The sequence below is a fragment of the Lepisosteus platostomus genome, chromosome 20 (genome assembly GCF_059453375.1).
Source record: "Lepisosteus platostomus isolate fLepPlt1 chromosome 20, fLepPlt1.hap1, whole genome shotgun sequence".
Classification (NCBI taxonomy): domain Eukaryota; kingdom Metazoa; phylum Chordata; class Actinopteri; order Semionotiformes; family Lepisosteidae; genus Lepisosteus; species Lepisosteus platostomus.
In genome coordinates this window covers 16,593,069-16,711,581 of record NC_142630.1, presented here as the reverse complement: position 1 = coordinate 16,711,581, position 118,513 = coordinate 16,593,069, and the positions used below count along the sequence as shown (strand labels likewise).

At 48.1% G+C, this 118,513-nt stretch overlaps 8 protein-coding genes across 22 annotated transcripts; 7 read left to right on the top strand and 1 right to left on the bottom strand.

Moving 5' to 3' along the window:
* Nucleotides 1-7,958: 7,958 nt before the first annotated feature.
* LOC148644651 (stimulated by retinoic acid gene 6 protein-like) lies at nt 7,959-26,885 on the top strand. 5 transcript variants are annotated; one of them, XM_088614209.1, is made up of 18 exons: nt 7,959-8,582; nt 9,881-9,941; nt 11,424-11,486; nt 12,251-12,393; nt 13,019-13,139; nt 13,892-13,937; nt 14,182-14,313; nt 14,435-14,505; nt 15,121-15,229; nt 15,538-15,604; nt 17,181-17,262; nt 17,626-17,701; nt 17,916-17,964; nt 18,455-18,572; nt 21,004-21,123; nt 21,597-21,763; nt 22,601-22,759; nt 26,431-26,885. In XM_088614209.1, the coding sequence occupies exons 3-18, from the start codon at nt 11,479-11,481 to the stop codon at nt 26,562-26,564; spliced, it is 1,602 nt and encodes a 533-aa protein (XP_088470335.1). In that variant the 5' UTR covers nt 7,959-8,582; nt 9,881-9,941; nt 11,424-11,478; the 3' UTR covers nt 26,565-26,885. The 5 variants fall into 5 exon arrangements, with proteins under 5 accessions (XP_088470335.1, XP_088470332.1, XP_088470333.1 ...); XM_088614206.1 differs by having other exon boundaries at nt 11,389-11,486; XM_088614208.1 differs by lacking the exon at nt 7,959-8,582 and having other exon boundaries at nt 9,353-9,941.
* A 26-nt stretch (nt 26,886-26,911) lies between these two features.
* LOC148644650 (L-fucose kinase-like) lies at nt 26,912-30,328 on the top strand. 3 transcript variants are annotated; one of them, XM_088614246.1, is made up of 6 exons: nt 28,789-28,856; nt 28,925-28,959; nt 29,160-29,315; nt 29,555-29,706; nt 29,795-29,845; nt 29,999-30,328. In XM_088614246.1, exons 3-6 carry the CDS (start codon nt 29,234-29,236, stop codon nt 30,188-30,190), a joined length of 477 nt encoding a protein of 158 aa, XP_088470372.1. In that variant the 5' UTR covers nt 28,789-28,856; nt 28,925-28,959; nt 29,160-29,233; the 3' UTR covers nt 30,191-30,328. The 3 variants fall into 3 exon arrangements, with proteins under 3 accessions (XP_088470373.1, XP_088470372.1, XP_088470371.1); XM_088614247.1 differs by lacking the exons at nt 28,789-28,856; nt 28,925-28,959 and adding an exon at nt 26,912-27,852 and having other exon boundaries at nt 29,220-29,315; XM_088614245.1 differs by lacking the exons at nt 28,789-28,856; nt 28,925-28,959 and adding an exon at nt 29,014-29,093 and having other exon boundaries at nt 29,129-29,315.
* Nucleotides 28,816-49,458, top strand: LOC148644648 (L-fucose kinase-like). Its single transcript, XM_088614244.1, has 8 exons — nt 28,816-28,990; nt 47,207-47,664; nt 47,826-47,994; nt 48,030-48,221; nt 48,290-48,445; nt 48,685-48,836; nt 48,925-48,975; nt 49,129-49,458. The coding sequence occupies exons 5-8, from the start codon at nt 48,364-48,366 to the stop codon at nt 49,318-49,320; spliced, it is 477 nt and encodes a 158-aa protein (XP_088470370.1). The 5' UTR covers nt 28,816-28,990; nt 47,207-47,664; nt 47,826-47,994; nt 48,030-48,221; nt 48,290-48,363; the 3' UTR covers nt 49,321-49,458.
* Nucleotides 29,999-45,431, top strand: LOC148644649 (stimulated by retinoic acid gene 6 protein-like). 4 transcript variants are annotated; one of them, XM_088614212.1, is made up of 19 exons: nt 29,999-30,124; nt 30,953-31,092; nt 32,208-32,268; nt 34,461-34,558; nt 35,430-35,572; nt 35,916-36,036; nt 36,789-36,834; nt 37,079-37,210; nt 37,639-37,709; nt 38,271-38,379; nt 38,681-38,747; nt 39,852-39,933; nt 40,297-40,372; nt 40,587-40,635; nt 41,032-41,149; nt 41,629-41,748; nt 42,296-42,462; nt 43,301-43,459; nt 44,977-45,431. In XM_088614212.1, exons 2-19 carry the CDS (start codon nt 31,067-31,069, stop codon nt 45,108-45,110), a joined length of 1,779 nt encoding a protein of 592 aa, XP_088470338.1. In that variant the 5' UTR covers nt 29,999-30,124; nt 30,953-31,066; the 3' UTR covers nt 45,111-45,431. The 4 variants fall into 4 exon arrangements, with proteins under 4 accessions (XP_088470338.1, XP_088470337.1, XP_088470336.1 ...); XM_088614211.1 differs by having other exon boundaries at nt 30,950-31,092; XM_088614210.1 differs by lacking the exon at nt 29,999-30,124 and having other exon boundaries at nt 30,811-31,092.
* A 54-nt stretch (nt 49,459-49,512) lies between the features above and the next one.
* LOC148644647 (stimulated by retinoic acid gene 6 protein-like) lies at nt 49,513-64,218 on the top strand. 3 transcript variants are annotated; one of them, XM_088614217.1, is made up of 18 exons: nt 49,520-49,853; nt 51,001-51,061; nt 53,303-53,365; nt 54,224-54,366; nt 54,710-54,830; nt 55,575-55,620; nt 55,866-55,997; nt 56,423-56,493; nt 57,106-57,214; nt 57,515-57,581; nt 58,680-58,761; nt 59,125-59,200; nt 59,415-59,463; nt 59,863-59,980; nt 60,460-60,579; nt 61,115-61,281; nt 62,122-62,280; nt 63,775-64,218. In XM_088614217.1, the coding sequence occupies exons 4-18, from the start codon at nt 54,309-54,311 to the stop codon at nt 63,906-63,908; spliced, it is 1,509 nt and encodes a 502-aa protein (XP_088470343.1). In that variant the 5' UTR covers nt 49,520-49,853; nt 51,001-51,061; nt 53,303-53,365; nt 54,224-54,308; the 3' UTR covers nt 63,909-64,218. The 3 variants fall into 3 exon arrangements, with proteins under 3 accessions (XP_088470342.1, XP_088470343.1, XP_088470340.1); XM_088614214.1 differs by having other exon boundaries at nt 49,715-49,853; nt 53,268-53,365; XM_088614216.1 differs by lacking the exon at nt 62,122-62,280 and having other exon boundaries at nt 49,513-49,853; nt 53,268-53,365.
* A 103-nt stretch (nt 64,219-64,321) lies between these two features.
* On the top strand, nt 64,322-80,633 carry fcsk (fucose kinase). 4 transcript variants are annotated; one of them, XM_088614199.1, is made up of 25 exons: nt 64,322-64,450; nt 64,942-65,064; nt 67,439-67,534; nt 67,774-67,925; nt 68,014-68,064; nt 68,218-68,343; nt 68,448-68,520; nt 69,067-69,197; nt 69,396-69,476; nt 69,959-70,078; nt 70,277-70,448; nt 70,980-71,089; nt 71,558-71,659; nt 72,182-72,355; nt 75,565-75,638; nt 76,005-76,360; nt 76,539-76,749; nt 76,840-77,006; nt 77,101-77,328; nt 77,438-77,581; nt 77,815-77,934; nt 78,330-78,517; nt 78,592-78,691; nt 79,585-79,808; nt 80,021-80,633. In XM_088614199.1, exons 3-25 carry the CDS (start codon nt 67,453-67,455, stop codon nt 80,102-80,104), a joined length of 3,270 nt encoding a protein of 1,089 aa, XP_088470325.1. In that variant the 5' UTR covers nt 64,322-64,450; nt 64,942-65,064; nt 67,439-67,452; the 3' UTR covers nt 80,105-80,633. The 4 variants fall into 4 exon arrangements, with proteins under 4 accessions (XP_088470325.1, XP_088470324.1, XP_088470323.1 ...); XM_088614198.1 differs by lacking the exons at nt 64,322-64,450; nt 64,942-65,064 and adding an exon at nt 66,338-66,624; XM_088614197.1 differs by lacking the exons at nt 64,322-64,450; nt 64,942-65,064 and adding an exon at nt 67,021-67,246 and having other exon boundaries at nt 67,379-67,534.
* On the bottom strand, nt 80,589-94,031 carry cog4 (component of oligomeric golgi complex 4). The gene is made up of 19 exons (XM_088614202.1): nt 93,742-94,031; nt 93,332-93,414; nt 92,084-92,198; nt 89,321-89,495; nt 87,913-88,106; nt 87,671-87,776; nt 87,217-87,374; nt 86,989-87,047; nt 86,680-86,813; nt 86,006-86,124; nt 85,514-85,680; nt 85,066-85,231; nt 84,785-84,847; nt 83,542-83,661; nt 83,312-83,404; nt 82,952-83,035; nt 82,635-82,736; nt 82,039-82,167; nt 80,589-81,631 (listed from the first exon to the last, which is right to left on the bottom strand). Exons 1-19 carry the CDS (start codon nt 93,880-93,882, stop codon nt 81,497-81,499), a joined length of 2,343 nt encoding a protein of 780 aa, XP_088470328.1. The 5' UTR covers nt 93,883-94,031; the 3' UTR covers nt 80,589-81,496.
* Nucleotides 94,032-94,221: 190 nt separating this feature from the next.
* On the top strand, nt 94,222-114,770 carry sf3b3 (splicing factor 3b, subunit 3). Its single transcript, XM_088614196.1, has 27 exons — nt 94,222-94,373; nt 95,685-95,823; nt 95,921-96,076; nt 96,941-97,111; nt 97,985-98,157; nt 98,809-98,950; nt 99,107-99,219; nt 100,069-100,206; nt 100,938-101,041; nt 101,370-101,535; nt 101,830-101,925; nt 102,506-102,578; nt 104,077-104,228; nt 104,370-104,525; nt 104,991-105,146; nt 105,238-105,381; nt 105,602-105,724; nt 106,027-106,181; nt 106,471-106,645; nt 108,337-108,542; nt 108,971-109,127; nt 109,809-109,934; nt 110,393-110,605; nt 111,706-111,804; nt 112,492-112,635; nt 113,320-113,424; nt 113,938-114,770. The coding sequence occupies exons 2-27, from the start codon at nt 95,754-95,756 to the stop codon at nt 114,076-114,078; spliced, it is 3,654 nt and encodes a 1,217-aa protein (XP_088470322.1). The 5' UTR covers nt 94,222-94,373; nt 95,685-95,753; the 3' UTR covers nt 114,079-114,770.
* Nucleotides 114,771-118,513: the final 3,743 nt, after the last annotated feature.

Sequence of the window (118,513 nt, the reverse complement as noted above, 5' to 3'; positions counted from 1 at the left end):
TGAAGCCAGTTCATAGAGGGGGATAATTAGGAGGCCATGATTGGTATGGGCCAATGGGAAATTTGGCCAGGACACTGGGGTAACACCCCTACTCTTCTCAAGAAACAACCTGGGATTTTTAATGACCACAGAGAGTCAGGACCTTGGTTTTATGTCTCATCTAAAGTATGGCGCCTTTATTACAGTATAGTGTACCCGACAATATACTGGGGCATGAGGACCCACACAGACTGCAGAGTGAGCGCCCCCTGCTGGCCCCACTAACACCTCTTCCAGCAGCAACTTTAGTTTTTCCTAGGAGGTCTCCCATCCAGGTACTGACCAGGCTCACACCTGCTGAGCTTCAGTGGGCTAAAAGGCGTGAGTTGCAGGGAGATTCAGCTTTTGGTAGGTAGCGCTGACAGCGAAATGGACAAAGACGGGGACAGAGAGTACAGACAGAGACAGAGGCAAGGACAAGGAGAGCTGACAGGGACAGTCAGGCTTTTATACACCTGCAGTCTCCTATACAAACAGCCCCGAGGGAGCAGTAAAAAAGCCAAATGGTGACTTTAAAAACTGGATCCAGGCTCATAAAGACCGACCTCATGCGAGTTAACTCAAAATAAGGTCAAAAGGCTGAAGTGCTCAGTTCCAGTGTGGAGGGTTTTGTGGTGCATAAACAACGCTGAAAAGGTTTGATTTGAGCTGGAAAGGGAGTCCGCCCCAATGAGTCAACGCCTCCTGCCAAGATTTCATCACGCAAACCCTTGCTGAAATACTCCCGAAACGAAAATCTAATCTGCCAGTGCTAGCACAGGCCTCCGTATCGTGCCAGCAAACTGTCACAGTTTCCTCTCCGCTGGGCACTGCGTGCCTGCAGACTGACCGGCGCGGGCAGTTTACCAGTCTGGGGAAGCTGAGCGCATGGGAACACAGGCGGCTTGTTTTAGGCGCAGTGCTATTTAATCACAACGGCCTTTTCGCGTTGCCCAGAGCTTTTTTGGTGACACCGTCACGACAAGTCAGTCTTCACTGCGCGAGACTGAAAAACTGTGGGGTGAGGGTGGCTTGTGTGATCGTTTTCCACATTTCTGTTTTCTGCACCATCCTCCACAGTGTGGAGAAAAACCCTTCCGAGGACAAGATTAATCAATTTTTTACGAGTTCTTTAGCAAATCCACTGGCGCCAGGTACCTCTGCAGGGCCCACCCACTGCTGTGTAAAAATACCTTCTCTTACAGAGGTTTATGTAACACAGCTTCTCAGGAGGGAGGGGAGGGGGACTCTCGCCAGCTGTGCCTCACTGTCCATGACATAAGCAAGACCCCCCCTTCGACAGCAGCCTGACCCTCGTCTGCTTTCACACAGGCCCTGCTGCACACCGCGCCCCCTGAAGCCCTCTGTGTGTTAACACTTACACCCAGAGCCGCTTACAGCCCCGGCCACCGAAACACCAGAGCCTGCAGCAGGTAAGACCTGGGCCGGCTCAAAATGCTGTGGAGTGGGAGTTTCGGTTACCACACAGGCGGGGACACCTGACCCTCACAGCCGATCCCAGACCCCCCGAGAGCTCACTGGGGCAGGGCCTGTCCAGCACCTCGTGTCACAAAAACATCATTTTCAACACTCTTGCGCAAATGCCATGGAAAACCGAAGAGAGGAAGTATCTAACTGCAGTATTCGCTCCGAGTGAAATCAGGTTTCGGTTAGGTGCAACGCAAAGGTTGGTTATTTACATGACCACAGCATTAAAGATGTGGTACCAGTGCAAGCAGAACCGTTTTCACTGGCTGTAGGCCAGGGACAGAACCTGCAGAACTGACACGGGATACTTTGTGCTCAGAAAAAATGTAACAAAGTGATATAGATAGAAAATAGATAGGCAACTCCTTTAATCAATATGTCTGTTATAGAGACAGGAAGCAGCTGTAACAAAGCTCCATTCACTGGTCAGTCTTCATTCCTCTCGCCCTGGTCAGACAAGAGTCGAGTAATGATCCAGCCCCTGCAGGTTGTATGAACCTTCTCAGTCAAACACAGCTGCTGTAGACAAATTGGTTTAGAAAGTAACAAGGCTGAGCTCCCACAGCTGAGATCTTTGAATTGATCGACTTTGGGTTTATAAGTCTTGCAGGAGGGTACAAAAGGCAGTTCTTAGGGAACTGTAACTTTATTACCCTTTTGTATCCAGAAGGGCAGTTATTTTGCTCCTGTGCCAAGCCTCTGGGCTGCTTAACGGTCACAGCTGCCTAGTGACCTCATTTCCTGTCACCTGACAGGTGTCCCGTCGGCAGTTGAGACCTCAGCCCCGTCAGGGCACAGGTCACTGCACTGAGAAGACCTGAGGTCCTTCACGATGCGCTTGTGTACAGGCTTCAAAATAATGAAAACACGTCCGCCCACACAGAATACTGAAAGAGAGCCTCAAACCATTTAGTACTTTGTACTGTAAATACCGGTTTTGCGAGAATTCAGAACGGTGTGTTGTCAATTTCAAATGCACTGATTTCATCGGTTCTCTAAGTAACGGTGAGCGAAATACAGTACACACAACTGCAGTCCTATATATAACATATGTATTACCCTTTCTGCAATGTGCTGCTCCAGTTTTGCCTCTTCCTGAGCGAGCTCTGTAAGCGCACTTTATCATGCACTGCGTAGGGACTTGTGTGTGTCCAGTGATGGTTATACAAACAAAACGAAAGAAAAGGTTTGTAACGCTTGGCTCCTCAGCTGCAAAGCATCATTCAGCAAAGATCTAAGACCAGCAACCTCCAGGAAACGTCAGCACGAATCTTTAAGATACAAGAAAACTTCACGTCCCGTCTGGTAAGAGTTACAGCCACAGGTGCTCTTAAATCACTCCGCAGTCCTTGGTTTATCGGGCACATAGACGAGCCAAACGGTTTTACTGGAGAAAAGAGAGAGTGAAGGAGACATCAGCCCCCTGTATTACCGAAGAGAAGCCTCGTCTCCTGTTTTTCTCCCGGTGATGAAAACCCGCTCCTGTATTTCCAGCACCGTGCCGGCTCACCCAGCTGAGCGAACCCCCCGAATTCACATATCGAGGTGCTGTCATTTTCTGGGGCTAGCGGCTCTTTTTGGAGGAACAGAGGCACACACCAGCTTTGCAAAGCCATTTTCCCAGCTTATTACATCTCCATCGTTCCCATCTCTGGTGTCTATTGGCAACATCCCCACCTCGGTGGGTGGCATTATGGACAGGGATCGAACCCGGAATGAGTAAGACATGAATACACGGTATCACACACAACACGTACGCACACATCTTTTTGTTTTTACAAAAGCAGACCACCAGCACAAGAACATTACCGTGGTGCGCAAAACCTGTGGCAGAGCCCCCATTAGCACCAGTTCCCCCGACAAATCTGCGGGTCCCCAAATTCGTGCCTTCTACCCTCGCTTCCTGCCGCGATATCCCTACTCTGCCCACAGTGTTTTTTTTTTAAGTGGAAATCCTAGCAGATGCACCCCTACCTCACTGATCCCCCGATGAGTCCCGTTCTTCCCAACTCCCAGGAACGTCTTTTTTTCCCTGTTTAGTATCGGCGAGCTGCCCGCTCGGAAAAAAAAATGCCCCTATTGGAGCGTGAGGGGTGTGCATCGCATTGCTGCGGCTGCTACTCCATAATAAAATTATCCGTGCTCGGAGAGTGAGTCTATACACGCACACACTGACAAATCTTCTTTTTCAGTCCGATATTGCAACGAGAGGTAGAGGGGCTTCGCTGAGAATCGCAAATTCGGCCATGGAGGGGTTGTGCGGAGAGAATCCAGATGTGGTGGGAATTTCGGTCTCTCGCTTCCTGTCTCTTTCTGTCTCTGTCTTTCAAATCCGGATTTGTGCTTTATCCTCTGCCCCTGGTACAGTGGGATTAGCCCCCGTCTCCGAGCCTCTAACCCTGCCCAGTCTCCTACGTCTGTGACACCCCCTTAAACAAGAAGAGACCCTCGGGTACCTCAAGCTTTTAAGCGGCTCTTTGGGTGTTGTAGTCCTTTTCACTCTCCCGCCCCCGTAAACTTCACTTTAATGCGAAAAGAGAAAACTACATCGTAAGGGACACAATCCGGGTCAGTGTGGACTTGTGGTATGGGTTTGCGGGTATTGTAGTTCACAATTCACCGCAAGCCGAAACAGCTCCACTCAAGGACAGCGGGATACTACAACCCCCAGCAGGCACTGGGAGAGACCGAGGCGTGAGGGTCTGCAGCCGGGGCTGCCTCCCGACAGCAGGCATGCGCGCTTTCACTGGCAACGATCAGTATCGCTCGTCGGTATCGAAATAATTTATGGAGGACACTTTAAAACCAGGTGTATAAAAGAAGGCGATTTAAGCATGGTTATATATATATTCATATTCAAGTTCAAAGAGCTTTATCGGCACTACCGATTAATTACAGTGTTGCCAAAACAAATACAATTAACAACATTTACAACATTTACATCATATAATTTTACATTTAATAATAATAATAATAATAATAATAATAATTGCTTACACTTATATAGCGCTTTTCTGGACACTCCACTCAAAGCGCTTTACAGGTAATGGGGATCCCCTCCACCACCACCAATGTGCAGCATCCACCTGGATGATGCGACGGCAGCCATAGTGCGCCAGAACGCTCACCACACATCAGCTATCAGTGGGGAGGAGAGCAGAGTAATGCAGCCAATTCATAGAGGGGGATTATTAGGAGGCCATGATTAGTAAGGGCCAATTGGAAATTTGGCCAGGACACCGGGGTACACCCCTACTCTTTTCGAGAAGAGCCCTGGGATTTTTAATGACCACAGAGAGTCAGGACCTCGGTTTTACGTCTCATCCGAAGGACGGCGCCTGTTTACAGTATAGTGTCCCCATCACTATACTGGGGCATTAGGACCCACATGGACTACAGGGTGAGCGCCCCCTGCTGGCCCCACTAACACCTCTTCCAGAAGCAACCTTAGTTTTTCCCAGGAGGTCTCCCATCCAGGTACTGACCAGGCTCACACCTGCTTAGCTTCAGTGGGTTGCCAGTTGTGAGTTGCAGGGTGATATGCTGCTATTTACATACATATCTGTTCCTCAGGCTGGGACAGGAGATCACACACTGTATTATTATTATTGAGAGACAGGCTCACTGTCTGTTCCTCAGGCTGGGACAGGAGATCACACACTGTATTATTAGAGACGGGATCACTGTTCCTCAGGCTGGGACAGAAGATCACACACTGTATTATTAGAGACGGGATCACTGTTCCTCAGGCTGGGACAGAAGATCACACACTGTATTATTAGAGACGGGATCACTGTTCCTCAGGCTGGGACAGGAGATCACACACTGTATTATTAGAGACGGGATCACTGTTCCTCAGGCTGGGACAGGAGATCACACACTGTATTATTAGAGACGGGATCACTGTTCCTCAGGCTGGGACAGGAGATCACACACTGTATTATTAGAGACGGGATCACTGTTCCTCAGGCTGGGACAGGAGATCACACACTGTATTATTAGAGACGGGATCACTGTTCCTCAGGCTGGGACAGGAGATCACACACTGTATTATTAGAGACAGGATCACTGTTCCTCAGGCTGGGACAGGAGATCACACACTGTATTATTAGAGACGGGATCACTGTTCCTCAGGCTGGGACAGGAGATCACACACTGTATTATTAGAGACGGGATCACTGTTCCTCAGGCTGGGACAGGAGATCACACACTGTATTATTAGAGACGGGATCACTGTTCCTCAGGCTGGGACAGGAGATCACACACTGGGCTGCAGCTCTAATGCGCTTCCTCCTCCAGTAGGACTGGAAGCTGCTCCAATTCTGGCAGGTGGGGGAATTCTGGAATTAGAATTGTTATTTTAGGTAAGAATGTTTGTCTAATCCCTGAGTATTTCTCACAGTGCATCTCTGTTTCTGTTTCTTTCTGCTGGTAGTAGGATCACAGCCTGAACTGTATGTGTCCAGTTTCTATAGCCAGACTGTGGTCACTGATTCTGTATTTTGTATCTCTACCCTGATCATATACTCAGCTAGTGTGTATTATCTTTTTGGGGTCCTGTAGCAATCGAATTTGTGTTATATTTGAATGTCCCTGTGGGTAAGGTAGTGTTGTCTGGCTTGTGCATCGTTGCTTGTTTAATGTATTTGTGAAGATTCCTTCTCCTCTCAAACTGTTGTGGTTTGTATATTGGAGCCTCTGCAGCTGGGCAAATGGGTCTGGGTCTCACAGCACACAGCGCTGACCACAACACACCCTGGTACAGGACACAGCTCTGACCACAACACACCCCTGACAGCACACAGCGCTGACCACAACACACCCTGGTACAGCACACAACTCTGACCACAACACACCTCTGGACAGCACACAGCTCTGACCACAACACACCCCAGTACAGCACACAGCTCTGACCACAACACACCCTGGTACAGCACACAGCACTGATCACAACACACCCTGGTACAGCACACAGCACTGATCACAACACACCCTTGTACAGCACACAACTCTGACCACAACACACCTCTGGACAGCACACAGCACTGATCACAACACACCCTTGTACAGCACACAACTCTGACCACAACACACCTCTGGACAGCACACAGCACTGATCACAACACACCCTTGTACAGCACACAACTCTGACCACAACACACCTCTGGACAGCACACAGCTCTGACCACAACACACCCTGGTACAGCACACAGCACTGATCACAACACACCCTGGTACAGCACACAGCACTGATCACAACACACCCTTGTACAGCACACAACTCTGACCACAACACACCTCTGGACAGCACACAGCACTGATCACAACACACCCTTGTACAGCACACAACTCTGACCACAACACACCCCTGACAGCACACAGCTCTGACCACAACACACCCCGGTACAGCACACTGCTCTGACCTGACCACAACACACCCCTGACAGCACACAGCACTGAACACAACACACCCTGGTACAGCACACTGCTCTGACCACAACACACCTCTGGACAGCACACAGCTCTGACCACAACACACCCCAGTACAGCACACAGCTCTGACCACAACACACCCTGGTACAGCACACAGCACTGATCACAACACACCCTGGTACAGCACACAGCACTGATCACAACACACCCTGGTACAGCACACAGCACTGATCACAACACACCCTTGTACAGCACACAGCACTGATCACAACACACCCTGGTACAGCACACAGCACTGATCACAACACACCCTGGTACAGCACACAGCTCTGACCACAACACACCCCTGACAGCACACAGCTCTGACCACAACACACCCCTGACAGCACACAGCACTGACCACAACACACCCCGGTACAGCACACAGCACTGAACACAACACACCCCTGACAGCACACAGCTCTGACCACAACACACCCCTGACAGCACACAGCTCTGACCACAACACACCCCTGACAGCACACTGCTCTGAACACAACACACCCCGTTACAACACACAGCACTGACCACAACACACCCCGTTACAACACACAGCACTGACCACAACACACCCCAGTACAGCACACAGCACTGACCTAAAAAAAACCCAGCATAGTTGAAGGGAAGATTTTTCTGAAGATCCATCCATCCACACAAACACACACCCGTACACACAAACACACCGACACACAGGAGCTCAAACACACGAATAGACAAACACATACCCGCACACAAAAACACGTCTGAACACACACAGACAAAGACACAGGAGACAAACACACCTGCACACAAACACTTGTACAAACACACCCGCACACATATGTATGCACCACACACACAAAAACATGCTCACAAAGACACACCTGCACACAGGCCCACAAACGAAAGCACACACGCACAAAAACACATACATGCACCACACACACAGAGACAATGCAGAGACAACATTTAACTCAGGAGCTTGTGTTTGCACAATGGGGAGGTGAGACTGTGAATACGACAAAATGACAACAGAGCTCCTCCTTTCTTTCACTGTTGCTTTTACTGCCTGGTGAGAGAGGAGATTACTGTGTGTGCAGGAAGGACGAGGAGGACTAGAAAGAGCAGGCATTGTTTGTATTGATGTATGATTCTGTATTTTGAAGAGGTCTGTGAGAGGGTCAGGGTGTCTGAAGAGCAGATGAATAATAATAACAATTGAACAGGTCTTACAGCCATTAGCTGTGGTTCAGTAGTGGAGGCAGGTCTGCACATTACTCTTCAGAGCCCCTGTGCCTAGCAGGGAACCAGCAGGCTGCACTGGAAGATGTTGGGGTCCCAGTGAGTGTCGGGGGTCAGAGGAGAGGAGAAGGAAGATCTATGCTTCATTCTGCAGGGGTGCAGATGGCTGGGCTCTGTTCCAGGAGGTGGTGAACTGGTGGGCGGTTTCTCTCCCTTCCTTAATTTTCCCAACGTCACTAGAAGGGAGGTGCCTGGGCAGCCTGTGCCCATGTGTAGCCCGATCCTGCCATGTGCAGTCCAGGAGCTCCGACCCGCTGACGCACCGACAAGCCAGGCTTGTGTCTCTCTGCCGGAGCGATGGAGCCCTCTGACAGCCCTGCTATGTAAGTCATCTCACAGAAGGCAGGACGCCCTGCTCCTCCATGATCTGCTCTACTAATCCACTCTCTAAGCAAGTCTGAATATTCTTTATCCATTGCCTTTATAACTCGCTCCCTAATTCCTAGATGACAAATTACTAACATACAGTGTATATATAAAGACTAACTTGTGCTAACTACAAACAGTTTAAATGAAAGGGGCTTTTTTTTCCATCTATCACTGCTAAAGCTGTTTGAAAACAGGGATTAAAACCCAAAATTCTGATGAAAGCACTTCAGCTGCTCTGCCCTGGAGGAATCGTAGCTGTGTAGGTACACTGAGCTGTACGGATTCTCCCTGCCTTGTGCTGCAGTCCGGGTGGATCTCAGTCAGGATCAGCGCAGGCTGTGGACACGAGCAGAGGGACACCGAGGGTTTTGTACTGGCTATCCCAGGGAACAGTGTCACACCCTCACCAGGTCTCCTTAGGAAAGTGACCAGACAGGCAACGAAGTTTGTTTGGACTGTCAATTCATTGTGTTTTTACTAATCAACCAGGAAAAAATCAGCTTTGACTTTTTGAAGGTTTCAAACTTTGATTTTATTATGGCCTATTTTTTCTCCCTATCTTTAAATACTTCTTTTTTAATAACAAACCACGTTGACAGCAATCCTTGTTTGTGGCTCTTAGAGGACACAGGCAGGCAGGATGTGTTGTGAGCAGGTTCGTCGTACACAATTGCTATAGATTGTAAAAATGCAGCAGTGTGTTTCTCTTTTTTTATATTTTCAAGTGACTTTTCTATGCCTCAGTAAGCTCTGAGCTCTAACAGTTTCAAAAGAAAATGTGAATAACAAGAGCTGTGGTTGTGGTTATGACAGTGAAATCATAGTGTGGTTATGATATGATAATGTCGCTCAGCTATTAGACCTCGTCTATAGAGAATTCACAGTAATGAGGAACCAGACGAGCCCTTGAATTACTTGACACTTGGGGTGAACTCCCCTGATAACACTGACTTTCACTTCACTCAGGATATTAGGATACGCTAGGACCCCCAGAGTCAATTCTCTCAACAGAAGGCAGTGTGTGGTTGACTTCTTGAGCACAAGACAGACTTTCAGCAGCTCTCCTGGCCTGAGTAGCCTCTCTCTATTCGAGGAGGGTTCCTAATATTTTGGCCGGTGGGTGTAGGTCACTTAGCTGAAAGGAAAGTGTGAAGCTCTTCGTGAGGATGACCATGGTGTGTAGATGTGTAAATTTGTTACAAATCAAAAAAATGTTTAGGAAGAGATATACCTCGTCTTTTTCTCTCCACAGACTGGATTTGACAGAACTCTGTGCTGATTTCAGAAGCCTGCATTACTGGCTGATACCTGCGGTAGGTTTGTGCTCAGGCTGGGGCAGTTAAGGACTTGAGCCAACCCCTTTGTCGTCAATCATGGGCTTGAGTTGTTACTAAGCTGAGTAAATTGTTACAGTAGCGGGACTTGGCCCAAACTTGTACGCGTTGGCCAAGATGTCACCTCTGTAATCTAGTGACGGGCAGAACTAATACCTTCAATTAATCAAAGCTGAAAAACAATATTGCAGGCAGTCCTAAGATCTTACTGTAGTTCATATTTGAACATGCCTTGTGCTTGTTTAGCAACACAGTAAAGCCTCTGTATTTGTGAGGCTTAGGTACCTCGAAGTCTCATCGAAAGCCGATTTCACAAATGCGAGGCTTAATACCTTATAGGGTATGGTTCCGCAGCTTGCAAAACAAGCACTAACATAGTATTGTGTTTGTTCTGTAACTATTTCAGAAATAGTATTCAGTGGTAGTATTTTTAAAGAAAATGAATACTGTACATTATATGAATACAGTGTTTTCCTCTGTAATTCAACTTATTGCTTGTGCAAACAAATAAATTGGATCACTGTTATGATATTTTAGCTGAGCCTGTATTAGACCATGTGTTTTTCCATTCTTAGTAGAGCTCACTTCCTTTACTGGCCCCTGTACATCTTGTTCTTGTTATTGCTGTTGTAAAAGCAGCTCTGCTGTACTGTAGTAAAGATCATCAGAGCACGGTCGGACCAGACAGGCAGGACGAGAGTGCAGGGCTGCGCCTGCTGTGCAGCTGGAGACGTCCTGCATGCAGGGGCTGGCCCTGGCGGCTGTGGCGGCCGCTGCTGGCTGGAGGTGGGGGCATGAACGGAGAGGCCTCCCAGCAGGGTCACTCTCCTGCTGCTGGCTGGAGGTGGGGGCGTGAACGGAGAGGCCTCCCAGCAGGGTCACTCTCCTGCTGCTGGCTGGAGGTGGGGGCGTGAACGGAGAGGCCTCCCAGCAGGGTCACTCTCCTGCTGCTGGCTGGAGGTGGGGATCAGCACACCTGACTCTAAGGATTGTTCTCTCCCATCCTGGGTGACCATGAGTTTATGTCACGTATTAGACCTGCTAGATTAGCTAGATTAAACAATACATTTTTATATTTTAAAATTAAATTTAGATAAAGGTATACATTTTTAGCCAGCAGCCATATCACCCTGCACGTAAAACCGAGGTCCTGACTCTCTGTGGTCATTAAAGATCCCAGGGTGCTTCTCGAAAAGAGTAGGGGTGTCCTGGCCAAAGTTCCCAGTGGCCCTTACCAATCATGGCCTTCTAATAATCCCCATCTATGAACTGGCTTCATTACTCTGCTCTCCTCCCCACTGTCGCATCATCCAGGTGGGGCTACACACTGGTGGTGGTGGAGGGGATCCCCAATACCTGTAAAGTGCTTTGAGTTAAAGTGTAAGCAATTATTATAATCATGATTAAGATGCAACTTTCATTCTAGGTTCTCATAACACTGATTTTGTCGTTCCTGAAAAGACGTCAGAGGCTCCACAGAGTGGATGAGCTGGTTCCTCTGGACCGCAGGTTCGGGATGCTTGTGTAAGTCTGACTGGTTTTACACTGTTTCTCTCTTTAAAAAGATTAAAATCCTGTCCAGGTCTATTTCCACTTAGATACAATTAATATACCTATTGCGGTGCAGTGAGGTGAACCAAATGGTGTTGTCATTGCATCTCAATGAGATCTGGACACAGTTGAATGGAAGTGAATTGGACACAGGAATGAAGACAGTTAACTCGTCAGCTGCAAACTATTTCAGACCACAAACCCACACCTTTGCAGCTGCACCCCAGTTGCACCTGTGATGACAGTGGTCCCCCAGTGTGAGATGAGTGGGTCACTGGCAGCAGGTTGCTGTTCCGGCTGGAGTGGGGGATGGGGGTGGCACTGAGGCTGGAGGAGCTAAATCAGACACCGGGGAGGAGATGGGAATAAACCTACAGGACCGGAGCTGCTCTCCTCCATGAGCTTCACCCTCCTGGACTCTCCTGGATCATTTAAACACTAAGTGTTCAGTGGGTCTGATGGGACATGTGGCCTCTCATTCTTATCTTTCTATAGAAACGTATATCCTTCAACCGTTAATTAAATAATTAATAATTTTGTCATTATTCTCTATTTAATGAGTACATTAAGAGTGAGCACTCGTTTACAGTAGTGATCTGGTGTGAGTCCAGTGTATTCACCAGAGCCATGCTGACTCAGGTTAGTCAAGATTTCCCCGTGATGCAAGAGCAGCAGCCCAGGATCTCCTCATGCTGTGCTTGAATTGTCCCCCATGTGCGGCTCTGGCCGGCGGACAGACCCATCCGGCTGCTGAGCACCCACAGCAACCGCTGGACCTTCGCGGCCGCCTTCGGAGCCATAGCCAACGTGGTGCTGGAGAGGATGCTGCGGTCCGGCGAGTACTCCTGCCTGCCCTTCCTCGTGCCCGCCTGGGCCAAGGGTAAGGCCTGCGCAGTGGGCACAGCAGGGACCTCTGTGTTTTACTGCAGCTCTGTAACTAAAGACTCTGTTTAACCAGTTAGTGGCTCATGGGCAGAGCGGTGGCTCTGTGGCTCAGGATCTGCTCCTGTCGCTGGAAGGTTGCCGGTTCAAATCCTGCAGCCGGCAGAGGAATCCTACTCCGTTGGGCCCCTGACCGAGGCCCTAAACCCCAACTGCTCCAGGAGCGCTCTGACCCCAGGCTCTCTCCCTGTCTGTGTGTCTCATGGAGAGCGAAAAGACAAACTCCTAATGCAAGAAATTGTAAAGGGTTAATAAAGTGATGTTATGATGTTATTTAGTCCAGATTCACATGAACAGAAGCCACTGCAGGCAAGAGTGGTCAAACACCTCCTCTTGTCTGTTACCTCTTCCTGCTGAAACAAGACTGTGCAAATGTGGAGCTAATTTTTAAACCGTCCCTAAAGACTTATTCTTATAATCTGTTTTTTATCAAGTTAAAATGGAATTTGTGTTTGGTACTTCTTCATTAGTATGTATGCTTTTGAACCTCTTTAAATGCTTTGGAATTTTTGTGTTGAAAGATGCTACATCAAATCAAAGTATTAATTTCATTTCCTTCCCAGTGATTGTGCAGTTCCTGCTGGCCCTGGAGGTGGCGCTGGTGCACTACCCCATCTTCATCTGCCTCACCACGGACCACAAGATCGTGGGCTCCCTCCTGGGCTTCTTCTACACGCTGTCTTGGTGAGACCCTCTTCCTGCTGGGCGTGCTGCTGACACCTGCACAGAGGCCCAGTGGGATTGTAACGAGCACCAGCCACAGTTACACTAGAGCTGTCCAGTTGCACCACAGAGCTCAAGTATCAGCCTTCTGCCTTAGCATCTGCTTCCTGCTTCTGACAGTGGGCAAGGCCTAGCCCCCAGCTGGGCTGCTGCTGTGCTTGTGTCTGCTCCTCGTTGTGCTTGGAGTTGTGCCGCAGTCCTTCTGTGCTCAGGCTGGTTGCATTCAAAAGCAGTGCATGCTACTGGCATATCTCCTCATTAGGTACCATGATGTAGATAATCACTTTGCCTTTCCATTTCTGTGCCCCTTAACCAGCGGCACCCTGTGGCATGTTGGTTTCTTATTTGAAAATTAAATTAAGATTTTATACAACATATATGTGGGGTTCCCCTCAACGTTTTTATCTGTAATTGAACTAGATGGTGATAAATTCATAGGAATATAAATTTGGTTATAGAAAGCTAATGCTCCAGAAACATTTATGACCTCAATTACTAAATAATTAATTTATTGCTAAGCCAAAGGAATTCTGGGACAAACAGCAGCAGCATGGTTTTGATCTAGTTTACATACTGTGTTCCCCCACAGGCATTGTAATTTCATTCTGCTGCCATTTTGCTTGATTCCTTGTCTTCTGCACTATGTGTTTGTCACACACACAGTCATTGCAACACACAAGGGTTTGGTAACTGTAGCTGTTTCTTCACTGCAGGTTTGTCTATCAAGTGAAGAGGACCGTGGATACAAACATGGCGATTGTGAGTCAATTTGTTTAAATCTTGTGACAATGGAAAGGATTTGGGATCATCAATAGCTAGGCAACAGGAAAAGAATGAGGTCAGTCAGTTGCAGTATGATTTCACTGGCCATGTTTTAAACAGTCTGGAAAACATGCTGGACCCTCAGTAACCAAGACTAGGGACTCCTGCTGTTAACCCCATCAGACAAGCTCTTCTGGTTTGCTATGAAGACCAGCACTGAATGGACTCTGCTTTCTCTCAGATTGTCAGGGATGTGTATCCCCGTGCGACACCAATTCCAGCCATGTTATGCACCATGTTCCTCATCCTGCGCTTTCTTGTGAATTTCATCCAGCTAATGGACAGACGCTGGAGTCTGTTCCAATGCAAAGAGGTAATGAAAGTAATGTTTCATGTGTCTGAATTTGTATGGGCTCTCCTGTTTTTATTCATTTATTTTGTATGCATTTGATTTGGGCAAAGATGAACACCTTAAACGTGTCTTTGTGTTTCAGGATCAAGAGCTTTTTGTCTCTGTCCATCACATTAAGTACGTGAAGCGCCTCTTGAAGCCCAGCAGCCCACAGTGAGTGCGGTGTCCTTTCTGCTTAAACATCTGAGCACAGTATATAGGATCACATCTAGAACAAGGCTTTATAGCATTGTGGGGGGAACTGCTCTGTGTAGGACAGATTCTGATATTGTTCTGCAGCCCTGAGCAGAAGGATCCTTATTGAATTCAATATTCTTGTTCATGTCAGCATGAAGTGTAGCATGGAGATGCAGTGGTAAGAACTGTTGCCTTGAAGTGGTGCTCCAGTTTGCGCCAACAGTCCAAAACCATCCTGGTAGGTGAATTGGCTTCTGGGAAAAGTGGTCCCAGTGCTAGTGTGGTCATGTCTGTGTCTGTGTGTGGCCTGTGATGGACTGGCGTCCCGTCCAGGGTGTACCCTGCCATGTGCCCATTGCTTGCCGGGACAGACTCCAGCTTCTCCAACCGTGGATAAAGGATTTAGAAAATGGATGGATACCAGCAGGAACTCTGCAAAAGAACATAGTCACGTATTTGAAGTTTTCATTTGGTTCAATAAGGTTACAGTTTGTCGTAATTTCACGTTTGGGTGCTGCCTCTACATCATGAACACATTTCACACTGAGGCAGAGCTCTGAGTGCCGCCTCTCTGCTCCGAAACCCCTGCAGAGTTGCCAAGTCCTGGTTCCAGCGCAACATTTATGACTGGGATCCCTTCTTCCGCTTCCCAGCCCGGATGATAATAATGGTTGTTCTGGGTTTGAATGTCATCTACACTGTGAGTAAGAGAGTGTCAATCATATAACATAAGAACAGAAGTAAAAATGCCTTGGTTTTCTGTGCCTTGGCCTTGTTACCCTTAATGCAATTAGTATTTAAGTTTGGTTTATCTGACTAAATCTAAACTTTGGCCAGGTGCTATGCTCTTTTTGTATCCTGCTGGAGCCCCCAGTTGTGATGTTTCAGCACTCAACAAGCTACAAAATATTCACAAAAAACAACCAATGTCAAATCCTTGTCTGATTTATTTGTTATTTGAAGCATCTTAAACCAGAGTAACGTTGTTGTTCTTTGTCCTTTTTGCAGTTTGTTTTCATAAACCTGCAAATCATATTCAGGTTTCCTCTGATTAAAGACCTACTGTTATTAAAAGGTACGTTGGCAATCATCTTTCACCATTTCTGAGAGCAGTTTGCATTTCTTTCTTGCTGTGGCACCTTTGGCCATTATGAAAAGTGAAAGAAAAAAGTTTCAGCTGTTGAGCATTCTTCAGGTGATGCCTGATCCCAAGAAGAAAACTCATCAGCCAAAACAACATCTTTCTGCTTTCACATCTTTCTACTTCCTGCTTGTCACTGTGGAAGTAACCTCTGCATGTCAGTGGTATGTTACTCCCATCTCTCCTTCAATCCATTACCTGGCTGGTTCCCATCCAAAACATAGGAATCACAATACTGCAATTAAACCCAACTGCCAATCCTAAATTATACACAAATCTCTTTCCAATTGCTCAAGGCCTCTTGCTTCTGTCTAGAAAAATATCATGATCAGAACAGGCAATGCAGCCATTGAGAAACTCCTCATCTTCCTGTGTGATCAGCAACTCTGATTCACAGCTTCTGGTAAAAGGGGTGTCCCTGAGAGAGGAGATTAGTGTTTGTATTGGCAAAAACATATAGCTTTCATATTATTGTACATGGCCAGCAGCCATAACACCCTGCAGCTCTCAACTGGCAGCCCACTGAAGCTCAGCAGGGTTGAGCCTCGTCAGTACCTGGATGGGAGATCTCCTGGGAAGCTATGGTTGCTGCTGGAAGTGGTGTTAGTGGGGCCAGCAGGGGGCGCCAACCCTGCGGTCTATGTGGGCCCTAATGCCCCGGTATAGTGGCGGGGACACTATACTGTAGTGGGCGCCGCCGTCTTTCAGATGAGACGTTAAACTGAGGTCCTGACTCTCAGTGGTCATTAAAGATCTCCGGGTATTTCTCGATAATAGTAGGGAGTTATCCCAGTGTCCGGACCAAATTGCCCCCCTTGGCCTTTACTGTGGCCTCCAAATCCTCCCCATGTATGATTGGCTTGCACTGGCGTCCCATCCAGGGTGTACCCTGCCTTGCGCTCGTTGCTTGCCGAGTAGGCTCCGGCTTCCTGCGACACCGTGTGGTGTAAAAGTGGTTTGGCAAATGACATGACATTATTGTACATAGAACTTATGAGGTTAGAGCAAGCAATACCAGTGATGCACTGTATAATACTATTTTAAAGTTTTGGTAAATTAATGCCAGTAATATAATATTCTTAAGAACTGTTTGGCTGCTTAATGGTTAAAATTTGGTCAGAATCTAGACTAGGCGTGTAGAGGGTGATCTTGTGGTCTGTGCAAGGCTTTGAGCTAAACTCAGTTGCAGCTCAAAGGGGACAAACACCTGTTTTGTGGAATCTTTCTTTTGCTTACAAAAAGAATGTGCAATGTTTCTGAGCAGAAAAATGTTGGAATTTGTATTCTGTACTGTATAGTCTTTAGTTAAATACAGTATATATTATGTTTGCCCACATCCAAAACACAGCACAAAAGTTGTTCAAGGCTTCATATAGTGTATAAAAGTACTCAGAAGTACTTATGTTCCTGAGCAGAGTGGGAGAATATACACATATTTCTCTTTCTGCTCTCTAAGGGCAGAGTAAAATAAACTCATTCCATTGCATTGTGATTTCTGGCATCCCTACAGGACAAACACATTCAATTTTTGCAACTGTCATGGCTGGTCTTGTATCGATTGCTCATATCTTCCATATCCTGGCGCATTACAGGTGAGCGGCTGTTTTCCATTCATGCCCACATGTGGATAAGGATTGCTGTGACAGGGATGGTGGCAAAATATTACCTTGTAGTAAGAAATGTTGTTTTGAGCCTTTGCTCATTGACCGCTGTATGTATAATGTTCTTGTGTATGCATTTTATTAATACACAAGACCTCAGTGAAATACACCTTTGTGCAAGGCCTCCATATACACAGAAAGAGAGAATGGAGGAGGACAGAGGTTAATTGATAACACAAGCGCTATCGCGTCTCATGTGGGGGCCCAGCTGGGGATTGTGGGAATGTGCTCCACTGACTCACTGTTTCTCGCTGAAATGCCACCCATGCGCTGACACTCCTGTCCTTCGTTCAGGACACAGATGAAGAGGCTGTTTAAGGGGGATCGGACAGGTCTGCCACACTCAGTCCCTCCTTCAGACACTGCCATGGTAAGCTGCTGGTATCTTGGTGAAGACTGCTGTGTGACCATGATGGCACACAACCAGCCACTGACAATCCTGATTGTGACATTAATGTGGGTGGTGGTGCTTTGAAAGGTATTGCTCCCAGTTCTGGTTTCTTTTTTGTAACTGCAGTGATCTTGCTGTCTGTCCAGTGCAAAAACTCACTGTGTGCTGAAGGGGTGGAGCTTTTGTTTTTCAGGCAAAAAGCATCACCTACATGGGAGTTCAGATTGCATTCCTGTTTGTAGGTAAGTCAGTGAGTCCTGGGAGACCAAGAGCACAGCAGAATTATACTTCATGGACTTTTAAAAAACAGAGTTAAAGTTATAAAGGAATAAGTAAAGGTTTATTCCATGCTGAAAAGAGAATATACCCAACATTTTGGCTGTAGAGCCTTCTTGGGGTGTCTGACTCCACAGCTGAAACATTGTGTTTCTTTTCTTCTCTTTTCAGCATGGAATAAACCTTTACTTGTTCCTTTGCAACCTATGCATGCTACTGTACCTACTTGAGTTAAAGTTATGGATACAAATGGAGCAGCTAAGATATGTATGAAATTAATTGTTTTTGTGGGTAGAGAGACAGTGGGGCAGATAGAGAACAGGGACAGTTTTGTGCTCATCTCATATCCTGATTAGTTGAAGAAATTATTTGCTTTGTCCTCTCAGTTCCTCAAGTATTAGTTATTTAAGACACACTGAATCGATTAATAAGTACTGTTTTGCCGTTTCTGCCTAGGTCAGAATGTGCTCAGTTACATCCTCTTCATTGCTGCCATCATCTTTGATATACATATAGTCCAGCCTTTGAAGGATGGAGGAGTGGAGGAGATTGTGATTCTCTGTGGAAATATAGTGTAAGTGTTACTGTCCTTGGTGTTTCATTTAGGCTAAGATTCCCATGTCTTAATCTGACTCTTAACTACTCAAGGATAATTGCTTCTCCTAATTCTTCTTTGGTGTGTTGTTCAGGACAAAACCAGTATAATCCTTTGAGATGGTGGTTTGTCTCTGTGGGGATGTCTCCTGTTGGTGTTGTGACAGCCCTGAATCAGTCTATAAGTTTTTGGTGAAATACCAAATTTAGCCAATAGAGCATCCTCACTGTACACATTGGATATATCCCCATCCATTGCTGAGAACACCTCCAGGGCCTTTCCTGTAAGCAAAGGAACAAGGTGACAGGCCCGCTCCTCTTCTGAGCACTGCCAAGTTCTAGCCATGCTTTTGATTCTCAACAGATAGTTCTCAGTGTCCTCCCCAGCCTGGTACGGTGGCATTTTTAGCTCCTTTCTATATATACTGTAAGAGCCGCTGTTCTGGTTCCCCAATGATTCCTTTCCATGGGATCTGCCGGGAAATGTCCAGTTGCTCTGGCTCCACGTGACCGATGAGGAGCTGGAGTCTCTGGCTTGGTCCAGTATCACTGGCTGCGTCTGCTGCAGGTGCAAAAGCTACACTGATGACCTTAAGTCACGCAGGACTTGGAAACCCCTCATCTCGCTTTTGCTGTCCAGTCAAAAAGTCTTGGAACAACAATACCCGTTTCATTTCCTCCGTCTGCTCCTACAGTCTTGGTCACATCTGAAGGCGTGTGTCTGCCTCCTCATTTGGGTTCCTTTGATACACCTGATTCATCTGTTTCCCAGACCTCCATCTCCAGCTTTGTTGATCTGGCAGTCCAGGTCTCCCTCTTTGGGAACAAGGTCCTCTGCAGCTTGCAATCCCACCGCTAACACCATAAATGTCACAGTCTCGTCCTTCAATAGTTAAGAAGTGCAGATCGGACGGAGCAATATTGATCACACAAGCACAATTGCATAGAAGCGCAAAGGTGTTCATTGTGAGGAGCTGTTTCCACATACAGAAAAACACCGTGAGAAAGACAAATTAGCCCAAAGGGAAAAACACAAAACTAGAGTTGAAAGAATCTGTACATTGATTACTTTGAAAAATAGGTGTGTGTCCTATTCAGCACTACTCCACAAACTTCCTCCTATCTTGCTCTTAGCGCAGTTGAGCTCGGTGAAGTTGCCCCCCGCCTACAGACAGCGCAAACGATGAAACCCACCTCATTGGTTAGTGCTACGTTTGTGCGGGTTTGTGCCAATGAAAGTAGCGTTTGATCTGCATTTGTTTCCAAGATATAGCGCCTCATTTTTTCGGGGTCATGATGTCACTCAGCCCTCTTACAACATCGTAGAGAAACCAAACTGGTTTCATTCTTTAGTTCTGCATTTGTGCCGTTAAAAGTAACTTTTCAGCTCCTTTCGTTCCCGAGATATAGGCACAAACGTAGCACTATCGAGCAAGGTGGGTTTTATCCTTTGTGTTGTCTGTAAGGAGACCAACTTCCCAGAGCTTCCAGAGGAGCTGTTTTTGTAGTTGACACTCCTCCCGCTAGAAGGTTCCACTACAAAGCAAAAAAGAATTAGACAAATTAATTATCACAATTCTGATATAAAGCTTTCTGTGGTAAACACACAATTTAACAATGGATATAGTATTGACAAAATAAAATGCTTTTAATCCTTCTATGTATGCAATTGTTTTTATGAAAATACTACCCCCACATAATGGTATCTTCTCACACGTCGAACACATTGCCAAGGTTTGGGTCCTACAGGTTGTGGGAGAAAGCATTTAGTCCGTGAGAAACAAAACAAGGCGTTTATTAGAAACACCTGAGTTAACCAAAATTAGGCAGTTAAATTGGTGTTTCATTTCACCTAGATAACAAAGGAAACGTATTTGGTTTGAGTTAATATTTAGTTTAGGCAATACTTGAATGACCTTATTTTGCTCTGTGTGTGCACCCAGAAAGCAAGCAAGCAAAGCTATCCCCTTGATTCCAGACTAAATAAAATGTGTTTGTTGTTCATCGCCTTTGTTTAGACAGCGAACTGTTTGCTTGTGTGTGTGTGTGTGTGTGTGTGTGTGTGTGTGTGTGTGTGTGTGTGTGTGTGTGTGTGTGTGTGTGTGTGTGTGTGTGTGAGTGTGTGTGTGTGTGTGTGTGTGTGTGTGTGTGTGTACGTGTGTGTACGTGTGTACATACCTGTGGATCCCTCACAATTCCTTGGTGATCTGGAAACGGAGTCTCCAGTTGCAATGACAAAGAAAAGAAATAATCTTATTTTGATTTCTATGAACATTTAATATCTATATTTTGCACTTTAATTATTTTTCATGTCAATTTTACTTGGCTGAGAGCTGAGATTTGGTAATTAGGCTCATCTCACCATTGAAGTCATGATTAACATGCTTCACTCTTTGCTTTTCTCTGTACAGGACTAACGTTGTTCCTTTCCTGGTGGTCTACTTCGCTCAGAGAGTCATAGTGAGGGTTTTCTTCCTGCAAGACCGACTGACCCCAGCTGACAGGCACAAACCTCTTGCTTTAAAAAATCTGTGAGTAAAGCAAAGGTGGGACTTTATTTCAGCTCTGTGGGTCTCTTGAGTGCTGTGTTTATTTCACACGTGTGTTTTTGCCAATCCTTTGCAAATGTACACTTTCTGAAGAAATACACTGCAACATTTACTCCCTTGCAGAGTTCCTGCACAGAGGCCAGACTGAGGGCACTAGTGAGGCAGAGTCACAACAGAGAACATCACAGCCTGTCCCAGCAGAGCAGTGTCGCCACTCTCTCGATATTTAATCATTCAAGAATCTCTCAGTTAGCTCTGGAAAGCTTTTCAATTTGTGTAAAACATCTATAGGCTTCTTCCCTGTTTGCAGATGTTAATTGTACCCAGTACATTGGAATTGATTAAATATTGTATTTTATTATTTTAGCTAAAAGACCTGCCTGCAGTCCCAGCTGTGTTTGGGCTGCTCAGGCTAGTGTGTGATGTGTTCTGGTCGTGTCTCCCTCTCTCTGCAGACGGGCCTTTGAGAACGTGTGCTACTTCAGCCTGTTCTACAATGCCATCGTGGGTCTGCTGATGGCTATGAAACGGCTGCTGATCAGCTTGCTCCTGGGCAGCTTCACCGTCAGTCGGATTGACCAGACCCTCATGCCATCAGGGGTGCATGGCCTCTTGGACTCCGGTGAGCTCCCGACCGGACTGGCTCAGCTCTTTTCTGTTCTCTGTGCCTATGTCAAATTCATGGAATCCCCCCACACCAGTCAGTGTGGAGGAGAGCAGAGTGGTGAAGCCAGTTCAGAGGTGGGGATTATTAGGAGGCCATGATTGGTAAAGGACAGGGGAAATTTGGCCAGGACACCAGGGTACACTCCTACTCTTTTTGAGAAATACCCTGGGATTTTTAATGCCCACCGAGAGTCAGGACCTCTACAGACCCCACTAATAACTCTTCCAGCAGCAACCTTAGTTTTTCCAGGAGGTCTCCCATCCAGGTACTGACCAGGCTCACACCTGCTGAGCTTCAGTGGGCTGCCAGCTGTGAGTTGCAGGGTGATATGGCCAAATGTCTTAATGATAGGAGATCAGGGTATTCTGCAATGGTGCATGACTCTGGACCTTGACACACAACCAGAAGCTTTTCTAGGTCTTTTTCTATTTCTGGGCCAGAAGAGTCATGCAGTTACTTACCCACTTAAGAGCACCAGTTAGACTGAACCGTTAGACCACTGGTAATAATAAAACTTCATATCATGGCCTTTTAAAGGCCTGCATGATGTGGATACAGTATAGAAAGAAGGTAGTGTGTGTTGTGTTGTGTGTGATTACACTGTCCTGTGAACACACTGCCCCCTGAATATTGGGAGGCTGAATACTGCCCCCTGCTGGTTCTTGCACTGTCACCTTACCCGCACCTCATTCATGTAGTGAATTTCCCACCATGCAGCCAGGCCTGGGTCTCTCTCAGACGGCAGCGCCACCTGCTGACTGTAACGACACGCTGTTGGCGCTGTGTTTGCAGGATACTGGTCCTGGGTATCTGTGCTGCTGGTTGATTCCAGTCACACCAACCCCACAGCTCTGAGCTTCTGCCACTGCCTGCTGGAGGACAGACAGCTCTACCCTCTCCGCGAGGACTCAGCGCGCTGGTCCTCCACAGACAGACTGCGGAAAGCCGCAGGTGTGCAGCCCTCCCTCTCTGTCTGTCTCTTGTCCTTGTCCTGTCCTTTCCCCCTCCCGGCCTTCTCCTCTTCCCTCTCATGGTCTGTGGCTCCCTCCCTCCCTTCCAAATTCAGATGCTAATTCACTGAGCTTTATTGGCATGACTGCTGAATTAATTACAGTGTTGTGAAAACAGGTTCAATTAACACACCATTTACATGTACAATTCAAACACAATTTATTAGGAGGCCATGATTGGTAAGTGCCAAGGGGAAATTCTACTCTTTTCGAGAAACACCCTGGGATTTTTAATGACCACAGAGAGTCAGCACCTTGGTTTTAAGTCTCATCCGAAGGACGGTTCCTGTTTACAGTATAGTGTCCCTGTCACTATACTGGGGCATTAGGACCCACACAGACTACAGGGTGAGCGCCCCCTGCTGGCCCCACTTACACCTCTTCCAGCAGCAACCTTAGTTTTTCCCCGGAGGTCTCCCAACCAGGTACTGACCAGGCTCACACCTCCTTAGCTTCAGTGGGCTGTCAGCTGTGAGTTGCAGAGTGATATGGCTGCTGGCCTATAGGGCAAAGGAGTGGATTACACTGTCTAATTGTCTAATATTCACAGCTAGATTCTTATGGGGGGTTGATGTTGTAACGGTGGAGAAAGTGCTGTGTGCCTCCTCCTTCAGTGCCAGGTCAAAACTCCCAGGTGAAGTGATTGTCAGTCCAGGGTGTGTGTAGCTGGTTGTGTGTTCCACAGTAGTGTTGTGACTTCCCTGCCTCAAGGGGTCTCTCTCTCTCTCTCTCTCTCTCTCTCTCTCTCTCTCTCTCTCTCAATTCAATTCAATTCAAGGTGCTTTATTAGCATGACCGATAGGTACAATCAGTGTTGCCAAAGCTAATAAAAATAATAAAATTAACATAGAACAAAACAAAAATAGAAGTAAAATAAAATCTACAGACATGTTACAGACATTTACAACAAAGACATATTATATAATATTGACATATACTGTAGGCGGCTGGAGCATTATTGGGAGACGGACTCACTGTTCCTCAGGCTGTGACAGGAGATCACATACTGGGCTGCCAGATCAACTGAGTTCCCTCCTCCCTCTCCCAGTAGGATTGGGACCTGTTGTGGTTTTGGCAGGTGTGGGAACTCTGGGATTAGATTTCTGAATTTCGGGAAGAATGTTTCTCTAATCCCAGAGTATCTGTCACAGTGCAGTAGGAAGTGCACCTCTGTCTCTATTTCTCCCTGCTGGCAGTGGGAGCACAGCCTGTCCTCTCTGGGCAGCCAGGTCTGCCTGTGTCGCCCAGTTTCTATGGCCAGGTTGTGGTCACTGAGCCTGTACTTCGTCAGGGTCTGTTTCTGTTTGTTATTTTTTATTTTGGTCAAATATTCAGCTAGTGTGTATTGTCTGTTTAAGGTTCTGTAGCATTCCAGTTTATGTTGTGTTTGTGTGTGTGTGTCCCAGTGTGTGAGATATTGCTGTTTGATCTGTGCTGTGATGTGGTTGAGTCTGGGTTGTGGTGCTCTAGCAGTGCTGTCCTGAGGCTGGTTAGTGTTGGTGTGGCTCAGGTCGGTGAGCCTCAGGACCAGCTGGCTCAGGGGGCTCTGTTTTGGGCTCAGCTCTTGGCTCAGCAGGGCTTTGTGGTGGTAGGAATTTTGGTCACTGTTTTTTAGGTGTAGCCAATACTTTAATATTCTTTTCTGTATGTTTATCAATAGTGGGTACTGGCCTAATTCGGCCCTGCACCCGTTGTTAGGAGTTTTTCTCTGCACACGGAGGATGATTCTACAGATCTCCATGTGCAGAGTTTCTGTGGGGTGTTTGTCCCATTGGGTGTAATCCTGGTCTGTGAGGGGACCCCAAACTTCACTGCCGTATAGGGCAATGGGTTGGATTACACTTTCAAATATTTGGAGCCAGATTCTTGTTGGTGGGTTGATGTTGAAGAGCCTCCTTCTTATTGCGTAGAAAGCCCTGAGTGCCTTCTCCCTCAGTGCCTTCACTGCCAGGTCAAAACTCCCGGAAGAGCTGATGGTGAGACCGAGATATGTGTAGCTGGATGTGTGCTCCAATGTGTTGTTGTTCAGTGTGAATTTGTACCTGTTTCCCTGAGGTCTGGCTTTCTTCTGGAAAACCATAACTCTGGTCTTGTCCAGATTGACTGTCAGTGCCCAGGTCTGACAGTACTGCTCCAGTCATCTGCGTAGAGCAGGAACTTGATTTCTGTGTCGTGTAGTGTAAGACCAGGAGCTGCAGACTGCTCCAACATTCCTGCTAATTCATTGATATAGATATTGAACAGTGTTGGGCTCAGGCTGCAGCCCTGTCTCACCCCGCGGCCTTGGGTGAAGAATTTAGTCCTTTTGTTTCCAATTTTCACTGCACATTTGCTCTCTGAATACATTGATTTAATTATGTCGTACACTTTGCCCCCTATGCCACTTTGGAGTAGTTTATAAAACAATCTCTCATGCCAAATCGAGTCAAATGCTTTTTTGAAATCGACAAAGCAGGCAAAAATTTTTCCTTCGTGTTTTTGGTGGACGTGTTTGTCTATCAGTGTGTGTAGGGTGTAAATGTGATCAGATGTGCGGTGATCTGGCAAGAAGCCAATCTGACTTTTACTCAGGACATTGTGTTCGGTAAGGAAGGCCAGTATTCGTGTATTTAGGATACTGCAGAATACCTTCCCCAGGATACTGTTCACACAGATGCCCCGGTAGTTGTTGGGATCGAGTTTATCTCCACTCTTATAGATGGGCGTGATCAGTCCTTGGTTCCAGGCCTCGGGGAAACATCCGGCTGTCATGATGAGATTGAGGAGTTTGAGCAGGGCTTGTTGCAACTTTGGGCTGCTGTGTCTCAGCATCTCATTTATGACTCCATCATGGCCACAGGCTTTGCGTGGTCTGAGGGCCTGGAGTTTGTCCAGTAGCTCCTGCTCAGTGATTGGGGAGTCTAAGGGGTTTTGGTTGTCTTTGATAGCCAATTCCAAAATTTTGAGTTTTTCATAAATGGTGTTTTGGTCTGATTGATTTGTATTTGGGAGCTTTTCATAGAGATTTTCAAAGTATGTTTGCCAGATTGTTCCATTTTGGATGGCCAATTCTTCTGGTTTTGATTTGTTTAAGTTGTTCCACTTCTCCCAGAAACAATTCTGATTAAGTGACTCCTCAATTTCTGCAAGTTGTTTGTCTATGTATGTGTTTCTTTTCTTTTTCAGCGAGTGTTTGTAAAGTTTTACCATGTCACAGTACCTGAGTCGCAGATCTGTGTTGTGTGGTTGTCTGTGTTTTTCATTTGAGACTTTTCGTAGTGCATTTCTGATGTTTTTGCACTCCGTATCAAACCACTTTTCTTTTGCTTTTGTTTTTTGGTAGTTTTTTGATGTAGTTGTTTTTAGCTTAGATTTTGATGCTAGTTTGTGGAATAGGTGATTTAGTTTTTGTGTGGCCAAGTTTATGCCTAATTTGTTGGTTTGATACGGAGTGTTTAGGAATGTGTCCATCAGTGTCTGAATTTCGTCATGGCCCAGTGCAGTTTGGTATCTGTCTAGGCTGTCTGTGTCCCATCTGTCTCTCTCTCTCCTCTTCTCCTGCTCTGCTTGTCCTGCTCTCCGCCTCCCTCCAGCGGATGCAGCAGTTTGCGCACTGACCTGCCTGTCTTGCAGAGCTGTGTGAGAGTCGCCGGGAGAGCAGGGGCTGCCGTCGGTGGTGGCTCTGCTACACTCTGCTCAGGAATCCCAGCCTGGTGGTCCACCGGAGACACGGCCCGGCGCCCAACAGCTCTTCTGGCTACTGCTGAAACTCCGGCCCCATGCCGGGACTGACTGAGGACCTTGTGCCTCCTGGGAGGCTGCTGACACACAACATTAAGGAGTCTTCAATACCTCCCACTGTGGTGCAGCTGTGCTCAGAAGAACTCTGCACTTCCTCCACACTCCCCCCATTGCAGGTCTTCTGAACAGACACTTCTGAGGACAGCAGGTTAACCACTCAGGATAACAGTCAGCTTGCCTTACCTAGAAACCTGGCTTGTAAGAAACCTGCAGTAAACATCTTGCAAATGTGTTATACAGGTCATTGTGCAAAGCTTTTATAAATCAGTTATTATTTTCTTAAAGAACATTGCTTTGTGTTAATTCTGGTGTGCGTGTGTGAGTGTTAATTCAGATCACACTGTTCTCCGTCTCGGATGTGGGTGTGGCCGAGGGCGACAGCACAGTGTTTGACATTGAGACTGGGTTCCAGTAGTGCCTGGGCCTGGGTCTGCCCCCTGGTGCTGGAGAGGTGCAGCCCTGCAGCACATCTAAAGAATATTAACAGATACTGCTTGAGAAAAACACAGGTATTGTTGAGTCTTTCAGAGCCGGGGTGGAATTGGGGGACAGAAGCCCCTCTGGCTCCAAGCAGCAGGGCTGCAGAACACAGCCCTGAGGAGCTGGTCTGTAAATCAGTTTTATTACAGGAAGTGGTAAGTGATTTGTGCAGCTGGTACATTAGTCGAGAAGTTTTATTTCCTGTTAATGATGCAGTCAGCCACAGAGCAGATAAAAAACCTAGTAAAAGCAACTCAACAAAACATCTTAAAGCTTTTTCCATACAAGTATAAGGGCCTGTAGGAGCTCACTATTTTGTTATAAATTGAGATAATAACGATACAATCGATAAAACATGAACAGTCATATTTGAACATAAGTACAGTTATATCCATGCATTTCCTAATCCCTTTATCCAATGCTGGATAGTGGGTAGCCAGAAAAGTGGCAAATCCATCCATGATCAGACAAAAAACCTGGAGCTCATCCTCACTGTACCCCACCCTGGACACACACAGGCGCAATTTTGAAACTCCAGTGAACCCACTCGGCATCTCTGGAAGGAGGGGAGAAACCAGAACACAGAAAAAAAACACCATGCAGCCCACTTGTTGATCCATTCCTCCATTTCTATCCACATCTTCCAGGGCTGCAAGGGGGCTGGACTCGATTCTGGAAAGCAGCAGGCGCAAGGCAGGGTACGCCCTGGATAGGACACCAGTCCATCACAGACCCACACACACACACACACACTGGGGCCAGTTCTCCTAGAAGGCAAGTAACCTGCCAGCATGTTTTTGGACTGTGGGAAGAAACCCATGCAAACTCAGGGAGAACATACAAACTCCACATATACAGCACCCCAGGAATTTAACGTCATGCCCATTCACTGTGAGGCACCATGCTAACCACTGTGTCACCGTGCCACTGTGCCACCCAGGTTGATACAATAAATGATAAAACTTCCTAAATATTTTAAGAGCTGCAATAGGTCAGGCTGGTCCTGCTCTGAAAATCCCCTTCAAACTCTTAGAACTGCCACTGTGGGATTCCTTGGGTATTTGGAGTACTTATTTCAAGGAGAAGGACCAAATGTAGTTTATGAACTACATGCGTTGTCTGCACTTATGCAAGCCTATACTGCGTATCACACATTTTCTTTTTGTTTAAAACACACTTTCCTTTAACTTTATTGGGAACTACATATATTCATTATGAACTACAAGTCTCCGAATATCAAACTTCCTTCGGTGCGCCAAAGAGTGAAGTTCTCTGGAACAGAGTGCTTTAAGATGATGGGGGGCTTATAAATGTGAATGAATCCGTTTCAGTGTTGAAATCTGTGTGTGAGAGTGTGTAGCAGTGTAGGTGTTGTGTGTGTGTGAGAGTGTATAGTAGTGTATATGCTGTGTGTGTGAGAGTGTGTAGCAGTGTAGGTGCTGTGTGTGTGTAGGTGTGTGTTGCAGTGTAGTTGCTGTGTGTGTGTGTGAGAGTGTGTAGCAGTGTAGGTGCTGTGTGTGTGAGAGTGTGTAGCAGTGTAGGTGCTGTGTGTGTGTGTGAGAGTGTGTAGCAGTGTAGTTGCTGTGTGTGAGAGTGTGTAGCAGTGTAGGTGCTGTGTGTGTGTGTGAGAGTGTGTAGCAGTGTAGGTGTTGTGTGTGTGAGAGTGTGTAGCAGTGTAGGTGCTGTGTGTGTGTAGGTGTGTGTTGCAGTGTAGTTGCTGTGTGTAAGTGTGTGTTGCAGTGTAGGTGCTGTGTGTGTGAGAGTGTGTAGCAGTGTAGGTGCTGTGTGTGTGTGTGAGAGTGTGTAGCAGTGTAGGTGCTGTGTGTGAGAGTGTGTAGCAGTGTAGGTGCTGTGTGTGTGTGAGAGTGTGTAGCAGTGTAGGTGCTGTGTGTGAGAGTGTGTAGCAGTGTAGGTGCTGTGTGTGTGTAGGTATGTGTTGCAGTGTAGTTGCTGTGTGTGAGAGTGTGTAGCAGTGTAGGTGCTGTGTGTGTGTGTGAGGGTGTGTAGCAGTGTAGGTGCTGTGTGTGTGTAGGTATGTGTTGCAGTGTAGTTGCTGTGTGTGAGAGTGTGTAGCAGTGTAGGTGCTGTGTGTGTGTGTGAGAGTGTGTAGCAGTGTGTAGGTGTCAGTATTGCCCTGACAGGCTGTGCACTGGAGATGGAGGAACAGAAGGGGCTGCAGTGGACGGTGGTGGTCCTGACTTGTCAGCACAAGGACAGCGAGTATGTCTTCCAGAGAGGTGAGGCAGGGGGCTGTGTGGCACAGCGCTTTTTAACAATGATAAAGATACCGGGGACGCTCTGGGCCTGGATGAGCAGGTTGAGGGTTATACGGCACCAACATGTTTGTGGATCTGTGTCTGTGCCCTTTTCTTCCGCTTGAACGGAGATCCTGACAGCTTCCCTCCCCTCTTCTCTCTGTGTGATGTCCCTCCCCGGTGCTGTGCTCTCATGTGTACCCCCTCCTGCTGCCCTGCAGAGCTAGAGTGGCGACAGCAGCGGGGGTTGATCCCACAGGGGGCACTGCTGCTCACGGTGTCGGACCCTCAGGACCGGCTGGGCAGTGGGGGGGCCACTCTTAACGCGCTGCTAGTGGCTGCAGAGCACCTGAGCGCCCGAGCCGGACACGCGGTGAGTACCCGGCTGTGATGCTTTGCCTGGGGGTCATTGTAGACTGTCCTGCAGTGGCGGTGACTCTGTTGCCTCTGTGTGTTTGCAGGTGGTCACTGCTGATGTGCTTGATGACGCTCACATCCTTATCCTGCACACGGTGAGTGGGCTGGAGGCCAGAGGTGTGGGGGCAGGGACCGAGGGAGGAGCAGCAAAGGGCTGGACCAATGAGGGAGTGTAGTGGGAGTGGCAGGAAAATTGGGAGCTTTTGTTATTGGACGGATCAAGCAGATAACCATGTCTATCTCCTCAGGGGCGGGACTTCCCCTTCGATGGGTGTGGCCGAGCGTTCTGCTGGCTTCCCGCTCGGGGTCCCCCGGGGCTGGTGGAGGGGCCCCTCTGCAACCTGGACCTGCTGCTGCACTGCCTGACGCACCAGGTCAGACCTCAGCCTCATGAACTACCCACACCCGCCCACACCACCAGCGCCCCTGCAACCCCCTGAAATCCCTGCAAGTACTGCAAGCCATGTGCCCCTCACACCACACCCTCCGCGCACCTGCACCCTGAACTCTCCTGCACTCTCCTGCACCTTCTGCACCTCCTGTATCCTCCCGAGCCTGATGTAGATGCTAGAGGAGAACACTTATGCTTTAAAAACATGGCGCTGATGGGAAAATTGTACAGGGTGTCTGCGTTTGTGGATGATTCTATTTCTGCCTTCCTCAGTGTTGCTGTTGTGAGACTCCATTTAACTCAGCAGCTTGTGTTTGCACAATGGGGAGGTGAGACTGTGAATAAGACAAAATGACAACAGAGCTCCTCCTTTCTTTCACTGTTGCTTTTACTGCCTGGTGAGAGAGGAGATTACTGTGTGTGCAGGAAGGACGAGGAGGACTAGAAAGAGCAGGCATTGTTTGTATTGATGTATGATTCTGTATTTTGAAGAGGTCTGTGAGAGGGTCAGGGTGTCTGAAGAGCAGATGAATAATAATAACAATTGAACAGGTCTTACAGCCATTAGCTGTGGTTCAGTAGTGGAGGCAGGTCTGCACATTGCTCTTCAGAGCCCCTGTGCCTAGCAGGGAACCAGCAGGCTGCACTGGAAGATGTTGGGGTCCCAGTGAGTGTCGGGGGTCAGAGGAGAGGAGAAGGAAGTTCTGTGCTTCGGTCTGCAGGGGTGCAGATGGCTGGGCTTTGTGCCAGGAGGTGGTGAACTGGTGGGCGGTTTCTCTCCCTTCTTTCATTTTCCCAACGTCACTAGAAGGGAGGTGCCTGGGCAGCCTGTGCCCATGTGTAGCCTGATCCTGCCATGTGCAGTCCAGGAGCTCCGACCCGCTGACGCGCCGACAAGCCAGGCTTGTGTCTCTCTGCCGGAGCGATGGAGCCCTCTGACAGCCCTGCTATGTAAGTCATCTCACAGAATTCCTAGATGACAAATTACTAACATACAATGTATATATAAAGACTAACTTGTGCTAACTACAAACAGTTTAAATGGAAGGGGCTTTTTTCCTTTATTCGTCTTTCCATCTATCACTGCTAAAGCTGTTTGAAAACAGGGATTAAATTCCAGAATTCTGATGAAAGCACTTCAGCTGCTCTGCCCTGGAGGAATCGTAGCTGTGTAGGTACACTGAGCTGTACGGATTCTCCCTGCCTTGTGCTGCAGTCCGGGTGGATCTCAGTCAGGATCAGCGCAGGCTGTGGACACGAGCAGAGGGACACCGAGGGTTTTGTACTGGCTATCCCAGGGAACAGTGTCACACCCTCACCAGGTCTCCTTAGGAAAGTGACCAGACAGGCAATGAAGTTTGTTTGGACTGTCAATTCATTGTGTTTTTACTAATCAACCAGGAAAAAATCAGCTTTGACTTTTTGAAGGTTTTAAAATTTGATTAAATTATGGCTTGTTTTTTTCCCCCATCTTTCAATCTTTCTTTGTTTAATAAAAAATGTTGACAGCATCGGCTGGTGGACAGGAAACAGGCAGGCAGGATGTTCTTCGCACGCAATTGCTATAGACTTAAAAATACATCGGCCTTCTTCTTTTTTTATATTTTCAAGCGACTTTTCTATGCCTCAGTAAGCTCTGAGCTCTAACAGTTTCAAAAGAAAATGTGAATAACAAGAGCTGTGGTTGTGGTTATGACAGTGAAATCATAGTGTGGTTATGATATGATAATGTCGCTCAGCTATTAGACCTCGTCTATAGAGAATTCACAGTAATGAGGAACCAGACGAGCCCTTGAATTACTTGACACTTGGGGTGAACTCCCCTGATAACACTGACTTTCACTTCACTCAGGATATTAGGATACGCTAGGACCCCCAGAGTCAATTCTCTCAACAGAAGGCAGTGTGTGGTTGAGGGTTCCTAATATTTTGGCCGGTGGGTGTAGGTCACTTAGCTGAAAGAAGAATGTAGAGCTCTTCGTGAGGCGGACCATGGTGTGTAGATGTGTAAATTTGTCACAAATCAAAAAAATGTTTTGGAAGACCTCGTCTTTTTCTCTCCACAGACTGGATTTGACAGAACTCTGTGCTGATTTCAGAAGCCTGCATTACTGGCTGATACCTGCGGTAGGTTTGTGCTCAGGCTGGGGCAGTTAAGGACTTGAGCCAACCCCTTTTTCGTCAATCATGAACCTGAGCTGCTGCCAAGCTGAGTATATTACAGTGGGACTTGGCCCAAACTTGTACATTTGGCAAAGATGTCAACTCTGTAAACTAGTGATGTGCAGAAATAACATCTTTAATTAATCAAAACAGGAAAACAATATTGTAGGCTGGTATCAATATGAAAATCAGAAAGTTCTAAGAACTTGCTGTAGTTCATGTTTGAACATGCCTAGTGCTTGTTTAGCAATACAGTAACGCATCTGAATTTGTTAGGGCAAGGTACCTCAAAGTCTCCTCGAATACTAAATTCAGAAATACAAGGCTTCTTAGTTTATAGAATATGGTTCAGCTGCAACACAGGCATTAACGTAGTGACATTTTTCTTCAGTTTCAGAAATAGTTGTAGTATTCAGTTGTAGTAAGAATTCTTAATGAAAATGAATACTGTAATCTTTAAGCAAAGCATTGTTTTCCTCTGTAATTCAACTTATTGCTTGTGCAAACAAATAAATTAGATCACTGTTATGATATTTTAGCTGAGCCTGTATTAGACCCTGTGTTTTTCCATTCTTAGTAGAGCTCACTTTCTTTACTGGCCCCTGTACATCTTGTTCTTGTTATTGCTGTTGTAAAAGCAGCTCTGCTGTACTGTAGTAAAGATCATCAGAGCACGGTCGGACCAGACAGGCAGGAAGAGAGTGCAGGGCTGCGCCTGCTGTGCAGCTGGAGACATCCTGCATGCAGGGGCTGGATACTGCTCTCCTAACAGACCTACTCACAATGTCCATCTGATGCTTTCCTGAAGGGAACAGAAGAACTACAGCAGTGGTTCTCAAACTTTTTGGACCAAGTACCACCCCTGATCAAACCAAAGCATCCAAGTACCACCTGCAAGTCATCTTCTCATAGGAACCCCAGAAAATCTCAATGACCACACACACACTGTGCTCGCGCACACACACTCACACACGCATATAATAAACATAGCACTAGAGAGACACTGTTCCTTATGGTGGACTTGTGCTGTGTCAGCTCTTTAAGTTTCCTTTAAAAAGAATCACATAACGACACATAAACTGATTTTATTAAAATAGAAAATATGAAAACTCATCTCAAGCGTTCTGAAACCGAAAGTTACAGATGACAAATTTACATCATTTTTAATTCTTCAATTTTTCAGTGCACACAACAAATTTCCAGGGTTGTCTGGTGTACCACCTGGGGGTGCGCCGCGTACCACAGTTTGAGAACCACTGAACTACAGCATCACCCATGTAGCACTTCTGCATCCACACTAGCTCATGTTAACCCAGTTAAGAGACTATTGCAGGTTGGGTGAAGAAGGTCTGGGAGATGAAGATGTACATGTGGGCGCATTTACTCTTCTGCTGTGCAGTCTGTGAAGAGGCGATTTTGGTCTGCAAATGCTAAATCGCTGTCAGGGTAAAGGACATTTCTGTGAATGCTAAGAAGAGGCAGGGCTCAGGTGATTGACATTGATGCAGGGGTCGGATTTACAAAGAGACTTGAAACTTGAAAAAAATCACATCTTTGCTTTTTTTTGTTACTCATAGTTTAAAATGCGAAGTATGATTTCAGTGATTTTGGTATGAGTTAATAAACACCCAGTTCTAAAAGAACAGCAGTGTATCAGCCACAGGAATGTGAGAAGAGAGAGAAACAGTTTGGTTCAGTATCCTGTCTGACTGCCTAAGGAGCTGCTTGATTCTGAACAATCACTTCTCACAACATATCTGATTAGTTTTGTTCTGGAAACCACATGATTCTTTGGAGAAAACAAGTACAGTATTTGCTGTTTTTGGCCATAAAAGCATTCATTTATCTCCACTTCTGTCCTTGGGATCTCGTGTTGTAATTGAGAAATACAGTGTCGTGTGGCCGACTTTTAAGTGGCTTTCAGATTTCTGTGTAGATGTATCAAGGGTGAAAGAGACACAGGTCCAATATCCCTGCCTGGACTTACCTGTTGCATGAGGAAGGGAGGAGAGCCTGGGCACGCTGGCTAGATCAGCACACCTGACTCTAAGGATTGTTCTCTCCCATCCTGGGTGACCATGAGCTTATGTCACGTATTAGACCTGCTAGATTATCTAGATTAAACAATACATTTCAAGATGCAACTTTCATTCTAGGTTCTCATAACACTGATTTTGTCGTTCCTGAAAAGACGTCAGAGGCTCCACAGAGTGGATGAGCTGGTTCCTCTGGACCGCAGGTTCGGGATACTTGTGTAAGTCTGACTGGTTTTACACTGTTTCTCTCTTTAAAAAGATTAAAATCCTGTCCAGGTCTATTTCCACTTAGATACAATTAATATACCTATTGCGGTGCAGTGAGGTGAACCAAGATGGTGTTGTCATTGCATCTCAATGAGATCTGGACACAGTTGAATGGAAGTGAATTGGACACAGGAATGAAGACAGTTAACTCGTCAGCTGCAAACTATTTCAGACCACAAACCCACACCTTTGCAGCTGCACCCCAGTTGCACCTGTGATGACAGTGGTCCCCCAGAGTGAGATGAGTGGGTCACTGGCAGCAGGTTGCTGTTCCGGCTGGAGTGGGGGATGGGGGTGGCACTGAGGCTGGAGGAGCTAAATCAGACACCGGGGAGGAGATGGGAATAAACCTACAGGGCCGGAGCTGCTCTCCTCCATGAGCTTCACCCTCCTGGACTCTCCTGGATCATTTAAACACTAAGTGTTCAGTGGGTCTGATGGGACATGTGGCCTCTCATTCCTAGTCTTTCTTTTGTCTCTCTTTTGTTTCTCCTGACTTCCCTTAATTTTATCAAGGTGAAAATTAATTATTGTATATCAAAGCAGTTTTGCATGCTTGGGGCTCTTTTCAATTACATAGAAACTTATATCCTCCAACTGTTAATTAAATAATTAATAATTTTGTCATTATTCTCTATTTAATGAGTACATTAAGAGTGAGCACTCGTTTACAGTAGTGATCTGGTGCGAGTCCAGTGTATTCACCAGAGCCATGCTGACTCAGGTTAGTCAAGATTTCCCCGTGATGCAAGAGCAGCAGCCCAGGATCTCCTCATGCTGTGCTTGAATTGTCCCCCATGTGCGGCTCTGGCCGGCGGACAGACCCATCCGGCTGCTGAGCACCCACAGCAACCGCTGGACCTTCGCGGCCGCCTTCGGAGCCATAGCCAACGTGGTGCTGGAGAGGATGCTGCAGTCCGACGAGTTTCTCTGCCTGCCCTTCCTCGTGCCCACCTGGGCCAACGGTAAGGCCTGCGCAGTGGGCACAGCAGGGACCTCTGTGTTTTACTGCAGACTCTGTTTAACCAGTTAGTGGCTCATTTAGTCCAGATTCACATGAACTGAAGCCACTGGAGGCAAGAGTGGTCAAACACCTCCTCTTGTCTGTTACCTCTTCCTGCTGAAACAAGACTGTGCAAACATGGAGCCCATTTTTATACTGTTCTTATAGTCTATTTTTTACAAAGTTAAAATGGAATTTGTCTTTGGTACATCTTCATTAGTATGTATGCTTTTGAACTTCCTTTGGTATTTTTGTGTTGAAAGATGCTACATCAAATCAAAGTATTAATTTCATTTCCTTCCCAGTGATTGTGCAGTTCCTGCTGGCCCTGGAGGTGGCGCTGGTGCACTACCCCATCTTCATCTGCCTCACCACGGACCACAAGATCGTGGGCTCCCTCCTGGGCTTCTTCTACACGCTGTCTTGGTGAGACCCTCTTCCTGCTGGGCGTGCTGCTGACACCTGCACAGAGGCCCAGTGGGATTGTAACGAGCACCAAACACAGTTACACTAGAGCTGTCCAGTTGCACCACAGAGCTCAAGTATCAGCCTTCTGCCTCAGCATCTCCTTCCTGCTTCTCACAGTGGGCACGGCCTAGCCCCCAGCTGGGCTGCTGCTGTGCTTGTGTCTGCTCCTCGTTGTGCTTGGAGTTGTGCCGCAGTCCTTCTGTGCTCAGGCTGGTTGCATTCAAAAGCAGTGCATGCTACTGGCATATCTCCTCATTAGGTACCATGGTGTAGATAATCACTTTGCCTTTCCATTTCTGTGCCCCTTAACCAGCGGCACCCTGTGGCATGTTGGTTCCTTATTTGAAAATTAAATTAAGATGTTATACAACATATATGTGGGGTTCCCCTCAACGTTTTTATCTGTCATTGAACTAGATGGTGATAAATTCATAGGAATATAAATTTGTTTATAGAAAGCTAATGCTCCAGAAACATTTATGACCTCAATTACTAAATAATGAATTTATTGCTAAGCCAAAGGAATTCTGGGACGAACAGCAGCAGCATGGTTTTGATCTAGTTTACATACTGTGTTCCCCCACAGGCATTGTAATTTCATTCTGCTGCCATTTTGCTTGATTCCTTGTCATCTGCACTATGTGTTTGTCACACACACAGTCATTGCAACACACAAGGGTTTGGTAACTGTAGCCGTTTCTTCACTGCAGGTTTTTCTATCAAGTGAAGAGAACCGTGGATACAAATATGGCGATTGTGAGTCAATCTGTTTAAATCTTGTGACTATGGAAAGGAGTTTGGATCATCAATAGCTAAGCAACAGGAAAAGAATGAGGTCAGTCAGTTGCAGTAGGATTTCACTGGCCATGTTTTAAACAGTCTGGAAAACATGCTGGACCCTCAGTAACCAAGACTAGGGACTCCTGCTGTTAACCCCATCAGACAAGCTCTTCTGGTTTGCTATGAAGACCAGCACTGAATGGACTCTGCTTTCTCTCAGATTGTCAGCGATGTGTCTCCCCGCGCGATGCCAATTCCAGCCATGTTATGCACCATGTTCCTCATCGTGCGCTTTCTTGTGAATTTCATCAAGGTGATGCGCAGATTCTGGAGTCAATCCCAGTACAAGGAGGTAATGAAAGTAATGTTTCATGAGTCTGAATTGTAAGTGAGAAGATGAGGTAATTTTATTGTTTTTATTCATTTAGTTTGTCTGCATTTGATTAGGGCAAAGATTTACTCCTTAAACCTGAAGTCTGGATAAAATCCATGAGAACAAGGGGAAAGCATGCAGACTCCACACAGATGGTCAAAGGCAGGCTGTGAAGCAACAGTTCTAACTATCATGCCAATGTGCCAGTTAAAGGAGGGGACATTTTAGAAACTCCTTTTAGCCAGGCAGAGCCTAACTTTCCGTTAGCACAGTGAGGGGGCTCACTTGAGTGTGGCTGGACTATATTCAACAGAAGAGCCAGGCGGACTTTGATGAGAAGGAGGTGTGGAATGGGTGTGCTGTGGGCCGAGGCACATCGTTTGACCCTCAGTGTCTTTGTGTTTCAGGATCAAGAGCTTTTTGTCTCTGTCCATCACATTAAGTACGTGAAGCACCTCTTGAAGCCCAGCAGCCCACAGTGAGTGCGGTGTCCTTTCTGCTTAAACATCTGAGCACAGTGTATAGGATCACATCTAGAACAAGGCTTTATAGCATTGTGGGGGGAACTGCTCTGTGTAGGACAGATTCTGATATTGTTCTGCAGCCCTGAGCAGAAGGATCCTTATTGAATTCAATATTCTTGTTCATGTCAGCATGAAGTGTAGCATGGAGATGCAGTGGTAAGAACTGTTGCCTTGAAGTGGTGCTCCAGTTTGCGCCAACAGTCCAAAACCATCCTGGTAGGTGAATTGGCTTCTGGGAAAAGTGGTCCCAGTGCTAGAGTGGTCATGTCTGTGTCTGTGTGTGCCCTGTGATGGACTGGCGTCCCGTCCAGGGTGTACCCTGCCATGTGCCCATTGCTTGCCGGGACAGACTCCAGCTTCTCCAACTGTGGATAAAGGATTTAGAAAATGGATGGATACCAGCAGGAACTCTGCAAAAGAACATAGTCACGTATTTGAAGTTTTCATTTGGTTCAATAAGGTTACAGTTTGTCGTAATTTCTGAGTGCCGCCTCTCTGCTCCGAAACCCCTGCAGAGTTGCGAAGTCCTGGTTCCAGCGCAACATTTATGACTGGGATCCCTTCTTCCGCTTCCCAGCCCGGATGATAATAATGGTTGTTCTGGGTTTGAATGTCATCTACACTGTGAGTAAGAGAGTGTCAATCATATAACATAAGAACAGAAGTAAAAATGCCTTGGTTTTCTGTGCCTTGGCCTTGTTACCCTTAATGCAATTAGTATTTAAGTTTGGTTTATCTGACTAAATCTCAACTTTGGCCAGGTGCTATGCTCTTTTTGTATCCTGCTGGAGCCCCCAGTTGTGATGTTTCAGCACTCAACAAGCTACAAAATATTCACAAAAAACAACCAATGTCAAATCCTTGTCTGATTTATTTGTTATTTGAAGCAACAAAGTAACATTGTTGTTCTTTGTCCTTTTTGCAGTTTGTTTTCATAAACCTGCAATTCATATTCACGTTTCCTGTGATTAAAGACCTACTGTTAATAAAAGGTACGTCGTCAAGCATCTTTCACCATTTCTGAGAGCAGTTTGCATTTCTTTCTTGCTGTGCACCTTTGGCCATTATGAAAAGTGAAAGAAAAAAGTTTCAGCTGTTGAACATTCTTCAGGTGATGCCTGATCCCAAGAAGAAAACTCATCAGCCAAAACAACATTTTTCTGCTTTCATGTCTTTCTACTTCCTGCTTGTCACTTTGGAAGTAACCTCTGCATGTCAGTGTATGTTACTCCCATCTCTCCTTCAATCCATTACCTGGCTGATTCCCATCCAAAACATAGGAATCACAATACTGCAATTAAACCCACCTGCCAATCCTAAATTATACACAAATCTCTTTCCAATTGCTCAAGGCCTCTTGCTTCTGTCTAGAAAAATATCATGATCAGAACAGGCAATGCAGCCATTGAGAAACTCCTCATCTTCCTGTGTGATCAGCAACTCTGATTCACAGCTTCTGGTAAAAGGGGTGTCCCTGAGAGAGGAGATTAGTGTTTGTATTGGCAAAAACATATAGCTTTCATATTATTGTACATACAACTTAAGGTAACTTAGGTTAGGGACAGCAATACACATGGCTATAATGACATATATAACTATATAATTCTATAACTATAAAGTATATAATGCTATTTTAAAGGTTATTGGTAAATGAATGCCAGAAATATGATGTTGTTAAGAACTGTTTTGCTGCTTAATGGTTAAAATTTGGTCAGAATCTAGACTAGGCGTGTAGAGGGTGATCATGTGGTCTGTGCAAGGCTTTGACCTAAACTCAGTTTCAGCTCAAAGGGGACAAACACCTGTTTTGTGGAATCTTTATTTTGCTTACAAAAAGAATGTGCAATGTTTCTGAGCAGAAAAATGTTGAAATTTGTATTCTGTACTGTATAGTCTTTAGTTAAAAACAGTATATATTATGTTTGCCCACATCCAACACACAGCACAAAAGTTGTTCAAGGCTTCATATAGTGTATAAAAGTACTCAGAAGTACTTATGTTCCTGAGCAGAGTGGGGGAATATACACATATTTCTCTTTCTGCTCTCTAAGGGCAGAATAAAATAAACTCATTCCATTGCATTGTGATCCCTACAGGACAAACACATTCAATTTTTGCAATTGTCATGGCTGGTCTTGTATCGATTGCTCATATCTTCCATATCCTGGCGCATTACAGGTGAGCGGCTGTTTTCCATTCATGCCCACATGTGGATAAGGATTGCTGTGACAGGGATGGTGGCAAAATATTACCTTGTAGTAAGAAATGTTGTTTTGAGCCTTTGCTCATTGACCGCTGTATGTATAATGTTCTTGTGTATGCATTTTATTAATACACAAGACCTCAGTGAAATACACCTTTGTGCAAGGCGTCCATATACACAGAAAGAGAGAATGGAGGAGGACAGAGGTTAATTGATAACACAAGCGCTATCGCGTCTCATGTAGGGGCCCAGCTGGGGATTGTGGGAATGTGCTCCACTGACTCACTGTTTCTCGCTGAAATGCCACCCATGCGCTGACACTCCTGTCCTTCGTTCAGGACACAGATGAAGAGGCTGTTTAAGGGGGATCGGACAGGTCTGCCACACTCAGTCCCTCCTTCAGACACTGCCATGGTAAGCTGCTGGTATCTTGGTGAAGACTGCTGTGTGACCATGATGGCACACAACCAGCCACTGACAATCCTGATTGTGACATTAATGTGGGTGGTGGTGCTTTGAAAGGTATTGCTCCCAGTTCTTGCTGCTTTTTTGTAACTGCAGTGATCTTGCTGTCTGTCCAGTGCAAAAACTCACTGTGTGCTGAAGGGGTGGAGCTTTTGTTTTTCAGGCAAAAAGCATCACCTACATGGGAGTTCAGATTGCATTCCTGTTTTTAGGTAAGTCAGTGAGTCCTGGGACACCAAGAGTGTCTTTGGTCTTTGGCTTCATCCCTCACAGAGCAGCCAGGAGCTGACGTGAGCACTGGAGGTAGATAAATATATTTGCATATTAAGAAACCACCCGAAACTGCAAAAGCAGAATAATATTTTATGGAGTTTTGAAAAATGTGGGGTTAAAGTTATGGAGACAAATGGAGCATCTGTGTATGAAATGTATTGTTTTTTGTGGGCAGATACAGACTGGGGCAGATAAAGAACAGGGACAGTTTTGTGCTAATCTGATACACTGATTACTGAAGAAATTATTTGTTTTGTTCACTCAATTTCTCAAGAGTTAGTAATTTAAAATGCTCTGAATTGATCATTAACTGCTGTGTTGTCTTTTGTGCCTAGGTCAGAGTTTGCTCAGTCTCATCCTATTGATTGTTGCCTTCGTCTTTGATATATATATAGTCCAGCCTTTGAAGGAAGGACGAGTGGAGGAGATTCTGATTCTCTTTGGAAATATACTGTAAGTGTCACTGTAACTGATGGTTCATTCAGGCTAAGCTCCGCATGTCTTAATCGGACTCTTCACCCTTAACTCCCTCCCCTGGCCTCCACAGACACAGCAGCTTGAGGAAAGGTTAATCAATTCACATTTTGTTGATTGAGTTTCATCCCAAAGTGCTTGTGAACCGTATGTCCCTTTATTTTCCATCATGTTTGAAAGGGATATTGCAATCAATCAAAATCAAATGAGTGCAGGGAAAGGAGATGTCAAGTGGCGAGTGATTTCATTTAGGAGTTAGAAACCCTGAAACCGCTCAGTAAATGAAAAAGAGAAATGCAATGATCTTATTTTCATTACTGTGAACGTTTAATATCTGTAATTGGTGCTTCATTTAAGGTATTTTTCATGTCAATTTTTCTTTGCTGAGATTTGGCAATTAGGTTCATCCTGCCATGAAAGTAATTAAATATCTTCATTGTTTGCTTTTCTCTGTGCAGGGCTAATGTTGTTCCTTTCCTGGTGGTCTACTTCGCTCAGATAATCATAGCGAGGGTTTTCTTCCTGCAAGACCGACTGATCCCAGCTGACAGGCACAAACCTCTTGCTTTAAACAACATGTGAGTGAGGAGGAGGTGGCAGTTCATTCAGCTTTGGGCATCTTTGCCTCCTGACCCCAGCTCATCTATCACTGCAGAGCAGGATCTACAGATACTGAGTGTTACATCTATTTCAAACATGTGTGTTGTTACCATTGCTTTGCAATAGTACAGATTAATTTATATCTGAAGAAATACATGAATGAACATTCACTCCCTTGCAGAGTTCCTGCACAGAGGCCAGACTGAGGGCATTAGTGAGACAGACGTCAGGACAGAGTCACAACAGAGAACATCACAGCCTGTCCCAGCAGAGCAGTGTCGCCACTCTCTCGATATTTAATCATTCAAGAATCTCTCAGTTAGCTCTGGAAAGCTTTTCAATTTGTGTAAAACATCTGTAGGCTTCTTGCCTGTTTCCAGTTGTTAATTGTACCCAGTACATTGGAATTGATTAAATATTGTAGTTTATTATTTTAGCTAAAAGACTTGCCTGCAGTCCCAGCTGTGTTTGGGCTGCTCAGACTAGTGTGTGATGTGTTCTGGTCGTGTCTCCCTCTCTCTGCAGACGGGCCTTTGAGAACGTGTGCTACTTCAGCCTGTTCTACAATGCCATCGTGGGTCTGCTGATGGCTATGAAACGGCTGCTGATCAGCTTGCTCCTGGGCAGCTTCACCGTCAGTCGGATTGACCAGACCCTCATGCCATCAGGGGTGCATGGCATCTTGGACTCCGGTGAGCTCCTGACCGGACTGGCTCGGCTCTTTTCCGTTCTCTGTGCTTGTGTCAAATTCATGGAATCCCCCCACACCAGTCAGTGTGGAGGAGAGCAGAGTGGTGAAGCCAGTTCAGAGGTGGGGATTATTAGGAGGCCATGATTGGTAAAGGACAGGGGAAATTTGGCCAGGACACCAGGGTACACCCCTACTCTTTTTGAGAAATACCCTGGGATTTTTAATGCCCACCGAGAGTCAGGACCTCTACTGACCCCACTAATAACTCTTCCAGTAGCAACCTTAGTTTTTGCCAGGAGGTCTCCCATCCAGGTACTGACCAGACTCACACCTGCTGAGCTTCAGTGGGCTGCCAGCTGTGAGTTGCAGGGTGATATGGCCAAATGTCTTAATGATAGGAGATCAGGGGATTCTGCAATGGTGCATGACTCTGGACCTCGACACACAACCAGAAGCTTTTCTAGGTCTTTTTCTATTTCTGGGCCAGAAGAGTCATGCAGTTACTTACCCACTTAAGAGCACCAGTTAGACTGAACCGTTAGACCACTGGTAATAATAAAACTCCATATCATGGCCTTTTTAAGGCCTGCATGATGTGGATACAGTATAGAAAGAAGGTAGTGTGTGTTGTGTTGTGTGTGATTACACTGTCCTGTGAACACACTGCCCCCTGAATATTGGGAGGCTGAATACTGCCCCCTGCTGGTTCTTGCACTGTCACCTTACCCACAAATCATTCATGTAGTGAATTTCCCACCATGCAGCCAGGCCTGGGTCTCTCTCAGACGGCAGCGCCACCTGCTGACTGTAACGACACGCTGTTGGCGCTGTGTTTGCAGGATACTGGTCCTGGGTATCTGTGCTGCTGGTTGATTCCAGTCACACCAACCCCACAGCTCTGAGCTTCTGCCACTGCCTGCTGGAGGACAGACAGCTCTACCCTCTCCGCGAGGACTCAGCGCGCTGGTCCTCCACAGACAGACTGCAGAAAGCCGCAGGTGTGCAGCCCTCCCTCTCTGTCTGTCTCTTGTCCTTGTCCTGTCCTTTCCCCCTCCCGGCCTTCTCCTCTTCCCTCTCATGGTCTGTGGCTCCCTCCCTCCCTTCCAAATTCAGATGCTAATTCACTGGGCTTTATTGGTATGACTGCTGAATTAATTACAGTGTTGTCAAAACAGGTTCAATTAACACACCATTTACATTTACAATGCAAACATGTCATCTCATGTTTACATACATCACATAAAACAGTATTGAGAGAAAGGCTCACTGTCTGTTCCTCAGGCTGGGACAGGAGATCACACACTGTATTATAATGCAAAGGAACAAGTAATAGGTTTATTCCATTCTGAAAAGAGAAGAGAGAAAACACATTCAGGCTGTGAAGCCTTCTTCAGGTGTAAGAAAGACAGGGTAGACAGCAAAGATTAAATGGCACAGAAGAACAAAAGCTCGGAGAGGGGAGGAGGCAAGAGAGGCAGAGAGGCCACTCAGGAAGTGCAACGTGGAGAGGGGTGAGGAGAGGCGTGAAGTCAAACCCTGCATGAGAGGAGAGAAGATGACACGAAAATAAGTCTGTCATTGAGAGAAGGGGGACGGTGTGAACCCAGTTTCAGGATGAGTTTCATTACTGTTGTATTTCTGCTATGGGAGTTGAGAAACCCTTCTTTGAGAACAGAGACAGAAAGATCAGTGTGATCATGGCCTTCGGAGGTGAAATGAGAAACTATGGGCTTGGAGAAGTCTTCAACCTTCACAGCCCTAACATGTTCTCTGAAGCGGTCTCCTAGTCTCCTTCCAGTTTCCCCAACTTGGATAACTGGGCATTTTTTGAAGGAGATACAGTAAATGAGGTTGCTGGAGGTACAGGATGTTGTCTGGGTGATCCAGAATTGACCTGAGGGGCCCTGAATGAGCGTGTTGTTAGATATGTATTTGCAGGTGATGCAGCGAGTTCTGTTGCAGGGGAAGGTGCCTGGTGGGGATGATTGCCGAGTGCGGTCAAGGGAGCTGTGAACCAGAAGTTTACATAGATTGGTTGGTTGGTGGTATGAGATGATTGGGTGGTTAGAAAAAAGGATACTGTTGGAGGGATCGCCCTGTAGAATGGAGTAGTTGTTAATAATGGTCCTGGGGGTAGAGTGTGTTAGAGTGGTAGGGAAGCTCCAAAGGAATGTGGTGAGACTGGGAGTTGCTGGTCGAGTTGATGATCCCAGGGCTGTTTTTGGCCTGGGTGAGGGCCCTGTCGATTACATGTTGATGTTGTAATGGTGGAGAAAGTGCTGTGTGCCTCCTCCTTCAGTGCCAGGTCAAAACTCCCAGGTGAAGTGATTGTCAGTCCAGGGTGTGTGTAGCTGGTTGTGTGTTCCACAGTGGTGTTGTGCAGTGTGGAGTGGTACCTGTTTCCCTGAGATCTGGCTTTCTTCTGGCCAACCATGACTCTGGTCTTCCCCTGACCCCCTCTGTCTCTGTCTCTGCTGTCGCGGGACTTCCCTGCACTGACCTGCCTGTCTTGCAGAGCTGTGTGAGAGTCGCCGGGAGAGCAGGGGCTGCCGTCGGTGGTGGCTCTGCTACACTCTGCTCAGGAATCCCAGCCTGGTGGTCCACCGGAGACGCGGCCCGGCGCCCAACAGCTCTTCTGGCTACTGCTGAAACTCCGGCCCCGTGCCGGGACTGACTGAGGACCTTGTGCCTCCTGGGAGGCTGCTGACACACAACATTAAGGAGCCTTCAATACCTCCCACTGTGGTGCAGCTGTGCTCAGAAGAACTCTGCACTTCCTCCACACTCCCCCCATCGCAGGTCTTCTGAACAGACACTTCTGAGGACAGCAGGTTAACCACTCAGGATAACAGTCAGCTTGCCTTACCTAGAAACCTGGCTTGTAAGAAACCTACAGTAAACATCTTGCAAATGTGTTATACAGGTCATTGTGCAAAGCTTTTATAAATCAGTTATTATTTTCTTAAAGAACGTTGCTTTGTGTTAATTCTGGTGTGCGTGTGTGAGTGTTAATTCAGATCACACTGTTCTCCGTCTCGGATGTGGGTGTGGCCGAGGGCGACAGCACAGTGTTTGACATTGAGACTGGGTTCCAGTAGTGCCTGGGCCTGGGTCTGCCCCCTGGTGCTGGAGAGGTGCAGCCCTGCAGCACATCTAAAGAATATTAACAGATACTGCTTGAGAAAAACACAGGTATTGTTGAGTCTTTCAGAGCCGGGGTGGAATTGGGACACAGAAGCCCCTCTGGCTCCAAGCAGCAGGGCTGCAGAACACAGCCCTGAGGAGCTGGTCTGTAAATCAGTTTTATTACAGGAAGTGGTAAGTGATTTGTGCAGCTGGTACATTAGTCGAGAAGTTTTATTTCCTGTTAATGATGCAGTCAGCCACAGAGCAGATAAAAAACCTAGTAAAAGCAACTCAACAAAACATCTTTAAGCTTTTTCCATACAAGTATAAGGGCCTGTAGGAGCTCACTATTTTGTTATAAATTGAGATAATAACGATACAATCGATAAAACATGAACAGTCATATTTGAACATAAGTACAGTTATATCCATGCATTTCCTAATCCCTTTATCCAATGCTGGATAGTGGGTAGCCAGAAAAGTGGCAAATCCATCCATGATCAGACAAAAAACCTGGAGCTCATCCTCACTGTACCCCACCCTGGACACACACAGGCGCAATTTTGAAACTCCAGTGAACCCACTCGGCATCTCTGGAAGGAGGGGAGAAACCAGAACACAGAAAAAAAACACCATGCAGCCCACTTGTTGATCCATTCCTCCATTTCTATCCACATCTTCCAGGGCTGCAAGGGGGCTGGACTCGATTCTGGAAAGCAGCAGGCGCAAGGCAGGGTACGCCCTGGATAGGACACCAGTCCATCACAGACCCACACACACACACACACACACTGGGGCCAGTTCTCCTAGAAGGCAAGTAACCTGCCAGCATGTTTTTGGACTGTGGGAAGAAACCCATGCAAACTCAGGGAGAACATACAAACTCCACATATACAGCACCCCAGGAATTTAACGTCATGCCCATTCACTGTGAGGCACCATGCTAACCACTGTGTCACCGTGCCACTGTGCCACCCAGGTTGATACAATAAATGATAAAACTTCCTAAATATTTTAAGAGCTGCAATAGGTCAGGCTGGTCCTGCTCTGAAAATCCCCTTCAAACTCTTAGAACTGCCACTGTGGGATTCCTTGGGTATTTGGAGTACTTATTTCAAGGAGAAGGACCAAATGTAGTTTATGAACTACATGCATTGTCTGCACTTATGCAAGCCTATACTGCGTATCACACATTTTCTTTTTGTTTAAAACACACTTTCCTTTAACTTTATTGGGAACTACATATATTCATTATGAACTACAAGTCTCCGAATATCAAACTTCCTTCGGTGCGCCAAAGAGTGAAGTTCTCTGGAACAGAGTGCTTTAAGATGATGGGGGGCTTATAAATGTGAATGAATCCGTTTCAGTGTTGAAATCTGTGTGTGAGAGTGTGTAGCAGTGTAGGTGTTGTGTGTGTGTGAGAGTGTATAGTAGTGTATATGCTGTGTGTGTGTGTGAGAGAGTGTATAGTAGTGTAGGTGCCGTGTGTGTGAGAGTGTGTAGCAGTGTAGGTGCTGTGCATGTGTGTGAGAGTGTGTAGCAGTGTAGGTGCTGTGTGTGTGTGAGAGTGTATAGTAGTGTAGATGCTGTGTGTGTGAGAGTGTGTAGCAGTGTAGGTGCTGTGTGTGAGGGTGTGTTGCAGTGTAGGTGCTGTGTGTGTGAGGGTGTGTTGCAGTGTAGGTGCTGTGTGTGTGTGAGAGTGTGTAGCAGTGTAGGTGCTGTGTGTGTGAGGGTGTGTTGCAGTGTAGGTGCTGTGTGTGAGAGTGTGTTGCAGTGTAGGTGCTGTGTGTGTGAGTGTGTGTTGCAGTGTAGTTGCTGTGTGTGTGTAAGTGTGTGTAGCAGTGTAGGTGCTGTGTGTGAGAGTGTGTAGCAGTGTAGGTGCTGTGTGTGTGTAGGTGTGTGTTGCAGTGTAGTTGCTGTGTGTGAGAGTGTGTAGCAGTGTAGGTGCTGTGTGTGTAAGTGTGTGTTGCAGTGTAGTTGCTGTGTGTGAGAGTGTGTAGCAGTGTAGGTGCTGTGTGTGTGAGGGTGTGTTGCAGTGTAGGTGCTGTGTGTGTAAGTGTGTGTTGCAGTGTAGGTGCTGTGTGTGAGAGTGTGTAGCAGTGTAGGTGCTGTGTGTGTGTAGGTGTGTGTTGCAGTGTAGTTGCTGTGTGTGAGAGTGTGTAGCAGTGTAGGTGCTGTGTGTGTAAGTGTGTGTTGCAGTGTAGTTGCTGTGTGTGAGAGTGTGAAGCAGTGTAGGTGCTGTGTGTGTGAGAGTGTGTAGCAGTTTAGGTGCTGTGTGTGTGAGGGTGTGTTGCAGTGTAGGTGCTGTGTGTGTGTAAGTGTGTGTAGCAGTGTAGGTGCTGTGTGTGTGTAAGTGTGTGTTGCAGTGTAGGTGCTGTGTGTGTGAGGGTGTGTTGCAGTGTAGGTGCTGTGTGTGTGTAAGTGTGTGTAGCAGTGTAGGTGCTGTGTGTGTAAGTGTGTGTTGCAGTGTAGTTGCTGTGTGTGAGGGTGTGTTGCAGTGTAGGTGCTGTGTGTGAGAGTGTGTAGCAGTTTAGGTGCTGTGTGTGTGAGTGTGTGTAGCAGTGTAGGTGCTGTGTGTGAGAGTGTGTAGCAGTGTAGGTGCTGTGTGTGTGAGTGTGTGTAGCAGTGTAGGTGCTGTGTGTGTGTGTGAGAGTGTGTTGCAGTGTAGGTGCTGTGTGTGAGAGTGTGTAGCAGTGTAGGTGCTGTGTGTGTGTGTGAGAGTGTGTAGCAGTGTGTAGGTGTCAGTATTGCCCTGACAGGCTGTGCACTGGAGATGGAGGAACAGAAGGGGCTGCAGTGGACGGTGGTGGTCCTGACTTGTCAGCACAAGGACAGCGAGTATGTCTTCCAGAGAGGTGAGGCAGGGGGCTGTGTGGCACAGCGCTTTTTAACAATGATAAAGATACCGGGGACGCTCTGGGCCTGGATGAGCAGGTTGAGGGTTATACGGCACCAACATGTTTGTGGATCTGTGTCTGTGCCCTTTTCTTCCGCTTGAACGGAGATCCTGACAGCTTCCCTCCCCTCTTCTCTCTGTGTGATGTCCCTCCCCGGTGCTGTGCTCTCATGTGTACCCCCTCCTGCTGCCCTGCAGAGCTAGAGTGGCGACAGCAGCGGGGGTTGATCCCACAGGGGGCGCTGCTGCTCACGGTGTCGGACCCTCAGGACCGGCTGGGCAGTGGGGGGGCCACTCTTAACGCGCTGCTAGTGGCTGCAGAGCACCTGAGCGCCCGAGCCGGACACGCGGTGAGTACCCGGCTGTGATGCTTTGCCTGGGGGTCATTGTAGACTGTCCTGCAGTGGCGGTGACTCTGTTGCCTCTGTGTGTTTGCAGGTGGTCACTGCTGATGTGCTTGATGACGCTCACATCCTTATCCTGCACACGGTGAGTGGGCTGGAGGCCAGAGGTGTGGGGGCAGAGACCGAGGGAGGAGCAGCAAAGGGCTGGGCCAATGAGGGAGTGTAGTGGGAGTGGCAGGAAAATTGGGAGCTTTTGTTATTGGACGGATCAAGCAGATAACCATGTCTATCTCCTCAGGGGCGGGGCTTCCCCTTCAATGGGTATGGCCGAGCGTTCTGCTGGCTTCCCGCTCGGGGTCCCCCGGGGCTGGTGGAGGGGCCCCTCTGCAACCTGGACCTGCTGCTGCACTGCCTGACGCACCAGGTCAGACCTCAGCCTCATGAACTACCCACACCCGCCCACACCACCAGCGCCCCTGCAACCCCCTGAAAGTGCAGGAAGGACGAGGAGGACTAGAAAGAGCAGGCATTGTTTGTATTGATGTATGATTCTGTATTTTGAAGAGGTCTGTGAGAGGGTCAGGGTGTCTGAAGAGCAAATTAATAATAATAACAATTGAACAGGTCTTACAGCCATTAGCTGTGGTTCAGTAGTGGAGGCAGGTCTGCACATTGCTCTTCAGAGCCCCTGTGCCTAGCAGGGAACCAGCAGGCTGCACTGGAAGATGTTGGGGTCCCAGTGAGTGTCGGGGGTAAGAGGAGAGGAGAAGGAAGTTCTGTGCTTCGGTCTGCAGGGGTGCAGATGACTGGGCTCTGTGCCAGGAGGTGGTGAACTGGTGGGCGGTTTCTCTCCCTTCTTTCATTTTCCCAACGTCACTAGAAGGGAGGTGCCTGGGCAGCCTGTGCCCATGTGTAGCCCGATCCTGCCATGTGCAGTCCAGGAGCTCCGACCTGCTGATGCGCCGACAAGCCAGGCTTGTGTCTCTCTGCCGGAGTGATGGAGCCCTCTGACAGCCCTGCTATGTAAGTCATCTCACAGAAGGCAGGACGCCCTGCTCCTCCATGATCTGCTCTACTAATCCACTCTCTAAGCAAGTCTGAATATTCTTTATCCATTGCCTTTATAACTCGCTCCCTAATTCCTAGATGACAAATTTTTTTCCTTTATTCGTCTTTCCATCTATCACTGCTAAAGCTGTTTGAAAACAGGGATTAAATTCCAGAATTCTGATGAAAGCACTTCAGCTGCTCTGCCCTGGAGGAATCGTAGCTGTGTAGGTACACTGAGCTGTACGGATTCTCCCTGCCTTGTGCTGCAGTCCGGGTGGATCTCAGTCAGGATCAGCGCAGGCTGTGGACACGAGCAGAGGGACACCGAGGGTTTTGTACTGGCTATCCCAGGGAACAGTGTCACACCCTCACCAGGTCTCCTTAGGAAAGTGACCAGACAGGCAATGAAGTTTGTTTGGACTGTCAATTCATTGTGTTTTTACTAATCAACCAGGAAAAAATCAGCTTTGACTTTTTGAAGGTTTTAAAATTTGATTAAATTATGGCTTGTTTTTTTTCCCCCATCTTTCAATCTTTCTTTGTTTAATAAAAAATGTTGACAGCATCGGCTGGTGGACAGGAAACAGGCAGGCAGGATGTTCTTCGCACGCAATTGCTATAGATTTAAAAATACATCGGCCTTCTTCTTTTTTTATATTTTCAAGCGACTTTTCTATGCCTCAGTAAGCTCTGAGCTCTAACAGTTTCAAAAGAAAATGTGAATAACAAGAGCTGTGGTTGTGGTTATGACAGTGAAATCATAGTGTGGTTATGATATGATAATGTCGCTCAGCTATTAGACCTCGTCTATAGAGATTTCACAGTAATGAGGAACCAGATGAGCCCTTGAATTACTTGACACTTGGGGTGAACTCCCCTGATAACACTGACTTTCACTTCACTCAGGATATTAGGATACGCTAGGACCCCCAGAGTCAATTCTCTCAACAGAAGGCAGTGTGTGGTTGAGGGTTCCTAATATTTTGGCCGGTGGGTGTAGGTCACTTAGCTGAAAGAAGAATGTAGAGCTCTTCGTGAGGAGGACCATGGTGTGTAGATGTGTAAATTTGTCACAAATCAAAAAAATGTTTTGGAAGACCTCGTCTTTTTCTCTCCACAGACTGGATTTGACAGAACTCTGTGCTGATTTCAGAAGCCTGCATTACTGGCTGATACCTGCGGTAGGTTTGTGCTCAGGCTGGGGCAGTTAAGGACTTGAGCCAACCCCTTTGTCGTCAATCATGAACCTGAGCTGCTGCCAAGCTGAGTATATTACAGTGGGACTTGGCCCAAACTTGTACATTTGGCAAAGATGTCAACTCTGTAAACTAGTGATGTGCAGAAATAACATCTTTAATTAATCAAAACAGGAAAACAATATTGTAGGCTGGTATCAATATGAAAATCAGAAAGTTCTAAGAACTTGCTGTAGTTCATGTTTGAACATGCCTAGTGCTTGTTTAGCAATACAGTAACGCATCTGAATTTGTTAGGGCAAGGTACCTCAAAGTCTCCTCGAATACTAAATTCAGAAATACAAGGCTTCTTAGTTTATAGAATATGGTTCAGCTGCAACACAGGCATTAACGTAGTGACATTTTTCTTCAGTTTCAGAAATAGTTGTAGTATTCAGTTGTAGTAAGAATTCTTAATGAAAATGAATACTGTAATCTTTAAGCAAAGCATTGTTTTCCTCTGTAATTCAACTTATTGCTTGTGCAAACAAATAAATTAGATCACTTTTATGATATTTTAGCTGAGCCTGTATTAGACCCTGTGTTTTTCCATTCTTAGTAGAGCTCACTTCCTTTACTGGCCCCTGTACATCTTGTTCTTGTTATTGCTGTTGTAAAAGCAGCTCTGCTGTACTGTAGTAAAGATCACCAGAGCACGGTCGGACCAGACAGGCAGGAAGAGAGTGCAGGGCTGCGCCTGCTGTGCAGCTGGAGACTTCCTGCATGCAGGGTCTGGATACTGCTCTCCTAACAGACCTACTCACAATGTCCATCTGATGCTTTCCTGAAGGGAACAGAAGAACTACAGTAGTGGTTCTCAAACTTTTTGGACCAAGTACCACCCCTGATCAAACCAAAGCATCCAAGTACCACCTGCAAGTCATCTTCTCATAGGAACCCCAGAAAATCTCAATGACCACACACACACTGTGCTCGCGCACACACACTCACACACGCATATAATAAACATAGCACTGGAGAGACACTGTTCCTTATGGTGGACTTGCGCTGTGTCAGCTCTTTAAGTTTCCTCTAAAAAGAATCACATAACGACACATAAACTGATTTTATTAAAATAGAAAATATGAAAACTCATCTCAAGCGTTCTGAAACCGAAAGTTACAGTTGAAAAATTTACATCATTTTTGATTCTTCAATTTTTAATTCCCAATTTTTCAGTGCACACAACAAATTTCCAGGGTTGTCTGGTGTACCACCTGGGGGTGCGCCGCGTACCACAGTTTGAGAACCACTGAACTACAGCATCACCCATGTAGCACTTCTGCATCCACACTAGCTCATGTTAACCCAGTTAAGAGACTATTGCAGGTTGGGTGAAGAAGGTCTGGGAGATGAAGATGTACATGTGGGCGCATTTACTCTTCTGCTGTGGAGTCTGTGAAGAGGCGATTTTGGTCTGCAAATGCTAAATCGCTGTCAGGGTAAAGGACATTTCTGTGAATGCTAAGAAGAGGCAGGGCTCAGGTGATTGACATTGATGCAGGGGTCGGATTTACAAAGAGACTTGAAACTTGAAAAAAATCACATCTTTGCTTTTTTTTGTGACTCATAGTTTAAAATGCAAAGTATGATTTCAGTGATTTTGGTATGAGTTAATAAACACCCAGTTCTAAAAGAACAGCAGTGTATCAGCCACAGGAATGTGAGAAGAGAGAGAAACAGTTTGGTTCAGTATCCTGTCTGACTGCCTAAGGAGCTGCTTGATTCTGAACAATCACTTCTCACAACATATCTGATTAGTTTTGTTCTGGAAACCACATGATTCTTTGGAGAAAACAAGTACAGTATTTGCTGTTTTTGGCCATAAAAGCATTCATTTATCTCCACTTCTGTCCTTGGGATCTCGTGTTGTAATTGAGAAATACAGTGTCGTGTGGCCGACTTTTAAGTGGCTTTCAGATTTCTGTGTAGATGTATCAAGGGTGAAAGAGACACAGGTCCAATATCCCTGCCTGGACTTACCTGTTGCATGAGGAAGGGAGGAGAGCCTGGGCACGCTGGCTAGATCAGCACACCTGACTCTAAGGATTGTTCTCTCCCATCCTGGGTGACCATGAGTTTATGTCACGTATTAGACCTGCTAGATTAGCTAGATTAAACAATACATTTCAAGATGCAACTTTCATTCTAGGTTCTCATAACACTGATTTTGTCGTTCCTGAAAAGACGTCAGAGGCTCCACAGAGTGGATGAGCTGGTTCCTCTGGACCGCAGGTTCGGGATACTTGTGTAAGTCTGACTGGTTTTACACTGTTTCTCTCTTTAAAAAGATTAAAATCCTGTCCAGGTCTATTTCCACTTAGATACAATTAATATACCTATTGCGGTGCAGTGAGGTGAACCAAGATGGTGTTGTCATTGCATCTCAATGAGATCTGGACACAGTTGAATGGAAGTGAATTGGACACAGGAATGAAGACAGTTAACTCGTCAGCTGCAAACTATTTCAGACCACAAACCCACACCTTTGTAGCTGCACCCCAGTTGCACCTGTGATGACAGTGGTCCCCCAGAGTGAGATGAGTGGGTCACTGGCAGCAGGTTGCTGTTCCGGCTGGAGTGGGGGATGGGGGTGGCACTGAGGCTGGAGGAGCTAAATCAGACACCGGGGAGGAGATGGGAATAAACCTACAGGACCGGAGCTGCTCTCCTCCATGAGCTTCACCCTCCTGGACTCTCCTGGATCATTTAAACACTAAGTGTTCAGTGGGTCTGATGGGACATGTGGCCTCTCATTCCTAGTCTTTCTTTTGTCTCTCTTTTGTTTCTCCTGACTTCCCTTAATTTTATCAAGGTGAAAATTAATTACTGTCTAAGCAGTTTTGCATGCTTGGGGCTCTTTCAATTACATAGAAACTTATATCCTCCAACTGTTAATTAATAATTTTGTCATTATTCTCTATTTAATGAGTACATTAAGAGTGAGCACTCGTTTACAGTAGTGATCTGGTGTGAGTCCAGTGTATTCACCAGAGCCATGCTGACTCAGGTTAGTCAAGATTTCCCCGTGATGCAAGAGCAGCAGCCCAGGATCTCCTCATGCTGTGCTTGAATTGTCCCCCATGTGCGGCTCTGGCCGGCGGACAGACCCATCCGGCTGCTGAGCACCCACAGCAACCGCTGGACCTTCGCAGCCGCCTTCGGAGCCATAGCCAACGTGGTGCTGGAGAGGATGCTGCGGTCCGGCGAGTTTCTCTGCCTGCCCTTCCTCGTGCCCACCTGGGCCAACGGTAAGGCCTGCGCAGTGGGCACAGCAGGGACCTCTGTGTTTTACTGCAGACTCTGTTTAACCAGTTAGTGGCTCATTTAGTCTAGATTCACATGAACCGAAGCCACTGCAGGCAAGAGTGGTCAAACACCTCCTCTTGTCTGTTACCTCTTCCTGCTGAAACAAGACTGTGCAAACATGGAGCCCATTTTTATACTGTTCTTATAGTCTATTTTTTACAAAGTTAAAAAGGAATTTGTCTTTGGTACTTCCTTATTAGTATGTATGCTTTTGAACTTCCTTTGGAATTTTTGTGTTGAAAGATGCTACATCAAATCAAAGTATTAATTTCATTTCCTTCCCAGTGATTGTGCATTTCCTGCTGGCCCTGGAGGTGGCGCTGGTGCACTACCCCATCTTCATCTGCCTCACCACGGACCACAAGATCGTGGGCTCCCTCCTGGGCTTCTTCTACACGCTGTCTTGGTGAGACCCTCTTCCTGCTGGGCGTGCTGCTGACACCTGCACAGAGGCCCAGTGGGATTGTAACGAGCACCAGCCACAGTTACACTAGAGCTGTCCAGTTGCACCACAGAGCTCAAGTATCAGCCTTCTGCCTTAGCATCTGCTTCCTGCTTCTGACAGTGGGCAAGGCCTAGCCCCCAGCTGGGCTGCTGCTGTGCTTGTGTCTGCTCCTCGTTGTGCTTGGAGTTGTGCCGCAGTCCTTCTGTGCTCAGGCTGGTTGCATTCAAAAGCAGTGCATGCTACTGGCATATCTCCTCATTAGGTACCATGATGTAGATAATCACTTTGCCTTTCCATTTCTTACCCAGCGGCACCCTGTGGCATGTTGGTTCCTTATTTTAAGATTAAATTAAGATGTTATACAACATATATGTGGGGTTCCCCTCAACGTTTTTATCTGTCATTGAACTAGATGGTGATAAATTCATAGGAATATAAATTTATTTATAGAAAGCTAATGCTCCAGAAACATTTATGACCTCAATTACTAAATAATTAATTTATTGCTAAGCCAAAGGAATTCTGGGACAAACAGCAGCAGCATGGTTTTGATCTAGTTTACATACTGTGTTCCCCCACAGGCATTGTAATTTCATTCTGCTGCCATTTTGCTTGATTCCTTGTCTTCTGCACTATGTGTTTGTCACACACACAGTCATTGCAACACACAAGGGTTTGGTAACTGTAGCTGTTTCTTCACTGCAGGTTTGTCTATCAAGTGAAGAGAACCGTGGATACAAACATGGCGATTGTGAGTCAATCTGTTTAAATCTTGTGACAATAGAAAGGATTTGGGATCATCAATAGCTAAGCAACAGGAAAAGAATGAGGTCAGTCAGTTGCAGTATGATTTCACTGGCCATGTTTTAAACAGTCTGGAAAACATGCTGGACCCTCAGTAACCAAGACTAGGGACTCCTGCAGGTTAACCCCATCAGACAAGCTCTTCTGGTTTGCTATGAAGACCAGCACTGAATGGACTCTGCTTTCTCTCAGATTGTCAGCGATGTGTCTCCCCGCGCGATGCCAATTCCAGCCATGTTATGCACCATGTTCCTCATCGTGCGCTTTCTTGTGAATTTCATCATGGTGATGCGCAGATTCTGGAGTCAATCCCAGTACAAGGAGGTAATGAAAGTGTTTCATGAGTCTGAATTGTAAGTGAGAAGATGAGGTAATTTTATTGTTTTTATGCATTTAGTTTGTCTGCATTTGATTAGGGCAAAGATTTACTCCTTAAACCTGAAGTCTGGATAAAATCCATGAGAACAAGGGGAAAGCATGCAGACTCCACACAGATGGTCAAAGGCAGGCTGTGAAGCAACAGTTCTAACTATCATGCCAATGTGCCACTTAAAGGAGGGGACATTTTAGAAACTCCTTTTAGCCAGGCAGAGCCTAACTTTCCGTTAGCACAGTGAGGGGGCTCACTTGAGTGTGGCTGGACTATATTCAACAGAAGAGCCAGGTGGACTTTGATGAGAAGGAGGTGTGGAATGGGTGTGCAGTGTGCCGAGGCACATCGTTTGACCCTCAGTGTCTTTGTGTTTCAGGATCAAGAGCTTTTTGTCTCTGTCCATCACATTAAGTACGTGAAGCGCCTCTTGAAGCCCAGCAGCCCACAGTGAGTGCGGTGTCCTTTCTGCTTAAACATCTGAGCACAGTGTATAGGATCACATCCGGAACAAGGCTTTATAGCATTGTGGGGGGAACTGCTCTGTGTAGGACAGATTCTGATATTGTTCTGCAGCCCTGAGCAGAAGGATCCTTATTGAATTCAATATTCTTGTTCATGTCAGCATGAAGTGTAGCATGGAGATGCAGTGGTAAGAACTGTTGCCTTGAAGTGGTGCTCCAGTTTGCACCAACAGTCCAAAAACATCCTGGTAGGTGAATTGGCTTCTGGGAAAAGTGGTCCCAGTGCTAGTGTGGTCATGTCTGTGTCTGTGTGTGGCCTGTGATGGACTGGCGTCCCGTCCAGGGTGTACCCTGTCATATGCCCATTACTAGCCAGGACAGACTCCAGCTTCTCCAACTGTGGATAAAGGATTTAGAAAATGGATGGATACCAGCAGGAACTCAAAAGAACATAGTCACGTATTTGAAGTTTTCATTTGGTTCAATAAGGTTACAGTTTGTCGTAATTTCACGTTTGGGTGCTGCCTCTACATCATGAACACATTTCACACTGAGGCAGAGCTCTGAGTGCCGCCTCTCTGCTCCGAAACCCCTGCAGAGTTGCCAAGTCCTGGTTCCAGCGCAACATTTATGACTGGGATCCCTTCTTCCGCTTCCCAGCCCGGATGATAATAATGGTTGTTCTGGGTTTGAATGTCATCTACACTGTGAGTAAGAGAGTGTCAATCATATAACATAAGAACAGAAGTAAAAATGCCTTGGTTTTCTGTGCCTTGGCCTTGTTACCCTTAATGCAATTAGTATTTAAGTTTGGTTTATCTGACTAAATCTGAACTTTGGCCAGGTGCTATGCTCTTTTTGTATCCTGCTGGAGCCCTTAGTTGTGATGTGTCAACACTCAACAAGCTACAAAATATTCACAAAAAACAACTATGTCAAATTCTTGTCTGATTTATTTGTTATTTGAAGCAACGAAGTAACGTTGTTGTTCTTTGTCCTTTTTGCAGTTTGTTTTCATAAACCTGCAAATCATATTCACGTTTCCTCTGATTAAAGACCTACTGTTAATAAAAGGTACGTCGTCAAGCATCTTTCACCATTTCTGAGAGCAGTTTGCATTTCTTTCTTGCTGTGGCACCTTTGGCCATTACGAAAAGTGAAAGAAAAAAGTTTCAGCTGTTGAACATTCTTCAGGTGATGCCTGATCCCAAGAAGAAAACTCATCAGCCAAAACAACATTTTTCTGCTTTCATGTCTTTCTACTTCCTGCTTGTCACTGTGGAAGTAACCTCTGCATGTCAGTGTATGTTACTCCCATCTCTCCTTCAATCCATTACCTGGCTGATTCCCATCCAAAACATAGGAATCACAATACTGCAATTAAACCCACCTGCCAATCCTAAATTATACACAAATCTCTTTCCAATTGCTCAAGGCCTCTTGCTTCTGCCTAGAATAATATCATGATCAGAACAGGCAATGGAGCCATTGAGAAACTCCTCATCTTCCTGTGTGATCAGCAGCTCTGATCCACAGCTTCTGGTAAAAGGGGTGTCCCTGAGAGAGGAGATTGTATTGGCAAAAACATATAGCTTTCATATTATTGTACATACAACTTAAGGTAACTTAGGTTAGGGACAGCAATACACATGGCTGTAATGACATATACAACTATATAATTCTATAACTATAAAGTATATAATGCTATTTTAATGGTTATTGGTAAATTAATGCCAGTAATATGATATTCTTAAGAACTGTTTGGCTGCTTAATGGTTAAAATTTGGTCAGAATCTAGACTAGGCGTGTAGATGGTGATCTTGTGGTCTGTGCAAGGCTTTGAGCTAAACTCAGTTTCAGCTCAAAGGGGACAAACATCTGTTTTGTGGAATCTTTCTTTTGCTTACAAAAAGAATGTGCAATGTTTCTGAGCAGAAAAATGTTGGAATTTGTATTCTGTACTGTATAGTCTTTAGTTAAATGCAGTATATATTATGTTTGCCCACATCCAAAACACAGCACAAAAGTTGTTCAAGGCTTCATATAGTGTATAAAAGTACTCAGAAGTACTTATGTTCCTGAGCAGAGTGGGAGAATATACACATATTTCTCTTTCTGCTCTCTAAGGGCAGAGTAAAATAAACTCATTCCATTGCATTGTGATCCCTACAGGACAAACACATTCAATTTTTGCAACTGTCATGGCTGGTCTTGTATTGGTTGCTCATATCTTCCATATCCTGGCGCATTACAGGTGAGCGGCTGTTTTCCATTCATGCCCACATGTGGATAAGGATTGCTGTGACAGGGATGGTGGCAAAATATTACCTTGTAGTAAGAAATGTTGTTTTGAGCCTTTGCTCATTGACCGCTGTATGTATAATGTTCTTGTGTATGCATTTTATTAATACACAAGACCTCAGTGAAATATACCTTAGTGCAAGGCCTCCATATACACAGAAAGAGAGAATGGAGGAGGACAGAGGTTAATTGATAACACAAGCGCTATCGCGTCTCATGTGGGGGCCCAGCTGGGGATTGTGGGAATGTGCTCCACTGACTCACTGTTTCTCGCTGAAATGCCACCCATGCGCTGACACTCCTGTCCTTCGTTCAGGACACAGATGAAGAGGCTGTTTAAGGGGGATCGGACAGGTCTGCCACACTCAGTCCCTCCTTCAGACACTGCCATGGTAAGCTGCTGGTATCTTGGTGAAGACTGCTGTGTGACCATGATGGCACACAACCAGCCACTGACAATCCTGATTGTGACATTAATGTGGGTGGTGGTGCTTTGAAAGGTATTGCTCCCAGTTCTGGTTTCTTTTTTGTAACTGCAGTGATCTTGCTGTCTGTCCAGTGCAAAAACTCACTGTGTGCTGAAGGGGTGGAGCTTTTGTTTTTCAGGCAAAAAGCATCACCTACATGGGAGTTCAGATTGCATTCCTGTTTGTAGGTAAGTCAGTGAGTCCTTGGAGACCAAGAGTGTCTTTGGTCTTTGGCTTCATCCCTCACAGAGCAGCCAGGAGCTGACGTTGTGAGCACTGGTGGTAGATAAATATATTTGCATATTAAGAAACCACCCGAAACTGCAAAAGCAGAATAATATTTTATGGAGTTTTGAAAAAAGTGGGGTTAAAGTTATGGAGACAAATGGAGCATCTGTGTATGAAATGTATTGTTTTTTGTGGGCAGATACAGACTAGGGCAGATAAAGAACAGGGACAGTTTTGTGCTCATCTGATACACTGATTACTGAAGAAATTATTTGTTTTGTTCACTCAAATTCTCAAGAGTTAGTAATTTAAAATTCTCTGAATTGATCATTAACTGCTGTGTTGTCTTTTGTGCCTAGGTCAGAATGTGCTCAGTCTCATCCTATTGATTGTTGCCTTCGTCTTTGATATATATATAGTCCAGCCTTTGAAGGAAGGACGAGTGGAGGAGATTCTGATTCTCTTTGGAAATATACTGTAAGTGTCCCTGTAACTGATGGTTCATTCAGGCTAAGCTCCGCATGTCTTAATCTGACCCTTCACCCTTAACTCCCTCCCCTAGCCTCCACAGACACAGCAGCTTGAGGAAAGGTTAATCAATTCACATTTTGTTGATTGAGTTTCATCCCAAAGTGCTTGTGAACCGTATGTCCCTTTATTTTCCATCATGTTTGAAAGGGATATTGCAATCAATCAAAATCAAATGAGTGCAGGGAAAGGAGATGTCAAGTGGTGAGTGATTTCATTTAGGATATAGAAACCCTGAAACCGCTCAGTAAATGACAAAGAGAAATGCAATGATCTTATTTTCATTACTGTGAACGTTTAATATCTGTAATTGGTGCTTCATTTAAGGTATTTTTCATGTCAATTTTTCTTTGCTGAGATTTGGCAATTAGGTTCATCCTGCCATTAAAGTAATTAAATATCTTCATTGTTTGCTTTTCTCTGTGCAGGGCTAATGTTGTTCCTTTCCTGGTGGTCTACTTCGCTCAGCTAATCATAGCGAGGGTTTTCTTCCTGCAAGACCGACTGATCCCAGCTGACAGGCACAAACCTCTTGCTTTAAACAACATGTGAGTGAGGAGGAGGTGGCAGTTCATTCAGCTTTGGGCATCTTTGCCTCCTGACCCCAGCTCATCTATCACTGCAGAGCAGGATCTACAGATACTGAGTGTTACATCTATTTCAAACATGTGTGTTGTTACCATTGCTTTGCAATAGTACAGATGAATTTATATCTGAAGAAATACATGAATGAACATTCACTCCCTTGCAGAGTTCCTGCACAGAGGCCAGACTGAGGGCACTAGTGAGGCAGAGTCACAACAGAGAACATCACAGCCTGTCCCAGCAGAGCAGTGTCGCCACTCTCTCGATATTTAATCATTCAAGAATCTCTCAGTTAGCTCTGGAAAGCTTTTCAATTTGTGTAAAACATCTGTAGGCTTCTTGCCTGTTTGCAGTTGTTAATTGTACCCAGTACATTAGAATTGATTAAATATTGTATTTTATTATTTTAGCTAAAAGACCTGCCTGCAGTCCCAGCTGTGTTTGGGCTGCTCAGGCTAGTGTGTGATGTGTTCTGGTCGTTTCTCCCTCTCTCTGCAGACGGGCCTTTGAGAATGTGTGCTACTTCAGCCTGTTCTACAATGCCATCGTGGGTCTGCTGATGGCTATGAAACGGCTGCTGATCAGCTTGCTCCTGGGCAGCTTCACCGTCAGTCGGATTGACCAGACCCTCATGCCATCAGGGGTGCATGGCCTCTTGGACTCCGGTGAGCTCCTGACCGGACTGGCTAGGCTCTTTTCCGTTCTCTGTGCTTGTGTCAAATTCATGGAATCCCCCCACACCAGCTCTCAGTGTGGAGGAGAGCAGAGTGGTGAAGCCAGTTCAGAGATGGGGATTATTAGGAGGCCATGATTGGTAAAGGACAGGGGAAATTTGGCCAGGACACCAGGGTACACTCCTACTCTTTTTGAGAAATACCCTAGGAGTTTTAATGCCCACCGAGAGTCAGGACCTCTACTGACCCCACTAATAACTCTTCCAGTAGCAACCTTAGTTTTTGCCAGGAGGTCTCCATCCAGGTACTGACCAGACTCACACCTGCTGAGCTTCAGTGGGTTGCCAGTTGTGAGTTGCAGGGTGATATGGCCAAATGTCTTAATGATAGGAGATCAGGGTATTCTACAATGGTGCATGACTCTGGACCTTGACACACAACCAGAAGCTTTTCTAGGTCTTTTTCTATTTCTGGGCCAGAAGAGTCATGCAGTTACTTACCCACTTAAGAGCACCAGTTAGACTGAACCGTTAGACCACTGGTAATAATAAAACTCCATATCATGGCCTTTTAAAGGCCTGCATGATGAGGATACAGTATAGAAAGAAGGTAGTGTGTGTTGTGTTGTGTGTGATTACACTGTCCTGTGAACACACTGCCCCCTGAATATTGGGAGGCTGAATACTGCCCCCTGCTGGTTCTTGCACTGTCACCTTACCCACAAATCATTCATGTAGTGAATTTCCCACCATGCAGCCAGGCCTGGGTCTCTCTCAGACGGCAGCGCCACCTGCTGACTGTAACGACACACTGTTGGCGCTGTGTTTGCAGGATACTGGTCCTGGGTATCTGTGCTGCTGGTTGATTCCAGTCACACCAACCCCACAGCTCTGAGCTTCTGCCACTGCCTGCTGGAGGACAGACAGCTCTACCCTCTCCGCGAGGACTCAGCGCGCTGGTCCTCCACAGACAGACTGCGGAAAGCCGCAGGTGTGCAGCCCTCCCTCTCTGTCTGTCTCTTGTCCTTGTCCTGTCCTTTCCCCCTCCCGGCCTTCTCCTCTTCCCTCTCATGGTCTGTGGCTCCCTCCCTCCCTTCCAAATTCAGATGCTAATTCACTGGGCTTTATTGGTATGACTGCTGAATTAATTACAGTGTTGTCAAAACAGGTTCAATTAACACACCATTTACATTTACAATGCAAACATGTCATCTCATGTTTACATACATCACATAAAACAGTATTGAGAGAAAGGCTCACTGTCTGTTCCTCAGGCTGGGACAGGAGATCACACACTGTATTATAATGCAAAGGAACAAGTAATAGGTTTATTCCATTCTGAAAAGAGAAGAGAGAAAACACATTCAGGCTGTGAAGCCTTCTTCAGGTGTAAGAAAGACAGGGTAGACAGCAAAGATTAAATGGCACAGAAGAACAAAAGCTCGGAGAGGGGAGGAGGCAAGAGAGGCAGAGAGGCCACTCAGGAAGTGCAACGTGGAGAGGGGTGAAGAGAGGTGTGAAGTCAAAACCTGCATGAGAGGAGAGAAGATGACACGAAAATAAGTCTGTCATTGAGAGAAGGGGGACGGTTTCATTTCTGTTGTCTTTCTGCTATGGGAGTTGAGAAACCCTTCTTTGAGAACAGAGACAGAAAGATCAGTGTGATCTTGGCCTTCGGAGGTGAAATGAGAAACTATGGGCTTGGAGAAGTCTTCAACCTTCACAGCCCTAACATGTTCTCTGAAGCGGTCTCCTAGTCTCCTTCCAGTTTCCCCAACTTGGATAACTGGGCATTTTTTGCAGGAGATACAGTAAATGAGGTTGCTGGAGGTACAGGATGTCGTCTGGGTGATCCAGAATTGACCTGAGGGGCCCTGAATGAGCGTGTTGTTAGATATGTATTTGCAGGTGATGCAGCGAGTTCTGTTGCAGGGGAAGGTGCCTGGTGGGGATGATTGCCGAGTGCGGTCAAGGGAGCTGTGAACCAGAAGTTTACATAGATTGGTTGGTCGGTGGTATGAGATGATTGGGTGGTTAGAAAAAAGGATACTGTTGGAGGGATTGCCCTGTAGAATGGAGTAGTTGTTAATAATGGTCCTGGGGGTAGAGTGTGTTAGAGTGGTAGGGAAGCTCCAAAGGAATGTGGTGAGACCGGGAGTTGCTGGTCGAGTTGATGATCCCAGGGCTGTTTTTGGCCTGGGTAAGGGCCCTGTCGATTACATGTTGATGTTGTAATGGTGGAGAAAGTGCTGTGTGCCTCCTCCTTCAGTGCCAGGTCAAAACTCCCAGGTGAAGTGATTGTCAGTCTAGGGTGTGTGTAGCTGGTTGTGTGTTCCACAGTGGTGTTGTGCAGTGTGGAGTGGTACCTGTTTCCCTGAGATCTGGCTTTCTTCTGGCCAACCATGACTCTGGTCTTCCCCTGACCCCCTCTGTCTCTGTCTCTGCTGTCGCGGGACTTCCCTGCACTGACCTGCCTGTCTTGCAGAGCTGTGTGAGAGTCGCCGGGAGAGCAGGGGCTGCCGTCGGTGGTGGCTCTGCTACACTCTGCTCAGGAATCCCAGCCTGGTGGTCCACCGGAGACACGGCCCGGCGCCCAACAGCTCTTCTGGCTACTGCTGAAACTCCGGCCCCGTGCCGGGACTGACTGAGGACCTTGTGCCTCCTGGGAGGCTGCTGACACACAACATTAAGGAGCCTTCAATACCTCCCACTGTGGTGCAGCTGTGCTCAGAAGAACTCTGCACTTCCTCCACACTCCCCCCATTGCAGGTCTTCTGAACAGACACTTCTGAGGACAGCAGGTTAACCACTCAGGATAACAGTCAGCTTGCCTTACCTAGAAACCTGACTTGTAAGAAACATCTTGCAAATGTGTTATACAGGTCATTGTGCAAAGCTTTTATAAACCAGTTATTATTTTCTTAAAGAACGTTGTTTTGTGTTAATTCTGGTGTGCGTGTGTTAATCTCCGTCTCGGATGTGGGTGTGGCTGAGGGCGACAGCACATTAACAGATTCTGCTCGAGAAAAACACAGGTATTGTTGAGTCTTTCAGAGCGGGGGTGGAATTGGGACACAGAAGCCCCTCTGGCTCCAAGCAGCAGGGCTGCAGAACACAGCGCTGAGGAGCTGGTCTGTAAATCAGTTTTATTACAGGAAGTGGTAAGTGATTTGTGCAGCTGGTACATTAGTCGAGACGTTTTATTTCCTGTTAATGATGCGGTCAGCCACAGAGCAGATAAAAACCTAGTAAAAGCAACTCAACAAAACATCTTAAAGCTTTTTCCATACAAGTATAAGGGCCTGTAGGAGCTCACTATTTTGTTATAAATTGAGATAATAACGATACAATCGATAAAACATGAACAGTCATATTTGAACATAAGTACAGTTATATCCATGCATTTCCTAATCCCTTTATCCAATGCTGGATAGTGGGTAGCCAGAGAAGTGGCAAATCCATCCATGATCAGACAAGAAACCTGGAGCTCATCCTCACTGTACCCCACCCTGGACACACACAGGCGCAATTTTGAAACTCCAATGAACCCACTCAGCATCTCTGGAAGGAGGGGAGAAACCAGAACACAGCAAAAACCCACCATGCAGCCCACTTGTTGATCCATTCCTCCATTTCTATCCACATCTTCCAGGGCTGCAAGGGGGCTGAACTCGATTCTGGAAAGCAGCAGGCGCAAGGCAGGGTACGCCCTGGATAGGACACCAGTCCATCACAGACCCACACACACTCACACTGGGGCCAGTTCTCCTAGAAGGCAAGTAACCTGCCAGCATGTTTTTTGACTGTGGGAAGAAACCCATGCAAACGCAGGGAGAACATACAAACTCCACATATACAGCACCCCAGGAATTTAACGTCATGCCCATTCACTGTGAGGCACCATGCTAACCACTGTGTCAATGTGTCACCGTGCCACCCAGGTTGATACAATAAATGATAAAACTTAAATATTTTCATATAGGTCAGATTGGCCCTGCTCTGAAAATCCCCTTAATAATAATAATAATAATTGCTTACACTTATATAGCGCTTTTCTCAACTCCACTCAAAGCACTTTACAGGTAATGGGGACTCCCCTCCACCACCACCACCAATGTGCAGCCCCACCTGGATGATGCAACGGCAGCCATAGTGCGCCAGAACGCTCACCACACATCAGCTATCAGTGGGGAGGAGAGCAGAGTAATGAAGCCAATTCATAGTTGGGGATTATTAGGAGGCCATGATTGGTAAGTGCCAATGGTAAATTTGGCCAGGACGCTGGGGTTACACCCCTACTCTTTTCGAGAAATGACCACAGAGAGTCAGGACCTTGGTTTTACGTCTCATCCGAAGGACGGCGCCTGTTTACAGTATAGAGTCCCCGTCACTATACTGGTGCTTTAGGACCGACATGGACCACAGGGTGAGCGCCCCCTGCTGGCCCCACTAACACCTCTTCCAGCAGCAGCCTTAGTTTTTCCCAGGAGTCTCCCATCCAGGTACTGACCAGGCTCACACCTGCTGAGCTTCAGTGGGCTGCCAGTTGTGAGTTGCAGGGTGATATGGCTGCTGGCTAATATGACATGGCTGCCCTTCAAACTGTCTGTCAAATGTAGTTTATGAATAGCACATTTGTGTGTGTTGAACAGCCACTGACCTTAGTCTGCATAACCTGCTCGTATCATGCAAGCTTGTATTACATATAAAATGTGTTCTCTTTGTTTAAAACACGCTTCCGTTTAATTTTATTGGTAACTACATATTTTCATTATGAACTACAAGTCTCAGATTTAAAACTTCCTTCGGTGCGCCTTAGATTGAAGTTCTCTGGAACGGAGTTACTCTGTTCTTCGGATTTTCTCTAACACGGTGGGAGGTTTATACGCGTGAATGAAGCCGTTTCGGTGTTTTAAATAAATATAGAGACTTTAATTATGACTTCTTAATAAAGTTAAAAAACGTAAATAACAGAAAAAAGTACTCAATCCCCCACAGAGAGACCGATTGCTGCTAGTTTTTGTTTCATGATCCGGATCTAAATAAAGGTCGCACCGAGTGACGATGCCTTCCGGTCTTGAGTTTCTGTTTTTCTGAGGTTCCGGAAATAAAAATAAATACAGATATGACAGAAGAAAAAATGTATCTTCACTGAGTTGAAATAAGAAGCTTTGGACGTTTTTACTGAAAATACCAATACGTATCCAAATGAGTTTTTATATTACGTAAAGTGTGAAAGTTTGGTAGAAAGGGGACGTGCATAAAGGGAACCTTGGAGAAGCCCTATGAACAGTGTCCTCTGAGCACTGGAGTCGCCGGGCAGGAACTGGGCCGGGTTTGTTAAAAGCTCACAATTTCGAGTGTGTGTAGAGGTGCATAAGTGAAGGTGCACTGTGTGAAAATGTGTAGAAGGGTAGGTGCTGTGTGTGTGTGTGTGTAGCAGTGTAGGTGCTGTGTGTGTGTGTGTAGCAGTGTAGGTGCTGTGTGTGTGTGTGTGTGTGTAGCAGTGTAGGTGCTGTGTGTGTGTGTGTAGCAGTGTAGGTGCTGTGTGTGTGTGAGAGTGTGTAGCAGTGTAGGTGCTGTGTGTGAGAGTGTGTAGCAGTGTAGGTGCTGTGTGTGTGTGAGAGAGTGTGTAGCAGTGTAGGTGCTGTGTGTGAGAGTGTGTAGCAGTGTAGGTGCTGTGTGTGTGTAGGTATGTGTTGCAGTGTAGTTGCTGTGTGTGAGAGTGTGTAGCAGTGTAGGTGCTGTGTGTGTGTGTGAGAGTGTGTAGCAGTGTAGGTGCTGTGTGTGTGTGTGAGAGTGTGTAGCAGTGTAGGTGCTGTGTGTGTGTGAGAGTGTGTAGCAGTGTAGGTGCTGTGTGTGTGTGTGAGGGTGTGTAGCAGTGTAGGTGCTGTGTGTGTGTGAGAGTGTGTAGCAGTGTAGGTGCTGTGTGTGTGTGAGAGTGTGTAGCAGTGTAGGTGCTGTGTGTGAGAGTGTGTAGCAGTGTAGGTGCTGTGTGTGTGTGTGAGAGTGTGTAGCAGTGTAGGTGCTGTGTGTGTGAGGGTGTGTTGCAGTGTAGGTGCTGTGTGTGAGAGTGTGTAGCAGTGTAGGTGCTGTGTGTGTGTGTGAGAGTGTGTAGCAGTGTGTAGGTGTCAGTATTGCCCTGACAGGCTGTGCACTGGAGATGGAGGAACAGAAGGGGCTGCAGTGGACGGTGGTGGTCCTGACTTGTCAGCACAAGGACAGCGAGTATGTCTTCCAGAGAGGTGAGGCAGGGGGCTGTGTGGCACAGCGCTTTTTAACAATGATAAAGATACCAGGGACGCTCTGGGCCTGGATGAGCAGGTTGAGGGTTATACGGCACCAACATGTTTGTGGATCTGTGTCTGTGCCCTTTTCTTCCGCTTGAACGGAGATCCTGACAGCTTCCCTCCCCTCTTCTCTCTGTGTGATGTCCCTCCCCGGTGCTGTGCTCTCATGTGTACCCCCTCCTGCTGCCCTGCAGAGCTAGAGTGGCGACAGCAGCGGGGGTTGATCCCACAGGGGGCGCTGCTGCTCACGGTGTCGGACCCTCAGGACCGGCTGGGCAGTGGGGGGGCCACTCTTAACGCGCTGCTAGTGGCTGCAGAGCACCTGAGCGCCCGAGCCGGACACACGGTGAGTACCCGGCTGTGATGCTTTGCCTGGGGGTCATTGTAGACTGTCCTGCAGTGGTAGTGACTCTGTTGCCTCTGTGTGTTTGCAGGTGGTCACTGCTGATGTGCTTGATGACGCTCACATCCTTATCCTGCACACGGTGAGTGGGCTGGAGGCCAGAGGTGTGGGGGCAGAGACCGAGGGAGGAGCAGCAAAGGGCTGGACCAATGAGGGAGTGTAGTGGGAGTGGCAGGAAAATTGGGAGCTTTTGTTATTGGACGGATCAAGCAGATAACCATGTCTATCTCCTCAGGGGCGGGACTTCCCCTTCGATGGGTGTGGCCGAGCGTTCTGCTGGCTTCCCGCTCGGGGTCCCCCGGGGCTGGTGGAGGGGCCCCTCTGCAACCTGGACCTGCTGCTGCACTGCCTGACGCACCAGGTCAGACCTCAGCCTCGCGCTCGCCCGCACCAGGACACAGCCACCACTGCCTTTGCGCTGAACTGTGCTGTGAGGCTGGCTAAGAGCTCCTCCTCTCTGTGCAGGTGGCTCCTGGCTCCCCCCCAGGGGTCTGGGTCTGTAGCACTGACATGCTGCTCCACATGCCCTCCACACCCGGTGAGCACAGCGCCCTCTGGTGACACAAGTGTGCATGCGCGCATGGATAGCCAAATATTGACAGGCGGACTTCGGCATTTCTATCAGGGAGTCGAATGCAAACTGGAACCATGAGTCGTGTCTCGTCCAAACTGGGCCAGAATGGGAAATAATGCTGAACTTACTGAGACGGAGATATGACCACAACTTGTACAGCACAGTTCTGGCCGCCTGACAGGTTCAGGGGCATTTCTCTAGCTTTCACCCCACAGACTCAACCAGCAACTGTTTTAACTCTGGGGTTCCCTCATGAGATTGGGTTCAGTGATTAGTTGCATGGCTGCAGTGATTATATTTAATACTCTTTGTTTTCTTAGTTATCTCTAGAAATTCTGGGACTGTTTTTTTCCATATAAGTTCCACCTGAATGCTACAATGCAGTTCAGTTCCCAAAATATTGCCATGGTATTTGAAAAATTAGTGATTCATTCATTTCCAACCCTGGATACTGTTTGTGAAGTGAAATAAATGCTTTTTGACCAGCCCTATATATCTTCCCTCGCCTAGCTCCTAGTCTCCTACAGTGTCATTGTCCTGCAGGGATTTGCTGGGAGGGCTTCTCAGGGGTGAAAGTTGTATCCTTGCCTGGAGACCCCAGCTTTGCCAGGAACCATGGGATCTACATCACTGACCAGCAGGTACAGGGTATTGTGGGAAATGTAGTCTTTTAGGAAAGTGGGGAAAAGAGAATTAGAACTCAAAATAATTGAATGCGTTTGAATGTAGTTAATTGCAATCTTGAGTTTTATTCTTCAGGGTGCACCGATCTTCTGTATTGCGGTCTGGAGAATTTCTGAACCTGGCTGTTGCTGTGGTGACACGGCCTCTCTCCACAGGACACGGTGTGCGACATCATTTACAGGGGCCCTGTGGACCGGATCCAGGCCTGCTCACTGCGTGATGGCAAAGTCCCTTTGGTAGGAGTCATGCAGTGTTTTAGGGGATGCAGGAGGAATGGCTGAGGTGGGGAGTGTTTCCTAATGTGGGGCCTGGGAAGGAGAAAGGTGTCTTGATGCTTTGTTTAGGGGGGAGGGAGGAGGATAAATTTGCCAAGTTTTGCTTACAACTCTTTAATTTGGGTGGTGCAGTAGTTTGCATTGCTGCCTCGCAGCACTGGGGCCCTGGACTGAGTTCCAGACCTGGGGTGCTATCTGCGTGCTGTCCCTGAGTTTGTGTGGGTTTCCTCCTGCGCTCCGGTTTCCTCCCACAGTCCAAAGACATACTGGCAGGTGAATTGTCTCCTGGGAGGACTGGCCCTGGTGACAGTGTGTGTGTGTGCCCTCTGATGGACTAGCGTCTCACCCAAGGTGTATCCTGCCTTTGGGCAGGACGATGGATAAAGGATGATGTGAATTTCGGCATCTGAGCTTTGCTCTTCCTCCTGCCCCCCTCCCGGCAGGTGTCGGGACCGGTGTTTTTCTCCCGAGAGGTGGCGGAGCGCCTCCTGCAGACCCACGTCTCTGTGCCCCTGGACGCGTGCACCTACCTAGGCCTGGACTCCGGGGCGCCCGCTGTGCAGGTCAGCCCGCGCCTCGCTCCCCTCTCTCCTCTGCGATTCTGCCCCTGCCTCTTTCCCTCTGTGTCTCGGGCATGAGCTCTGCCCGGCGCGGCGATTCTTAGCGTTTTTCCCCACCCGTGCAAGACCCCTCGTTCGGATTTCTCCCTCTCCGTGAGAGTTGCCTCCTCCCTCTGACGCTGCCTGGCTCGGCCCCTCCAGCTCTCCCTGTTCCTGGACGTCTTGCTGTGCCTGGCCCGCGACGTGCAGGAGGCCGAGTTCGTGAGCGGGAGGAGAGAGGGCAGCGGCTCTCCGTCGGGCCAGCAGGGGGCAGCACTGAGGAACGCCCGCACTGTGCTGTGGAGGGCCTTAAGGGGGGTGCCCCTGACTCTGGGTACGAGCTCCTTTAAGGGAGGGATTGGGAGTGGGTGTGAAGGGATAGGCTAGGAGGTGTCAGTACAGACGCAGCGAGAGTTTGTATATCAGTGTGTGTGTATAAACATGGGTGGAGGACTCATTGGGAATGTGGGAAGCATATACAGACAATATACAGACATTAACACAGACAATACAGGCATTAATCTTGACCCCTCCCATCAGTTTATTTACTTTATTCAGGAGAACATCCTTACCAGCCCTTGCTCAGGTCAGGTTTCCTGAGTCTTAGTTTAGAACAGCTATCATTGGCCAACAGCTATGTTTTCATCAAGCCACAGTTATGCTGAGTAAGTCAGGAGGCCGAGAGCACGGTGTTGCTCTGTTTGCGCTGCAGTGCCGAGCTGTGTCAAGGGGCGCAGGGCCGTGGTGTTGTGGAATGGCAGTGGAGGATGAAAGGCAGGCACGGGGTGCCAGGTACGATGGAGGGCACCTCGGATGGCGTCTCGGACAAGAAGCTGACCCCCAGCGTGTGTCAATGTCTCCGCAGCGTATGTTCCCGATGGTTACTACGACTACCTGACCCTGTCGGGCGACGAGCACATCAGGCGGCTGACGGAGAGGGCGAAGGAGAGCAGGGAGACGCTGTCGCACGCTGAGGTCACTGTCACGTCGGGGGACTTGGGGGTGGGGCGGGGCAATATTTCTTCTCCTCTGCTTTTCTGTTCACCCCTCCTGGAGCCGGTGCAGAGTTCACTGCCACATGTGTGACATCTTCCTTGACTGATGCAGAGTCCTGCTGTATCATAGCCTGTTAATCAGGAAACAACTTCACCACAACATGAATCACAAAGAGAAATGGACACAAACTCATCTGAATCTGCTCTAAAATGACCTTCTGTATCCTCTGGGGCCTGATGTAGATGTTAATGGAGAAGACTTATACTTTTAACAGGTGGTGCTGATGGGAAAAATTGTATAGGGCGTCTATTTGTGGAAGAGTTGCAATTTCTGCCTTCCGTCAGTATTGCTGTTGATCGAAAATCCTGCAGAATGCTGTCAGCTTTGCACTTGTTATACTTTCCCTTTCGCAAAAAAGTTACCTCCTCCTCTTTCTCTGTTCCTCAGAAACCCCAGCTGCTAAGCGATGGGTGCTGTGTGATTAATAGCATCCTGGAAGGAGAGGTCAGCGTGGGGTCGCAGGCTGTGGTGCAACACTGCCACCTGCAGGTAAGGGGTGGGGACGCTATGTGGTGAAGCTGAGCACTCAGCTGGTCTTTCTCTCTGACATCAGCAGGCAGGAGAGGAAAAGTCTGTTCTTTTTCCAGAGGGCGGGCCAGAGCCTAACGCAGCAGCCAGTGGTCTTGAGATAAGCTCTGTCCTGGACACATACGTTTGCAAACACATGCATGACAGACAGGTTGTTAGATTAAATTTTTAGGTTTTTTTTTGCATCCACAGATATTCTGCTGTGTATTAGAAGGTACATGCAGCAACAGGTGCTGTTGCCCTCAGTTCTCTGGGTCACACTGATGGGTGCTGGTCACTCTCAGCTGATTGCTTCTATAGCAAAGATTTGACCATTGTGTAGCTGGACAGATCACTGGCCTCTGTCCTTACACTGTTACTTGATGCTTATCTGATCAAAAATATTTTTTCTCAATTCAGTTAATTGTTCTTTCTGATCCTTCACAAAATGAGCCTATAGGCAAAATTGCAACACCCTCGTTTACTTTGACCTCTGACCCATAGGGCCCTCTAGTGGTTCAGTCTGGATGCCTCCTGTCAGGGATCGACCTGACCTCATCATCTTCCGCCCTGAAACATCTCACCCTCTCTGACGTCATCATCCAGGGACACTGCATCCGCCTGGGCGACATGGCTCTCCGAGTCTTCACTGTCCTCGGGCGCCATGACAACCTGGAGGTAATGTCGCTGGCAGTACAAAGTATGAAACTGTTTCAGGATAGTGGGGTGCACAGCAGAGATCACTTATCTGGCTAATCCTTGATTTGGTTCATTCTTGTTTTCATTTTAACAATTACTCTAATAATAATCATTAATAATTGCTTACACTTATAAAGAACTTTTCTGGACACTCCACTCAAAGTGCTTTACAGGTAATGGGGATCCCCTTCACCACCACCAGTGTACAGCCCCACCTGGATAATGCGCCAGTCTGCTCTCCACACACCAGCTCTCAGTGGGGAGGAGAGCAGAGTGATGAAGTCAGTTCAAAGATGGGGATTATAAGGAGGCCCCCTTACTCTTTTTGAGAGAATTTTTAATTACCAGATTTAGGACCTTGGTTTTATGTCTCATCCGAAAGATGGTGCCTTTTTACAGTATAGTGTCCCAGTCACTATACTGGGACATTAGGACCCACATAGCCCGTAGGGTGAGCACCCCCTGCTGGCCCCACTAACACCTCTTCCAGCAGCAACCTCAGTTTTTCCCAGGAGGTCTCTCATCCAGGTACTGACCAGGCTCATACCTGCTGAACTTCAGTGGGCTGCCAGGCGTGAGTTGCAGGGTGATATGGCTGCTGGTGATATAAGCCACTCTTCCAGAAAACTCTTCCAAGGTCCACTTTTTAGTTTATCTTTTTATCTGTAAAGTACGTCATTGCTGCCATCAAGGAAAAAACAATTTCCTCAGTTATTTCGTAATTATGAGATAGCAGATTATCTCATAATTGAGATAGCAGATCATTTCAGTGTATGAACATCCTGTTATTTTGTTCATACACTAAAATGCACTATCTCAGAATTCTGAGATAATTGGGATAATTCTGAGAAAATCTCATAATTACGAATTAAATCGAATTTTTATGAATTACAATTTTTTTTCCCTTGATGGCAGCAATGTGCTTCCATAGTAAAGCGTGTCTGCTTTTTGCTAATGATCTGGTGTTTTGAGGCCTTGTTGTGACTTAAGACAAAAATGATTCTCGTGGCCTCTTATGAAAATGCCCAATAAATCATTTAGGATAAAAAAAACCTGAGACCGGTCATCTCTATACTCTGTTGGCACCTTCTTTTCTGACCACCCCATCATCCCATTAGGTGCTGACCACCTAATCTGCACAACCTTCTTGTTCACAGCTCCATTGACCACATCATCCACACCAGGCACTTTCCCCTGCAACACAACCCGCTGCATCACCTGTAAATATATATCCAAGGCCCCTCTGGACAATTCCCGATCACCCAGATGACATCATGTATTTCCAGCAACCTTATTTACTGCATCTTTTACAGTTATTTACATTGGTGAAACAGGAAAGAGATTGAGAGATGGTTTTAGGGAACATGTCAGAGCTGTGAGGATCAAAGATCTCTCTATATCCATAGTTTCCCATTTCACCTCTAGATAAAATAAGATAAGATCACTTTATTAGCCTTATACAATTTCTTGTATTTACGAATTTGTCTTTTTCGCATACCCCAACCTGCTCTCCATGAGACACACAGACAGGGAGAGAAGCTCAGGGTCAGAGCGCAGGGTCAGCTATTGTACAGCGCCCCTGGAGCAGTTGGGGTGAAGGGCCTTGCTCAGGGGCCCAACGGAGTAGGATTCCTCTGCCAGCCGTGGGATACGAACCAGCAACCTTCCAGCCACAGGCGCAGATACTGAGCCACAGAGCCACCGCCCCGATTTAACAGCCAGTGGCGGATTAAGGTAATCAGAGGCCCCTAGGCTACACATTGTGACATTGTGTTGTCTTTCTGGTTGGAGCGGTGGCTCTGTGGCTCAGGATCTGTGCCTGTGGCTGGAAGGTCGCTGGTTCGTATCCCACGGCTGGTAGAGGAATCCTACTCCATTGGGCCCCTGAGCAAGGCCCTTCACCCCAACAGCTCCAGGGGCGCTGTACAATGGCTGACCCTGCGCTCTGACCCTGAGCTTCTCTCCCTGTCTGTGTGTCCCATGGAGAGCAAGCTGGGGTATGCGAAAAGACAAATTCCTCATGCAAGAAATTGTATGTGGCCAATAAAATGATCATGTCTTATCTTTCCAATGCTGCAACCTCCGCATCTTGGTTTTGACACGAATTCGGGACCAATGTAGCCCAGTATGGCCGCATCTGTTCACCTATTTCACCCCAGCAAGCTGGGTCCGAGCTATAGGAAGCAGGAGCTGAAGCAGGAGCTCCACGGCAGCAGGTGCACCAGCCATGGCGGCGGCTCGGACACGTTGGCTCGTTGGTCTTGTGGAGATAGAGGCAGGGCCATCTGAAACGCCACTCATGTTCCTTCGATTCCGTTGCGGGAGCTGCTCGTCCTCGTGCGGCGATATCGACGGCGCCCAGGCTTGAGCTAACTGCACCTAACTTTTCAAGTAGCCCTGGCTGCGACATTAGCCATAAACGCAGGATCGGGGTCCGGCTCGGCAAGCTTGAAATAACCAGTCAATCTGGGGATCTTTTTAAGTAGGTCCTGCTCACGCGGCTCTTTTAACCACTGTGCTTTTCATCTCTGCGCCCCGCTATCATATTTTCTATCGCACATTTTGAGGCTGGCTACCGTCAGCTTGCACCAGAGATCACCCGATGAATCCACCAAAATAAGTTTGAACTGCGAACCCATTGGATCTAACCAATCATTGGTCTACAAATTATTCAACGTTTTTATGGACCAATGGGGGCCCACAGGTCCGTTAAAAAAAAAAAATACCCTGGCCAATCACGGCTACAGCCTGTGCAAGCCTGTTCGTTAATCCGCCCCTGCTGACAGCCATGATCATACTGATCTCTCTCTCTCTGCATCCCCACAGATGGGTTTCGGACCTCCTGTTGCATCACACCTTCTCCCTTCGCTCAACGACAGACCCATCTCCTTCTGATCCTCTCTATTCCTTTGCAGGCTTCACACCTCTCCCGCAGTTCTCCCTGAGTGTCGATCCTCCTCCCCTGCTCCCTGCCTCCTCTTCACTACTCTGTCTTTTGTTCTCCCATGCTTCATTAACCCTCACACCTGAAGAAGACTCCACAGCCGAAAGGTTGTGTCTCTTTTCTTTTCCTTTCAGCATGGAATAAACTTTTACCTGGTCCTTTGTAGCCTATGCCTGCCTAGGATTCCCACAGATTCCTTGAGGTTCGGGACACTCACTCTGCTCTGTCCCTGCTCTCTCACCAGGCCTCTCCTGCTGACCGGAACGCCACATTCCTCAACCGCAGCTGGACGGAATTCTACCAGAGAACCGGGATACAGTAGGGCACCTCTATGCCTGCTCCCTCTTTCACCCCACTCTCTAATCTTCACTTCCTGTGCACATGTCTTGCTCTGGAGTGCAAATGTGCTGCAGGGTGATGCTTCACAGTAGCTCTGCCAATCTGAGAAGCAGGACATCCAGCTAATTATGAGACTTTGAGCAAAAGTTGTTTTTTCTATTAGTCTCTCAGAACTACACTGTGAATCGGGGGCCTTCGTTTTTCCTTTATCCTCACTTAAATTCAAAGCTGCTGCATTCCACGGGCATCAGAATTGAATTATAGTGGTGCTGAGTGTGTGATGTGTGATCAACAGCCACAGCTCACTCAAGCAGGTCTGTGTTCTGCCACCTTCCTCTCTCACAGGCCCGGGGAGCTCTGGGGTTCAGGGGACGGTGCCCCTCACTCCCTCCTGGATGCCCGTCTGTTCCCCGTCTTCCAGCGCAGGGGGCCCGTCGGTTTGGGGGGGGTGCTGTGGCTGCTGGGGGCCGGAGGAGGGGAGTCACAGTGGAGGGCAGCCTGGCGCCTCTCCCTGCGGGACATTCTGTCCTGTACGGACCAGCAGGCCGAGCTGAACTGGCGCAGGGAGCTGCTGTATGGGGCCGCAAGGCGGCGGGCCAAGGACACGCTGCAGGGGCGGGGAGACCAGAGCCTGCTGCCGCTCATCAGAGCCGCCGTGCTGGAGGGCCAGCAGGGGGAGCTGCTGAGCACATTGGACAGCGGTGAGCATCTTCAGGGGTCTGTCTGCTGCACTCAGCTGGGGTCGTACACACCTTGATGTGTTTTTTATTCTCCCCTTCCCTGTTCTTCATTTTCTTCCCATCTGCCCTGAACTCTTCCTCCCATTGCCCGGCACGGTCTACTCCTCTGCTGCTTCCCTTCCCTCTTGCTCCCTGCCAGTGGCGGCGAGCAGCGAGGACCCCGGAATAGCTGCCCGCACCCTTGCCTGCGTGGCTGACGTGCTGGGCTGTCTAGCCGGAAGGGAAGGGGGCCTGAGGAGCGGCCCGGCGGCCAATCCCGCCTGGACCTCTGCCTTCGCCATGCTGGAGAGAGGGGACCTGCCGGGAGGAGTCCGCGCGCTGGCCAAGGAGAGGGACAACTGGCTCAGCAGGTGAGGGGGAGGGGTAGGTGGGGGGGGTGTGGTAGGAAGGTAGCAAACAAGCGCACTGAGACTCAGTACGTCCCTCCCTCCTGCCTCCAGACCCCACCTCCTGGTGCGTGCCGCGCGACACTACGAGGGCGCTGTGCAGGTCCTCATTTGGCAGGCGGTGATGTCGGCGAGACGCTTCATCACCGTTGGGAGGGCAGAGATCCCTCCCCTGGAGCAGTGGGTGGAAGTGGAGTGTCCAGCCAGAATGGACCTGTCAGGTAGGAGGAGAGCACCGGTCTGCTCTGCTCGGTTACATTCCTGGGGTGTGCCCGCAGTCCGCGATCTGCAGAGTGACGCGTTCTTCTCCCCCAGGCGGCTGGAGCGACACCCCCCCCATCACGTTCGAGCGGGGCGGCGCGGTCGTGAACGTGGCGGTGCGCGTGGATGGGCGGCGGCCCATCGGCGTGCGGGCCCGGCGCATCCGGGAGCCCTGCCTGCTCCTGGTCAGCACCAGTGGGGGGCTGGACTGCCAGGTTACCACGGAGACGCTGTGCAAGACGCTGCAGGACCTGCAGGACTACTGCCAGCCCCACGCACCAGGTCAGGCCCTGACTCGCGCTCCTCCGCGCAGACAGACGGGGGCAGGGATCCCCTTCCAGCCCTGCAGGACTGCCGTCTCCGTCTCACTCCGTTTCCTGTGCATCCACAGGAGCTCTGCTGAAGGCAGCCTGTATCTGCAGTGGCCTGGTCGCTCTCCCCTCCCAGCAGCCTCTGGGAGAGCAGCTGCTGCAGCGCTGTGGAGGGGGGCTGGAGGTCCGCAGCTGGTCAGACCTTCCCCACGGCTCCGGGCTGGGTGAGAGCAAGCAGGGGCAGTGAGAGAGGCGTCGGGTGCGATCGGAGCACTGTGAGAGGGGAGGGGAGATGGCAGAGAGGAGGGAGGTGATCGAGTGTGGTTTCTATGGGTTCTGAGCATAGTGTGGTTGTTGTGTTTTTTTTGCTTTTCTAAGTGCAGAAAGTGGAGAATTTTGTATGTGTTCTTTGGATGCTGTTGTTTTGTTTTTCTAATACTCTCTTCATTGCTGTCAGGTACCAGCAGTATCCTAGCTGGGGCAGTGTTAGCTGCTCTGTACAGCACTACTGGGCAAACTTATGACACCATCTCTCTGATCCACGCTGTCCTGCACCTGGAGCAGATACTGACCACTGGTGAGTAGGGGCAGCATCTCGGTGCCGACTCTGCTACGGGGCACCATGGTACAGATATACAGGATCTGTGCCACAGCTGCAGAAACTGAACATTTGTTTCACCTGTACAGCTATTGTATGTACAGAGACCCTCCTGCCAGGCCAATTTCTCCTGCCACGGTCTTGTAGAAATTTGCCGAAACAGCCAACAGTGAAAGATCAGAGTATTGTACCTTAACATGATTCAGTTCAGCAGTTCAGATCACAGGACCACAGATCAGTTCAGTTCACAGGATTCTAGTGCTTCCAAGTCACTTAGTTTTATAGCTCAGTGTAGAATATTTGTTAGTATTAGAGCACAGGTCTTTCACTGGCCTGGGATGCCTGTCCCCTCTCTCCCTCTCTCCCTCTCTCAGGGGGCGGCTGGCAGGACCAGGTGGGAGGGCTGGTGGGGGGCGTGAAGCTGGGACGGTCCCAAGCTGCCCTGCCCCTCAGGGTGGAGGTGGAGCCCCTCTCCCTGACCGATGACTTCCTTCACACCCTCAACCGGCACGTCCTGCTGCTCTACACGGGCAAGACCCGCCTGGCGCGCAACCTGCTACAGGTGAGGACCGCCGCCCGCAGCACACGATCAGAGCCGGGCTTTGCCAGCGCCTGACTGTCGGTGTGTCCGTGCAGGACGTGGTGCGGAGCTGGTATTCACGGCTGCCTGCCATCGTGGAGAACATCGAGGGGCTGGTGAGGAACGCAGAGGAATGCGCCCAGGCCATAAGAGACGGTGAGATGGGTGGGGAGGGGGAAGGCAGAGAGAGAACAGAAGCGGGGATGGAGAAGGGAGGGATAAGAACAGAAAGGAGAGGCTGCTGTCTGTCTGCTGAATCATCAGTGCTCAGTATCCAGTGTCACACTCCATCTAAGCAGTGAGAGTGCTCTCTTCTCTGCTCTGCAGCCTCAGTGCCTCTGCCGCGCTGGCCTGTATTTGTCCTCCTCTGCCTGCTGTTTAACTCTCTGTCCCTCTGTTTCTCTGTAGTTCTCATTCACATGTGGGTCTCGTCTGACAATATAAGTACTAGTGGAATGTTATAAGCAGCCATATCATCCTGCAGCTCACAAATGGCAGCCCACTGAAGCTCAGCAGTGTGAGCCTGGTCAGTACCTGGATGGGAGACCTCCTGGAAAAACTAAGGTTACTGCTGGAAGAGGTGTTAGTGGGGCCAACAGGGGCGCTTACCCTGCGGTCTGTGTGGGTCCTAATGCCCCAGTATATCAACGGGGGATACTATACTGTAAAAAGGCACCGTCCTTCAGATGAGATGTAAAACTGAGGTCCTGACTCTCGGTGATCATTAAAAAATCCAGGGCGTTTCTCAAAAAGAGTAGGGGTGTAACCCCGGCATCCTGGCCAAATTTCCCTCTGGCCTTTACCAATCATGGCCTCCTAATAATCCCCATTTAAGAATTGACTTCATCACTCTGTTCTCCACCCCACTGAGAGGTGATGTGTGGGGAGCGTACTGGTGCAATATGTCTGTTGTTGAATCATCCAGATGGGGCTGCACACTAGTGGTGGTTGCGGGGAGTTGCATTACATGTAAAGCAATCCAGAAAATGTTCAGAAAAGTGCTATATCAGCATTCGTCTATTTCCTTTTGATTCTCTCTCTATATTCAGGCTCCCTGGCCCGGGTGGGTGCCTGTCTGGACCGGTACTGGCAGCAGAAACGTGCTATGGCACCTGGGTGCGAGCCGGCCACGGTGCGGGCTATGATGTCAGCGCTGCGACCTCTGACCCTGGGGCAGAGCCTGGCGGGGGCAGGGGGAGGCGGTTTCCTGTGCATCATCACCCGGGAGGCGCAGCAGGCGGCGAGGGTGAAGGACGTCCTGGACAGCGTGCAGGTACTCGGCCTCAGCCGACAGCTCAGGCCCTTCTTGCGGTAGCGTTTATTAGGCCAACAGCGAGGGGCGACCTGGTCACTGCCGTTAGACTGAAGTGGGTTTTTGCTGCTGGCTGGAAATTGGCAGCTCATTTCTACAGTCAGGCTCAATAAATATCATTGCTGTGAGTACAGGAGGGAGGTGCAGGCTCACTCTCTGCACCTGTGTTGCAGGGCCTGGGGGACTTCACCATCCACACTGTGGAAGTAGACCTGCAGGGCATCTCCATCCGCCAGCCTGGGACAGAGAGTGACTGAGCGGGGCAGCCGGACAGCCGCCAGGAGAGAGAGGGCTGGACTTGCTGAAGAGGTGATGGAAAGTGAAGTGTCTTTGCCTGTGGCCTCCAGAAGGATATAATAATGTCACTTTAGTCTGGTTTATATTATTTCACTCTTACCAGTTTTCTTCTATCCTGTAGAATGTGTATCAGAAATGACAGAATGTTGACTTGTCCTTCATGTTCATGAAATGAACCTTGGTTATTACTTTTGGGGCTTAAATTCTACCAGTTTAAATATCTTACATGTGTATTCCAGCCAAAGTGTAAAAAACATGGAATCTCACAGATGGTAATCCAGTGGTAATCCTTTTAGGGTAAATCTGTGCCTCTGTCGCCTAGCAATTGCCTCAGGATACCCTGGGAAAGGATGGGCTTCGTGTATTTTCTGTAACCACAAGGGGTCTCCACTGCTACTGTTTCTGTGTCAGCTGCTGAAAATAAACACACTACAGCACCACAGCTTGGATAGAAATAACTTTAATAATAAAAATCATCTGTACAATGTATTATACTTTCCCATGATCTGTACACCGTCACCAAGCTCTGTTAATCCCATGGCTGTAGTACTCCCTTAGTGTTGGTACAAGACGTCTTTAGTGCCATACAGTGTTCTTTCGTTGCGAATCGAGTGTCCACTCTACACTGCACTTGTTAATGTTAATGTTTCTTTATTAGCCCTATACAATTTCTTGCATTAGGAATTTGTCTTTTCGCATACCCCAGCTTTTCTCCATGGAGACACAGACACACAGACGGAGAGAAGCTAGGGGTCAGAGGGCAGGGTCAGCCATTGTACAGCGCCCCTGGAGCAGTTGGGGTTCAGGGCCTTGCTCAGGGGCCCAACGGAGTAGGATTCCTCTGCCAGCCACGGGATTTGAACCGGCAACCTTCCAGTCACAGGCGCAGATCCTGAGCCACAGAGCCACCACTCCACCCGACTTCCCAACTGGCAGAGCTAAGCAGCGTCTTCTTTTGAGCCCTTCACTTTTATTAACTATTCACTTCCCAAAATTGTCTCCAATCAAACCCTTCACCCTGTCTCCTAATCCCTACACCCTTTCCACCTTAACTGGAATTGGACAGATGCTCCTGCCCAGCACTCCAGTACCAAGTGTTGTTGTCTCCATGGAGCACAGCCAGGACTCCTGAATCAGGCTTACTTGCACCTTGGACATATACAACACAGCTGAGAGTAGAGTGCATAGACTTGGGAAACAGAAGAGCACCTGGTGCTGATCCCAGACAATAAGGAACAAGCACACAGGGTGGCAGGTGGCAAGTGGCAAGAGTAGGGGCACCCCTGGAAGAGTAGGGGTGACTAGACACCCCACAGCTGAATCTAAGGTACTGTCTAGGATCACTGATGGCGCTACAGCCTCAGCCTCTTGATGTCCTCGCTGCGGAAGTCAATTCGGAGAGCCAGGACTTGTCGCACCTCCGCTGGGGTCAGACGCCAAGTCAGGGGGCCAGAGTTCGGTCCCCAGTAGTCTAGAATCTCAGTCACCTAGAAAGACAGACACTGGTGAGCTCCAGTACGTCAGAGAAGAGTGTCCCAGGTGGACTACTGGGACAGAGACTGCACTTGACATGCAGACAATGATGGGGAGCAGTGCACTAGAGACACACACATTCCAAAAAACTGACTTTTTTAAGTCAGTGCAACTAATGAGCAGTAATGCAATTTTAAACATGCATTTAAAATAATGATGGATGTATTTTACCAGGATAACCTTTGTCCTGTACTCCTAAACAACATGGTAAGTGGTAGCTTCATAGAGTTACCACCCCACCAGGAGACAGTTCACGCCCGGGTCCACTGTTTTCTCTGAGCTTGGCCCAAGTTCTGTTCAGGCAGTCAGACACAGAGCCCCAGCTCAGGGAACACGCGGATGGGCAGCTCAGCAGTCCTACCCTCTCCAGGTTGAGGATGGTGGCCATCTGCGTGAGGCGAGCAAACTTGTCCCGGATGGTCCAGGTGGTCACGGTGGTGAGGTAGGCCACCAGAGAACGCAACTCCTTGTCAAACTGCAGCCCACCCAGCTGAGAGAGCAGGACGACATGGATGAGGGGATACAGAAGACCGCACAGAGAACGGGTTAGCAGATTGCACACCACATTGCACAGGTGTTAAAACAACGTAAGAGCTTGCATAAAACCTGCAGATGTAAAGCTTATCTGATCTCTTAACTGCTGCCCTCCCAGAAATAAATACTGAAAATCTGACATCACACCCAGCTACTCTGCTTGTATGCTCTTGTCCTCCCATTCTATGGTGTTACACAGCCTCTGAATTTTTATTCTTATCTTGCTATTGTTTTGTCTTGCATACATCCTGCTTGAAATTTAATTGAGAGGGCATTGAGATAATGGTCATACAGGGTGCTTCTTTGTGGAGCACCGTGTAGCAGTGCTTCTAAGTGGCATCACTGCTACCTCTCCTGGTATACAAGGGTGGCCAGTAAGGGGGAAGCATTGTGTTTTGGCCACATCGCAGACGCTGCTCTTACCCTGCTGAAGGTGCATTTGAACACAATCTTCTCCAGCTCCAAAGCAATCAGGCTGGTCATCAGGCTGGTTAAGATATCATAGATGACAGGAGACAGGCCGGCCTGCGGGGAGAAAAGGCAAGACTGGGGAAATGCAAATGCAACTGAATTGTGCCAACTCGGAGGAAGGCAGCAAAAGCTTAGGCTCAGCAGTGTTTCTTCTACTTGCCTGGAAGAGCCTCATGTAACATGTTTTCAGCTTGCCCAATCCTGTTAGTTCAGAGTAGCTTTCAATTAAACTAAAAAACATGCTCACTGTGAGTCTGGGAGATGCCTACCTTAAACTCAGCCATCAGCTGCTCCAGGTTGACCACAAACTGCTGCACCCAGGGGTCATTGGCTTCATACTCATTGAAATCCTCCTGTAGTACACAGACAGCACAGGGCTTTGATTGCACTGGGACTTGATCGTACAGTACAGATAAGCCCACATGTTTGGCATTACATGTGGCATACATAGATCAATACAGTAGAACTGGGAAGTAAAACACACCAGGCACAAATTATAAGCAGTACAGGCTCAATCGAAATGTCAGGTCCTGCGTCTGCACCTGCCCACACAGCAGTCGGTCTGTGTCTCACCACAGCATTTTTGTACGCAGCATGGCAGGTGTCGTGTGAGAGTGCAGAAGATGTACCTCCTCGATATTGTGTGAGATGGACAGGAAGCTGCTGACCCATGGCTTGACCTGGGGTTTGATGGCAGTATTGTTGAGCTCCGTCAGACCCTCCTGCAAACACATTTCAAATCCATTTATCCAAATGGGAAAAACCTCTCAAGGCCCAAGGAAGAAAGCTGATCTCATGCCGATACTGCACTATGGACAAACCGTCCCCACAGTCCCTCCAGAGACTGATTCGCTCTCACCTGCAGGAGATCCTTGAACTTGCTGGACACGCTGACCAGGTCAGACAGACAGCTCTCGATCTTGGCGCGTGCCTGCTCCCCTCCTCCGAAGCCCTGGTTGAACAGTTTGGCACAGTCGTTCTGAAGGGTAAGAGGAAAGAGAGAAGTTCACACTTGGACAGAAAATATAATGCACTGCTCTATGGCCTTGGCATTCTGTCTGGGGAGGGTGTCCAGAACTGAAGCACAACTGGTGGGACTGTAGAACCCTGCTGGACAGGGGGGGTTCTAGAATAAAGACTTCACTCTGCACAGAAGCAGAAGGGTGAAAGTGGAGGCCTCTAGAGAAAGCTGAATTCTCCATTAAACAGGAAAATTAAACATCCCCCCTAACAGTGCATTACATAGCTATGCAACCGGCACATATTCATCCTGTACTGCACGCAGTGAAGAGCCCGTGTGCATCACAAGGGTTAAAGGGGAACGGGACTCCCAGTTTCTCAGACCGGTTACTAAATTCTCTGTAACAAAATAAATTCAGTGACGTTAGTGCAAAATGTGACAAATTCCGAATTATGCAAAAAATCGTGAACTTTGTGAAAGTACTGTCTTGCCACGGGCGAGAAGGAGAGTTCCCATGAATGGTGACGTGATGCGGCCCTTCCTGCTCACTAGTCACCGTAATGACTAATGTCATGTGATGAACGAGAGAATAAATACAGGTTGGGCACCACAGAAATGTCCAATGTGATCTACATGCAGAGCTAACAGTAAGTAGTATTTGTCAGCAAAACTGTCTCGAAGTCGAGAGCAATAATTCTATTGGATTAAAAGAGATGTATTCACAAGCCTGCTCGTTTAAAATTGTAATGGGGCCTGCTTCACCTCACCGGATTAATTATTATTTCTTACACTTATATAGCGCTTTTCTGGACGCTCCACTCAAAGTACTTTACAGGTAATGGGGATCCCCTCCACCACCACCAGTGTGCAGCCCCACCTGGATGATGCGACAGCTACCTAAGTGTGCCAGTTCGCTCCCCACACACCAGCTCTCAGTGAGGACGAGAACAGAGTAATGAAGCTAATTGATAAACGGGGATTATTAGGAGGCCGTGATTGGATAAGGCCAATGGGAAATTCGGCCTTGACGCTGGGTAACTGAAATGCACTCATCAATTCTGATTCTGTCTAATCCTGAAAAATAGCATTGCAGTTCCCCTTTAAGTGCACTGAGATAATCAGACTGGAAGCGAAGTCTCACCTCCAGATTCAGCTTCAGGGTCATGATATTCTCACTGCACACCTCCACATTGTTGAGGGTCACCTGTGGAGACAGAAAGGTGAAAGGTCTTCCTGAGATGGGAGAGAAGGTTGCTGGAAAATAAGGTCACAGCTGTTTGCCCACGATGAGAGGTATCTCCAAGAGTGTGATAAGAAAGGGACAGCCCACGCTCCTTTAAGATCAACCAGGCTTTTGTGGCTTTTATTGCCTTTTGCTGGGGCTGTGTGATGAACGGGTGCCAGGCAGTGAAGGCAGCCTACCAGGAAGGAAGTCTTGGCTTCCTCGCTGCTCTCGATGCCCATGGTGTTGAACTTGCCCTGCTGGAGGCTGCTCTGCATCAGGCTGACCGCGCTGCTCACCCCGCGCTGGATGTCCTGCAGGGTGGTGGCCGGGAAGCCCTGCCGGAGCTTGTTGTACAGCACCTCCCTGTGGATGCAAAGGACAGGGCGAGGAGTAAAGGGTAAGGGCAGCGGGTGATACACAAAGAGTGGACAGAAACAAGGAGACAAAACATCTGCTGGACAGCATTGCTGTAAAAGCACAGCACAGTACAGTTGGACTTGCTGTGCTGCAGGTAGTACCAGTCACTACTGGGTATAGCAGCTAATGGAGATTCTTGGCCTCTAGGTCAGTACTGGATCCAGCAGAAGCCGGGAATTTTGCTTGTTACACTAAGGCGTGCAGGGGGCTGAGGACCGGACAGGGCACCTGAAGTCGGACTCGAGGACGGAGGTAGAGTGGTTGATCATGGCACAAAGGCAGTCGATGCTGGAGCTGGACAACGCGCGGCCAATGCACTTCTTCACGATGTAGAAGCAGTCGTCCACCATGCTGGAGGTCAGCTGGCCCTTCTCGTAGGTGTCCATGGCAACTGCCTGCGAGAAACGAGGGGGGGGGCCGGTGAGCGTCAGCGTTTCGAGTCAGCCTGAAGGGTGCAAGCTGGGGATGTTTATTGGAATTAGAAATGCGATGGGTTGCGTCGCAAGAAGAGTGGGGTTTCAGAATAAACCACCTTTTAGTCATCAAATTCCTTCCTAAATCATAGAGACCGTGCGCCTGATTCTGAAATCTGATTTAAATGCCATCTTAAGATTGATTTTGTGAATCTGTCTATAAAAGCATTTAAATAAATATTTTTGTAAAAGCAGCACTCCGGTGGGGTCGAGGCCTGCGATCTCGTGTGCCACCCGCGCGGCTGACCTTGTTGACAGTCTCTCTCATGTAGTACTCCTCCATGGGGATGTAGTAGCCGATCAGCTCCTGCATGTTGCGGCTCAGCAGGCAGTGCTTCAGCAGCTTCTCCAGACTCTGCTGGTGCTCTGGGTCAGAGGGGGGTTTAAGAGGAGAAAGAAACAGTCACACACGGCACTGAGAGACAAGGCTCCACACACCCAGCTACATCCGTATGCAGCGCAGCCTACTCAGGCGCCTTGCAGCTAAGCCAACGCTGCAACAGGCTGCAACAGGCTGCAACAGGCTGCAACAGGCTGCAACAGGCTGCAACAGGCTGCAACACGCTGCAACACGCTGCAACAGGCTGCAACACGCTGCAACACGCTGCAACACGCTGCAACACGCTGCAACACGCTGCAACACGCTGCAACACGCTGCAACACTAACACAGCCCAGGAAGAGTTGAGGAGCTGCACAGACACAGCTGCACTGAAGCACAGCCCTTCAAACAGTGAGGATACGATATGTATATTCTCCCAGGCACAATCCTCAATACCAGACATTCTAGCACATAACAGATCGTTTGACCAATAACTTTTATATTTGGATTAATTAGAATCAAAGGGAAGACGGGGAAAAGGGCCCTGCAGCCCTCGTGGCCAGGAGCTGCCCACTCCGTTGACAAAGCAGTGGCCTGTTACCCTGCACTGTGCTCTCCGGGGCTGTGCCGTCGCCGACTTCAAAATCCGCTGTGACTCGTCGCCTCAGGAAACGCAGGTACAGCTCTGCTCGGGCGTTCATCATCGTCACCTCCAACAGGACCGGGTCGAGGTCCCTACACACACCGCCAAGAGGAGCACGAGTCAGGCAGAGCACCGCTGGGTGCCAAGGACACACGGTCACCATGACTTTAAACGCTTTTACAGACACTGCGCTGACATCCTAATAGAAAGACTGGCCTGATCACACCGTGTTATACCACAGGCCCGGCGGACTGACGGCACACTGACCTGGGCTCAATTCTCTCCGTGGCTGCACTCCGCATCATGCTGTTCTGCACAATCTGGAACTGCAAGGCAGGAGAGCAGGAGAAATGAGCGTCAGCACTCCCACCCCAGGCAGATCAAAGCGCTGACACGCTGACGGCACAGACACAAAGCAAATCTATAACAGCACTACTGCAATCAAAGACCAGCCAGAGGACTGGTGTACCGAGGCCAACCGGCACGAGGTCTGACCTTCCTGTGGTAGTCCCGCTGCTGTATGAACTTGTCCACCACTTTCTCAGCCTGCCGGTCACACTCCCCCTGCAGGTGTTTGATCAGCATGTACAGCCGGCCCGGACCATAGTACGTCTCCACGATTGGCTGGTGCGTCTCTATAACCCGTGCGATCCCTGGAGTCGGACATATGGAGATGATCCATCAGCGCTGGACACATTTCCTGTGGAGACCACCGCTAGATACTAGGGTAACTGGCATCTCTAAAGTGCATCCTTCCCCTGAGTGTACATGTGCCCTGTGGTGGTCTGGCACAGTCTCCAGCTCACTGTGACCCTCGGAAAATAAAAATGCTATTGAAAATGGAGTCCCCCGTTTTGTGAATGCATCTCTTTTGCACCAAATCGAGGGTGTATTTGAAAAGGAGAACTCAGCCTTTCCTCCTCGCTCCTCAGACGCGTCCTGATCTTACCCTCCAGCAGCAGGGTCAGGGTGTCCGCAAACACCAGCGCTGCTCTGCGTTCGCTCAGCTCCCCCCCGACCGCCAGCAACAGGTTCTCCTCTGCCTTACTGGCCAGCTGGGAGCAGAAAGAGGAAAGAGGCCCCAGGATGACGTCAGCCGTGAACAGACACAGGCCCGGGCCGGGCAGACAGAATGACAGACTGGGAGGCAGGACGTGTACAAGGACAGCAGACGGTGAGAGCGAGACTGACCTGAGAGCACAGGTACTGTGCAAAGCGGGCCAAGCCCTGCTCGTGCAGCCCCAGCAGGGGGAAGATCTTGAAGAAGCGCTCGACCTGGGCCAGGTCCCCTGCCTTGATGGCCTGGTCCAGTCGCTCCCGGACCAGGGTCTTCAGACGCTGCTCCGCCTCCTTCAGGAGAGAGAGACTAGCGTCCACTGCACTGCCTGCACAGAGGGAGAGGGATAAAGGGTAAAGGAAGAAGAAAGGAGAGGTAGGGAAAGAGAGAAGTCTGGACTGGCTTATGCTGGCGTCACACTACAGGACTCGACACAGCTTCTAGTGGAGAGCACGTCAAAAACCTTACATTATAGCCTGCTGCAGCCATGGCTGCTGGTGCTGCTGTACATGCCATTGTGTGTCTCTGCGTTGGCCCACCAGGTAGATACATCTGTTCTGACCAAACTATCCTATTCTCCTCCCCACCTGTCCGGATGGCACCCAGGCTGGACACCATCTGAGTTGGATGCTGCATCACTGCCATGGATCCAAGAGGGACATCGTGGATATAGATATTGTTTAGGAGGAATTTACTGGTCTACAGAGATCTGCATGGAGTACTGACATACAGAAGACATGATGGATGGATGGATTAATACCCTCATTAATTTATTTCCTTTTTTTAAATTACTGTATATAATGTTAGCATCCCCAAAGGGTTAGGGCAGCCAGTTGACCTTGGACCCCTAGAGGTTTTTTTCTCCTTACTAAGGAGGTTTTGGTTCCTCTCCTCCATTGTCTTCTGGTCTTTTCTGTTCTGTATTGACAAAATGTATTGTCAATTGCATTGTTAAGCGCCTTGGGGCAACCTTGTTGTGAAAGGCGCTATATGAAATAAATTGAATTGAATTGAAAAATTCAATGACTGCAGTTGCTGAATCTTGCTGCCTTTTCTGTCCTAGAGGGTCTCAAATCATATGACTAGGAATAACAGGGGGTGATGAATTACATGACTTTTCAGCACGGTTTCTAAATCTCATCTTGCACCGCGAGAGTACCGAGAGGCCGCCTCATTTCAGCGGCCAATCAAAAAAAAAAGAAGAGGATTATGCCGAAAAACCTGGAGTGGACCACATTTGCTTGGTCGTGGACAATTTGGTTTGACCACCATTGTTCTTCACTGTTTGTTGACATTGTACTTCCAGCTGAGCGCTCAATGGCTGTTGACTGTCGCAGACACAAGAGCCCACCCCTACGACTCGCAGCTCGCTACGGGAAAATCAAACCAGTTTGACTGATGTAAAAGACAGCTACGGCTGACAATCCTAGGAAAAGTCGTGAAGTGTGACGCCGGCAAGTGAGTCATTAACGTGTGGAAACCAGAGGTCAATCAAGAACAGCCCCGCTCCCCCAGACCCCAGTTCCGCCTCCGCTCTCTCACCCTCCCCTCCTTGCCGGCTCAGCTCGATGACAGACTGGTCCAGGGAGAGGTATCGGTGCACGTGGGCGGCCGCTTGCTCGTAGTCCTCGTTGCGCAGGGCCGTCTGGACCCCGTCGGTGCAGAACTTCAGGTCCAGGATGTCGTCGGCCCGCTGGATCGCCTGGTACAGCCGGTTCTGCCAGGGCAGAGGGGTGAGAGAGTGAGAGGGTAGAAAGCTGAGAGATCGTCTCCGGGTCTCGAGGGAGGAGGGCACCCGCGAGGGAGAGCCCAGAAGCCATCTCAGTTGTAGTTGGGGACTTCAACCACTGCAATCTGAGGAAAGTACTGAAAAAATACATTCAGCATGTCACTGTACCGACAAGAGGAGGCAATATTTTGGACCACTGCTACACAACAATAAAAGCAAAGCGCTTCCCAAACCGAGTTTCGGTAAGTCTGACCACATCGCTCTCCTGTTGCTTCCTGAGTACAAACAGAAGCTGAAGACCTCCCCCATTGCGAACAGGTCAGTGCGTTGTTGGTCTGAGGAGGCGGAAAGCAGGTTAATAGACTGCTTTGATAGTACAGACTGGGACGCATTCAGAGCTCCCGACACATATTTAAATGAGTATACGGACGCGGTCACCAGCTATATTAAATACTGCACCGACATTTGTGTACCAGAAATGAAAATTAGGTCATTTCCCAATCAGAAACCGTGGTTCAACGACGACATTGACAATAAAATAAAAGATAGATCCACCGCGTTCAAATCGGGGGACAAAGAGCTGTACAGGAAATCACGGTATGCATTAGAGGAAGCCATAAAACGCGCCAATCGGAGCTACAGAGTGCGGCTTGAAACGCAGTGCGCTGACACCCGCAGGCTGTGACAGGGATTACAGTCAATCACAGGCTACAAGGGCTGCAGCCAGGAGATTGACACGAACAACACATCCCTGCCTGACGAGCTGAACCATTTCTATGCCCGCTTTGATGCTCTGAACAGGGGCAATGCTGAGAAGACCCCAAGTGTGCAGTGCGAGTTTGTTCTGAAACTCTCAGAGCAGGACGTGCAGAAGACTCTGAGCAGGGTGAAAATCCATAAGGCTGCAGGGCCTGATGGGATACCACCTCACGTCCTGAGGACATGTGCAGCCCAGCTGGCCACAGTGTTTACAGACATCTTTAACTCCTCCCTGTCACAGTCCATGGTCCCCACCTGCTTTAAAAAAACCACTATTGTTCCAACCCCCAAAAAAGCAAAAGTGACGTGCCTGAATGATTACCGCCCAGTAGCATTAACATCTGTGGTGATGAAATGCCTGGAGAAGCTGGTGTTGTCACACATCAACTCCTCCATCACAGAGTCCCTGGACCCCTTGCAGTTCGCCTACCAGAACAACAGATCAGTGGATGATGCTGTCTCCCTGGCTCTGCATACAGCCTTGGAACACCTGGACACTAAGAACTCGTATGTGAGAATGCTGTTTGTGGACTACAGTTCAGCATTCAATTCCATCATACCCAGTCAACTGGTGACAAAGCTCAGGGGATTAGGTCTGTGCAACTCTGTCTGCAACTGGCTGCTGGACTTTCTTATCGAGAGACCACAGGTGGTGCGGATAGGCAATAAAACATCAACACCACTCACCCTGAGCACTGGAACCCCACAAGGCTGCTGTCTGAGTCCAAGGTTGTACTCCCTGTTCACTCACGACTGCACAGCAAGACACAGCAACAACTGCATCATTAAGTTTGCAGATGACACCACTATAATAGGACTGATCAGTGATGATGACGAGTCCACTTACAGGGATGAAGTCTTACAGCTGCTTAGGTGGTGTCATAGCAATAACCTGGACTTGAACGTAAAGAAAACGAAAGAGCTAATAGTGGACTTTCGGAGACACAGGCCACACACTCACAGCCCACTCAGCATTGATGGAACAGAAGTGGAAACAGTCACCAGCTTTAGGTTTTTGTGAATTCACATCTCTAAAGATCTAACCTGGACTGTGAACACTGACTCTATCATGAAGAAGGCTCAGCAGCGCCTTTATTTCTTGAGGTGCCTCAAGCGATGGGGGATGCCAATACATGTGTTGGTGAACTTCTACCACTGCACCATCGAGAGCGTCCTCACCAACGGGATCACTGTGTGGTATGGCAACACCTCTTCGCGAGAAAGAAAGGCACTGCAGAGAATGGTCAATATGGCCCAGAAGATCATCGGCTGCGGTCTCACCGAGATTAAACAGCTCTATGAGGACAGCTGCCGTGGTAGAATTCTGGCCATCACAGAGGACAGTCACCACCCCGGGCATGAGCTCTTCACCCCACTGCCCTCAGGCAAGAGATATAAGAGCATACGGACACTTACCACTAGATTCTTCAATAGCTTCTATCCACAAGCAGTGAGATTGGCGAACACATTTAGCCATCCCCCTCGGACCACACCTACACCATCACCATCTACCTTTCTTATCTATTGCACATCTCCAGTCATTGTTTACACGTCTGTATTATTTACATTCAAACTGTCTACATGTTTACTTGCACATTGTCTACTGTTTGCTTGTATATTGTCTTGATGCACTGTTTGCACTTTGTTTTGTTTTTTACACTTGTTTTACAATCGAGAGACTTTCTGTAAGTAAGAATTCCATTGTACCAGTAACGGTTACAGATGGCAATAAAGTTCAAGTTCAAGTTCAAGAAGGAAGCCCAGGCTGCCCGGGAGTGTGTCCGTGTGAGGGATGTGTGCCCAGGGCCGGGCAGTACCTTGGCCAGGTCCAGCTGCCGCACTTTGCTGCTGACGTTCTCAGCCAGGCTGCAGGTGAAAGAGATCATGCCGGACAGCTGGCTGGCATCGCCCTCTATCAGCTGCAGGTTGGGCCTGTGGGCACAAGGGGCACTCTCACTGTACTGGCATGACGGATCGGAGAAGCACAAGTCACTCTGTTCCTCCCCCTTTCCCTCCAGGAGAATGGAGTTTGGCTGCTCAGGAACTCATCCCAGAATATCCAGGTTTGTTAACCTTAATACACGAAATGAAAACAGGCTGAGCAGGACTGTGAAGGCAGCCAGCAAAACTACTGGTGCACAACAGGTACAGCTTTCAGACATCTACAGTACGTCAATCAAACAGTGTGGGAGGCCAATATAACCACTGACTGTCATGACCACCTCTTGCACTGTGAGTCTGAGCTCTTTCAACCTGGGGGTCCGTTCAGACTGCCTGGTCTCAAGAGCAATAGAACTAAGTCATCATTTATTCTCCCAGTTATTAACCTGCTCAATTTGGACAATTGACTGCATGTTTTACTTCATCTATATTCTTATCTTAACTCTGTGGCTCAGGATCTGTGCCTGTGGCTGGAAGGTTGCCGGTTCAAATCCCGCAGCCGGCAGAGGAATCCTGCCCCTGAGCAAGGCCCTTAACCCCAACTGCTCCAGGGGCGCCGTACAATGGCAGACCCTGTGCTCTGACCCCAGGCTCTCTCCCTGTCTGTGTGTCTGTGTGTCTCATGGAGAGCAAGCTGGGGTATGCGAAAAGACAAATTTGTAATGCAAGAAATTGTATAGGGTTAATAAAGTGATATTATTATTGTTATTATTGTGTTAAATATACTGTGTTATTGTGCCGTGTCTTCTAACTGCCTGCAAAGCTAATTTCTCATCTGGGACAATAAAGTAAAAGGGAATCAGCAGCAGGGACATGGCTCAGTAAATTGGGGATGGATTATTCCACACATGCTTGAGGCTTTTTTTTAACAGTCAGGGCATTAGCGGTCCTGCTCTGCACTAAGAGGTTTGTCCACAGAACAGTACTGCAGAAACACTGTCGAAGCAGTGACTGTTGACGGGGCTGCAGTGTGGAGATGGACTGGAGTGTTGTGGGTTCGAATCCCAGGTAAGGATGCACCTGTTGTGCCCTTGAACAATGGCGTGCATGTTAAATGGGTGTGAACCATGTCACTGTTTTCAACGGAGTCGTCGTGGGTTCAGTCCAATGGGCTACACACTCACCCCATCCTCTGCAGGGCTTGCATCTTGCTCTCGATGTTGCTCTGCTGGCTAACCAACGCCTCCAGCTGCGATTCCGTCTCCCTCTGTAGGAGGGCAAGAAGTCAGTGAGCAGACCCAACCAACACGGCGCGCTGACTGACGGATATACAGTATCCTGTACAAGTAAAAGCCGGTTACCGGCTTGAAAGGTAAGTTTTATTCAGGCGAATATGACAGTCGAAAAGCAATGTATTTTGCTATGGATGATTATCACAATAGGTTTTGAAACACGGCGGTGGTTGTCATCTAATTGTATGATTGTGGCAAGTATTATATCGCCTATTGTATATTTAACTGTTAAATGTTAAATTTTAACATCTCTTTGAATTTAACTCTTCCACAGAGCGCAGCTCACAGCTCCCCTGTCTCACCTCCTCATCACACAGCCTCTGGTACGTCCGCTCCAGCTCCTCCAGCTCGGTGATGGCCTCGATAGCATCCATGGTGACGGCAGAGGAGCGGGCCAAGCCCCCGCTGGGTCTCGGCGCTGGCGCTGAGCTGGACTCCGCCATGTTTCCAACGCACCAACACAAACACGGACACTTCCGCCTGTGCGAAATCCGGCTCTGGCTCCGCAAGGGTCCTCGCAGAAGCCTGTTTCACTGCCCTGGCTAACTCATTGTATTACCACAGGGAGTCATTAAACAGTCTTCTGAAATAAAAACTGTTGATCTGTATATGTGAGGTTCGTGTAACGGAAAATAAATATATCGGTAAGTTCTATTTATCGACATTTATTTTTAAAAGTAGTTCACAGAAGAGGAGATATACGAAGAAGACTTGTTCACAGCACAGGCCTTATTTTTTTTTACTGAGGCTAAGCAACAGTCACTGATCACTGATCAGGCACGTTTCTAGCCACCTAAGCGACAGCTTTCGGTTGAGCGGAGGAAGGACCCCAGACTGGCGGCGCTGCGGTCGGATCCAAATACAGAGAGGGAAAATGGAGATTTAACAACACTTCATCCGCGTCAAAATCATCATAATCCTGCGTGCTACACAGGTAATTCATACTCACAATCTACCTCCACATCTAATTAAACTCGTTAATTGCGATATTGCCGTGGAGTGGGCGCTGATGTCTAATTTTAGAAGATTCCGGGATTAGGCTGATAGCTTTATGAATGAAAAGTAAATAGACGCCACTGAAGTGCACGACCTTGCCGAATCTGTGCGGGAGGATTTAAGATTTTAAATTACTGTTACCTTTTTTGGAAACGCGTAGTTTTTATACGTGCGCTGTTTCACGACGAATCTCCAGCGTTCAACCGCTGAGGAAGCCGGGGTCACGGCTCAGGATCGGTCGGTCAGTTGGGATACGTTTGGTTACTCTTGATACTGTATTTTTTGCAAGAGCAATGGTTTAGAAAAATAGGATGCTTTTACGATTTTCTAGGCGGAAAAAATCTTTCAGAATTCAAACTTTCAAAGCAATCATTTTGTACTGAAAGAGTTTTAAGTGGACTCACCGCTTGGTGCTCTGCATAGTCCCACCAGGCATCTGAAATAATTGGCGCACTTTAAGTAATTTCAAGAGCAGTATTACTAACATTTCTCTAAAAAAAAATATTTTCCTTGGCCAAATTGTATTCCAGAGACAAAACTGTTGTGAGTTAGGAAGATCTGTATACCTTAGAAGCAAAACCGTCATGCGGAGTTAACAGTCCCGTAGCTAGGCCTTGTTTATACTGAGGCGTATTTGTGCGTTGTAATCTTGTTACAAATCTAAAAATGATTTGAGAATGAACTAGAACTCTCCTGATTTGGGAGATAGTTTACAGTGAAAGCTCATTTGACCTTCTAAGCTAGGTGATAAATATTTGCAGAGACGCTCCAGGGAGCACCTTTTATATAGCAGTATATTTACTAGGGCTTTGCTATAGGGTACCACTGCGAGTCCAACGTGGGGGTTTGAACTCGAGACTTTCCATGCAGAACCTTGACCACTGCTCCTTCTCACAGAGACTCCGAGCAGAGTTGCAGGAGCTGTAGGCAGGGAGGATGAAGACGAGAGTAAAGCTGGTCTTGTTTTATTGGCTATTTTTTAATCGATGTGATAGATAGATAAGACTTGATTGATCCTGAAGGGAAATTGATGTGTTACAGCAGCCCAGGACAAGCAAAAAAAAAACAGACATCAGGATAGACCAAAAATTAGAATACGTACAATAATATAAAATAAATAAAACAAAAAAAACAAACGTCTGTGCAAAATATGATGATAAAATAAAAACAAACATGAAATAAATATAATTAAAAACAAACATGTGGTTTCTGGTGTAATGGATGGTGTTCTTTCTCTCTCCTGCTGCAGCTGTGTTGGGTACCGGGAGCTAGAATTGTTCGTCACCTGTCCGGCCCAGAAGGCTGAGGGGCTGCCATCATGTTCCTGTACAACCTGACGCTGCAGCGTGCCACGGGCATCACCCACGCCATCCATGGCAACTTCTCTGGTACGTGCCACGCCAGCCCCCACCCACCTTTCTCTCCTCCGGGGGCATCAGGAGGTGTCAGGATCTGCTCAGTCTAACCCCTCTCCTCTTCCCATAGGAACCAAGCAGCAGGAGATCGTTGTTTCCCGGGGGAAGATCCTGGAGCTGCTGCGCCCCGATGCCAACACGGGGAAGGTGCACACGCTGCTGACGGTGGAGGTGTTCGGCATCATCCGCTCGCTCATGGCCTTCCGCCTCACCGGCGGCACCAAAGGTCAGATTGCAGCGCAGTGTTGGGGGGGGGGCTTCTTGAGCTGAGGCAAGAGATGAGCTGTGCTCCGTGCATGGGCTGTGTGGCTGCTTGATTCATGGCTGGAAACGAGTCGCTATAGGTTTTTGTCTCTGAACGAAAGTCACAACTGTAAATGCGACCCCTAATTGTTTGCGCGTTCAAGAACGCGTAGAGCACTTGCACTTTAGGGTTCTTGGGTCCCAGCCCAGTTGGACACAGATGAGATCACCCAACCTAAGTGCTTGATTAATTAGGAACTAAACTGTAATAGCACCTTTAAATAAACATGATCTTAAACTTGTGTTACAACGGCAGTGCCAAATGTTAAGTACTCCTCTTGCATGGTGCAATAACCTTTTGGTCACGTACAGCAGTGCCGAACCGAGCTGCATTGCTGTGGCAATATGAGCTCCACAATCGATAAGCCAGACATTCACCCCTGTTTAGCACCAAGTTCCAACACCATAGTGGGGGAACTCTTCTCTGTGATGACAGTTGATTGTGTTGAGCTGTTGTGTGCACGGCTGTTTAATAAACTTTACAGACATATAGGTCAAAATGTGTTCTTCTTTAGACTTAATGTTTTCTGTCTAATTAGACAGAAAACGTGATGTCTAAAGAGGAACGCATTTTGTATACATCAACACATAAATGTATGCATCAGTAGAATGTAAAATTTAGGCTAGTGGATCAAATTGCTCAACTGTGGGACTCTTAATTAAAAACCTCTGGAAACGTAAGAAGTTTTACCTAGAAGTTTACTAATGTTTGCACTGTCTTTGGAGAGAAGTCTGCTTTGTCTCATTGCTGCCCGGGCCTGCTGAACGAGTCCTGTTTTCTTCCCAGACTACATTGTGGTGGGCAGCGACTCGGGGCGCATTGTGATCCTGGAGTACCAGCCGTCCAAGAACATGTTCGAGAAGGTGCACCAGGAGACGTTCGGCAAGAGCGGCTGCCGGCGGATCGTCCCGGGACAGTTCCTCGCTGTCGACCCCAAGGGCCGAGCGGTCATGATTGGTGAGGCGCCCTTTGGGAAGGGAGGGGAGGGTCTGGAGCTCATCGATGCCACTGCACAATCACGGCTTCTCACTTGCGGTGCATTTACACCCCAAAAAGTTCAGTTTGAACAAAATTCCTGAGTGATGCGACAAGTGCACAGCAGCAGTCTCTCAACTGCGCAGACTCGTCCCTGACTTTGGACTTCATGTTCAAACAGCGCACTGGTGTAACTCCTGTCTGGAGATCCCCTACCTTCAGTCTCTTCCTCACTACGGTTCATTTACAGTTTAATTTCTTAAACTCCAGTGTCATTCACTTGTGGACAGATGTAATGCTTGTTAGACTTTAAAACTCTGTAGAATAAGGCCGTGCTGTCTGTCTGTGCCAGTGTCGCTTAACTGATAGGGTCTGTAGTGTGTGAGGCAGTGATGAGGAATCAGGACAACTCAGTGTGCTGTGGAAATGATGAGTTTCTCATGTCTCTTCTCTGACCTGTAAATCTTGGAGAAGACCGGTTACTTCTGATCACAGCCAGCTTGAGACCTCTGTGTGCCCACTGTTTCACCCTTCATTGTATCGATGGGAAATATTTTTTAATTAACAGGACTCACAAGAAGGGGTTGTCAGGTTCTTTTTGTACAGTTGGAACAGCCTGAAACAGCATGTCAGTTTACAGATGGTCCTGACATATTGTGGCCAAGCTCTCCAAGTTATTAGAGGCATGTAAAGGAGTATTTGGTAGTCTGCCAATGATGCTTTATAGTTATTTGTTTACAACTTATAAATAGTATATTAGCATCAAGTTTCCTGTTCCCTTCAGTTTGTTTGATTTCATCAGTGTGTGCCAAGATAATATATCTCTGTTGCACTATCTCATCTCTTGCTGTGCAGGAGCGATAGAGAAGCAGAAGCTGGTGTACATCCTGAACCGTGACGCCGCGGCCCGTCTGACCATCTCCTCCCCTCTGGAGGCCCACAAGGCCAACACACTGGTGTACCATGTGGTGGGCGTGGACGTCGGCTTTGAGAATCCCATGTTCGCCTGCCTGGAGATGGACTACGAGGTGAGGTCATAGGCCTGCCTCCGCAGGGACCGAGCTTGTGATCATTCTCCAAGTACCTCTTCACTCAGAATGGGCCGACTGACCTCATGGCTTTTGGAGAGAAGCAGTAACTCCTTTAATTATCTTTCTCACGAACTTGGGACCCCAGAGATGGGAACTAAGTGCGGCTTCTAGGAGCTTGATGCTTTTTCAGGCTTTAAAATGTTTCTTCCTCAATATATTTGGAGTCTCGCAGGAACACTGAATTTTTTTTTTATATATATATAGGAAAAATAAATGCAACAATGCCTGTTGTGGAGTCCTGTAAGTACCTGTAACTTTTACAATCCAAAATGGCAGAAATAATTTCTGTCCCTGCAGCAGAACTTACCTGATGGTAGCTTGTAAGTTTAAGCAGTGTGGCCGAGTTTGGTTTTCCCTGGATAGTGCTGTTTGAACTCCTCATGCTTCTGGCAGTTGCAGGTGATGGTAAAGAGAGGTAATAGATGAGCAGCTATCTCCAAAATCAGAACTATTATTAAACTCTGCTTTGGGATCGGCGTTGCAGTTTGTTAGCCAAGGCTGTCATCTGTTACTCCAAAGTGCATTTTTAGCCGTGACAGTCTTCCCCTGGCGTTGTCCGTCTGACCCGCCCTGTGCACGTGTTTCCAGGAGGCAGACAACGACCCGACAGGAGAGGCAGCCGCCAACACCCAGCAGACCCTCACCTTCTATGAGCTCGACCTGGGCCTGAACCATGTGGTCCGCAAGTACAGCGAGGCGCTGGAGGAGCACGGCAACTTCCTTATTACCGGTGAGATCAGCGGAGGGGGGCTTCCTGTGCGCAGGTGCACTCTGGGAATGCACCAGCATTTTGATGGATCACAGCTGCACTGAATCAGGCTTATTTGCAGTGGGGAGACAGCTTTTTTCCTGGTGTCTTATTCTCCCTTTTCTCTGTTTTCCCCAGTTCCTGGAGGGTCTGATGGCCCCAGTGGAGTTCTCATCTGCTCGGAGAATTACATCACCTACAAAAATTTCGGTGACCAGCCTGACATCCGCTGTCCCATCCCACGCAGGAGGGTGAGTGAAGAGAACTGAGTTCCAGTGGAGTGCAAATCATATGTCCCCGTGTGTACCAAACTTGCGATTCTAGCTGTATTGTAGCGTTTGACCCTGCCTGAACCTGCTGGTCTTGGTGCTCGGCCTCATAGGATGAAAGATGTTTTCATGTCTCTTCTCTGAGTGCAGCTCTGGAGAAACTTACATGTTCTGATCAGGCCCTTCACCAGCAGCATTAGAGGGGGTAGGGTGAACAACTGTTAAATGTTTGGTTGCCAAGGAGTTCCGACAGCTGGAAACACACTGCGCTGCCCTCTCTCCTTATCGTTAATTCCGTGCTCCTTCAGGGGCCTCTGTCTTGGATTACACATGCTTGGCCCTTGAGCCTCTCTCAAGTGTGAGCGAGTAAAGTGGGGTTCTCAAGCAATATGCAGGCAGGTGCTATGATTAGAGGTAACTTTTTTACAGCAGAGCCCTGATACTGTTTAAGCAGTGTTTCCATTAATTCAGTGAAGTCTATTAACTGTCAACTGTGTGTTAAACAAGATGAACTGTACTTGTGTCTGTATCTGTTTTTCACATGGTCATCCCAAATGTCAAACACGATGTTTAATCTTAAGTACAGTAGAGCCTCAGCCAGCACCTCGGGGCTGATAATAGTATATCTGTGCACAGTTTGAAACGCAGTGCCAGCATGAAGTAGTCCGCTCAGCATTCGAGTTGCTTCCAGCGTAAATCTGTGTGCAATCAATCGGTCATCTGACTGAATTCCGACTTGCTGTGCTGTGATCAGTGGCTGGAAATGTTTTTAACATTATTGGTCTGCTCTTTATTTCTTGATGTCCCTTCATTCCCCTCCCCTCTGCACAGAACGACCTTGATGACCCCGAGCGAGGGATGATCTTTGTCTGCTCGGCCACACACAAGACCAAGTCCATGTTCTTCTTCCTGGCCCAGACCGAGCAGGGAGACATCTTCAAGGTCACGCTGGAGACGGACGAGGAGATGGTGAGGAGAGCGGTGGGGGGTGGCGAGGAGGAGGTGCTGAGGTGACCTTCCTGTGGTGGGGAAATGTCCTGTGCATGATGTTATATCTTCCTCTGGATTGGCAGGCCCCTGGAATACTTCTAATGCATTGATGAGTGCGGTTTAGTGGGTCTGTGTTTTTCAGTAGCCACGGGTGCTGTGAGGTGATGAGTTTCCTCATGTCTCTTCTCTGACTGTTGACTCCTGAAGAGTTAGTGTTTCTAACTCTGATCTCAGCCCCGTGCAGAAAGAGAGGTACTGCGTGGGCCTGGTGCTGCCTCCGCAGTTCATCTGGCACTGGGACGGGAGTCATATCCTGTCCTAGTATGAGAGTGGGACTCAGATCCTCTGCTTTATTCCTTAGGGTTTCCTGCTGTTTCCTGTTTTAATGCTAGGCAGTGTGCTGTGCAAGAATCACTGCCTCTTTCCTCTAACAGAAGTTGTAGCAGTTCTATTTCACTGGCCTCTGGAGACTGAACTCTCCTCACAACATTGAGCCACTGCTTTGATTGAGTCAAAAAAAGCTTATTAATAAAATTATCTCCCTTGTTTAGCCAGCAAGTCATCTGCTACTCCTTACAGAAAATATTTTTTTTAATCAGAGTTGGCTGTTGAGGTGTGTACACTTGTCCAGCCATAAGAATGACATAAAAGATGAAAGCATTTTAGAACATTTTACCCATGTCACACTTCTCCTCCTGTGTCTCCGCCAGGTGACGGAGATTCGGCTGAAGTATTTTGATACCATCCCTGTGGCCACGGCCATGTGTGTGCTGAAGACTGGCTTTCTGTTCGTGGCCTCCGAGTTCGGCAACCAGTGAGTGCCAGCCGGTCACTGCTGCGCTGTCTCCCCACTCTCCGTGCGCCCCCTCTTCCTGTCTGCTGCTGTGTGCACTCCCACCTTGGCTCCGAGAGTGTTTGTGGGGTTGTGGGCACTACAGGATTTTGCAAGAATCTGAATTAACTGGCTGCTGGAGATAACTAAGTCACCTCTGTTCCTGTGCTCTCCCGTCTGTTTTTGCCTTTTGGAGCACTCTCCCAGCTTTCGCGTTCACTCCCCCTGACCTGAAAACCTGTTTCTCTCCCTCTGCCTGTCTCTGTTCACTCGCCCCTCCTCTGAGCCTCTCCGACTCTGCTTTCCCCAGCTACCTGTACCAGATCGCCCACCTGGGGGACGATGACGAGGAGCCGGAGTTCTCTTCAGCGATGCCCCTGGAGGAGGGGGACACCTTCTTCTTCCAGCCACGACCCCTCAAGAACTTAGTGCTGGTGGACGAGCTGGAGAGCCTGTCTCCCATCATGTCCTGCCAGGTCAGTCAGGGCGGGCAGCTTGTAGAGCTGTGGGCTGTTGAGTCAGCAAGTAGGCGGATGTAATGTGTGCAGTCATGAGCCACTTGGTCAGTCAGGGTGGGAGGCTGTAGTGTGTGGCTGGTCATGGCCTGTGTCAGGCCAGCCTTCTTAGGTCATTCCCTAGTTTGTCTGTGGCAGCAGGCATGATTTGTGCATCTGTTGCTGGAGGGGAAAGAGCGGGGGAGTGGGGCTGCGTTGTGGATGTGTGGTTCAGAAGCCAGCTGTGCCGATCGAGTTGTTTTTTGGTCCTTGCAGATTGCTGACCTGGCGAATGAGGACACGCCCCAGCTGTATGTAGCCTGTGGCCGAGGGCCGAGGTCCACTCTGCGGGTGCTGAGACACGGGCTGGAGGTACGGGGGCCGATGCCCAGAGCCCCGCTGAGCGAGGGGGCGGGGCTCTGAAATAACTGCAGTCACATGTCCTCACTTGTCCTGCTGTTCTGAGGGCAGCCATGAAGAAGGGTGGGAGTGTTGGCTGTGGCTGTCTGAAGCCATTCTTGACCATCTGTGGGATGAACAAACTGGTTCTGGTTGTGACGAAAGCCGTCGAATATTCTCTAGTTTGCCTGTAACAGAGAGTCCTGAAGGAAATTTTCTGTGGTTCTCCAGTCACTAAACGACTGGCTGTTCTGCCACTGCTGTGCTTTGCCCAGTATCTGTCATGAGCTGTATTTTCCAGGATCAGGGAAGTAGACTAGGCCAGCATCGTGATGTGGTTTTATCATCTGCAGGCTCTGGCATCGATGGCTCTATACTTAATTCTTGTTAGTGAATGCGTGCAGGCAGATACAGATAAGTGTAAGAAGTTTTGCTTTTGTGCTTTGAGAGCTCCGCTTGCGCAGGAGCCTTGAGGTGTTATAGCCCGAGATGGATCTATATATATCCCTGCATGTCGGAGCCCTGATCCACGCGTCCCTCTTTTCTCGCACAGGTGTCCGAGATGGCTGTCTCGGAGCTGCCCGGTAACCCCAATGCTGTGTGGACTGTGCGGCGACACATCGAAGGTACGGAGGCCCCTTGTTCCCAGCAGCTCTGCAGTCGCTTTCCGAAGGGACTTGAAAGAGACTGACTAAGGAGGAGTCTTTGTCGGGATGTTCTAGGATCCAGGCTGTTTGGTCGAAAGTGGTTGGAGTTTCATAAGCATTTATAGGGAAAACCTGGGAGTTCAACTCTACAGGAAAACTTGAAATAGCGTCCAGAGAAGTTGGGAGAATTGGCTAACTTTCAAATAGGCATGCTTGATTTTATTTCCAGGACTTATAACAAATGTGCTGTCCTGCGTTTTGGTGTCTTTTTGCAGTCTTGTGTTAGCATTGTCACAGTATACTCACTTTAGCAAATACATTTGCGGTAGGTAAAACCTGATAGCTGTGGGGTGTCGGAATTCTTAAGCAGCATTTTTTAAGAACGTTGTTCGTACCCAGTGCTGCAGTGGTTGGCATTGCTGCCTTGCAGGGCTGCAGGTTTGGTTTAATTCCTGGAGTGCTATCTGCTTGGAGTTTGTATGTTCTCCCCATATTTGTGCTGGTTTTCTCCCTCAGTCCAAAGACATACTGGCAGATTACTTGGCCCTGGTGTGTGTGTATGCGTGCCCTTCAATAGACTGGTGTCCTGTCCAGGGACCATGTCCTGCTCTGTGCCCAGTACTTGCTGGAATAGGCCTTGGCTCCCTGTAACCCTATATTGGATAAAACGGAGAAAATGGATGGATTTTCCATGACCATGAATGGGTTCTATACATTACATTCACAAATTGTGAGTCAATGAGTACACGTTCTTGGCCAGTGTTTTTCTGGAAAGACAAGCTGTGGCCACAGTCTGTAATGGATATAATAGCAGCACTCTAAAGAAAATATCTGTTTTGAAGTATGTAACATCTGAGGACACCCCATGTCATAAAACTCTTAGAGTTGAATTCCATTGAATTCAGTGCTGTCCACGTTTTTCTCAGCAACTGAGGGATTTGTCTTTTTCCTGGAAATCACGTGCCCTTTCAAAAAGGAATACTCTTTAAGTTACCTATTTATTTGTGGGGGGGGGGAATATTTTTTAAATGACACATTTCGTGAGGATTTTTAAAGCTACACACGTAGTTGGTTTTCTGTAAGTCTGTTTAATTTGGGAATTTGCAGGTTGTTTTGTGAAGTGGTACCAAGATGCCATTAGAATTTTTCTGGGGTGTGTTCATAACGGCATGAACTGTTGCTATTGCAATGCTGTGGGAAGCTTTTTGTGTATTTTGGCAGTTTCCTATTGGATCTGTGTCAGGAAAATCTGACTTTCTCTTCAAATTAATGTATTTTCTGTGGAACTTCCTGCCTCGTTATTCTCATTGAAATTATTCTGTACTTGCACTGCAGCACACCTCTCCTCCTCCTGCCCACTCGTTGCTATTTTCTCTGCTGCATCCGTCTCTGTCCTCGCTGCCTAGATGAGTGTGAAGGTTTAACCCCCCACCTCTAATGGAGCTCACCCCTCTCCCACTGTGCCCACTCTCTGCAGATGAGTATGACGCTTACATCATTGTGTCTTTCGTCAACGCCACTCTGGTACTGTCCATCGGGGAGACTGTGGAGGAGGTGACGGACTCGGGCTTCCTGGGCACCACGCCTACTCTGTCCTGCTCCCTGCTGGGCGAAGACGCGCTGGTGCAGGTCAGTCGGGCAGTCTCTGTGGGCTAGGAGAGAGGGCTCTGTCGCCCAAGCCAGCCATGACAAAGGCATTCTGGGTCCGGAGCTCGGGACGGGGGGGCGAACACAGTACCTGAAACGACCCCTTCCCTGTTCTCCTTTCAGGTTTACCCAGATGGGATCCGGCACATCCGCGCCGACAAACGTGTCAACGAGTGGAAGACGCCGGGGAAGAAGACCATCGTGCGCTGCGCGGTCAATCAGAGGCAGGTGGTCATCGCGCTGACGGGCGGAGAGCTGGTCTACTTCGAGATGGACCCGGTACGGCCAGCTGAGCCTGTGTTTCTTTAAACCTGCCGGTTAGCAGGGTGCTACCTGAAAATGAAGGGAGGGCTAGATTCCCTGATGTGCCGCACAGCTATTTTGTATGTATGATGTATGTACAAGGGAAGAGTTCTCTGCTTTTAGTGCTTTCCTGCATTATTTTTAAACCCTAGGTTCACAAGTGTGGTCCTCAGTTAAATACAGGTCTCTTTAATCAACAACAGCTGAATATCTTTGAAAAGGCTTGAATTCTTCCATTGAAATCAGTTGGTCTAAACACTGCTGGGAGCTCTGTTTTTTAAGTATAGGTTCATTTCTTGCATGTTGTGCTCTCTAAATAATGATAGTCTTCCAGTGGGGTCCTTTATCAGGACTACATTGAAACGTTATCACTTTTCTGCTTTTTCATACCCAGCAATGTTTTTTTATTCACGTGTCATTTCTTTCCTGCCCGTCTCGCAGTCGGGCCAGCTGAACGAATACACGGAGCGGAAGGAGATGTCCGCGGACGTGGTGTGCATGAGCCTGGCCAACGTTCCTCCTGGGGAGCAGCGCTCCAGGTTCCTCGCGGTGGGGCTGGTGGACAACACCGTGAGAATCATCTCCCTGGACCCCTCGGTGAGGAGACTGTCCGTGGGTGTCATCCCTACTGGAGGCCTGTCCCCCTGGCTGCCCGTCTCTCTGATCTGATCCCTCTGTGTCTCTCCAGGACTGCCTGCAGCCCCTCAGCATGCAGGCCCTGCCCGCCCAGCCGGAGTCCCTGTGCATCGTGGAGATGGGCGGAGTGGAGAAGCAGGACGAGCTGGGAGAGAAGGGCTCCATCGGCTTCCTGTACCTCAACATTGGCCTGCAGGTCTGCCACAGTCTGTAGTGCTATAGTCACAATACATCACTGACCATACTTCCTCATCTGTTAGGCATCGTGCTGATGCTTCTGCACAGCAGTGCGTCTTAACATAACAATTCTGAAACTTGGGGGTGTGAGGGGTGTGAACCTTCCTCTCCTCCACCCACGCAATTCTGTGTCCTGTTGCAGCATGACTTTCACTCTCTCCTCTGTCCTCCTTGTGCAGAACGGTGTGTTGCTGAGGACTGTGCTGGACCCAGTGACTGGAGACCTGTCTGACACGCGCACTCGCTACCTGGGGTCGCGACCTGTCAAGCTCTTCCGGGTCAGGATGCAGGGGCAGGAAGCTGTAAGTGTCATACAACACAGTCTTGTATACTGTTAATTTCAAATTCACACTGTGGAGGCTTATCTGCTGTGTACGGAATTGCATGGGTCCATTCCTGAAGAGCTGCAGTGTGTATCACTTGTAAATTACAGTTGGTTATTCATTAATTGATCTAAAATAGAGCTGATCCCTAGTCTTTAACAAGAAATAGAGTAATGAAAATAGAGTTCATTAAGAGGCGGTCACCTTTAAACGTTGCTGTGTAAATTGCTTAGTTTTTGTCAGTGGTGGTAAGCTGGTGCTGTGGCCTCTCCCCTGCGCAGGTGCTGGCCATGTCCAGCCGCTCCTGGCTCAGTTACTCCTACCAGTCACGCTTCCACCTGACGCCGCTGTCGTACGAAACGCTGGAGTACGCGTCGGGCTTCGCCTCCGAGCAGTGTCCCGAGGGTATCGTGGCCATCTCCACCAACACTCTGCGGTAAGCCTGCGCCCCGTCGGCCCCGCGTGTCCGTTCGCCACCGGTGAGCTGTTTCAGGCGGGGAGGGTTGCCAGATCCACCAGAGGTGGGTTAGAAGTTTGTGGAAATTCTCGTTTCTCTTTGTAACGTCTTTGTTACATCATCAGCTGGAATCCAGTTCTTTTTTTCTTTCCATTGTCCTTTTCTGTGCTTAGGATCGAAGTAGCATGCCAGAATCATCTGTCTGCCTCTTCTCCTCACCCTTCTCTCCGCCCTGTGCCTCTTTTGATTCCTCTCTCTCTCTTTCCAGGATTTTGGCGCTGGAGAAGCTGGGTGCCGTGTTCAACCAGGTGGCCTTCCCCCTGCAGTACACACCCCGAAAGTTTGTCATCCACCCCGAGACCAGCCTCCTGGTCCTGATCGAGACCGACCACAATGCCTACACCGAGGCCACTAAGGCACAGCGCAAACAACAGATGGCGGAGGTGAGCGGCGAGGCGTGGCCTGGGCGTGGCGCGGGAAGGGGGAGTCTGGGCTGGGCTGACCTCTGAGACGGGCCTTGTGAATCACAGCACATCTGGGCTTCATGGAAGAGGAATATTCGAGCTGTGCCATGCTGGGTACAGCCCTCAACTGTGTCATGTAGAGTGTTTCTCTGTTCAGGCAATCCATCTCTATAAGGAGCTCCAATTACACCATGAAATAAGTCTACAGTATATATCTGTTTTAGTGGTCGTCATTAATTGCAAAATTATAACTGTTGGTCAGCAGATCCATGGCCAGCACTATTAGCACGTGAGAGCAGTTTTATCCATTATACGTTTCCCTTTGTTTCTTGGAATCCCCAACTGGTGTTCTTGAAGCACTGCACTATAAACCCCACATGTAGGCTGTTATGCGCATTAGTGACCTCCCTGTTACAGAAGAAAGGACTTTGCTGCAATGGCTGGAGCTCAGAAAACAGTGACCAGAATAGTTAGGTCGATCCAGTGAGCTATTTCGGGCACGCCGGTGTTTCTACACACTACACATTACCAGCAGCGAGGAGGCTGGTGACACTGGCCAGCCCATATCTGCCTGTGTGCTATTGAACTGGGCTGTACTTCTGATAAAAATGTCTCGGGGACTCATTGACACCTCCACCTCCCCCTGTGTGGTGCTGAACTCCAGAGTTCAGCTCTCATGGCTTGTGCAGGAGCTTAATGAAATCTCCTGAACCTGGCTGTTTTTGGCTTACATGAATGAAAAAGAATACATCGTCTTGAAATCGGTTCCATCTACTCGTATTCTTTCGGGAGGTTTCTCACTGCTCTCGTAGGATGTGTTGCTCTAGTTGCAAAGGGCTTTGTGCACTGGACAGGCATCGCAGAGACCCCCTTAGAGCCACTGAAGGGGCATCCTGCTTGCTGGGGATTGATGCCCTTAATACTGCATATGAGAAGCACTCAATGTCCCCAGCACTGACCTGTATGCCCAGTATAACCAGAGATGGACAGGAATAAGCAGTTTATTACTCTGAATTTGGTGGTGACTACAAAAAGGAGAAAGTACTCTAGAGCCATCAGGTGGAATTGACGAGCCTTCAGACTCGCATGGCTTGTAACATCTCTTCGGATTAATAACCTCTTGAAGCCTACCGAGTTCAGAGAGGTGTACCCCACAGGTCTCTGTCAGTTCTGAGGCACTAGGTTCTATGTATTCTTAGGTACTTTAAATAAGATTTTGTTTGGGTGCCTAGTAGGTTTGAACTGGCTGCCATGGATGCTGTAGAGATGATGAGTTTTTCCATGTCTCTTCTCTGATTAGTAACCCGTGAAGTGGCGTTTGTATCTCTGATCTCAGCCCATGGAGCAAGTGACGCACTGCCTGGTGCATTTTGATGTCCAGATGTTACACAGAACATTAGGGGCCCTGTGCTGGCCAGCAGTGGGACAGAGCCTGTATTGTGCTCCTGCTCTGCCTCGCGGCAGTTATGGAGTCGCTTCTCATCTGGTCCCAGTAGTGCTGCAGCTTGCTTTGTCTCTCTCGTGTCTGCTCACTCCCTCTCCGTTCTTCAAGTTACAGTGCGAATAAATGGAGAACAACCTTGCTGTAGCAGGAGTAGTGTCCCCTCCCTGATGCTGTGTTGGTGTGAGTGCATGCAGTAAACGTTGTCTCTCTCTCTGGCACTCTGCAGGAGATGGTCGAGGCGGCCGGGGAGGACGAGAGGGAGCTGGCAGCAGAGATGGCGGCAGCCTTCCTGAACGAGAACCTCCCTGAAGCGATTTTCGGGGCGCCCAAGGCTGGCGCCGGGCAGTGGGCCTCGCTGGTTCGGCTCGTCAACCCCATCCAGGGCAACACTCTGGACCTGGTGCAGCTGGAGCAGAATGAGGCCGCGTTCAGGTACCAGAAGGCAGGCAGACAGGGAGAGTGGCCAGGGCCATAGAATGGAGTGGGACTCCAGTGGCACAACACCGGCTTTCATACCCGCAGACTGTGGTGCAAATCGCACTTAGAAGCAGGAACGTCAGTGTAAAAATATGCATACTGGAGCTGGTGTGTATATGCGAATGTTTGCATCATGTAAATCCTTTGAAGTGGCTGATAGCCCTTTGTACTGGGAGTCTGTCCCTGTGGCTCTGTGATCTGTGGACAAGTCTGTAGTCAAGGCTGTGTAGTCTCTAGATGTGAGTGAACGCATGGGTTTAGTTATGATTTTTGATAACCGAATTGTGCTTTCTCTCTCTTTGCCTTTTCCTTTCTTATCCTTCTCCCCTCCCATGTCTCGTCTCCCCTTGTTTCTTTCTCACCCTGCGTCCCTCCCGGTGCAGCGTGGCCGTGTGCCGGTTTCCCAGCGGCGGGGACGACTGGTATGTGCTGGTGGGCGTTGCCAGAGACCTTATCCTCAACCCTCGGTCGGTGGGCGGCGGCTTCATCTACACCTATCGGCTGGTAGGGGGCGGGGAAAAGCTGGAGTTCGTGCACAAGGTGAGAACACAACAACTATACCTGAATCACCTCTCTGTGACCTCTGTATGCTCACTAGACGCGATTGAAATAACTACAGCTACAATTTATATTAAAAACTTGAAGTGGTCATTTCCAAATTCCACTTGGACATCTGGCCATATTCAGCATTTAAAAATGTCATGCCCTTATAGAAACTGGAAATACTCTTCATCTTTCTGACAATGAGGCTGTTCATGCTACAAATGTGCATACATATGCAGATAACATGTGGGTGTTTTTTTATTGTACATAACATTGCGTTCTATTGTCTTTTGAGAACCTTTTGGCTGGTGATGATTTTTCTCGTTTGATTTGTCATTTATTTCAGCCAGATCACACTGTTATAAAACTGATTTTGCCGTCTCGCCAGCCTTATTATGAGTTGAATTATAATTTGTACAGAAAGGCACGTTGTGCTCTGCTGTGGGGTTGTAAATGACAGGAACGTTTACCGGCAGTGCCGAAAGGTGGAGGGTGTTGACCTTTAACCTGTCTCGCTAACCCTCCAGCTGGTGAGGTCATCGATCACCTCAGTTACCTTCTGTTCAGAAGTTTCCTTCCTAGTGAGCCGGGAGCCGTCCTTGGGGGTTCTAGACGAAGGGGAAGTGGGGGAGCCCTGTTCCCAGGGCTGTAACGCGCGTCTCTGTGTCTCGTGCCCAGACGCCCGTGGAGGACGTGCCCCTCGCCCTCGCGCCCTTCCAGGGCCGCGTGCTGGTGGGCGTGGGCAAGCTGCTGCGCATCTACGACCTGGGCAAGAAGAAGCTGCTGCGCAAGTGTGAGAACAAGGTCAGCCTCCTCCCGGGCTCCCGCCGCCCCGCCCCCTCGGGCTGTGTGAATGAAGGGCAGGCACGGTGCTTCCTGCGGGCTGTACTACACGGCCCTGCCTTTTGGAAGAACATTCCCGAACTCCTCCTGCAGCTGGGGCTTAGGATGTGGGAGCTGTTGGATTGTCATTCCTGCAGATAATTTAAAACGGCTTTATTGAATCTGCATGTTACATTTTCTGATTGACTTAAACCTTTAGTTTACGTTTTTTTTAAATGTGCCTGATGGCTTTGGAAAGCTGGCACAATGATTTCATTAAAATGTGGAGTTCAGTTCAGCCCATCTGAGCTCCTCAGCAGCTAATCCATTCCAGGGGACCATGTTCAGCTTCTAGTACGCTACATTGGCTACAGCTTGATGAGTTGCTGTATTCCAGTTGCCCTCAAGTGAAACCTTGTACGTGTTGCTGGTTTCCACAGCACATCCCCAATCTGGTGACGGGCATCCACACAGTCGGGCATCGAGTCATCGTTTCGGATGTGCAGGAGAGCCTGTTCTGGGTCCGCTACAAGCGAAACGAGAACCAGCTCATCATTTTCGCCGATGACACGCATCCCCGCTGGGTCACCACCTGCTGCCTACTGGACTACGACACCATGGCCACAGCGGATAAGTTTGGCAACATCAGCATTGTAGGTTCCGCACGTTTGTATTTCTGTTTGAGCGCCCGTTTCAGTGACTCATCATGTTTTTCGTTAAGAACATACGGACAGTGACTAACCTAAGGAACCCGTTGATTCTCATCTAACCCTTTTAGTGGTTAGTAGCTAACTGATTACACTTGCAACTAGTCCCTGTTATTGGGATCTCATCTAGATGTATCTTGAAAGGATAACGGCTTCCACAATGTAGCTGGCTAGATTGGTCCATACTCCTACAACTCTTTGTGTAAAGAACTGCTTCATGTTCTGAGCTTCAAATTCTCTCCCATGTGGTTGTGTACTTGTGTACTCTGCTTTGTGTTTCACTGTTCATTTTGATGTAGTTCGTAGGATTGACTTTGTTAGTGCCCTTGCTTTTTCCATGCTTGTATCTGTTTGCATTTGTATCTCTGATCTCAGCCCATGGAGCAAGTGCCGCCTTTGATGTCCCGATGTTACAAAGAACATTAGGGGCCCTGTGCTGGCCAGCAGTGGGACAGAGCCTGTATTGTGCTCCTGCTCTGTCCCGCGGCAATTATGGAGTTGCTTCTCATCTGGTCCCAGTAGTGCTGCAGCTTGCTTTGTCTCTCTCGTGCCTGCCCACTCCGTCTCCGTTCTTCAGGTTACACGGATTCAACTTGTAATCCCTGTTCAATACTAAAAAGGTTCAGTTCCTGCAGCCTGTCAGCGTAGAAACATTCCCTTTAGCCCTCAGTGGATTTGGGTTTTTTTCTGGACATTCTGGGCCTGTCTTTTCTGTAGTGTGGATATGCATGATATTCTAAGTTCTGTTCACCATACTACACTGCGCTCTACTTTGCAAATGTTGCTGAGACTGAAAATAAACTCAAAACCGGTAGATATGGCACTCCCCAATTTGTATGATGGTGCCATGTGCTGTAAGAAGAAGTAATTTCTCACAGAGCCCTTTTCTTGGGGGATGATGTTAACTCTTTCTCTCAGATTTGACTTTGTCTCAGATTTGGTCATCATGCACAAGGTGCTACCAGCACACACTCGCCACCCCCCCCCCCCCCGCTGCACATTTGTGGTCTGCCTCTGAGTGACCTGTGTGTCCTGTCGGTCCACAGGTGCGCCTCCCTCCCAACACCAGCGACGACGTGGACGAGGACCCCACGGGGAACAAGGCATTGTGGGACAGGGGGCTGCTGAATGGCGCCTCCCAGAAGGTAATGGTGCCTGGGTCTGTGAGGAGCCTTCCCTCTGCAGGGAACCTGCTGCCTCTTCTCACAGGCCTGCACTTCGATCCTGCACATACATAAGAACCGTCACGACTGAAGTGGTTGTTCAATAGATTACTGATCCAAGGATCTCATCCAACCATTCCTTGGAAGATGTCACTGAATCTGCTTTGACAAAATGTTTCAGTCTCCCACAACCCTTTGAGTAAAGTAGAGCCTCCTGTTCTCAGTTTTTAACACTTCACTGTAGATTTCACTTGTTCTGTTTCAGCAGATGCTCTGATGTTTTTCCCCTGTATAACATTGACCAGTACAGTATTGTATTGAACAGCAATACATTAAGTATGTGTTTGTAACTTTTTTGAGACATTACTTTGTCGACCATGAAGTGACTGGCTGATTCCTGGGCTCATCCGAGCATTTATTGGCTGAACCTGATCCTATAGCTTTTTATTTTCCCCAAAAGTGCATAATGGTGTGTTTAGAGTAAGAGTAACCTCAAACTCCAATGCCCATCTCTTCCACACAAATAGAAAAGTGTTCTTATAACATAGTCAGAAATCAGACAGTCGTCACTTGAATGGATGGGTTGGGGACGAGAGTTTGTGATGAAATTATGCATGTTAATGCAGACGGAAACTGTCCTCTGACTGTGCCGTTTTCTGCCCCCTGCAGGCAGAGGTCGTAATGAACTACCACGTCGGGGAGACGGTGCTGTCGTTGCAGAAGACCACACTGATCCCAGGGGGCTCAGAGTCGCTCGTCTACACCACCCTCTCGGGGGGCATCGGCATCTTGGTGCCCTTCACCTCGCACGAGGTACGCAGGCTTCCAACGCTGCGCACGCCCCAAGGTCCCCTGGTGCTGAAGGAGCACAGCTGCAGGCCAACCAAGGCCGCTAGAAACAAACGCAGAAAAAACACAGCCTCTTCCGGGAACAGAAGGAGAGACGGCAGCCAAAACACTTATCTGCTTTTCGTCAAAATATAAATCATCGGAATATAAAATACAGCTGTTTACTTTTCTCACTTCTCTTTCACCACCAGAAAGTAGGCATCAAAAACCCCTTATGTTTCAGTAATGAAAACAGTGCAGGGACATGGTGGTTCATCATTCCTTGTGCCTTGAGCACTGAGGACCAGCCATCTGCTCTCTAACTGAATAACAAGTCTAGCAGAAGGCTGCCAGGAATGAGCTGGTTTTATCTGTTGTGGAGAGAAAGGCATTCACAGTATTTTACAGTAAATTATTATTATACAGTGAATTTTAAGAAAGGGATTGGCGAGTGGTAAAATCTTTATAAAAGGAGTGTGTGATAACATGCTCGGGACAGGAACACTCATATTGTGTTCTTCTTGTTAAAGATAGCACTTCAGGTATGATAGCTCTGTGTCCCCAAGTTCCCATGCAGGCAAGCCTTAATAGTTTAGGGATTTAAAAGGATGAGCTTCCTTAGTCCACCCTGTGTTCATTGTTCCTGTGTTCTCTCTCACTGCCTCGTAGGACCACGATTTCTTCCAGCACCTCGAGATGCACATGCGGTCTGAATACCCTCCGCTGTGTGGTCGGGACCACCTCAGCTTCCGCTCCTACTACTTCCCTGTCAAGGTGGGGCTTGTTCTGCTTGGGGGGGAGGGGGGGCGGGCGGGAGTGTGGTGAGACAGAGTGGGATGTGGTTATTTTAAAAGCAAGCAGAAAAATGTCATGTATCATCTTGTTGCCCAAAGAAACTTGGTGCTCCCGGCAAATGCACTGTGGCGCAGAGATCAGGCATGTTGCATTAAAAAAAATGTAACCACCCATATAATTCTGTTCTTGAGTGTTGAGTTCAGGACATGAACCTGTTGAACTCAAGTGGAAAACAAGTGGGGAAAAAATTAAACAAGAGGTTTTAAGTGGATCTTGACCTGGCGTTTCCAGGGCTTGGGGGTCATATGAGTTGTGAAGTTCAGTCTGCAGGCCTGGGAAGCCCATGCCAAGGCAACTTTCCTGCATATTTTAAAACCCTTTTAAATACTCAGGTCAGCTGAACCTTGACGGTTGTCGCTTAAAGGATCGCATGCTAACTGAGCCTCTCTCCCGTCTGCATGTGTCTACCTGTCTCTGCGTCTGTGCTTGCAGAATGTCATTGACGGCGACCTGTGTGAGCAGTTTAACTCCATGGACCCCAACAAACAGAAGAGCGTGTCTGAGGAGCTGGACCGCACCCCACCAGAGGTGTCCAAGAAGCTAGAAGATATCCGCACCCGCTACGCCTTTTAACGACCCCACTGAGGCGCGGATGAGGACTGGGAGGGGAAGGGCGGGGGACAGGACTTCGCACAAGGGCACAAGGGCCCGCATTGTGCCCAGAACAGAAGTCCTGCTGTGCTGCCTCTCGTTTTGATTCTTGTTGCTGATTTACTGTTTTGTCTCCAGGGAGCTCTGCCCCCTTCCGAGCGATCACAGCCTGACCTGTTTGTGAGCTTTTCTGAATGCCAGTTCTGCAGTTAGGCTTTTCAAAGAATTCCTTTTTTTAAGAATCTTCAGTGTGGGCCCATAGCAATGCTGTGCCGAACCATGAAGATAAAATCCCAGATTTAACTCTTTAGTTTCAAAACCCAATTTCGGAGATGCCCCTATTCCTTTTAATTTAATAAGCTCTCATTCTTTCTGGATCAGTACTCGTAGGAGTTTTGAGCAACGCTGGCAGGGGTACAGAAAGGTGCCTTTATGAGACTTTTGGGTGGGGGGGGTTGCTGGACCGTCTGGTACTTGTTTTTGTATCCTTCAGACTGGGGGACACGAGGTTGCCCCTGGGTTGTGTAGCCCCAAGAGAGGCGTACTTGGCTGGTGGCTCTCCTGCAGCTCCTGCCAGTGTTCTGGGAGGACAGGAGAGACTATTACTGGGCCGTTCGCAGCTGAGTGTGGGAATAGAGCTCTTTTGTAAATAAACTTTTTTACAATCTGTTAAATCTACTTTGTCTCTGTTTCCTGCCCTTACTGAGGGCTTTTGATGTGTGGCTTTGGTATGAAATGATCGATTGCAGTTTTATATGCGCCTGACTGAAGTTACAGGGCCGGGGGGTGGGGGTGTTTTCTCTTGAGTTTCTTGTGGCTTGACCAGTCCAGGTTGATGCGCGTTGACCGACACCTGAGGCCCATCTTCGTGCTCTGGAGTTCAGAGCATAGCACGGCTGTAGTCACAGGACGCTGTATGAGCACATCATGTGCTTTACATGTCTACGACCAAAATAGACGCATTGTGAATGTCTAGTTGAGCGATTTTTTTACAGCAGGGTATTCGTTTGAAATTTTCTTTGTGGTGTGTAATGTTAATACATTTGTCCCAAGTGGGGGAGGGGGGGTGATGATGTTCTAATCCAAGTTGTAGGGTTTTATTCTGCTCTCCTGCCCCTGAGGGACCTCACTGAGAGTAGCTCCAATTCTTGCATCATTCTCCTGTTACACACAGCCTCAGAACGGGCCAAGGCTGGGGTTACCTGCTCTGCTGAGAGCTTCTCTATGGGTGCTGTACCATTATTGCCCATCTGTGGTTGCTGTCGTCCTGGTCCTGTTGTGGAGCCGCAGTCCTGGGAGAGTTTTAAGAGCTGTTAGCCTCCTGTAGGGGCATCAGTTAGTGTTCTGGAAGGACTAGGTGTGAATGTACCAGTTCACTGTGTCACTGTCCCATCTTCTGCTCCAACGGAAATCTCAGACCTGTTTTTTTTTTTCAGGTTGAGGAGGGGACGGTGAACAAAAAGCAGATTTAGGGTTGGTTAAACAAAGTAGCTTTGTTCTAAGCCTTTTTTTTTATTCTAGGAGAGCAGGGCTCGTCAGTGTTGGCAATTCTCAATTCTTGAGAATTGAGGGATTGTTGAGAAGAGAACAAGAAAAGAAAATGGATCCCATTTGTTTTCAATCCTCTGTTTCTCCAGCATCCTGCCAAGATGGCATTTCTTGTGTGGACAGAACTGGCGTGGTCCCCATGTGCCCACACACACTAATTGGTGCAAGTTCCCCTCTCCCTCTCTCTCTCTCACAGTTAGCCCTGAACTGTGCGTGAGCCAGGAAGAAGTGGTGCCCAGCCAGCCCCCAGGCCTGAAGCGCAGGGAGTGCTGGAATGCCTTTGAATTTACAGGGAGGAGGGGGTTGCCATCTAACTGCAGTGGACTGGCACAGCCTTTATCGTCCTTCAGTTCTCATCTCTCCTGAGAGCTGGCAGCAATCTGGTGGGAGCTGCAGCAGGGAAAGTACAAGAGCCCGGACATGTTTGTTCTAAACTTGGAGTTTCCAGCATTCCTTCAGCTGACGTTTCCATCACAGGATGTCAGCATAGCCGTTGGGGGTGACCTAGGGCCTCTTCGGTCCCGCAGGCACGAGGAATAGTTTTCGCCCCAGTTCATTTCTAAGCGGCTCGGTTGAGCAAATCACTTAACTGGTTGCAGTGAAAACCCAGGTCTTTCCAAACTGGCGTTCTTCTGTGTGTCGACTTGTAAAAAATTCAATCTGTGAAAATAGAGGAAAAAATGAGGTGGTGTTGTTTTGAAGCAAATTCCTGGATTAGCTGCCCTTCCGAACCGAGGGAGGATTTGGGGCTGATTATGGACCGGTTATGTAACAGAGTAGCGCTTGCTCCACTTTTTCACCGTCGCTCGGTTGAGCTGAGCCAACAGTCCGGCATACCTCTGCTCCTTCTGTTCAGCTTTAACCCAGCACTCCGCGTGTGTGTCGTGTGCTCTAGGGACGCCTATGCTTTCTGCAGAGAATGATTTATCCCGCAGGGCCCTTGGAATTTCCGTACGGAGCGTCCAGTCTGCTTCCAGAGGTTTTCTTTGTGTGCCGGGAAATTCCCCTCCCGTACCAGGCCCAGTCCTCAGTTATTTGATCCAGATGGTGACGGCGTGACCAGTATCCTGGAGGGGCTTAACCCTTGAGAATTTGTCTCAGTGTATCCTTTTATATCCAATCCAGTATCCCCTCTGGAAATCTGGCACTGGGACTCTTTCATTGTGCAAATCCAGCCCCAGCAACCACTTGCTCTGATAAACGACAATCGCCCTTTTAAAGAACTTTTGTGTTATAGCAGAATTTGCATGATTTGTTAATGTGTACTTGCTGTAAGAGGTTTATTGTGAAATAAAGTTTATTTTGATAGGAAAAAAAAGAGGAGCCCCTAGTTTGTAGTGTATGTATTCAATGTGTTTGCTAGGCATTAGAGTCGTGTAAAGAAATTGACCGCCACCTCGTGAATGAGATTGTGTAGCATTTTTACACAAGAAAGGGGGGAAGTTTTATTTTTTGAGCAGGTTTATGATCGATACCCAGATGAGCACACGATGTCCCAGGTAACGCGCTGCTCCGGCTGGGAGTTGTAGATGCCCGTTATTTTAAAGAGACCAGAAGGCGGCTCCACAGCCGAAACGTTGTGTTTCTTTTCTCTTTTCAGCATAAAATAAACATTTACTTGTTCCTCATTTTAAGGCCGCTGCGAGATGGGTTTGTCTTTGTTTTTAATCTGCTGTCGGGCACAAAGTTGAAGGCTGTTTTTGCAGCGTTCCAAAAAAAAGTCTCTGTGGATTCAGCTACGTTTTAGAGATTTCCCCTGGTCATCATTCGCTCACTCCTCCTCACCTGGATGGATCTGTCGCTTTTTACTTCTGGTTTTGTTTTTCAGGTGCACGGGGTCTATAAAGATAAAGTAAAAGGCGTCAGGCGTTCGGAACAGGTTGAAATTAATCAAGTTTCAATGTTTACATTCTCGGGGGGTTTTTTCTGATCAGAAGTTGAATCGCAAATTGTCTCGTATTCAGTTTTTAAGTACGAGATTCTTACACTTTCCCACCAGAGATTTCACATGTTATGCGGCCACTCTGTAAGGACGCGCGATTTAAACAGACGTCCGAGCAGAGATTTCGCGGTGGTCCGTGACGCTGCGGACGGAGGGTCTTCGATTAAGAGCCGGTGCTTTAGGGAGGGATGAGACCGGGGTAAATATTTTATTTAAAAATGCGTTGCTCCTAAGTTAAGCGGCACGGTGGCGCAGTGGTTAGCATTGCAGCGGTCCTGGGTTCAATTGCTGGGGTCACGTAACGGGGGTTTCCTCCGGGGCTCCTGTTTTCTTCCACAGTCCCAGCAGACATGTCACCCTGCAACTCACACCTGGTAACCGACTCAAGGCCAGAAGGTGTGAGCCTGGTCAGTACCTGGAGGGGAGACTCCTGGGAAAGCTAAGGGTGTGGCTGGGAGAGGTGGGGGTGCTCACTCTGTGGTCCGTGTGGGTCCTAATGCCCCAGTATAGTGACGGGGACACTATACTGTAAACAGGCACCGTCCTTCAGAAGAGGCGTAAAACCGAGGTCCTGACTCTCTGTGGTCATTAAAAATCCCAGGGCGTCTCTCAAGAAGAGTGGGGGTGTTACCCCGCTGTCCTGGCCAAATTTCCACCTGGCATTTACCAATCATGGCCTCCTAATAATCCTATTCTCTGAACTGGCTTCATCACTCTGTTCTCCTCCCCCCCGAGAACTGGTGTGTGGGGAGCGTACTGGTGTTGCACCAACCAGGTGGGGCTGCACACTAGTGGTGGTGGAGGGGATCCCCATTACCTGTAAAGCGCTTTGAGTGGAGTGTCCAGAAACACTATATAAGTGTAAACAATAATAATTATTATTTTATTTAAATAAACTTTATTTCACAAAAAAAAACATCTCACAAT

Excerpts from the sequence above, each read along its gene's own strand:
- LOC148644651 (XM_088614203.1), top strand. The coding sequence starts at position 9,795 with ATGACCATGGTGTGTAGATGTGTAAATTTGTTACAAATCAAAAAAATG. Across the intron at positions 12,394-13,018 it reads CGTGCCCGCCTGGGCCAAGG|TGATTGTGCAGTTCCTGCTG; the intron begins GTAAGGCCTGCG and ends TTTCCTTCCCAG. Across the intron at positions 14,314-14,434 it reads GTCTGTTCCAATGCAAAGAG|GATCAAGAGCTTTTTGTCTC; the intron begins GTAATGAAAGTA and ends TTTGTGTTTCAG.
- LOC148644650 (XM_088614247.1), top strand. The coding sequence starts at position 29,234 with ATGGAGGAACAGAAGGGGCTGCAGTGGACGGTGGTGGTCCTGACTTGT. Across the intron at positions 29,316-29,554 it reads CGAGTATGTCTTCCAGAGAG|AGCTAGAGTGGCGACAGCAG; the intron begins GTGAGGCAGGGG and ends GCTGCCCTGCAG. Across the intron at positions 29,846-29,998 it reads ACATCCTTATCCTGCACACG|GGGCGGGACTTCCCCTTCGA; the intron begins GTGAGTGGGCTG and ends CTATCTCCTCAG.
- LOC148644649 (XM_088614212.1), top strand. The coding sequence starts at position 31,067 with ATGGAGCCCTCTGACAGCCCTGCTAT. Across the intron at positions 36,835-37,078 it reads TGGATACAAATATGGCGATT|ATTGTCAGCGATGTGTCTCC; the intron begins GTGAGTCAATCT and ends GCTTTCTCTCAG. Across the intron at positions 37,211-37,638 it reads GTCAATCCCAGTACAAGGAG|GATCAAGAGCTTTTTGTCTC; the intron begins GTAATGAAAGTA and ends TTTGTGTTTCAG.
- LOC148644648 (XM_088614244.1), top strand. The coding sequence starts at position 48,364 with ATGGAGGAACAGAAGGGGCTGCAGTGGACGGTGGTGGTCCTGACTTGT. Across the intron at positions 48,446-48,684 it reads CGAGTATGTCTTCCAGAGAG|AGCTAGAGTGGCGACAGCAG; the intron begins GTGAGGCAGGGG and ends GCTGCCCTGCAG. Across the intron at positions 48,837-48,924 it reads GCGCCCGAGCCGGACACGCG|GTGGTCACTGCTGATGTGCT; the intron begins GTGAGTACCCGG and ends GTGTGTTTGCAG.
- LOC148644647 (XM_088614214.1), top strand. The coding sequence starts at position 49,828 with ATGGAGCCCTCTGACAGCCCTGCTAT. Across the intron at positions 55,621-55,865 it reads TGGATACAAACATGGCGATT|ATTGTCAGCGATGTGTCTCC; the intron begins GTGAGTCAATCT and ends GCTTTCTCTCAG. Across the intron at positions 59,981-60,459 it reads ATTCTCTTTGGAAATATACT|GGCTAATGTTGTTCCTTTCC; the intron begins GTAAGTGTCCCT and ends TTCTCTGTGCAG.
- fcsk (XM_088614199.1), top strand. The coding sequence starts at position 67,453 with ATGGAGGAACAGAAGGGGCTGCAGTGGACGGTGGTGGTCCTGACTTGT. Across the intron at positions 67,926-68,013 it reads GCGCCCGAGCCGGACACACG|GTGGTCACTGCTGATGTGCT; the intron begins GTGAGTACCCGG and ends GTGTGTTTGCAG. Across the intron at positions 75,639-76,004 it reads TACCAGAGAACCGGGATACA|GCCCGGGGAGCTCTGGGGTT; the intron begins GTAGGGCACCTC and ends CCTCTCTCACAG.
- cog4 (XM_088614202.1), bottom strand. The coding sequence starts at position 93,882 with ATGGCGGAGTCCAGCTCAGCGCCAGCGCCGAGACCCAGCGGGGGCTTG. Across the intron at positions 86,125-86,679 it reads CCCGGAGAGCACAGTGCAGG|AGCACCAGCAGAGTCTGGAG; the intron begins GTAACAGGCCAC and ends CCTCTGACCCAG. Across the intron at positions 82,168-82,634 it reads TCAAATGCACCTTCAGCAGG|CTGGGTGGGCTGCAGTTTGA; the intron begins GTAAGAGCAGCG and ends CTGCTCTCTCAG.
- sf3b3 (XM_088614196.1), top strand. The coding sequence starts at position 95,754 with ATGTTCCTGTACAACCTGACGCTGCAGCGTGCCACGGGCATCACCCAC. Across the intron at positions 101,536-101,829 it reads CTCCCATCATGTCCTGCCAG|ATTGCTGACCTGGCGAATGA; the intron begins GTCAGTCAGGGC and ends TGGTCCTTGCAG. Across the intron at positions 105,725-106,026 it reads GGATGCAGGGGCAGGAAGCT|GTGCTGGCCATGTCCAGCCG; the intron begins GTAAGTGTCATA and ends TCCCCTGCGCAG.